Genomic DNA, 144,179 nt, shown 5'->3' with positions numbered 1-144,179 from the left:
CATTGCATAATACTGAATCCAAAATAGCCTCATCCTTAACTGGTTCTTCAAGGTAGTGCCACAGAAACTCATCTATGCATTCCAGGAATTCAACGTCCACAGCATTAGTGCTAATTTGGTTAATATGTAAGTGGAGGCTGCACATTATTATTGAATTACCCACACTACTGCATCTCTAATTTTCTGATAATATCCATGTCTAATATTGCTATCAATGTTTTATAGGCTGTAAACAGTATGCACCAATGTTTGATCCCCCCTGCTGTTTTTTTAGCTCCATGCAAACTGTTTCTCGACCCTGATCTTTCAATCTAGGATCCTCTCTTATTAATGTACTCATGTTGTCCCTTATTAACAGTACTACCTCAAATCTTCTTCCCTTTTGCCTGTCCTTCTAAAATGCTGAATATCCTTGGACACTAAGGTTCTATTCGTGGACACCCTATAGCCACAGCTCTGTAATAGCAATTTAATCATACACTTTTATCTCAATTTGTGCCTTTAAATGATTAATTCTGTTGTGAATGCTGTACATCTTATATAGAGTGCTTTTGTTTTTACATTTTTAATGTCATTCTACATTCTGATTCTATGTGCTATCCACCTCTGCTTTGTCCATCTTCCGTTTATGCTTACTACTTTGGAAAGGGTACAGAAAAGATTTACCAGGATGTTGCCTGGCATGGAGGGCATTAGCTATGCGATGAGGTTGGAGAAATTTACTGGAACAGCAGAGGTTGAAGGGCAGCCTGATAGAATTCTATAAGATTGTGAGGGGCCTGGACAGAATGGATAGTCAGAAGCTTTTTCCGAGGGTGGAAGAATCAATTATTAGGGGGCATAGGTTTAAGGAGTGAGGGGCAAGGTTTAAAGATGTACGAGACAAGATTTTTCTTTACACAGAGGGTGGTAGGTGCCTGGAATGCGCTGCTGGTGGAAGTAGTGGAATCAGATATGATAGTGACATTTAAGAGGCGTCTGGACAAATACATGAATAAAATTGGAATAGAGGGATATGGTCCCCAGAAGGGTAAGGGGTTTTAGTTCGGTGGAGCAGCAGGGTTGGTGCAGGCTCGGAGGGCCGAAGAGCCTGTTCCTGTGCTGTAATTTTCTTTGCTCCTGCATGATCTTGTAAAAGAAGTATTTTGGGACTGTTACTTGAAAAGAAAGGATTTGCAGAATTAATTGGAGCAGGGTAATGGGCAGGGTCAGGTAAGAGTGGCTGCCCATGACAAAGTGCAGTGAGTAACATCTCTGGCAGTTTGGTAAGCATAGGAGTTTCAGAATTAATCCCTTGCCTTTGAATCTAGTACTAATTGCTAGTAGTTCATTACTAATATTGACAGTTTAGTAGGTTTAATTCTAAAGTACAGACAGTTAAGTCCCTTTTAGGACTGAACAAAGTAAAATAAGTAAAATCTACCAGGACTTTGAGGGGAACTTGCTGGTGTTGGCGTTCCCAGGTATCTACTCTACTTCTTCATCTAGATAGGAGTGATCATGCGTTTATAAGGTGCTGCATTGGTGAGCTCCTGTAGTGCATCTTGTTGATGGTACACATGGCTGTCACTGTCCATCGGTGGTGGAGGGATTGAATGTTTGTGGAAGGGGTAACAACCAAACGGGCTGATTTGTCTTGAGTGGTGTGGAGCTTCTTGAATGTTTTTGGAGCTGCACTCATCCAGCTAAGTGGAGAGTGTTCTGTCATACTCCTGACTTGTGCTTTCTAGATGGTGGACAGCCTTTGAGGATGCAGAATTTAGGTTACTCACTGCAGGATTCCTAGCCTCTGACCTGCTCCTGTTGCCATTACATAAAAGTGAGGGGTGGGAGGTTTAGAGGGGGATTTGAGGAAAAACCTTTTTACTTAGAGGGAGGTGATGGTCTGGAATGCACTGCCTGGGAGGGTGGTTGAGGCAGATGCCTCTCACCCTTTAAAGAGTACCTGGATGATTACTCATAACATTCAAGGCTATGGGCCAAGTGCTGGCAAGTGGGATTAGGTGGGCAGGCCAGGGCATTTCATGTGTTGGGCCAGACCCAATGGACTGAAGGGCTTCTTCTGCACTGTAGTATTCTGTGATTCAGTGAATAATTCTGAAGTTTTGGTAGCAAAAACATTTCTGAATACTTCTGAAATGGTGAGTACTGGGGAAGTTTTGATATCCAAAACTGGTGTCCTTTTCAGCAGTTACTAAAAGCTAGCATGAACAGAAAAGGTAAATGGCCTGGCAGCCTTCATTGAAAGGGAATTTGAATACACAAGTAGAGATGCCTTGCTGCCATGGTGAGACTAGACCTGGAGTATTATGTGCACCCATAGTCTCCTTACAAAAGAAAGGACATGGAGGTTCATCTTGGTATGATGTTCTGTCGGCGAGTTCATACAGACTTAGAACATAGAAAACTACTGCACAAACAGGCCCTTCGGCCCACAGGTTGCACTGATCATATCCCTACCTACCAGGCCGACCTATAACCCTCAATCCCATTAAATCCCTTGTACTCATCCAGAAGTCTCTTAAAAGACCCCAATGAGTTTGCCTCTACTACCACCAACGGCAGCCGATTCCACTCACTCACCACCATCTGAGTGAAAAACTTACCCCTGACATCTCCTCTGTACCTGCTCCCCAGCACCTTAAACCTGTGTCCTCTCATAGCGACCATTTCAGCCCTGGGAAATAGCCTCTGAGAATCCACCTGATCTATACCTCTCAACATTTTATAAACTTCTACTGGTCACCTCTCATCCTTCATCTCTCCAGTTAGAAAAGGCTGAGTTCCCTCAACCTATCCTCGTAAGGCATGCCACCCAATCCAGGCAACATCCTTGTAAATCTCCTCTGCATCCTTTCAATAGCTTCCACATCTTTCTTGTAATGAGGTGACTAGAACTGCCCACAGTACTCCAAGTGGGGTCTGACTAGGGTCTTATAAAGCTACAGCATTATCTCCCGACTCCTAAACTCAATCCCTTGATTAATGAAGGCTAGTACACCATATGCCTTCTTGACCACATCCTCGACCTGCAAGGCCGATTTAAGAGTCCTTCTGATCCTCTACACTATTAAGAGTCTTACCCTTGATATTATATTCCTTCATCCCACTGGACCTGCCAAAATGGACCACTACACATTTATCTGGGTTGAGGTCCATCTGCCACTTCAGTCTTGCATCCTATCTATGTCACGCTGCAATTTCTAACTTCCCTCCAAACTATCCACAACACCACCAACCTTCGTGTCATCGGCAAACTTACCAACCCATCCCTCCACTTCCTCATCTAGGTCATTTATGAAAATTACAAACAGCAAGGGTTCCAGAACAGATCCCTGGGGCACTCCACTGGTGACCGACCTCCATGCAGAAAAAGACTCATCTTCCACCACTCTCTGCCTTCTGTGGGCAAGCCAGTTCTGGATCTACAAGGCAACAGCCCCTTGGATCCCATGCCCTCTCACTTTCTCAAGAAGTGTTGAATGGGGGACCTTATCGAACACCTTGCTGAAGTCCATATAAATCACATCTACTGGTCTTCCTTCGTCAGTGTGCTTAGTCACATTTTCAAACAACTCAACCAGGCTCGTAAGGCAAGACTTGCCCTTGACAAAGCCGTGCTGACTACTTTTGATCACACTAAACTTCTCTAAATGTTCATAAATCATGTCCTTCAGGATCCTCTCCATCGACTTACCAACCACTGAAGTTAGACTCACCAGTCGGTAATTCCCTGGGCTATCCCTGTTCCCTTTCTTGAATATAAGAACCACATCCGCAATCCTCCAATCCTCCAGAACCTCTCCCGTCTCCATCGACAATGCAAAGATCATCTCCAGGGGCTCTGCAATCTCTTCCCTCGCTGAATGGGCTTGATGGGCTGAATGGCTTCCATCTGCACTGTAGGATTCTGTGGTTCAACAGACTTATCCCTGGGATAGCAGGATTGTTTTATGAAAACAGATTGAAGAAACTGGGCCTGTAGGGCTGCACGGTGGCACGGTGGTTAGCACTAACAGGGATCTGGCTTCAATTTCTGCCTCGGGCCACTGTCGATGTGGAGTTTGCATATTCTCCCCATGTCTGCCTGGGTTTCCTCCGGGTGCATCAGTTTCCTCTCAGTCGAAAGATCGAGTCAGAGGTTTACAACATGGAAACAGGCCCAACTTGTCCATGCCGCCCATTTTTGTTAAATCCCTAAGCTAATCCCAATTGCCTGCATTTGGCCCATATCCCTCTATACCCATCTTACCCATGTAACTATCTAAATGCTTTTTAAAAGACAAAATTGTACCCGCCTCGAAATACTGAAACTACTACCTCTGGCAGCTTGTCCCAGACATTCACCACTTCCTGTGCGAAAAAAATTTCTCCTCAGACTCTTCTGTATTTCTCCCCTCTCATCTTAAACCTATGCCCTCTAGCTTTAAATTCCCCTACCTTTGGGAAAAGATACTGACTATCGAGCTGATCTGTGCCCTTCATTATTTTATAGACCTCTATAAATCACCTCTTAGTCTCCTACGCTCCAGAGAAAAAAAACCCAGTCTATCTAGTCTCTCCTTATATCTCTATCCATCAAGTCCCAGTAGCATCCTAGTAAATCTTTTCTGCACCCTTTCTAGTTTAATAATATCCTCCCTATAATAGGGTGACTATAATGGGATGGATAGGATAGAGGTAGAGAGACTCTTCCCGCTCAGAAAAGACAGTAGGACTAGGGGGCACAGCCTCAAGATAAAGGGGGGGCGTTTTAGAACGGAGTTGAGGAGGAACTTCTTCGCTCAAAGGGTGGTGAATCTCTGGAATTCTCTACCCGTTGAAGTGGTGGAGGCTGCCTCGCTAAATATTTTCAAGAAGCGGGTTGATGGGTTTTTGATAAGAGAGGGGATTAAGGGTTATGGGGAGAGGGCCGGAAAGTGGAACTGAGCCACGACAGATCAGCTGTGATCTTATTGAATGGCGGGGCAGGCTCGAAGGGCCAGATGGCCTACTCCTGCTCCTATTTCTTATGTTCTTATGTTCTTATGACCAGAACTGCACACAGCATTCCAAATGTGGCCTTACCAATGTCTGTACAACTTCAACAATATGTCCCAACTCCTGCATTCAATGTTCTCACCAATGAAACCAAACATGCTGAATGCCTTCTTCACCTTTCTGTCCAGCTGTGACTCCACTTTCAAGGGGCTATGAACATGCACCCTGAGATCTCTTTGTTCTGTAACTCTCCCTCGTGCCCTACCATTAACTGAGTAAGTCCTGACCTGGTTCAATCTATCAAAATGCGTCACCTCACATTTGTCTAAATTCAACGCCATCTGCCATTCATCAGCCCACAGGCCCAATTGATCAAGATCCCGTTGCGTCAGAGATCACTTTCTTCACTGTCTACTATGCCACCAATCTTGGTGTCATCTGCCATCTTACTAAACATGGCTCCTAAATTCTCATCCAAATCATTAATATAAAAGACAAATAACAGTGGATCCAGCACTGATCCCTGACGCACACCGCTGATGACAGGCCTCCAGTTTGAAAAACAACCCTCGATGACCACACTCTGGTTTCTGTCAAGAAGCCAGTTTTGTATCCATTTAGTTACCTCACCCTGGATACTGTAAGATTTAACCTTATGCAAAGCCTACCATGCGGCATCTTGTCAAGGGCCTTGTTAAATTCCATGTAGACAACATCAACTGAACTGTCCTCATCTACCTTCTTGGTTACCTCTTCAAAAAACTCAATCAAATTTGTGAATGTGATTTTCCATTCACAAAGCCATGCTGACTGCCCCTAATCAGTTCTTGCGTCTCTAAATGCATGTAGATCCTGTCTCTGAAAATACTTTCCAACAACTTACCCAACACAGATGTGAGGCTCACTGGCCTGTAGTTCCGAGGCTTTTCCCTACAGCCTTTTTTAAACAAAGACGCAACATTTGACGCTCTCCAATCTTCAGACGCCTCACCCGTGACAATTGATGATTCAAATATCTCTGCTAGGGGACCCGCAATTTTCTCCCTAGCCTCCCACAACATCCTGGGATATACTTCATCAGGTCCCGGAGGTTTGTCTACCTTGATGCGCTTTAAGATTTCCAGCACCCTCTTCTCTGTAATATGTACACTCTTCAAGACATCAGTATTTATTTCCTCAAGTTCCCTAACATCCATGCTTTTCTCAATAGTAAATGCTGATGAGAAATATTCATTTAAGATCTCCCCCATCTCTTGTGGATCCGCACATAGATGACATGTTGACCCTTAAGAGGTCCTACTCTCTCCCTAGTTACTTTTTTGCCCTTAATGTATTTGTAGAAGCTATTTGAGTTCTCCTTTGCCTTATCTGCCAAAACATCTCCTTTTTGTCCTCCTCATTTCTCTCTTAACTCTATTCCTACACCCCCTAATACTCTTCAAGGTATTCACTTGATCACAGCTGCCGATACATGCTATGAGCCTCTTCCTTCTTCTTGACCAGGGTCTCAAATCCTGAGTCACCCAGGATTCCCTACTTCTACCAGCCTTGCCCTTCACTTTAAGAACCTGAACACTTGTTAACTCACTTTTGAAAGTGTGCCACTTACCAGACGTCCCTTTGCCTTCCCAGAGACTCCCCTAATTAACTTTTGAAAGTTCCTGTCTGATACCATCACAATTGGCCTTGTCCCAATTTAGAATTTTAACTTTTGGGTCAGACCTATCATTCTCCATAGCTGTCTACATGGGTTAGGTTGATTGGCCGTGTGAAATTTCCACTTAGTGTCGGGGGGATGAGCAAGATAAATAAGTGAAGTTACAGGAATAGGGCCTGGATGGAATTGTTTTCAATGCAGGCTTGACGGGATGAATAGCCTCCTTCTATACAGTAGAGATTTTATGATTCTGTTCTGAGTTGTGATCTGATTGAAACTTACACAATTCTTACAGGCCATGACAGGGAAGATGTAGATAGGATGTTTCCCCTGGCTGAAGAGTCTAGAGTCAAAAGACATAGTCTCAGAATATAGAACATAGAAGATTACAGCGCAGTACAGGCCCTTCGGCCCTCGATGTTGTGCCGACCAGTGGAACCAATCTAATGACCTAAACTATTCCAATATTATCCATATGCCTATCCAATGACTGTTTGAATGCCCTTAAAGTTGGCTAGTCCACAACTGCTGCAGGCAGCGCATTCCACGCCCTTCCTACCCTCTGAGTAAAGAACCTACTTCTGACATCCATCCTATATTTATCACCCCTCAATTTAAAGCTATGTCCCCTTGTGTTAGCTATCACCATCTAAGGAAAAAGGATCTCACTATCCACCCTATCTAATCCTCTGATCATCTTGTATGCCTCAATTAGATCACCTCTTAACCTTCTTCTCTCTAACGAAAATAACCTCAAGTCCCTCAGCCTTTCCTCATAAGATCTTCCCGCCATACCAGGCAACATCCTGGTAAACCTCCTCTGCACCCTTTCCAATGCTTCCACATCTTTCTTATAATGCGGCGACCAGAACTCCAAGTGCAGCCGCACCAGAGTTTTGTACATGATCTCACAGCTCCGAAATTCAATCACTCGGCCAATAAAAGCTAACACACCGTATGCCTTCTTAACAACCTTATCAACCTGGGTACCAACTTTCAGGGATCTATGCACATGTACACCGAGATCTCTCTGCTCATTGACACTACCAAGAGTCCTTTCATTAGCCCTATATTCTGTACTCCTGTTACTCTTTCCAAAGTTTCCAAATAAGGGACAGAACATGTAGGACTGAGATTCAGAGAATTTCCTCACTCAGGGGTGGTAACTTTTTGGAATTCTATGCCACAGAGAACTGTGGAAGCACAGCATGTTCAACGTAGAAATTGATGGGTTTCTGGAGACTAATGACATCAGGGAATTTAAAGATTATGTGGGAAATTAGCATTGAAGTAGGTGATCAGCCATGTTCTAATAGAATGGTGGAACAGGCTCAATGGGCTGAATGGCCCATTCCTATTCCTATGTTCAAAAATTTAAAAAAATTGACATGAGTCAAATGGGATAGTTAGGAGGTCAGGTGTTTCTCATATGTCAGTGCAGACCTGATGGGCAAAAAAGGCCACAATGCACGGTGCCACAGTGGTTAGTACTGCCAAGTCACAATGCCAGGGACCTGGGTTCAATTCCCGGCTTGGGTCACTGTCTGTGCAGGGTCTGCACCTTCTCCCTGTGTCTGTGTGGGTTTTCTTCAGGTACTCTGGTGTTCACCCACAAGTCTGAAAGATGCGCTGGTTAGGTGCATTGGCCATGCTAAATTCCCCCTCAGTGTATCTGAATAGGCACCTGAGTGTGCTGACTGGGGGGATTTTCACAGTAACTTCATTGCAATATAAGCCTACTTGTGACATTTAAAAAAACGATTCTGATTCTGTGAAACTCAAATGCAAGTCATTTACTCAAGCCAACAACTCTAAACAGATCACTTGATAGTTGCCTTAAAGGAGTGAGTGATGCAGATGTTAAAATCAATTATTGAGGATTTCATTCCCTCACCAAGGATTTCATATCATAGTTCAACATTTGGAAAGCAGTGGTATAATCAAACAAAGTTAACATGGATTTACAAAGGGGAAATCAAGCTTGATGAATCTACTGGAATTCTTTGAGGATGTAACGAGCAGAGTTGATTAAGGAGAGACTTTCAGAAGGCTTTCGACAGGACCTTACATAGCAATTTACTGCGTAAAGTTAAAGCGCATTGGATTGCTGGCAGTGTCTTAAGATGGATCAAAAGCTGGTTAGCTGATAGGAAGCAAAGGATTGGCATAAATGGGTATTTTTCCAATAGGCAGACAGTGACTAGTGTGGTACCACACGGATCTGTGCTAGAACCCCAACTATTCCTATTGCGTATTAATGATTTAAAAGAGAAGTAAATGTATAATATGCAATTTTGCAGATGAGACAAAGTTAGGTGGGTGGGTGGGTGAACTGTGGGAAGGACGCAGAGATGTTTCAACATGATTTGGATAGGCTGAGTTAGTGGGCATATGCATGACAGATACAGTATAATGTAGATAAATGTGAAGTTTTGATAGCAAAAACAGGAAGGTGTAAATTGAGACAGATGATACACAGAGAGACTTTGGTGTCCCCGTGCATCAGTTGCTGAAAGTAAACATGCAGGTACAGCAGGCAGTAAAGAAGGCAAATGGTATGTTAGCCTTCATAACAAGAGGATTTGAGTATAGGAATAGGGATATTTTACTGCAATTGTACAGGATGTCGGTGGAGTATTGTGTGCAGTTTTGGTGTCCTTATCTTAGGAAGGATGTCCTAGCTATGGAGGGATTGCAGTGAAGGTTTACCAAGCTGATTCCTGGGATGGCAGGTCTAGTCATATGAGGAGAACGAAGTCGATGAGGATTGTATTCATTGATGTTTCGAAAAGTGAGAGGGGATCTCATAGAAACTTATAAAATTCAAACTTAGACAGAGTAGATTCAGAAAGAATGATCAGGGAGTCGACAACTAGAGGTCATAGTTTGAAGATAAGGGGTAATCCTTTAGGCCAGAGATGAGGAGAAATTTCTCCACCCAAGAGAGCAATGAATCTGTGGAATTCACTATCACAGAAAATAGTTGAGGCCAAAACATTGTTTGATTTCAAGAAGAAATTAGATATAGGTCTTGGGGCAAAATGGATCAAGGGATGTGGGGGAATGACAGTACCAGGATATTAATTTTAATGATCAGCCATGATCAAGATGAATGGCAGAGCAGGTTCAAATGGCATACTCATGCTTTTATTTCCTATGTTTCTGTGTTTCTATCAGTGGACTTCCCCACACTGAAAACTGAATATCTAAAATGTTGCCAACTCTTTTGGCAACATTAATGCTTTCTAGATCAATTGAAATAAACATATTTCTGCAGGGTTATACTTCTCAGAAAAAAAGTGTCATGAGGGACTACACCAATTATAACCTTTTTTTCTCTTTGCCTCACTTTTTCTGACCAAAAGTTCAGAGATCAAATGTCTGTCCATGATTAATTCAATGCTGTTTCCTTTTGTTTTCAGGTGTGCCCTGACTTGGGCCTACTAATCCCACTGTAAAACGAGACTTGTAGACAGGCAGAGCTCATAGCAATAATGTCCCTAGACAATCTGAAATGTAATCAACTTGTAAATTCTCATATTCATAACAGGAAAAATGCACACCAAAATAGTGAATGGATGTTGATGATCAGTGCCTCAACTTTGTCTTAGGGAACATGTGTTTCACTGCAACATATTAAAAATGGTTTGTAACTGAACATTTCCTGTTATCACAGAATTGTTACAGCACAGAAGGAAACCATTCAACTCATCATGTCGGCATCAGTCTGAAGGAGCTATCCTAGGATAATGGGATTGTCTTATGAGGAAAGATTGGGGTTATATATAAAAGAATATATGAGAATGTGGGAGGATGATAAGCAAGTTTGCAAATGACACGAAGATTGGTAGGGTAGTTAATAGAGAAGAAGAATGTCTTAGGTTGCAGGAAGATATCGATGGGTTGGTCAGATTGGCAGATAGGATTTAACCCTGCAAGGGAATGCACTTTGGAAGGAGAAACAAGACAAAGGAATACTCGGTGAATAGGAGGATGCCAGGAAGCTCAGAGGAACAGAAGGATCTTGGGGTGCTTGTCCACAGATTCCTGAAGGTGACAGAACAGGTTAATACAGTAAGCTAAAAAGGCATACGGGACACTTGTCTTTAACAGTGGTAGCGTAGATTATAAGAACAGGGAAGTTATGTTGCAGTTGTACAGAACATTGACTACAGTTGGAGTATTGTGTAAGTTCTGATCACCTCACTATAGGAAGGATGATGTGGAGATGCTGGCATTGAACTGGGGTGGGCACAGTAAGAAGTCTCTCAACACCAGGTTAAAGTTCAACAGGTTTATTTGGAATCCTGAGCTTTCAGAGTGCTGCTCCTTCATCAGATGAGTCACCTGATGAAGAAGCAGCACTTTGAAAGCTCGTGAATCCAAATAAACTTGTTAGACCTTAACCTGGTGTTGTGAGACATCTTACTATAGGAAGGATGTGATTGCACTGGAGAGGGTACAGAGGAGATTCACCAGGCTGCTGCCTGGGATGAATATTTGAACCATAAGGAGAGACTGGATAGGCTTGGATTGTTTTCTTTAGAGCAGAGAATGCAGAGGTGTATAAGATTATGAAGGGTATGGACAGGGTGGATAGGAAGCAGGTGTTTCCCTTGGTTGAAGGGTCAATAATGAGGGAGCATAATTTTAAAATGAGGCAGGAGGAAATATTTTTTCACCCAGAGGATGGTGAGCGTCTGGAATGCACTACATGGGAGGGTAGTAGAGACAGGGAACCTCACAACCTTTAAAAAATATGTGGTTAATAGCATAGTGGTCAGCATGATTGTCTTTCAGCACCAGGGATCAGGGTTCGATTCCAGGCTTGGGTCACTAACTGTGGAGTTTGCACCTTCTTCCCGTGCCTGTGTGGGTTTTCTCTGGGTGCTCCGGTTTCCTCTCTCTCAGTCCAAAGATGTGTGGGTTAGCTGCATTGGCCATGCTAAATTGTTGCTTAGTGTCTCAGGATGCATCAGTTACAGGAATTAGGGAGGGTAATATGTGGGGTTACATGGATAGGGCCTGGATAGGATTGTTGTTGGTGCAGACTGGATGGACCAAATGCCGCCTTCCTGCACTGAAGGGATTCTATGTTTCAAAGCTATGGGCCAAATGCTAGAATGTGGGATTGGTGTAGATTTAGTGTAGTTTTGTTGCTGCGGATTTGATAGACTGAAGAGCCCCTTCAGTATTGTATGACTTTTGGCCTATATTTGCTAGTGTATCAAAGAATGAGAGGTAATCTCATGGAAGTGTGCAAAATTCTTACAGGATTGCCATAGGACATTCTAAAGATCCACTAAATATATTCAAGAAAGATATAGATAGATTTTTCAGCATCAAGTAGTATGGGGAGAGCATGAGAGTGTGGCATTGAATTAGAGGATCAGCCATGATCGTGTTTTCTTTGTTCTTTAGGGGTTTTAGTTAAGTCGGGCAGCATGGTCAGTGCAGGCTTGGAGGGCTGAAGGGTCTGTCCTGTGCTGTAATTTTCTTTGTTCTTTGTGTTGAATGGTGGAGCAGGTGCGAAGGGCTGAATAGCCTACTCCTCCTATTTTCCATGTTTTAACAGGGTAATTGCAAGAAGGTTATTTCCGCTAGCTGGTGTGGTCTAAAACACCAGCATTACACCTCCACCACTACTATCCGCTCCTTTTAACAAGTCGCTGCGTGAAAATATTTTTCCTCATATTATCTTTACTCCTTTTGCCAATTGCTTTAAGTTGGTGCCGACTCGCTCACAATCCTTCCAGCCAGCAGAGCATATTTTCTTTTCCTCTCATCTCTGTCATGGTTGCTAAATCTGATTTGATTATAGAATTCCTTTGAGCCGATCACAGAAACTTCTCCCACATAAATCTTATCATTCAGCAAGTGAAAAATATGAAATCCTTCCATCTCCTTTTCTTCTAGTGTCCAATGTGTGTGAGAAGAAGACCAAGGCATTGATGAACGCTAGAAGTCACAGTGGAGTTGCCTCTGACAATGAACCGACCATCCCTTTCAACACTGGTCTCTTTTCAACTATGTTCGTTGACAGAATATTGGAGGATTGTACATCAAGCATTTCTGCCAGGTAATTGCATTGTGCAGAATGTCTGTCTGGATAAGAGTGAGAAAGGAATTCCTACAACTGTACCTTTTTATCTTTTATATCTTCATGCTTGAAGAGGAATGGGAAGTAGTAGAATGATTTGCAGGCTAAATAACAGTGCATGAATAGTTTCAATGGTGCTCGGAGCCCAGCTATTCAAGGAACTTAATACAACATCTCCAAACATGTACACGACACAAAGCTGGGTGGGAGGATGAGCTATGAGGAAGATGCAGAGATGCCTTAGTCAGATTTGGACAAGCTAAGAGAGTGGCATGGTAGCACAGTGGTTAGCACTGCTGCTTCACAGCTCCAGGGTCCTGTTTTCGATTCCTGGCTCGGGTCACAGTCTGTGTGGAGTTTGCACGTTCTCCTTGTATCTGCGTGGGTTTCATCTGGGTACTCCGGTTTCCTTCCACAGTCCAAAGATGTGTGGGTTAGGTTGATTGGCCATGCTAAGAAATTGCCCCTTAGTGTCTAGGGATGCGTAGGTTAGATGGATTAGTGGGTGTAATATATAGGGATATGGGGGTAGGTCCTGGGTGGGATTGTGGTCGGTGCAGACTCGATGGGCCGAAGGGCTTCCTTCTGCACTGTAGGATTCTATGGTCAAATGCATGGCAGATGCAGTATAATGTGAAAAATGTGAGATTACCCACTTTGGTAGCAAAAGCAGGAAGGCAGATTATTATCAGGATGATTACAAATTAAGAGAGGGGAATGTGCAACGAGACTTGGATGTCCATGTACATCAGTCACTGAAGGTAGGCATGCGGGTGCAGCTGGCAGTAAAAAAACGCAAATGGTACGTTGACCTTCATTGCAAGAAGATTTGAGAACTGGAACAAAGATGTCTTGCTGCAGTTGTACAGGACCCTGATGAGGTCACACCTGGAATATTATGTGCAGTTTCCATCACCACTTCTGAGGAAAGATATTCTTGCTATAGACAGGGTGCCAAAGGTTTACAAGACTGATTCCTGGGTTGGCGGGACTGACGTATGGGGAGAGATTGAATTGGTTAGGATTATATCTCACTATTGTTTAAAAGAATTAGGGGGGTTCTCATAAAAACATATAAAATTCTACCATGGCCAGACAGGATAGATGTGAGAAGGATATTTCTGATGGTGGGAGTATCCAGAATCAGGAGTCATAATCTAATGATATTGTGTAAACCTTTTAGGACAGAGAAGAGGAGAAATTTGTTTTCCCAGAGAGCGGTAAGCCCTGTGGCATTCTCTATCACAGAAAGCAACAGAGGTCAAAGCATTGAATACTTTCAAGAAGGAGTTAGATATAGCTCTTGAGGCTAAAAGGATCAAAGGACATGAGGGGGTGGCAGGGTGGGGTGAGGGGTGGCAGGGAGTTCAGGTTATTAAGTTGGATGATTAGCCATGATCATAATGAATAGTGGAGCTGGCTCAAAGGGCTGAATGCCCTACTCCAGCTTCTATTTTCTATGTTTCTGTGCAGCATCTTCTAATGTCGAGCTCCTAATGAACAATGTCGAGAAGCCTGTTGCACATATTCGCATCTTATCCATGCTCATTAAAAGGCCACCCTGCTGGAATTAGTTTCCCTCCAAATTAACTTCCTCACCAGCAAGAAATTAGAATGATTACTTTTACAACTGTGTATAATTGGCATTCACCTGACAACTCATTCTATAACCATAGAACTATAGAAAAGGAGGAGGCCATTCAGCCCACCCTGTCCCTGCCAGTCCAATGACACCCAAGTATCCTTTTTAATCCCATCTTCCTGCATCTGGCCCATAGCCCTGTAACTTATAACTTTTAAGATGCAGATCCATGTACCATGTGCCTCCACCATGAACTCAGTGACTTCCAGACACCCACTATTCTCTGGATAAAAAAGTTCTTCTTCATGTCCCTTTCCCCTTCTGCCACTTACCTTGAATCTAAGTCTCCTGGCTCTAAAAGCTCTGCCAAATAAAACAATATTATCTTGTCCACTATCCCCTCCCCTCATAATTTTGTACATCTTAATCAAATTATCCCTCAGCCTTCTTTGTTCCAAGGAAAATAACCCAAACCTATCAAATATCTTCTCATGACTACATTTTTCTAGCCCTAGCAACATTCATGTAAACTTCCCCTGCACTATCTCCAGAGCAATTACGTCCTTCCTGTAATGTGGTGACCTGAACTGCACACGATACTCTGGTTGCGGCCTCACCAGTGTTGTATACAATTCCAACATTATATCCTTATTTTCATATCCTGTATCTCTGCCAATGAAGGTGAGCACTCCATATGTCTTCCTTAAACCTTGTCTACTGAACTGCTGCGTTTAGGGACCTGTGTACTTGTATGCCAAAATCTCTCACTTCATTAACTCCTCTTAGTATATTCCCATTTATTGTGTATTCTCTAAGTGTTTGACCTCCCAAAATGCACGAGCCCACATTTCTCTGTGTTAAAATCCATCTGTCTCTTTACTGCCCACTCCACCAACGCATCAATATTGTTTTGGCGATAAAAGCAAATTACTGCAGTCACTATAATCTCCAACTCGAAAGAGAAAATGCTGAAAAATCTCAGCAGGCCTGGCATTAGGAGAGAAAAGAGCTGATGTTTCAAGTTCACATGGCCCTTTGTCAAACGACAGAGGGTAAGCTGTGACAGATGATTGGGCTCGTGCATTTTGGGAGGTCAAACACTTACAGAGAATACACAATAAATGGGAGTATATTAAGAGGAATTAATGGGAGGGGAGGGAGATGGGTGGGAGAGATGTAAAATTGAGAGAAAAGGGGAGAAAAAGTAAGGAAGGGGGGATGAAATAGGATGGGGAAGAAAAATAAAGAAATACAATAAAAAAGGTAGAAAACAGTTAAAAATTAAATAAAATGAAAACAAAGGGGTTGAGGTGGGGTAGAGTTAACCATCTGAAGTTGTTGAATTCAATGTTGAGACCAGAAGATAATGTGTCAAGCCGGAAGATGAACTGCTGTTCCTCTAATTTGCGTTGAGCTCTACTGGAACATTGTAGCAGGCCAAGGACAGACATGTGGGCATGGGAGCAGGATCATGTGTTAAAATGGCAAGCAATGGGAAAGTCAGCGTCCTGGTTGTGCACAGATTGAAGTTGCTCAGCAAAGCGATCATTACGTTATAGCCTTCCATGTTCCTGGCTCAGTAAGGCAGCAGTGCTAACCACTGTGCCAGCAAGTGGCCAGTGGGACATTTTAAATTGGCAGACTGTGACTAGTGGCTGCAAGATTGAGAAGTGTAGACAGCGTAGATTGTCGGAGGCTTTTTCCGAGAGTGGAAGTGTCAATTATAAGGGAGCACAGATTCAAGGTGAGGGGGGAAAGTTTAATATATGTGGGGACGTTTTTCACACAGAGTGGTCAGTGCCTAGAATACGCTGCCAGAGGAGGTGATGGAAGCAGACACATTAGAAGGGTTAACCAAGAAGGTAGATGACAGCAGTATAGTTGATGTTGTTTACATGGAATTTAACAAGGGCTTTGACAAGGTACTGCATGGTGAGTTGTTGTATAAGATTAAATCCCACGAGATCTAGGGCAAGGTAGCCAGTTGGATGCAAAATTGGCTTGATGACAAGACAGAGGGAGGTCGTATCGGGTTGTTTTTCAAACTGGGGGCCTGTGACCAGCTGTGTGCCTCCAGGATCACACCAAGATTGGTGGCATAGTGAACAATGGAGAAGTTTATCCAGGATCTTGATCAATTAGGTCAGTGGGCTGATGAATGGCTGATGGAGTTTATCTTAGGTAAATGTGAAATGATGCATTTTGGTAGATCGAACCAGGGCAGACTTATTCAGTTAATGGTAGGGCATTGGGGAGAGTTATAAAACAAAGAGATCCAGGGGAAAAGGTTCATAGCTCCTAGGAATGGAATCACAGGCAGACAGGATGGTGCAGAAGGCATTCGGCATGCTTGGTTTCATTGGTCAGAACATTGTATATAGGAGTTGGGAAGTCTTGTTGAAGTTGTACAAGACAGTGGTAAGGCCACACTTGGAATACTGTGTTCAGATCTGGTCACCCTATTATAGAAAGAATATTATGAAACTAGAAAGATGCAGAAAAGATTTACTGGAATGCTACTGGGACTTGATGGTTTGACTTATAAGGAGAAGCTGAATAGACTGGAACTTTTTTCCCTGGAGCATAGGAGGCTTAGGGGTGATCTTATCGAGGCCTATAAAATAATGAGGGGCATAGAACAGCTAAATAGTCAACATCTTTTGCCAAAGGTATGGGGGTCTAAAACTTGAGGGTGTAGGTTTAAGGTGTGGGGAAGAAATACAAAAGGAGCAATTTTTTCACAGAGTGTTGAGTGTCTGGAACAAGTTGCCAGAGGTAATAATAGAGGCAGGTACAATTTTGTCTTTTAAAAGACATTTAAACAGTTACATGGGTAAGGTTGGTATGGGGGATATGGGCCAAATGTGGGCAGTTGGAAATAGCTTAATGATAAAAACTAAGCAGCAAGGACAAGTTGGGCCAAAGGGCTTGTTTCCATGCTGTAAACGTCTATGACTTTATTTAAGAGGTATCTGCATGGATGCATGAACAGGGAAGGAATAGAACAATAGGGAATAAGTAAGAGCAAAAGGTTTTTTTAGTTTAGTTAGGGCATCATGATTAGCAGTAATTTGAAGGGCCGAAGGGCCAGTTCCTGTGCGTTTCTTTATCAGTCAGCACCTATGGAGAGAGGAACAGAGTTAACTGTTTTGATTCTAATATGACTTTTCTTAAGGTTCCTGCGTCCTCCACCATCAGAGTTTGATCTGATATATGACTCTGGTATGTGAGTGTATCGCTGCCTCAGTGGAAAGAGTTGCAGCTGTCATGGAGAACCAGTTTCAGCAGAACAATCAGCCCACAGATTTTCACTCCTTCACCTGAGCTAAGGATTCAGTGAATCAATGGCTAGATAAGAGGTGGGCTTTTTGACTCAAGGAGTCAGGCAGGTTCCATTGTGCACTAACAGGCAGGAGAAGAACCAGCCAGACACCCAGGACATTCTAAGTGTGTGCTGCTGCTCCTTCTTCCCTCTGCCAGTGAGCCCAATGCCTCCAGCAAGTCAGGCTGAGGGGGGGTACAGCTAGGCAGCTTCAGGCCTTGAAACACCAGAGACACCCAACAATGTCACCTCAGCCAACAGGCAAAGCAGCCAGCAGACTACTAGTCCACCTCAGCTTGGTTGTTGAGACTGTATTTAATGTGGTGACAGAAAAAGATCAAAGATTTTTGGAATCACATAGGAGGCCAGAGATGTGTATTCAATGTAAATATGTAAATTCCTTAATAGACTAATAGTAAGACTTAAATGTTGTGTCTTGGTATTTGGTGCTTTAATTGTGTCAATTGAAGGGCACTACACAGACTTTCACATCTGCTTCATGTGGACTTCTGTTTGCTGCATCTGGGGAATTCCACCTGGTGGAAGCTCACGCTTGGACATCAATTGTGAAGTCAAAGACTTGTTTATCATTGTCTAGGCCCAAAGTTGCTGTGTATATAAGGAACTCCAAACAATGAGGCTTGAGAACTGTCACCAATCATACGTCGACCACATCACATTATTTCCTGGTCTTCTTCTGCATCATTCCCTCTCTTAACATTGTTATTGACTTCCCCAACATCCTTGTTGTCTGAGGAGGTATGTGGTTCTTCAATCTTCGTTTACTCATTCCTCAGCCTTTTGCTGAGCAAGTTTGTGCAGGGATCAGTGTACAATGACTGTACTGAACGTATGATCCAGAGAGAATGGAAAAGCAGATCAGGCATCAAATCACATCTTCAGAAATTCAATGGTCTGCTTTGTAGTGGCCCTTGTGAATATGTGGGCTGCACTGTATCTTCCCTGTGCTGCACACTTCAGATTCCTTATTGGAGTTATCAGCAAACTATTCTCTGGGCATTGCTCTGTAGCCAGTACAGAGGGGTGAAACACTTTGGGCACCTGGAAGTAGTGCAGAATGAAGGAATCATGTGAATTTCCAGCGTAAAGGCACACATCTAGAGGATATGATTGCAGACTAGCTGCACATTGAGGGAGTAATGCTTCTTTCTGGCTGATCTCATGTACGTAGCCAGTGGCCACTTGAACCTGAGAGCAATTTGCAATGCAGCAATTCCCATCCCTCTTGCAACTTGACTGGAAGGACCAATGGAGAAATGGACAAATGCTCTCCTGAAAAGGGCACAAGTTACCTTTTTATGACTCTGATTGGATTGTGCCACACAAGTCTTTTGTTTAGCTTTGGAGTGAGCCACTTGCATTGATTTAAATGCCTCTGTGATTTTATAGAACCATGGAAAAGTATAGCACAGGAACAGGCCCTTCATCTCTTGATGGGCCGAGCAAGATGCTGAACTAAACTAATACCTTCTGCCTGCCCTTCATCCATATTTGTCTATTTCTTGCATATTATTATGCTTAGTTAAATACCCCTATTGTACCTGCCTGCAGTACCACTGCTGGCAGTGCATTCTTGTCTCTCACATCTCCTCTGAACTTTCCCCCTCTCACCTTAAGTGTCTGCCCCTAGTATTCAACATTTCAACTCTGGGAAAAAGATTCTGACTGTCAACACTTTCAATGCCTCTCATAATTTTACAGACTTCTATCAGGTCTCCCCTCAACCTCCATTGCTTCAGAGAAAACAACCCTAGGGTATCCTTGTAACTCATCCTGGTAAACCTCTTCTGCACCCTCTCCAAAGGCTCCACATTGTTTCTGTACAGTGATCACCAGGATTATGCCTAAGTGTGGCATAATCAAAGTTTTATAAAGCTACAACATGACATCCTGAGTCTTGTACTCAGTACCCCGAACAATAAAGGCAAGCATACCCTATACCTTCTTTATCAATCTATCTACGTGTGTGTCTATTTTCAGGGAGCTATGGACTCGAACCTCAAGATCCCTCTGTACACTAATACTGTTCAGGGTCCTATCATTAACTGTATACTTACTCTTAACATTTGATCTCCTAAAGTGCAGCATTCACACTTGCCCAGATTAAACTCCATCTGCCATTTTTTGCCCATGTCTAAAACTGATCCCGTTGTAAACTTTGATAAACTTCTACACTATCCACAACTCCACCTTTGTGTCATCTGCAAACTTACTAACCCACCCATCAATGTTTTCATCCAAGTCATTCATATGTATCACAAACTGTAGAGGTCCCAGTATGGATCCCTGCAGAGTACCACTAGTCACACATGTCCAATCAGAAAAACACCCTTCTATCACTACTCTCTGACTTCCATGGACAAGCAATTCTGAACTCAGGCGGCCAGGTCACTGAATCCTATGTATCTTAATCTTCTGGATACACATATCATGAGAGACCTTATCAAAAGCCTTACTAAAATCCACGTAGCCAACATCCAAACTCGACCCTCATTGATCACCTTCATCACCTCCTCACAAAAATCAATGAAGTTATTAAGATATGACCTGTCCCACAGAAAGCCATGCTGACTTTCCCAAATTAGGTGATGCTTTTTCAAATGTGTGTAAATCCTATTCTTAAGAATCCTCTTCAATAGCTTCCCAACCACAAATGTGAGACTCACCAGTGTATACTTTTCTGGATTACCACTTTTTTCCTTCCTTGAACAGAGGAACAACATTAGCTACTCACCAGTCCTCCAGGACTTCTCTCATGGCTAGCGAGGTTAGAAAGATCTTTGTCAGGCTGCAGCAATCTCCTCTGCTGACTCTCTCAATAATCTGGACTAGATCCCATTGGGCCCTGGGGACTTATCCACCTTAATGTTTGTTAAGAGACCCATTTCAAAATGCCCTAGCACATTAACATGCTAATTTCTCTATCCTCCATGTCCTTCTCCTTTGTGAATACCAGCACAAAGTGTTGGACGCAGGTGTGGAATTGCCCCCTAGTCCCTGCCAACACAATTCATGATGCATGAGCTGACATGTCTGCACGACTGCTTCTTGTGACATGTGCAGCATTGCTTCTCACTCCAACTCTTTTGGTGTATCTGATTGTAGGCCAATGCTTGCCATCATTGTTGCTCTTGTGTGGCTTCATCATGCGAAGCATGTCCTTCCCCATCTGCCACTTCATGGAGCTCTAGGCACAGATGTGACTAACCCCAGAGCTCTCTTCATCCATTCCTTCTCAGACAAGCCACAGCCGGTAAAAGTGCTGGATAGGGACAGCAAAGTGGCACAATAGTTAGCACTGTTGCTTGACAGCGCCAGGACTTGGGTTCAATCCTGGTCTTTGATGACTGTCTATGTGGAGTTTGCACATTCTCCTTGCGTCTGTGTTGGTTTCCACCGGATACTCCGGTTTCCTCCCATCGTCTTAAAATGTACAGGTTAGGTGGATTGATCATCATGCAGAATTATGGAGATGGGGCAGGTGAGTGGGTCTAGTTAGAGTGCTCTTTCAGAGGGTCAGTTCAGGCTTGATTGGCCAAATGGCCTTCTTCTTGGAGCTTAAAAGGGAAATTAGGAGAGCCAGAAGGTGTCATGAGAAGACCTTGGTGGGTAAGATTAAGGAGAATCCCAAGGCCTTCTATAAATATGTGAAAGGTAAAAGGATGAGAAGAGAAGGGATAGGACCTATAAAAGGTGAAGGGGGAAAGGTCTGTGTGGAACCAGAAGAAATGGCAGAGGTGCTTAATGAGTACTTTGCCTCAGTATTCACGGTGGAAACTGATCTGGGAGATTTTGCTACGGATTTGCAGCAGATGGAAAAGATTGAGTATGTGGATATTAAGGAGGAGGATGTGTTAGAACTTTTGAATTCTATCAAGATAGATAAGTCGCCGGGACCAGATGGGATGTACCCCAGGATACTGTGGGAGGCGAGGGAAGTGATTGCAGAGCCCCTGGCGATGATCTTTGCGTCGTCAATGGAGACGGGAGAGGTTCCGGAAGATTGGAGGATTGCGGATGTAGTTCCTATTTTCAAGAAAGGGAACAGGGATAGCCCGGGAAATTACCAACCGGTGAGTCTGACCTCAGTGGTTGGTAAGCTGATGGAGAGGCTTCTGAGGGACAAGATTTATGAGCATTTGGAGAGGTTTGACATGATCAGGAATAGTCAGCATGGATTTGTCAAGGGCAGGTCGTGCCTTACGAGCCTAGTTGAGTTCTTCGATAATGTGACAGAACACATTGACGAAGGAAGTGCCGTGGACGTGGTGTACATGGACTTCAGCAAGGCGTTTGATAAGGTCCCCCATGCAAAACTTCTTGAGAAGGTGAGAGGGCATGGGATCCAAGGGCCTTTGGCCTTGTGGATCCAGAACTGGCTTGCCTGCAGAAGGCAGAGAGTGGTTGTGGATGGGTTACTTACGTGGCGAAAAACTGCAGCAGGCGACGGTGCAGAGGGACCTCGGGGTCCTTGTGCATGAGTCGCAAAAACCCAGCTTGCAGGTGCAGCAGGTGGTCAGGAAGGCGAATGGGATGCTGGCCTTCATAGCGAGGGGGATTGAATATAAAAGTAGGGAGGTCTTGCTGCAGCTGTATAGGGCATTGGTGAGGCCGCAGCTGGAGTACTGTGTGCAGTTTTGGGCGCCGCACCTGCGCAAGGATATTTTAGCCCTGGAGGGAGTGCAGAGGAGGTTTACTAGGCTGATACCGGAGTTGAGGGGATTGAGCTATGAGGAGAGGCTGAATAAACTGGGCTTGTACTCGTTAGAGTTTAGAAGAATGAGGGGAGATCTCATTGAGACGTATAAGATGATGAATGGGATGGATAGGATAGAGGTGGAGAGAGTCTTCCCGCTCAAAAAAGACAGTAGGACTAGGGGGCACAGCCTCAAGATAAAGGGGAGGCGGTTTAGAACGGAGTTGAGGAGGAACTTCTTCACTCAAAGGGTGGTGAATCTCTGGAATTCTCTGCCCGTTGAAGTGGTGGAGGCTGCCTCGCTAAATATTTTTAAGAAGCGGGTTGATGGGTTCTTGATAAGAGAGGGGATTAAGGGTTATGGGGAGAGGGCGGGAAAGTGGAACTGAGCCACGACAGATCAGCCATGATCTTATTGAATGGCGGGGCAGGCTCGAAGGGCTAGATGGCCTACTCCTGCTCCTATTTCTTATGTTCTTATGTTCTTATGAATGGAGGTCAGTCACCAGTGGAGTGCCCCAGGGATCTGTTCTAGGACCCTTGCTGTTTGTCATTTTCATAAATGACCTGGATGAGGAAGTGGAGGGATGGGTAAGTAAGTTCGCTGATGACACGAAGGTCGGTGGTGTTGTGGATGGTCTGGAAGGATGTCAAAAGTTGTAGCAGGACATAAATAGGATGCAGGACTGGGCGGAGAAGTGGCAGATGGACTTCAACGCAGATAAATGTGTAGTCATCCATTTTGGCAGAACCAACGGGATGAACGAGTACACTATCAAGGGCAGGAGTCTTAGTAGTGTTGAAGAGCAGAAGGATCTTGGGGTCCGGGTCCACAGGACTCTTAAATCGGCCTTGCAGGTGGAGGATGTGGTCAAGAAGGCGTATGGTGTACTGGCCTTCATTAATCGAGGGATTGAGTTTAGGAGTCGGGAGGTAATGCTGCAACTTTATAAGACCCTTGTCAGGCCTCATTTGGAGTACTGTGCGCAGTTCTGGTCGCCTCACTATAGGAAAGACGTAGAAGCTATTGAAAGGGTACAGAGGAGATTTACAAGGATGTTGCCTGGACTGGGAGGCATGCCTTATGAAGTTAGGTTGGGGGAGCTGGGACTCTTTTCCCTGGAGAGACGAAGGTTGAGAGGCAACCTGATAGAAGTTTATAAGATGTTGAGAGGAATAGATAGGGCGAATTCTCAGAGGCTATTTCCCCGGGTTGAAATGGTCGCTACGAGAGGACACAGGTTTAAGGTGCGGGGAGGAAAGTACAGAAGCGATGTTAGGGGTAAGTTTTTCACTCAGAGGGTGGTGAGTGAATGGAATCGGCTGCCGTCAGTGGTGGTGGAGGCGAACTCGCTGGGGTCTTTTAAAAGACTTCTGGATGAGTATATGGGGTTTAATGGGATTGGGGGTTATAGATAGGTCTATGGATTGGTAGGTGTTGATGTGATTGGCGCAACTCGTGGGCCGAAGGGCCTGTTTGTGCTGTAGTGTTCTATGCTCTATGTTCTGCACTATGGATTCTGAGATTTAAGTTACACCACAATTAAGTTACACAGACCACAATCAGTAAGGATAGACGACAACAACAGCTCCACAATCATCCTCAACACTGGCGCCCCACAAGGCTGTATTCTCAGCCCCCTACGATACTCCTTATACACCTATGACTGTGTGGCCAAATTCCTCCCCCACCTCAATTTTCAAGTTTGCTGATGACACGACCGTAGCAGGTCAGATATCAAAGAGTGGCGAGATAGAGTTTAGGAATGACATAGAAAATCTGGTGAAATGATGTGGCGGCAATGATCTCTCTGTCAATATCAACAAAATGAAGGAGATTGTCATCGACTTCAGGCAGCATAGAGGAGAACATGTCACTGTCTACATCAATGGGGACAAAGTAGCAAGGGTTGAGAGCTTCAAGTTTTTAGGTGTCCAACCCTATAATTAAGAAAGCCCACCAACACCTCTACTTTCTCACATGACTAAGGAAATTTGATATGTCAGCTACAACTCTCACCAACTTCTACAAATGCATTATAGAAAGTATTCTTTCTGATTGTATCATAGCTTGGTATGGCTCCTGCTCTGACCAAGACCACAAGAAACTACAAAAGGTCGTGAGTATAACCCAAACCCAAACCCATCACGCAAACCAGCCTCCCATCATTGACTCTGTCTACACTTCCACTGCCTCGGCATAGCAGCTAGCATAATTAAGGACTCCAGGCACCCTGGACATTCTCTCTTCCACCTCCTTCTGTCGGAACAAAGATACAAAAGTCTGAGGTCACGTACCAACTGACTCAAGAACAGCTTCTTCCCTGCTGCTGTCAGCTATGACTGTAACACTATATTCTGTGCTCTCTCATTTCCTTCTATATGAATGGTATGTTCTGCCTGTATAGCATGCAAGAAACAATACTTTTCATTGTATACATGTGACAATAATAAATTAAATCAAATCAAGCTTGAAGTTGTTTGCTTTAAGATTGTTTTTGTTTTGGGTTATTTTCGTTGAATTAAGTTGTGATTCCCACTTGAGTCATTATCTCCACTCACCTAAACTGACCCTCCTCCCAATGTGAGTACTCAATTCCAGCTCTTAGCCAGGCCAAGGGATCGGAGGCCATTGTAGCCCTCAGGTGGTCAGCAGCATGGCCAGGCAGTGCCCAATGGACAATGTCCACCTGACACATCAGGTGCCTATTGCAGGGGGGGTGGGGGAAGAGAGGGAGATGTAATGTAGTAGTAGATTTCAAGGAGGTCATGAGGGGGTGTGCATGTCAGGAGTCCATATGGGGGAGGGGAAGGGAGAGGAGGGAATGCTGGATGTCCACCAGGGGACTCATCAGGAGGATCTTCACCAGGGGACTCATCAGGGGGATCTTGATGATCCAGTGCTGGTGACCTGTGTTAGTGTAGGGTGGAGAACATGCCACCAATGAAGCGGGGTCTGGTGTCTGAGGAGTGGGAGGTGATCTTCCAGTTACTGGTGTATTGGCGTGGCCTCACGAAATGGTTTGAAAACTCTGAAGCCGGTTTCATTGACGTATTTAGGCTCCGGCCTCCACCAATACCAGCGCCAAGTTCCCAGCTGTCCAAAAAGTGTCTGAGTGTCAAAAGATTGTGATCTGGTGCACGCCAAAAAAACTGATGTGGAGAACTCCCATTCTCTTGTTATTGTGACACTTGGGACATTTGGGGAAAATTTCTGTCCATTTTCTCTGTTTCTTTCTCCACAGATGTTGCTAGACAGGCTGAGATTTCACACACCTTTAGGTGATAACTAAACTGGCTTATTGCCCCAACATGGAGAACAGGATTTCCCAGCTGCTCTCACTCCAAAACCAGAAAATCCCATCTGCGTTCAACGGACCTTTGCATGGTCCACCACCTGCCTGCCTTGATTCCCGTGGCAGGTGGTATGGGAACACTTCCCCTGGAATGTCTAGGACATAGAGTCATAAAGTCATACAGGTTTACAGCATGGAAAAGGCTCTTTGGCCCACATTGTCCATGCTGCCCTTTTTTTTAAACCAATAAGCTAGTCCCAATTGCCTGCGTTTGGTCCATATCCCTCTATCTCCATCTTACCCATGTAACTGTCTAAATGCTTTTTAAAAGATGAAATCTTACCCAGCTCTCCTACTATCTCTGGCAGCTTGTTCCAGACACGCACCACCCTCTCTATGTGAAAAAATTGCCTCTCTGGACCCTTTTGTATCTTTCCTGTCTCATCTTAAACCTACGCTCTCTAGTTTTAGGTTCCCCTACCTTTGGGAAAAGATATTGACTATCTAGCTGATCTGCGCCCCTCATTATTTTATAGACCTCTTTAAGATCACCCTTAAGCCTCCAATGCTCCAGGGAAAAAAGTCTCAGTCTATCCAGCCTCTCCTTGTATCTCAAATCATCAAGTCCTGGTACCATCCTAGTAAATCGTTTCTGCACTGTTTGAAACCAAGTATGCCGAATGCCGCCTTCACCATTCTGTCCAGCTGTGACTCCACTTTCAAAGAGCTATGAACCTGTACCCCTAGATCACTATAACTCTCCCTATCACTCTACCATTAACTAAATAAGTCCTGCCCTCAGTTCGATTTACCAAATTAAACTCCATGCCATCCATCAGCCCACTAGCTCAATTGATCAAGATCCTGTTGCAATCTGAGATAAACTTCTTCACTGTCCATTATGCAACCGATCTTGGGTATCATCTGCAAACTTACTAACGATGCCTCCTAAAATTCTCAGGTAGCATGGTGGGACAATGGTTAGCACTGCTGCCTCACAGTGCCAGGAACTCAACTTCAATTCAAAGCTTGGGTCACTGTCTGCGTGGAGTCTGTACATTCTCCTCGTGTCTGCATGGGTTTCCTCCTGGTGCTCCATTTCCTCCCATAGTCCAAAAGACATGCTAGTTAGATGCATTGACCATGCTAATTCCTCCCTCAGTTTACCCAAACAGATGCCGGAGTGTGGCAACTAGGGGATTTTCACAGTATCTTCACTGCAGTGTTAATGGAAGCCTTCTTGTGACACCAATGGATAAACTTAAACTTTAATATAAATGATAAATCAATGTACCCAGCACCAAACCCTGAGGCACACCGCTGGTCACAGGCCTTCAGTTTGAAAAGCAAATTTCTATGGCTTCTGTTATCAAGCCAATTTTGTATCCATTTGGCTACCTCATCCTGGATCCTCATAGAATCATAGAACCCTACAGTGCAGAAAGAGACCCTTCGGCCCATCAGGTCTGCACTGACTGCAATCCCACCCCCTTATCCTTACATATATTTTACCCACTAATCCCTCTAACCTATGCATCTTAGGACACTAACAGGCAATTTTAGCATGGCCAATCAACCTAACCCGCACATCTTTGGACTGGGGAGGAAACCGGAGCACCCAGAGGAAACCCACGCAGACACGAGGAGCATGTGTAAACTCCACACAGACAGTAACCCGAGCCGGGAATCGAACCCAGATCCCTGGAGCTGTGAAGCAGCAGTGTTAACCACTGTACTACCATGCCGCCCAGTGAGATTTAACGTTATGAAGCAACCTACCATGCGATACCTTGTCAAAGGCCTTGCTAAAGTCCATGTAGACAACATCAGCTGCTCTGATCTCATTACCTTCTTGGTTACCCCATCAGAAAACTCTCTCAAATTTGTGAGACATGACTTTCCATTCAAAAAGCCATGCTGACTGCCCCTAGTCAGTCCTTGCCTCTCTCAATGTCTGTAGATCCTGTCTCTCAAATAACATCTAACAATTTACCCACTACAGATGTGAGGCTCACCGGCCTGTAGTTCCAAGCTTTTCCCTACAGCCCTTTTTAAACAGAGACACAACATTTCTCACCCTCCAATTTTCAGTCACCTCACCTGTGGTTATGATTCAAATCTCTTTCTTTTTAAATTAATTTATGCAATGTGGATGTTGCTGGATAGGGCAGCATTTATTGCCTATTCCTATTTACCCGTCAGTGTGTCGTGATGAGCTATGTTCTTGAGCTGCTGCAGTGCATGTAATATAGGTAAACCCACAGTGCTGACCAATTTGATATGACTAAGTGTCTTGCTTGGCCATTTCAGAGTACCTTGAAGAATCAACCATATTGCTGTGGATCTGCAATCCCATGTAGGCCAGATCAAGTAAGGATTACAGGTTTCCTTCCCAAAAGGTTATTAATGCACCAGATGGGTTTTTAGAACAACAATCAACAATGGTTTCATGGTCATCATTAGACTTTTAGTTGCAGATTTTTATTGAATTCAAATTTTACCACCTTCCACAGTGGGTTTCAAACCGGTCTCTCTAGATTACTAGCCCAGTGACCAAACAGCCACTGTAGTCAAAAACTATTCCAAACAGACTCAGGAAATTCACACTTCCGAAGTGGTCCACTTTGGTAGGAATAATGGTAGGAAGGACTATTACTTACGTGGCGAAAAACTGCAGCAGGCGACGGTGCAGAGGGACCTCGGGGTCCTTGTGCATGAGTCGCAAAAACCCAGTCTGCAGTTGCAGCAGGTGGTCAGGAAGGCGAATGGGATGCTGGCCTTCATAGCGAGGGGGATTGAATATAAAAGTAGGGAGGTCTTGCTGCGGCTGTATAGGGCATTGGTGAGGCCGCAGCTGGAATACTGTGTGCAGTTTTGGTTGCCGTACTTACGCAAGGATATTTTGGCCTTGGAGGGAGTGCAGAGGAGGTTTACTAGGCTGATACCGGAGTTGAGGGGATTGAGCTATGAGGAGAGGCTGAATAAACTAGGCTTGTACTCGTTAGAGTTTAGAAGAATGAGGGGAGATCTCATTGAGACGTATAAGATGATGAATGGGATGGATAGGATAGAGGTGGAGAGACTCTTCCCGCTCAGAAAGGACAGTAGGACTAGGGGGCACAGCCTCAAGATAAAGGGGGGGCGGTTTAGAACGGAGTTGAGGAGGAACTTCTTCACTCAAAGGGTGGTGAATCTCTGGAATTCTCTGCCCGTTGAAGTGGTGGAGGCTGCCTCGCTAAATATTTTTAAGACGCGGGTTGATGGGTTTTTGATAAGCGAGGGGATTAAAGGTTATGGGGAGAGGGCGGGAATGTGGAACTGAGCCGCGACAGATCAGCCATGATCTTATTGAATGGTGGGGCAGGCTTGAAGGGCTAGATGGCCTACTCCTGCTCCTATTTCTTATGTTCTTCTTATGTTCTTATTTACCCCAATTTATATGCAAGTTAAAATCTTTTATTAAAACCACTTTCTTTACTGCAAGCTTGCCTCAGTTTTGTATTTATAGCTTTGACCAATTCCAGCAGCAGGCCAATAGACAACTCCAACTACTGTCTTAAATACTTTTCTTTTTTAAAGCAACTGCAAACTGCCTTCATGCCTTTCATTATAGCCTCTCTTTCCATTCAAGTCATCTCAACATTAATTATTAAGGTTGCTTTACCACCTCTGCCATTTTTCCCAATCCTGCCTTTAGATCATAGAATCCCTACAGTACAGAAGCGTCCATTTGGCCCAGTAAGTCCATACCAACCACAGTTCCACTCAGGCCGATTCCCATAACCCCACATATATAACCTACTAATCCTAGGGTAAATTTAGCATGGCCAATCACCTAACCCGCACATCTTTGGACTGTGGGAGGAAACCGGAGCACCCGGAGGAAACCCACACAGACATTGGGAGAATGTGCAAACTCCACACAGGTAGTGACCCGAGGCCGGAATTGCACCTGTGCCCCTTGTGCTGTGAGGCAGCTGCGCTAACCACTGTGTCGCTCTTGTCAGCTTCCGATCGGAAGCTCTTATTCTGCTTCCGATCTTCAGGTCAATGTTCTCCAGTGTATCCTTCAAGACATTTGACAACGCAGAATCCCCAAGCAGAAACTGATAGCCAAGTCCTGCACGCACGAGGATGCCTCAACCAGGATCTTGGGTTCATGTCACACTATACCCAGCATACTGTTTGGGCTTACAACATCCTATTAACTGTCCTGCCTTGAGACAATTCACACCTCTTTAACCTGTGATTATCCCTCTCTTCACCTGCACTATCTGTATCTGGAAAGACTTGATTACCTGTAAAGACTCGCATTCCAACCATTATCCTGCAATTATGTCTTTGTTAATATAGACAAACTGCTCAGCGATTTTGAGTTGTTGTGTGTCACGAAGGCTACATTGGTGAATGCTTACCTAAAGATCAGTGGCTGAATGCCATTGATTGCTAAAGTGTTCCCGACTGTAAGGGAAAACTCCTGCCTGGTGATTGTCATGTGGTATCCATTCATCCATTGTCATAGTGTCTACATGGCCTCGCTGATGTGCCACACCTTGAGCATTGATGGGCAGTGGACTTCTCCACTACTTGATGAAGGAACAGTGCTCCAAAAGCTCATGATTCCAAATAAACATGTTGGACTTTAACCTGGTATTAAAGTCCAAGTCCCAGTCCAACACTGGTGTCTCCATATCATGGCTACCATTGACACCACAAACCGCCGGCGCAAAGTGGAGAGGATCTCCAAGAACATCACACATATCGACACAAGTTTCTACAAAGATGCAAAAAAGCAGACAAGATCCCAAAAGGATTGCAGATCACGAAGCCACTCAAGTCAACCTGCAAAACAGACTATGTTGAGAGATTCTGCCATTGCCCCTCTGCCACACTCCTCAATCACCTCGTACACTAGCTCTACAGCAGATACTGCAACCTGGAAACCAAGATAGAGTCCATACTCTCAACTTGCACTCAGGACGCAGACCAGCTGTGAGACGTTGCCAAGCAGACGAGACAAAGCAACTGTGCCAGCTACGTGCATACCAAGAACAGGAAACTTGAGAAACTCGGTATCACCGCCAGTAGCAACCAAACCCCCACCGGTTCCACAGTAGAAAACAATACCATTGCAGGAAGTCCATTACCAACTCGTCGGACTACACCCTTCAACCAGATGAAATCGAAGTTCTCAGCTGAGGGCTCAATTTCTGCCCCATCACCAAAATGGACCCCATCGGTCTCATGGCAGACGCAGAGGAATTCATCAGATGACTGAAACTCCGGGAATTCTTCCACAAACTCCAAGAGGCCAACAGAGAACTCAATGACAGAAGCAACAAACCGGAACAGCCAACAGAAAGATCTGCAATGTAGCAACCAAAGAGGAAAGAGTCAAATTGGACCCCACCAGAAGGCCATTGCCCTCATCGCAGCATGTGTGCTCAAGTCGTTCGGAGATGCATCAATGCCTGATTCACAGCCACACTCACAAGACAGCCCCGAATGTCACCCAAGCACAACCAAAGCCATTCACGCTCTCAAGACCAACCATTACATTGTCATTAAGCCAGCAGACAAAGAAGGGGCCATCGTCATACTGAACAGAATGGACTACTACAAAGAAGTGTACCGACAACTGAACAATTAGGAACAGTATAGACAGTTAGCTGCAGATCTGACCAAAGAACACACCCGCCAATTCAACAGACTGATCAAGACCTTATGTTCTTATGTTTCATGTTATGTTCAGAGCATTGTATGTACTCCCCACATTGGAGATCTCTACTGCCTCTTGAAGATACCCAAAGTCAACATACCCGGCTGTCCCATGGTATCAGGCAGTGGGACCCAAGTGTGAGAACCCCTCTGGCTAAGTTGAGGGCATCCTGAAACCCATCAGTTTCTGTTGTGACACAACGGACTTCTTACAGAAACTCAGCACCCAAGGACCAGTTGAACCAGGAACACCCCTTGTCACAATGGACGTCTCGGCACTCTACACTGGCATCCTTCATGACAACGGCATTGCTGCAACAACCTCAGTACTCAACTGCCAATCTCCAGACTCAATTCTACAACTCATTCGCTTCATCTTGGACCACAATGTCTTTATCTTCAATAACCAGTTCTTCATGCAGACACACAGAATAACCACGGGGACAAAATTTGCGCCTCAATATGTCAACATTTTCGTGCACAAGTTTGAACAAGACCTCTCCAATGCTCCGGATTGAACTTTCAATGGATGCTATGCACCAGATACTACGATGACATTTTCTTCCTTTGGACTCATGGTGAAGAATCACTGAAACAACTACATGATGACATCAACAAGTTCCATCCCACCATCAGACTCACCATGGACTACTCTCCAGAATCAGTTGCATTAAGGATGAACACCTCAGCAATTCATTCTACTGCAAGGCCACGGATAACCTCATGATGCTCCATTTCTCCAGCTTCCATTTTAAACACATTAAAGAAGCCATCCCCTATGGACAAGCCCTCCATATATACAGGATCTGCTCAGATGAGAAGGAATTCAACAGACATCTATAGATGCTGAAAGACACCCTTGTAAGAACGGGATGCATTGCTTAACTCGTTGATCGACAACTCCAATGTACCACAGCGAAAAACAGTACCAATCTTCTCAGAAGAAAAACACGGGACATGACCGACAGAATATCCTTTGTCGTCCAGTACTTCCCTGAATAGAGAAACTATGTCATCATCTTCGGAGCCTTCAACATGTCATCAATGAAGACCAACACCTGGCCAAGGCCATTCCCACACTCCCACTACTTGCCTTCAAACAACCACACGACCTCAAACAGACCATTGTTCACAGCAAACTACCCAGCCTTCAGGAGAACAGTGAGCATGATACCATACAACCCTGCCACAGCAACCTCTACAAGATGTGCCAGATCATCAACATGGATTCCGCCATCACATGTGAGTACACCAGCCACCATGTACATGGTACATACTCATGTGACTCGGCCAATGTTGTCTACCTCATACGCTGCAGGAAAGGATGTCCCAAGGCATGGTACATTGGGGAGACCATGCAGACGCTATGACAACAGGTGAATGGACACTGTGCAACAGTTGCCAGGCAGGAGTGTTCCCTTCCAGTTGGGGAACATTTCAGCAGCCAAGGAAACTCAGCCTCCGATTTGGCTATGCGTTCTCCAAGGCAGCCTTCAAGACTCACAACAACGCAGAATCACCGAGCAAAAACTGCTAGCAAAATTCTGCACGCTTGAGACCAGCCTCAACCAATCGTGTCACACTACGTGTAGCCCGCACCATTTGGCCTCGGCTTGCAAAATCCTACTAACTGTCCTGGCTTGAGACAATCAATGCCCCTTTAAACTGTGATCATCCCTCTCTCAACTTGTACTGTCTGTACCTGTAAAGACTTGATTACCTGAAAAGATTCACATTCCAACTATTATTTTGCAATTGTGCCTTTGTTGATATATGCCGTGTTTATGAAACCTACCTCTCCACTTGCCCGATGAAGGAGCAACGCTCCAAAAGCTCATCTATCTAAACAAATCTATTGGACTTTAACCAGATATTGTGAGACTTCTTACTGTGCCCATCCCAGTCCAACGCCAGCATCTCCAAACCATGGCATCTATGCTCAAGTGAGTGTTAATTGGTAGTGGGAGTTCAAGAATTGGTGGCTGTGTGTTTGGCGCAGAATCTCAGGATGTCATACACTGACCACTTGACATCCTTAAAATTCGATCTCACACCTTCGTAATAAACATAAAATCCCTACAGTGCAGAAGGAAGCCATTCAGCTCATCAAGTCTGCATTGTCTTTAATAGGGTATCTTACCCAGGTCCCCTCTGCTCCCCTATCCCTGTAACCCCACATATTTACCCTACTACTCTAAACATCTTGGGACACTAACGTGCAATTTATCATGGCCAATCCACCTAACCGGCACATTTTGGACGGTGGAATCAAACCTGAGCACCCGGAGGAAATTCACACCGACAGAGGAAGAATATGCAAACTTCATACTGACAGTACCTAAGGCTGGAATCGAACCCAAGTCTTGGTACTGTGAAGTAGCAGTGCTAACCACTGTGCCACCATGCCCCCCTATCAGTTTGACTGTTCTGTTGCACAGTATGATTTCTTCCTGACACTGTGTCTGGAATCTTATTCCATTTCCTCCCCTCCGAGTGGCTGCAGGTAGAGGGGCAGCACAAAATCATGGTGGGGTATTGTGCCTTTCACCTTCCTGCTGCATTGCTATTTGATTAGTGGTTCATGCATTGTGAGGCTACCTTGATCAGACTCGGGGGAGGTAGGGCATGGTCTCTCCTGTTTAGGTGCCACACATCTCCTCCCCTTGGCCCATGCTTTGTTATCTAGCTCCAGTGGCCATCATTGTTGGGGCCTTGATGAAGTCCCAGCTGCTGGAGGTGGTGCTGCTAAGGTTACAGAGCTGTCAGCCATTTGATTAGGCAGCAGCTCTTGGAGGTGATTCCCAAATGGGTGCAGAAGTCTTACCATGAGCCAATTAATGACCAGAGGCTGTAAAATGGTTTCCCCAATTGTAAGCATGGGGTGAGGAGTGGATAGCTGAGAGGAGCACTGTCTTGGTGTCAAATCCAGATTTTGCGTGTGTATTTTTTTCTGTCCTGATTTAATGACTTCACATATTTTAGTTTTCCCTTTTCCACTACTACCTAAAGTACAATTGAGTGTTGCTCAAGTCTGTTTTTGAACCACTAGTAATATTATTAGTAGTTCAAAATTAATTAGTGGCACAGTGGCACTGCTGCCTCACAGCAAAAAGTCTGACAACATCAGGTTTTAGTCCAGCTGATCTGGGTTCACTTCCAGCCTTGGGTGACTGCCTGTTTGCATGGGCTTCCCCCGGGTGCTAAATTTCACCCCACACTCCAAAGCTATACAGGTTTAAGTTGATTGACCATGGTAAATTGCCCCATAGAATCAGGGGTATTAGCAGGGTAAATATGTGGGATTACAAGGATAGGACCTGGGTAAAATTGCCATTGGTGCAGATTCGATAAGCCAGATGGCCTCCTTCTGCACTGTAGGGATTCTATGATTCTGTGATTATCTTTTCTGGATGATTCCTCTCTGCCTTTTGCAAGCTGAGTGTCTGTTCTGCCCACCTATTCATTCTTCTCCTTATCTCCATACCTCATCCACAACAGAATTTCAATAGGGCAGGAATTGAAGCTAGCACACTCTCCCACTCTTCAACTTTCTATCAGCTTAGATATTTGTACAGTGGATAGACCTACTGTGTTGGGTGAACACTTTGCTAATTTGTGCACACTTGTATGGAATTCAAACCCTGTGCATTTAGATCAACTATTGAAACTTGGAATTGAGCCGACTATATTTATCGAAGGTAGAAATCGAAAATGTTGGAAATACTCAGCTGGTCTGGCAGCATCTGTGGAGAGAGAAACAAAGTTAATTTTTGAGTCTGTGTGACTCCTCTACAGCGCATTATTTGAATTCTGTTTGAATAACTGCTGCTGAGGATTAAGTCTAAGATCACTTAAATCAAAACTGTGCCAGTTTTGTGAATTTCTAACTTAATTCTGATGATCTCATTTTGCCATTTTCCTCTTCTAGGCAAATATCATATTTAGAGTCACTGCTGGTAAATATCTACTTCATTGATCAGCCACTGAAAACCATTCTAACCCAGAATGTAAAGGTGCAATTGATAGGAACCGGTCTGAGTGATTTTAACGGAGCAAAAGTTATCAGCAATTCATCCTGGGTAAGTTTGCTCTCATTCACTGACTAAGAGATGTTGTGTTGGGCTGGAATGTTATACTTTGTGACAATTGATGATAATATCACATGCAACAAGGATGTAACTAGAGTCAAGGAGTCATATAGTACAGAGGAGATTTTTGGCCCATCAAGTCTGCACAGACAAAACTGCACTAAATCTATACTAATTCCTTTTTCCAGAACTTGGCCTTGAATGTTATAAGAACTAAGAACTAAAGCAGGAATTGGCCATGTGGCCCCTCAAGCTTGCTCCGCCATTCAATAAAATCATGGCTGATCTTTTTGTGGACTCAGCTCCACTAACCACCCATTCACCATAACCCTTAATTCCTTTCCTATTCAAAATTGTATCTATCCTTGCCTTAAAAACATTCAATGAGGTAGCCTCAACTGCTTCACTGGGCTGGAATTCCACAGATTCACCACCCATTGTGTGAAGAAGTTCCTCCTCAACTCAGTCCTAAATCTGCTTCCTCTTGTTTTGAGACTATGCCCCCTAGTTCTAGTTTTACCCGCCAGTGGAAACAACTTCCCTGCTTCTATCTTATCTATTCTCTTCATAATCTTTTATGTTTCTATAAGATCCCCCATCATTTTTCTGAATTCCAGTGAGTATAGCCCCAGTCTACTCAGTGTCTTCTCATAAGCCAACCCTCTCAACTCCAGAATCAACCTAGTGAATCTCCTCTGCATCCCCTGCAGTGCCAGTATATCCTTTCTCAAGTAAGGAGACCAAAACTGTACACAGTACTCCAGGTGTGGCCTTACCAGAGCCTTATACAGCTGCACCATAACGTTCTGCTTTTAAACTCAGTCCCTCTAGCAATGAAGGGCAAAATTCCATTAGTCTTCTTAATTACCTGTTGTATCTGTAAACCACGTTTTTGTAATTCATGCACAAGGACACCCAGATCCCTCTGCACAGCAGCATGCTGCATTTTTTTTTACCTTTTAAACAATAGTCCATTTTGCTGTTATTCCTACCAAAATGGATGATCTCACATTTACCAACATTGTACTCCACCTGCCAAATCCTTGCCTACACACTTAAGCTACCTATATCCCTTCACAGACTTTCAGTGTCCTCTGCACACTTTGCTCTATCACTCATCTCCTAGTGTCATCTGCAAACTTCGGCACACCACACTTAGCCCCCAATACCAAATCATCTATGTAAAGTATAAATAATCGTGGTCCCAATACTGATCACTGAGGCATGCTGCTAGTCATTGATTGCCAACCAGAAAAAGATCCCTTTACCCTGCTCTTTGCTTTCTGTTAGATGACCAATCCTTTATCCATATTAGTACTGAATTATATTACCTGTAATTCTGCTCACCTTTATCTTATGCAGCAGTCTTTTCCCCCACCTTGTTGAACATCTTCTGGAAATCTAGATACACCACTTCTACCATTGTCCACCGTGTTCATAATGTCCTCAAAGAACTCCATTAAATTAGTTAAACATGACTTGCCATTCCTGAACCAATGCTGCATCTTCCCAATGGGACAATTGCAATCCAGGTGTCTCACTATTTCTTCCTTGATTTCTTCCAAAGATGTGCAAGTTTAAGTTGATTGGCTATGCTAAATTGACCCTAATATCAGGAGGATTAGCAGGGTAAATGTGTGAGGTTATGGGAATTGGGCCTGGATGGGATTGTGGTCAGTGCAGACTTGATGGGCCGAATAGCCTCCTTCTGCAGCATAAGGATTCTATGATTCTTCTATGATAGATTCAAGCATTTTCTCCACTATCGAAGTTAAGCTAACCAGCCTATTGTCTACCGCCTATTTTAAACAGTGGCATCATATTTGCTGCTTTCCAATCTTCTAGAACTGGTCAAGGGTCCAGCAAATGTTGATAAATTACCACTAGTGCATTTGCTATTCCCCCACCATCTCTTTTAGTACCCTGGGATGCATTCCATCAGGGCCAGGAGACTTGTCTACCTTTAGCCCCCATTAGCTTGCCCAACGTGACCTCTTTAGTGATATGATCATTTCTAGGCCCTCACCTGCTGTAACTGCCTTGTCATCAATTTTTGGCATGTTATTTGCGTCTTCCACTGTGAACACTGCCAAAAATACCTGCCTTGGCCATTTCTTCATTTCCCGTTATTATAACCCCTTTATCATCCTCTAAAGGACCAATGTTTACCTTAGCCCCTCTTTTTCATTTTATATATTTGTAGAAACTTTTGCCAACAGTTTTTATATTCTGAGTTAGTTTACTCTCATAATCTATCTTACTTTATAGCTTTTTTCATGGCTTTCTGTTGACATAGAACATAGAACATAGAAAAACTACATCACAAACAGGCCCTTCGGCCCACACATTGCATTGATCATATCAAAGAACAAAGAACAAAGAACAACCCAGCACAGGAAACAGGCCCTTCGGCCCAACGAGCCCACGCCGCCATCTTAACAAAGCATCTTCTTACACCTACCTTGCCCCGTGTGTATGTGAATGGTACCCCTATTGTAACCAGATTCAGAGGAGAATAGTGTAGGGACAATTTGGTACACCAATCAGCCTAACAGCACATCTTTGGGGTGTGGGAGGAAACCGGAGCACCCGGAGGAAACCCCTACAACCACAGGGAGAATGCACAAACTCCCACAGACACTGGCCCAAATCCATGTATCTGCACAGCTAGCAGTGATAGTCACTGAGCTGTTGTGGTGTCCATCTGCTGGTCTAGGTTTAACACACACAACGATGCGAAGTATTAGGCCACTCTTGAAACATCCAAGAGCAGCCCACACACGACCCACCGTGTGCATGCCCCTCGTTAGACAACAAGGTGGACCGACACACCTGCAGATTAAAAGAGACAAAACATTAACATGTAGCATTTCATTTCCAGTATCGTCCCGAGGCTCTGACCCTTTTTGAAATCGTGTCCTATAACCCTCCATCCCTGTTTCACTCATGTGCCTATCTAAGTAAACCTTAAACAAGTCCAGCGTGCCTGCCTCCACCACCTTACTTGGTAGTGCATTCCATACCCCCACGACCCTCTGTGTGAAAAACCTCCCTCTAGCATCCAAATTATACTTCTCCCCCCTCACCCTTGGCTCATGACCCCTCGTGATATTTATCTCCAATCTAGGAAAAAGCCTGCCACTGTTGACTCTATCTATACCCTTCATTATTTTATACACCTCTATCAGATCCCCCCTTAATCTCTGTCTTTCTAAGGAGAAGATCCCCAGTTTACCCAATCTTTCCTCATAACCCAGTCCTTCCATACCAGGCAGCATCCTGGTAAACCTCCTCTGCACTCTCTCCAGGGTCTCCACGTCCTTCCGGTAGTAAGGTGACCAGAACTGGATGCAGTACTCCAAATGCGGTCTAACCAACATTCTGTACAACTGAAACATTAGACGCCAGCTCTTAAACTCTATACCCCTTCCTATAAAGGCTAGCATTCCATAAGCTTTCTTCACAACCTTCTCCACCTCGGTTGCCACCTTCAGAGACTTGTGCACTTGCACTCCCAAGTCCCTCTGCATTTCTATACTCTTAATTGGTCTACCTTTTATCATGTAACTCCTCCCTGCATTATTCCTGCCAAAATGCATCACCTCACATTTGTCAGGATTAAATTCCATCTGCCACCTATCTGCCCAGTATACCAGCCTATCTATATCCTGCTGTGTCACCTGACAATCCTCCTCGCTATCTGCCAAGCCTGCCATCGTGGTGTCATCTGCAAACTTGCTGATCACACCATGTACGCCCTCTTCCAAGTCGTTTATATATAATACGAAGAGAAGAGGTCCCAGTACTGAGCCCTACTAGGCTTACCTATAACCCTCAATCCTATCAAATCCCACGTACTCATCCAGAAGTCTCTTAAAAGACCCTAACGAATTCACCTCCACCACCACCGACGGCAGCCGATTCCACTCACCCACCACCCCCTGAGTGAAAAACTTACCCCGACATCTCCTCTGTACCAACTCCCCAGCACCTTAAACCTGCGTCCTCTCGTAGCGACCATTTCAGCCCTGGGAAATAGCCCGATCGATACCTCTCAACATCTTATAAACCTCTATCAGGTCACCTCTCATCCTTTGTCTCTCCAGGGAGAAAAGACCGAGTTCCCTCAACCGATCTTCATAAGGCATGCCTCCCAATCCAGGCAACATCCTTGTAAATCTCCTCTGCACCCTCTCAATAGCTTCCACATCTTTCTTGAAATGAGGTGACCTTTAAAGCTTTGCCAATCCTTTACTTTCCCACTAAACTTAGCTATTTTGGATGCTTTTTCTTTCAATTTGATACTCTCCTTTATTTCCTTTGATACCCATGACTGATTATCTCTTTTTCTACAGTCCTTCTTATCACTGGTATATACTTTTTCTGAGCACTGTGAAAAATTACTTTGAAAGTCCTGCACTGTTCCTTAATTGTCTCACTACAAAGTTTTTGTTCCTTGTCTATCTTAGGCAACTCCTCCCTCATCCCATTGTTGGCTCCTTTGTTTAAACACAAGACACTGGTAATGGATTTGACTTTCTCACGCTCCATCTGTATTTTAAATTCAACCATACTGTGATCACTCCTTCTGAGAGGATCCCAAACTGTGAGATCATTAATTATTTCTGTCTCATTACACAAGACCAGATCTCAGATAGCTTGCTGCCTCATAGTTGCCATGTCATATTTTTTGAGGAATATATTCTATGAACTCCTTCTCAAGGCTGCCTTGACCAACCTGGTTTGACCAATCGACATGCAGATTTAAATTCCCCATAATAATTGCCATACCATTTTTACATACATTGGTTATTTTTTTGTTTATTGCTTGCTCCACCATGATGTTATTATTCAGCAGCCTATAGGCATGATCTATCAGTGTTTTTTTTCTCCTTACTACTTCTAATTTCCACCCAAATGGATTCAGTGTTTTTCTCCATAGAACCTATTATCATCTCTTACTACTGACCTGATGTCATCCTTAAATATCAGAACTACACCATCTCCCTTACCTTCCTATCTTTCCGAATAGTCTGACAGCCTGGATATTTAACTCCCAGTCATCACCATCCTGCAACTATGTCTCTGTCATAGTCACTAAATCATATTCATTTGCAATGATTTGTGCTGTCAACTCACCTACCTTGTTTTGAATGCCATGAGCATTCAGGTTAAGTGCCCCTGTGCTAGTTTCTGTACCTTCATTTTGAATCCTAACACCTCCATTGATAACAACTCCTGAGTTTTCCTTCCTTTCAACTTTTTCCTAATTTTCAATGTAGATAAAACTTCCCATTAAAACTATGAGAAGTATAATGGTTATTCTTCTCTTCTCCCCCAACTTGTTATGATTTGTAACTGTTATGACAAAGAGTAGACTCAATGAGGGGGAGCCAGTGGGTGTAGTTTATTTTGATGTTCAGAAAACTCACAGCAAAGTCCCACATAAGAGACAAGTATGTAAAATTAAAGAACATGGGATTGGGGATAGTGCATTGAAATGGATAGAAAATAGTTGGCAGACAGGAAACAAAGAATAGGAATAAACAGATCTTTTTCCAAATGGTGGGCAGTGACTAGTGGGGTACTGCAGGGCTCGGTGCTAGGACCCTTGGTAATCATGATGGATATTAATGATTTGGATGAGGGAATTAAATGTAATATCTCCAAATTTGCAAATGACAAAGAGTTGGATTGGGGGGTGAGCTGTGAGGAACATGCTGAGATATTTCAGCGTGATTTGGACAAGCTGAGTTAGAACATAGAACACAGAACATTACAGCACAGTACAGGCCCTTCGGCCCTCAATGTTGTGCCGAGCTATGTCCAATCCCAAGATTGTATCCCACTCCCTATAATTCTGGAGTGCTCCATATGCCTAACCAATAACCGCTTGAAAGTTCCTAAAGTGTCCGACTCCACTATCATTGCAGGCAGCCTATTCCACACCCCAACCACTCTCTGAGTGAAGAATCTACCTCGGACATCCCGCCTATATCTCCCACCATGAACCTTATAGTTATGCCCCCTAGTAACAGCTACATCCACCTGAGGAAATAATCTCTGCACATACATTCTATCAATCCCTGTCATCATCTTATAAACCTCTACTAAGTCACCTCTCATCCTCCTCCTCTCCAAAGAGAAAAGTCCCAGCTCCCTCAACCTTTCCTCATAAGACCTACCCTCCAAACCAGGCAGCATCCTGGTAAATCTCCTCTGCATGCTCTCCAATGCTTCCACATCCTTCTTATAGCGAGGTGACCAGAACTACACACAATATTCCAAATGTGGTCTCACCAACGTCCAGTGTAGTTGCAGCACAACCCCACAGCTCTGAAACTCAAACCCCCTGTTAATAAACGCTAACACACTATAAGTCTTCATCATGACTCTATCCACTTGAGTGGCAACCTTCAGAGATCTATGGATATGAACCCCAAGATCTCTCTGTTCCTCCACATTCCTGAGAACCCTGCCGTTGACCCTGTAATCTGCATTCAAGCTTGTCCTACAAAATGAATCACCTCACACTTATCAGGGTTAAACTCCATCTGCCACTTTTCAGCCCAGCTCTGCATCCTATCGATGTCTATTTGCAGCCTGCAAGAGCCCTCCACCTCATCCACTACTCCACCAATCTTGGTGTCATCAGCAAATTTACTAACCCACCCTTCAGTCCCTTCTTCCAAGTCATTGATAAAAATCACAAATAACAGAGGACCCAGCACTGATTCCTGTGGTACACTGCTGGTAACTGGCCTCCAGTCTGAAAATTTTCCTTCCACCACCAACTTCTGAAAGTGAGGGAAATGCATGGCAGATGCAATATCATGTATGCAAATGTGTGGTTATGCACTTTGGTAGCAATAACGGGAAGGCAGATTACTATCTGAATGGCTATAAATTAAGAGAGGGAATATGCAATTAGACCTGGGTGTCCTTGTACACCAGTCACTGAAGGCAAGCATGCAGGTGCAGCAGGCGAAAGAAAATGTGCCCAGATAGAACAATGGTTAGCACTGCTGCCTCACAGTGCCAGAGACCTGGGTTCAATTCCAGCCCTGGGTGACTGTGTGCTGTTTTGCACCTTCTTCCCATGTCTGCAAGGGTTTCCTCTGTGTGCTCCGGTTTCCTCCCACAGTCCCAAGATGTACAGTTAGGTGCTTTGGCCATGTTAAATTGCCCCTCAGTGTCCTAAGATGTATAGGTTAGGGGGATTAGAGGGTAAATATGTGAGGTTACGGGAATAGGGGCTGGATAAGATGTCCTGCTGGAGAGCTGGTGCAGACTCAGTGGGCCAAATTGCCTTGTTCTGCACAGCAGGGATTCTATTCTATTCTATGATATGTTGGCCTTCATAGCGAGAGGATTCAAACACAGGAGCAGGGTGTCTTGCTGTAGAAATACAGGGCCTTAGTGAGGCCACACCTGGAATATTGTGTGCAGTTTTGGTCTCCTTACATGAGGAAGGATGTTCTTGTGATGGAAGGGATGCAGTGAAGGTTTATCAAAGAACAAAGAACAACCCAGCACGAGAAACAGGCCCTTCGGCCCAATGAGCCCGCACCGCCATCTTAACAAAGCGTTTTCCTACACCTACCTTAGGCTGATTCTTGTGATGATGGGACCGACATATGAGAAGAGATTGAGCCGGTTAGGATTATATTTGCTGAAATTCAGAAGAATTATGGGGAGAGAAATCTATAAAATTGTAACTGGACTAGACAGGGGTGGATGCAGGAAGGATGTTGCTGGAGGCTGGTGTGTCCAGAACCAGGTGTCACTGTCTGGGGATACAGGACAGAGATGAGGGGAAATTTCTTTAACCAGGAGAGTGGTGAGCCTGTGGAAATCTCTACCATAGAAAGTAATTGTGGCAAAAAAATTCTCTTTTTTTCAAGAAGGAGTTACATATAGCTGTTGGGGCTTAAGGGATTAAAGGATATGGGGGGAAAGCAAGAACACGTTATTGAGTCGGATGATCAACCATGATCATAATGAATGGTGGAGCAAGCCTGAAGTACTGAATGGCCTACTCCTGCTCTTATTTTTACATATTTCAATTTAATTTTTAGTTGTAATTGATCTGAGGTCTTCTCATTGACCATTACTACATGAGTACTCTTGCCTGCCTGACTTGCAGTCACTTCCTCCTATCCCTGACTGTTGACTGATGTTCTGCTTAACCTAAGGCGAGTGACTATCTCCTGAAAAGAAGTAACTGGGTAACTGTCCCCCTCTCTGATCTTCGCAATGTCCACAGCTCAGCCTCCAGCTCAGAAACTTGGAGCTGCATTTGCCTAAGGCAATTTATTGTTTGGGATTACAGTGCATTCCACACATTCCAACACACTGCAGTGACTGCACACCACCAGCCCTGTCATTTCTGTCCAAGTGCATCTGTTCAATTGTCACTCAGTGAATCAGAAATTTGTACCTCTTCTGAAGCAGATATCTGTATAGTTTATATATCCAGTTTGAGAAATTAGTAAATGCAATTCAACAAGTTTCTTCGAAGAATAAAATATTAAATATTCAAACAATGTGCCAACAAGAATTTAAAGTTGCCACTGACATAAAACTGACATTGCATGATAGAATTTGCTAGGCCTGCACTTCCATTGATTTCTAATGAAATCATTCAATCTCTACAGTTCCACATCACTTCTAAGTCTTTTGACCAAGATCAAACATGAGAGCAGTGTAATACTGTTTGTGTCAGTTTGGGTCTGGTGTGTCCCTTTTCTGGGGACCATGGTTTGAATTGATATTTGATGCAAGGCGATGCTTGCCCATTCACTCCATACATTGGGTCAGTAACTCTGAGAAAGGGACAATTTATAAAAATAATTCTAACTAGTTAAAGGATATCCCCATGTTACAGACTATGGGCCAGATCCGACTTAGAAATCCTCTTCCAGGCACTCCCATATGCACTCAGCCGTCTCCAGTCCCATTCGCACTGTGGGCGGGGCTTAACGCAGCTGAAACAAATGGAGCTCTGAACTGCACGTACACAGTAGGAAAAAGATTTGAAAAAGCGTGCCCGTGTCAGATTGCTTCTGGGCCACAGAAAGCGGAGAAAGTGGCTCGGGAGCGATGGCCCCCACTGACATCACTGTGCCCCTTATCCACCTCCCCAATACCCATACACATCACTGTCCTTCTTATCAACCCCCACACTACCCAGACTGATTGCTATCCATGCCCCCCTTCCCCACTGATCGACGGCACAGTGGTAGCAGAACCCCCTGCCTGCCCTACACCCCCACCAGAGATCTGTCTGCCCTCCCGTGAGAGATTCATCTTCTCACACCCCCCCCACCGCCGCCAGAGATCCATCTGTCCTCCCCATGCCTGAGATACATATTACCCATCTCCCTCCTCCCGCCTCTCCCCATAATGATCTGGCCTCACTCATCACCCCCCAGAGAATGGTCTGGCCTCAGCCACCCCACCTCCAGACAATGATCTGGCGTCACTCATTCCCCACCCCCCCGAGAATGGTCTGGCCTCACTCACCCTCCTCCCTAGAGGAACATCTGACCTGTCTTCTCCTCCCTCCCCACCAAATAACGATCAGCCCACCTCCTCCTCCCTCCCCCCACCACTGATTTGAATCAGGGAGCCGTTGGAAGCTCTGAACGTGCTCTTCAGCAGCTGGAACACCCGATTCAGACTTTTATTTAGCAGGTCCATTATGGTTCTGGATCGGCAAATGCAGTGGTAAAGGGGAAAATGCTGATAAAGTTGGGCAGGCAGTTCATTAATTCAATTTAAATGCATGCAAATGTATTTAAATTGCATTGTGCCTGTTTTGGGTTCGCTGCCATTCCCGGGTTTCAGTACAGTGGTTATCTGCACGAATGCAGGTGCAGATTGCGTTAATGGCCTCATACCCGACTTTACCACATTTTCGCACCTGAAAATGGACATGAGGCAATGGTAAAATAGGGCCCTATGTTTTGCCACCAGGCAAGTTTGAACTAGATTTTTACACAAGATTCAAAAAGAAAGAATTTCTCCTTATCTTCCAAACAGTTTTTACCCTGATAGAAAGTTCTTGTAGGTAGGTGCCAGCCAGGCTAAACTGCTGACCCCTTACCTCCCTCTTCCCCTTTAAGGCATTTCTTAAAACCTACTTCTGTGTGCAAGAATTTGATCACACCTCTAAATGTTTCCTTAGATGATCTGGTATCAAATTTTGTTTGATCATGTTCTATAAAGTGTCTTGAGATACTTTCCTATATTCAAGCTGCTTTATAAATTTATTGTTATAAAGTATCATAGGCTTTTTAATCTCTTCTGAACCCTTCCCCATTGTTATTTCTGAATAGGGACAATAAAATGCAATGAAAGTAAAATTAATTATGAAACATTTTTACTATTGACAGATAACTTCAAACCAGGCCACTGAAGTAATTGACCCAAGTGTTGAGATCACTCTACCCAAGGAAGTGAAGAATGGATTGCACTCTCCGATATTCAATATTGTCATTGCAGTGTACAAAGTACCGGCTTCGTTTCTGGTAATTCTATCGACACGAATTGACTGCTGTCATTTGTCGTGCAGGTTCAAAGGGTCGAATGGCCTACTCCTGCATCTATTTTCTACATTTCTATATTTATATTGGGGATGAAGTGGTGAGGTAGAATTCCTCTAAATATTTGTCTTTGAGCCTGACATCTTGCAACATACAAAGATTATGTTAGAAACTAGGAGGGATGAATACCATTTCAAAACAGGTGGCAGCAGCTCAACAGCTTCAATGAAATGCAAAATTACAGAGGTGGAAAATGGAGACTTCATCTGATGCCATCAGCTTCTCATTAGTTGGATGAGGTTAAAATTGCATCCAAGCTAATTCAGGGGGAATGTCAGATTGATGACCTGTGTGGCTGAGGACGTTCCAGAGATAAGGCTAGGCAGTGAGATTGAGTGTCTTGGCCGAGAAGAAGATTTCAACAGGTTGGTTCGATAGGCAGATAAATGGCGGATAGAATTTAATCCTGAAAAGTGTGAAGTGCAATCTCTCCTCGTAAGCTCACCCCCTCATTTCCGGTATCAACCTGGTGAACCTTCTCTGCACTCCTTCCAAGACCAATATATCCTTTTGCAAATAAGGGGACCAAAACTGCACACAGCACTCCAGTTGCGGCCTCACCAGTACCCTGTACAGTTGCAGCAAGACCTCCCTGCTTTTATATTCTATCCCCCTCGCTATAAAGGCCAACATTCCATTCGCCTTCTTGATCGCCTGCTGCACCTGCAGACTGAGTTTTGCACTGTAGCATGCTTCAGTTTTTCACCCTTTAAAGAATAATCCCTCCTGCTATTATTTCTACCAAAGTGGACAACCTCACATTTGCTAACTCTACCTGCCAGGTCCTCTCCCACTCACTCAGCCTATCCAAATCTCTCTGCAGGCTTTCCGTGCCCTCCACGCAATTCGCTTTTCCACTCATCTTTGTGTCATCAGCAAATTTTGTTACCCTACACTCAGCCCCTGCCTCCAGATCGTCTATGGAAATGGTAAACGGTTGAGGCCCCAGCACGATCCCTGCAGCACTCCACCAGTCACCAACTGTCAACCAGAAAAGCATGATGTGGATATGCCGGCGTTGGACTGGGGTAAACACAGATAAAAGTCTGACAACACCAGGTTTCAGTCCAACCGATTTTACTATCAAATAAATCGGTTGGACTGAAACCTGGTGTTGTCAGACTTTTTACTGTGTTAACCAGAAAAGCACCCATTGATTCCAACACTCTGCTTCCTGTTAGATAACCAATCCTCAATCCACGCTAACACTTTACCTTCTGCAGCAACCTTTTGTGAGGTACCTTATCGACTGCCTTCTGGAAATCTAAAAACACCACGTCCACCAGTTCCCCTCTGTCTACCGCACTATTCACATCCTCACAGAAATCCAATAGATTTGTTAAACACGACTTCACCTTCACGAATCTGTGCTGCGTCTGCTTGATCAAGCTGTTCTTTTCTAGGTGTCTTGCTATTTTTTCTTTGATAATGGATTCTAGCATTTTTCCAACTACGGACGTTAAGCTAACCGGCCTATAATCAGCCTCACAAAAGGTTGCTTCAGAAGGTTAGGGGGCATGGAGTTGGGGGTAAGATGTTAGCTTGTATAGGGGATTGGTTGTCTTATAGGAAGCAGAGAGTTGGTATCAATGGGTGCTATTCTGATTGGCGGTTGGTGACTAGTGGAGTGCCACAGGGATTGGTGCTGGGGCCTCAGCTATTTACCATTTATATAGATGATCTGGAGGAGGGGGCTGAGTGTATGGTGATGAAATTTGCTGATGACACGAAGATGAGTGGAAAAGCAAATTGCGTGGAGGGTGTGGAAAGTCTACAGAGGGATCTGGATAGACTGAGTGAGTGGGCGAGTACCTGGCAGATGGAGTACAATGTTAGCAAGTGTGAGTTTATCCACTTTGGCCGGAATAATAGTAGGAGGGATTACTATTTAAAGGGCGAAAAACTGCAGCATGCTACGGTGCAGAGGGACCTGGGGGTCCTTGTGCATGAATCGCAAAAACCCAGCCTGCAGGTGCAGCAGGTGGTCAGGAAGGCGAATGGGATGCTGGCCTTTATAGCGAAGGGGATTGAATATAAAAGTAGGGAGGTCTTGCTGCAGCTGTATAGGGCATTGGTGAGGCTGCAGCTGGAGTACTGTGTGCAGTTTTGGTTGCCGCACTTGCGCAAGGATATTTTGGCCTTGGAGGGAGTGCAGAGGAGGTTCACTAGGCTGATACCGGAGATGAGGGGATTGGACTATGAAGAGAGACTAAATAGGCTAGGTCTGTACTTGTTGAAGTTTAGAAGGATGAGGGGGGATCTTATAGAGACATGTAAGATAATGAAAGGGATGGATAGGGTAGAGTAGAGAGATTCTTCCCACTTAGAAAGGATAGCAGGACTAGAGGGCACAGCCTCAAGATAAGGGGAGGGAGCAGTTTAGATCGGAGTTGAGGAGGAACTTCTTCACTCAAAGGGTGGTGAATCTCTGGAATTCTCTGCCCGTTGAAGTGGTGGAGGCTGCCTCGCTAAATATATTTAAGTCATGGGTAGATAGGTTTTTGATAGACAGGGGAATTAAGGGTTATAGGGAGAGAGTGGGAAAGTGGAACTGATCCACTTCAGATCAACCATGATCTTATTGAATGGTGGGGCAGGCTCGAGGGGCTAGATGGCCTACTCCTGCTCCTATTTCTTATGTTCTTAATTCCCTGCCTTTTGTCTGCTATCTTTTTTAAACAGCAGCGTTAGTGTGAGTGGGTGAAACAACCACTACGGACTCAGGGTGAAGTTCAGTAATGGCACAGCTTTATTTTCGTTTACGTTGACGGAGAAGCGCGGTCAGGACATACAATCGGACTGTCCCGAAAGCGCTCTGCCCGCCCCTCGCAGCAGGCTATAGTTATACCTGAACTTTGATGCAGTATGCGATTCAAATGCTAATATTTTATGTACAGTATTCAACCTTAGCCATCCTGTTTCGATGTTTTCAAGCGTTGAGGAAATTGTTTTAGGTGTGTGTTAATTGTTTTGTCTGATTGGTTATTTAATAGTCTAGAATCTCCGGGGTTTGAATCATAGGTGTGTCATTGATCTCAAAAGAGGTTTTGAGGGGCCAGGAATGTTTCCTTAGCCATGTTAATTTTAGGTGTCTCCATGGGTTGTTTGACTGTTTTAAAGGTGCTGATTTTGATGGTGTGGCGATTTAGTTCCTGTAGGTGCCATCCTGTCCAGCTTCCCTTGTGTCCTAGCCCTCATTACATAGAACATAGAACATAGAACATTACAGTGCAGAACAGGCCTCACTATCCACCCTATCTAAACCACTCTTGCCTACTGATCCGTGTCTGTTACTTTGTGATTTTTAGTGGAGAGGCTCTGAATGTAACTTTAGTCTGCTTCCATTTTGTGTGCCCAATTTCATAAAATTTGTTGTCCGATAACAGCAGCGTAACATTAGCTGTTTTCCAATCCTCCGGCCCTTCCCCAGAGTCCAGCGAATTTTGATAAATAATTACTAAGGCATCTGCTATTACTTCTGCCATTTCTTTCAGAACCCTGGGATGCATTCCATCCGGTCCCGGGGACTTGTCTACCTTCAGTCCCATTAGTCTATCAAGCACTACCTCTCTAGTAACAGTAATTGTATGAAGGACCTCATCTCCTACCGACCCTCTATCTTTACTATTCGGTAATCTATTTGTGTCCTCCTCCCTGAAGACCGACACAAAAAACTTATTTAAAGTCTCAGCCACTTCCTCTTTACCCACCATTAAATCCCCCCTCTCGTCCTCCAAAGGTCCAACATTCACTCTAGCCACTCTCTTCCTCTTTATATATTTGTAAAACCTTTTACTATCATTTTTTACATTTAGAGCTAGTTTAGCTTCATACTCTATCTTTCCTTTCTTTATCGCTTTCTTAGTCATTCTTTGTTGTTTTTTAAATCTTTCCCAATCGTCTAATTCTGTACTATTTTTAGCCGCTCTGTACACATCGGCTTTTAATTTAATACTCTCCTTTATTTCCTTCGATATCCACGGCTAGCTATCCCTTTTCTGACAGTCCTTCTTTACCATTGGAATATATTTCTGCTGGATACTGAAAAATATCTCCTTAAAAATCCTCCACTGTTCCTCAGCTGTCCTACCAATCAGTCTGCGCCCCCAATCTACATTAGCCAATTCCACCCTCGTCCTATCGTACTCCCCTCTGTTCAAGCAGAGGACACTGGTTTGGGACACTACTTTCTCATCCTCCATCTGCATCAGAAATTCAACCATATTGTGATCACTCATCCCAAAAGGATCCCTCACAAGAAGGTCCCTAATTCTACCTGCCTCGTTACACAGTACCAGATCTAAGATAACTCGCTCCCTTGTAAGTTCCGTTACATACTGTTCAAGGAAACTATCCTGACAGCACTCCAAGAACTCTTCCTCAAGCCCACCGCGTCCGACTTGAGTCAACCAATCAATATGCAGATTAAAATCCCCCATAATTATCGCCTTTCCATTTCTGCACACATCAATTATTTGCTTGTTTATAGCCCGACCCACCTCAAAGTTATTATTTGGGGGCCTATAGACCACACCCACCAGTGACTTTCTCCCCTTACTATTTCTTATCTCCACCCGCAATGATTCCACGTTTTGCTCCTTGGAGCCTATATCTTCTCTTACTACTGCCCTGATATTATCCTTTATTAACAGAGCTGCCCCACCTCCTTTTTCCTCCTGTCTATCCTTCCTAAATGTCTGATACCCCTGGATATTCAGTTCCCAGTCCCGGTCACCCTGCAACCATGTTTCCGTAATGGCCACTAGATCATTCTCATTTGTGCTGATTTGTGCCATCTGCTCATTCACTTTGTTCCGATTGCTTCGTGCATTCAGGTAAAGTGTCTTTATGCCAGCCTTTATCTGGACCTTATTTGTGGAAACACGACTAACCTCTCTCATGCCCCCTACTCCTTTAATTAGTGGAATGTCCTCAACATTAACCTGCACTCGTACCTTCTCCTTTACTTTAGATTTTATAACTTCCCTCACCGCTGCACCCTCCCCGCCCCCACCACTAATTAGTTTAAAGCCCTATCTACAGTCTTAGTTATACGATTCGCCAGGACTCTGGTCCCAGCATGATTCAGACGAAGACCATCCCATCTGAACAGCTCCCATCTGCCCCAATACTGGTGCCAATGCCCCATAAATTCGAACCCATTCCTCCCACACCAATCCTTGAGCGACACGTTCATCTCCTTAATCCTATTTACCCTGCACCAATTTGCACATGGTCCGGGTGGTAATCCAGAGATAACCACCTTGTTGGTTCTGTTTTTTAATTTGGTTCCCAGATTATCATACTCCCTCTGCAGATCCTTGGTTCCTATTTTGCCTATGTCATTGGCACCTACATGAACGACAACGACCGGATTCTCACCCTCCCACTCCAGGTTCCTCTGCAGCCCAGATGAGACATCTTGCACCTGAGCAATAGGCAGGCAACGCACCCTTCTGTATTCTTTATCCACATCACACAAGACAGTGTCTATGCCCCTAACTACACTATCCCCAATTACCACTACGTTTCTCTTTACTTCTTCTGCTTTGACCTCTCCCTGCACCACTGTACCGTGGGCAGTTTGCTCATCAACCTTGCAGTCCTCGTTCTTGTCCACGCTGGGAGCAAGAATCTCAAACCTGTTGTGCAGATTCAGGGGCTGAGGCTTTTGGGTCTCCCCCTCCATCCTCCCCCACTCCCCTCCGTCCTCCCCCCACTCCCCTCCGTCCTCCCCCCACTCCCCTCCGTCCTCCCCCCACTCCCCTCCTTCTCCCCCAACTCCCCTCCCTCCCCTCAATAACCCCGTCTTGTTCCTGACCCCCATCCGAGTTTGTCAGTTTAGGGGGGTTGACTTTCTCTTGAAACACATTATCCAGGTAACACTCCCCCTCCCTGATTTGTCTCAGTGTCTGAAGCTCAGAGTTCAGCTTGTCTGCTTTGAGCTGGAGCTCTTCAAGCAACCAGCACTTACTGCAGACACGCTCACTGGGAATGACCTTGTGGTCCACCAGCTCCCACATCATGCAGAAACAGTACATCACATGTCCCTCCATCTCAGTCACCTAGTGTATTCTAGACCCAGTGAAGAATTTAAACTTAGCTCGCCCTTTCCGTCCAAGCCCTGTGAGCCAAAGCCCTTACAGCTCACACTCCGCTGCCCGCTCCCGACGCTGCCCGCTGTCTACTGCAACCCTCCTTTTATACTTTGCACGGTAAAAATCCCTTCCCAGAAGATCCCGCGGCCCACTTCCTGTTTAACTTTTAAAGCTGGATTTTCGTTAAAAAGCCCGCGCAAAACTTTACATAGACAATTGCTTACCTTCACTCTCTTTACCCTTCTCTCCATTCACTCCAATGAACAATGACACTAGGAATTTCTATGGAACAAAGTGTGCCTGTCCATAGATCTCTGAAGGGCATGTTAGTAGGGTGGTGAAAGAGGCATATGGGATGCTTGCCTTCATCAAGCGAGGTCTAGATTACAAAAGTAAGGAAGTCATGTTGGAGGTGTATAAAACTTTGTTGAGGCCACAGCTGGAATACTGTGTCCATTCTGGTCACCATATTATAGGATGCGATTGCACTGGAGGGGCTGCAGAGGAGATTAATCAGGATGCTGCCTTGGATAGAACATTTAAGCTATGAAGAAAGATTGTATCAACTTGGGTTGTTTTTGTTGGAGCAGAGAAGACTGAGGGACGACCTGATTGATGTGTACAAAATTATGAGAGTCATGGACAGAGTGGATAAGGAGCAGCTGGTCCCCTTAGTTGAAGGGTCAGTCATTGGGGAACACAAGTTCAAAGTGAGGGGCAGGAGGGCTGGGGTGATGTGACAAAAAACTGTTTTATCTCAAGGGTTTTATCTCAAGCACTAACACCATTTCTCACATACATGTTGCCTTTCTCACAATGCTCTCCCTCACATGTGCCCTTCTCTTATACACATAGTCTCTCTCACATACAGTCTCCCTCACACACATGCTCCCTCTCACACAAATGCTCTCTCACACACACGCTCTTTCTCACACACATGCTCTCCATCACACACATGCTCCCTCTCATGTTGTCTCTCACACAGACACTTGCTTTCACATACATTCTCTCTCACACACACTCTCCCCTCACAAACATGCTCTCCTTCACAAACTTTTCTCCCCCATATAAGCTTTCATCACGCACATGCTCTTCCTCAGACACACGCTCTCACTCACACCCATGCCCTCCCTCACACACATGCACTCTCTCAGACAAATTCTCTCTTTCACATTCTCCCCCTCACACACTTGCTGTCTCTCACACCAATGTTCCGTCTCACACACAGTCTCTCTGACACCTACCCTCTCCCTGTTTAACATGCACTCCCTCACCCTATGTCTCACACACATGCCATCCCTTGCACACAAGCCATCTCTCGCGCACATGCCATTTCGCATGCACCTGCCACTTCTCAAACACAAACACGGCAGTGGCATGGTGGCACAGTGGTTAGCACTGTTGCCTCACTGCACCAGGGACCTGTGTTCAATTCTGGCCTCGGGTCACTGTCTGTGTGGAGTTTGCCCTTTCGTCTCGTTTCTGCGTGGATTTTCTCCGGATGCTCTGGTTTCCTCCCACAGTCCAAAGATGTGGGGTTAGGCTGATTAGAACATAGAACATTACAGCGCACTAAAGGCCCTTCGGCCCTCGATGTTGCGCCGACCAGTGGAACCAATCTAATGACCCTCTAACCTAAACTATTCCAATGTTAGCCATATGCCTATCCACTGACCATTTGAACGCCCTTAAAGTTGGCGAGTCCACAACTGCTGCAGGCAGGGCATTCCACGCCCTTATTACCCTCTGAGTAAAGAACCTACCTCTGACATCCGTCCTATAATTATCACCCCTTAATTTAAAGCCATGTCCCCTTGTGTTAGCCGTCACCATCCGAAGAAAAAGGCTCTCACTGTCCACCCTATCTAACCCTCTGATCATCTTGTATGCCTCAATTAGGTCACCTCTTAACCTTCTTCTCTCTAACGAAAACAACCTCAAGTCCCTCAGCTTTTCCTCATAAGACCTTCCCACCATACCAGGCAACATCCTGGTAAACCTCCTCTGCACCCTTTCCAATGCTTCCACATCTTTCTAATAATGCGGCGACCAGAACTGTACACAATACTCCAAGTGCGGCTGCACCAGAGTTTTGTACAGTTGTAACATGATCTCTCAGCTCCGAAATTCAATCCCTCTACCAATAAAAGCTAACACACCGTACGCCTTCTTAACAACCTTGTCAACCTGGGTGCCAACTTTCAGGGATCTATGCACATGTACACCAAGATCTCTCTGCTTGTCGACACTACCAAGAGTCCTTCCATTAGCCCTATATTCTGTACTCCTGTTACTCTTACCAAAGTGAATCACCTCACACTTTTCTGCATTAAACTCCATTTGCCACCTCTCAGCCCAGCTCTGCAGCTTATCTATGTCCCTCTGCAAACTGTAACATCCATCCTCACTGTCTACAACTCCTCCAACTTTGGCATTGGCCATGCTAAATTGATCTTAGTGTCAGTGGGTGTTAGCAGGATAAATATGTGGGATTACGAGGGAGGAAGTGTTAGGGCTTTTAGGTAGCATTAAAACTGATAAATCTCCGGGGCCCGATGGCATTTATCCTAGGCTGTTTACGAAGGTGAGAGATGAAATTGCTGGGCCTCTGACGCAAATCTTTGTCACTTCTTTGGTCACAGGTGAGGTCCCAGAAGACTGGAGGATAGCGAACGTGGTACCGTTGTTTAAAAAGGGTAGGAGGGATAACCCTGGTAACTATAGGCCGGTGAGTTTAATGTCAGTGGTAGGCAAGTTGATGGAGAGGATTCTTAGGGATGGGATGTATGAGCATTTAGAGCGTTGCGATCTGATTAGGGATACGCAGCATGGCTTTGGTAAAGGGAAGTCTTGCCTTACAAATCTGGTAGAATTTTTTGAGGAGGTGACAAAAATGGTTGACGAAGGACAAGCTATTGATGTCATCTATATGGATTTCAGTAAGGCGTTTGACAAAGTCCCTCATGGTAGGTTGGTTGAAAAGATTAAGGCTCATGGGATACAAGGCCAGGTACCTAGATGGGTTGAGAACTGGCTTGCTCAGAGGAGACAGAGAGTAGTAGTGGAAGGGTCCTTTTCTAGCTGGAGGCCTGTCACTAGTGGTGTGCCACAGGGCTCAGTACTGGGACCTCTCCTTTTTGTAATATATATAAATGACTTGGAAGAGGGAGTAAGTGATGTGATCAGCAAATTTGCAGATGACACTAATATGGCTGGATTGGCGGGCAGTGAGGAGCAGTGTCTGGCAATACAACGGGATATTGATAGGCTGGTATATTGGGCAGATATATGGCAAATGGAGTTTAATCCTGATAAATGTGAGGTGATGTATTTTGGCCGGAATAATGTAGGGGGGAGTTATATGATAAAGGGTAGACCTATAAAGAGTATAGAAATGCAGCAGGACCTGGGGGTGCAAGTGCACAAGTCTTTGAAGGTGGCAGTACAAGTGGAGAAGGTTGTGAAGAAAGCTTATGGTATGTTAGCCTTTATAGGAAGGGGTTTAGAGTATAAGAGCTGGAGTTTAATGTTGCAGTTGTATAGAACGTTGGTTAGGCAGCATTTGGAGTACTGCGTCCAGTTCTGGTCACCTTACTTGCGGAAGGACGTGGAGACTCTGGAGAGAGTGCAGAGGAGGTTTACCAGGATGCTGCCTAGTATGGAAGGACTGGGTTATGAGGAAAGATTGAGCAAATTGGGGCTGTTTTCCCTTGAAAGACGGTGACTGAGGGGGGTTCTAATAGAGGTATATAAGATTATGAAGGGTATAGATAGAGTAAACAGTGGTAAGCTATTTCCTGTGTTAGAAATGCACATTACAAGGGGCCACGGGCTTAAGGTGAGGGGGGAGAGGTATAACACGGATATTAGAGGGAGGTTTTTCACACAGAGGATAGTGGGGGTATGGAAGGCTCTGCCGAGCAAGGTGGTGGAGGCAGGCACGCTGGAGTTGTTTAAGAGTTACTTAGACAGGCACATGAGTGGGTTGGAGATAGAGGGATATAGGAGATAGTTTTAAATAAGGTTCAGGAGCCTTGGGACGTCCCTGGTAATGTATAAGGATGTGGATGATACTAATGTTTTCCTCTTTTAATTCACAGGTGCTTCGGTCCGCCTTGTTGTCCAACGAGGGGCATACATGCGATGGGTCGTACGAGGGCTGCTCTTGGTTGTTTCGAGAGGAGTCTAGTGCTTCACATCGTTAGTGTACGCTTAAACTGGACCAGATGCTGGGCAACACGACAGCTCAGTGACTATCACTGTTTGCTGTGCAGACACATGGATTTGGGCCGGTGTCTGTGGGAGTTTGCACATTCTCCCCGTGCTTGCGTGGGTTTTCTCCGGGTGCTCCGGTTTCCTCCCACACCCCAAAGATGTGCTATTAGGCTGATTGGTGTAACAAATTGTCCCTAAATTAGTTTTCCGTCAATGTGGAATGCCATAAGCATAGATAGGGTCATGGGTGGAGGGGGGACTGGTAATGTTAAAATGACAGCGTGGGCTCGTTGGGCCAAAGGTCCTGTTTCCTGAGCTGTTTTGTTCTTTGTTCTTTGTATTATGGGAATAAGGTTTGGATGTGGCTGTGGTTGGTGCAGATTCGTTGGGTCAAATGGCCTCCTTCTGCACTGTACAATTCTATGATTCACACCACACACACACACACACACACACACACACACACACACACACACACACACACACACACACACACACACACACACACACACACACACACACACTCTGTCTCTCTCACACACACTCTGTCTCTCACATACACGCTCTCTCTCACACAGACACTTGCCCTCACACACATGCTCACCTGAATACCGGCTCTCTCTCACAGAAACGCCATCTCTCACTCACACACACACACTGTCTCTCATATTCATCCTCTCTCTCACATACTTGATCTCCCTCATGCACGAACTCTCACACGTTCTCTCTCTCAAACACACACTCTCTCTGACGCACACACTCTCCCTCACACACATGCTCTACTTCACACACACACTCTCTCTCAAATGTATGCACTACCTCACACACATGCTTTCTCTCACACACAAGCTCTCCCTCACACATGCACTCCCCATTAACGCACAATCTCTCTCACACACAAGCTCTCCCTCACACACTGTCTCTCACATACATGCCATCTCTCCCAAGCATGTCATCTCTTGCACAGATGCCATCTCTCGCATAGATGCCATTTCTCGCACACACACCATTTCTTGTAGACATGCCATCTCCCACACACAGGCCATCTCCCGCACACATGCCATCACTTACACATGCCCTCTCACGCACACGCTCTCTGTCACACACATGATCTCTCACACACAAGCTGTTTCTCACACATTATCTCAAACACACTGTCTCTTACACATGCCTTCTTCCTCACACACATGCCTTCTCGCTCACACACATGCCCTCCCTCACACACTTGCCCACCCTCACACACATGCCCACCCTCACACATGCTCTCTCTCAAATGCACGCACCCCTTCACATGCATGCTTTCTCTCACACAGAAGCTCCCCCTCACACATGCGCTGCCTGTCAACACACAATCTCTCTTACACACAAATTCTCTCTCACACACTAGCTCTCACACACATGCCATCTCTCATACACACGCCATCTCTCACACACACACCACCATCTCTCGCACACATGCTACCTCTTGCACACACGCCATCTCTTGTAGACATGCCATCTCCTACACACACGCCATCTCCCACACACACACCATTTTTCACACATGCCATTTCTCACACATGTTCTGGATCATACACATGCTCTCCTACATACACACCCTCACACTCACATATGCTCTCCATCGCATACATACCCTCTCTCACACATGTGCTCTCTCTCACACAGTCACTCTCTCATATACTCTCTCACAAATATTCTCTTTCACATACATAAGAACATAAGAACATAAGAAATAGGAGCAGGAATAGGCCATCCAGCCCTTCGAGCCTGCCCTGCCATTCAATAAGATCATGGCTGATCTGTCGTGGCTCAGTTCCACATTCCCGCCCTCTCCCCATAACCCTTAATCCCCTCGCTTATCAAAAACCCATCAACCCGCGTCTTAAAAATATTTAGCGAGGCAGCCTCCACCACCTCAACGGGCAGAGAATTCTAGAGATTCACCACCCTTTGAGTGAAGAAGTTCCTCCTCAACTCCGTTCTAAACCGCCCCCCCCTTTATCTTGAGGCTGTGCCCCCTAGTCCTACTGTCCTTTCTGAGCGGGAAGAGTCTCTCCACCTCTATCCTATCCATCCCATTCATCATCTTATATGAGATCTCCCCTCATTCTTCTAAACTCTAACGAGTACAAGCCTAGTTTATTCAGCCTCTCCTCATAGCTCAACCCCATCAACTCCGGTATCAGCCTAGTAAACCCCCTCTGCACTCCCTCCAAGGCCAAAATATCCTTGCGTAAGTACGGCGACCAAAACTGCACACAGAACTCCAGCTGCGGCCTCACCAATGCCCTATACAGCCGCAGCAAGACCTCCCTACTTTTATATTCAATCCCCCTCGCTATGAAGGCCAGCATCCCATTCGCCTTCCTGACCACCTGCTGCACCTGCAGGCTGGGTTTTTGCGACTCATGCACAAGGACCCCGAGGTCCCTCTGCACCGTCGCCTGCTGCAGTTTTTCGCCACGTAAGTAATAGTCCTTCCTACCATTATTCCTACCAAAGTGGACAACTTCACACTTGCCAACATTAAATTCCATTTGCCATTTCCTGGCCCATTCGCCCAGCCTATCTAGATCCTTCTGCAGACTCTCCACACCCTCCGCGCAATTTGCTGTTCCACCAATCTTGGTGTCATCAGCAAATTTCGACACCATACACTCGGCTCCCTCCTCCAGATCATCTATATAAATGGTAAATAGCTGAGGCCCCAGCACCGACCCCTGGGGCACTCCACTAGTCACCAACCGCCAATCTGAATAGCACCCATTGACCCCCACTCTCTGCCTCCTATTTGACAACCAATCCTCTATCCACAGTAACACCCTACCCCCAACTCCATGCCCCCTGACCTTCTGCAATAACCTCTTGTGAGGTACCTTGTCAAACGCCTTCTGAAAATCAAGAAAGACCACATCCACCGGCTCTCCTCTATCCACCGCCCTAGACACATCCTCATAGAACTCCAATAAATTTGTCAGACACGACTTCCCCTTAACGAGACTGTGCTGCGTCTGCTCTATCAAGCAATTCCCCTCAAGATGCCTCGCTATTTCCTCCTTGATGACGGATACACACATGCTCCCTCTCACCCACACTCTCTCTGAAACATGCCCTCGCCCTCATATGCACACTCTGTCACACACACGCTTTCTCTCACATGTGCTCACTCCCTCACTCGTGCTTTATTTCACTCACATGCTCGCCGTCACACACACATACACTCTCCCTCACCTACAGGCTCTCTTTCACACACAGACTCTTTCTCACATTATTTCTCTCTTTCACTCTTGTGCTTTCTCTCAATCATGTACTTTCCCTCACATGCAGCTCTCTCCGAACATGCTCTCCCTCACACAGACACTCTCTCTCACACACGCTCTCATTCAAACACACAGGGCGGAATTTTATTGGCATGTCCGCATGAGGTTCATATGATCCCACCGGAGGCCAATGGAGAATGCCGTTGTCTGAGCCTTGCCTGCCTCCCAGAATCAGGGCGGGCGTAGGTAAAATTCTAGCCATGGTCTGTCTCACATACATATTCTTCCTCACATACGTACTCTCCCCCAACACATGCTCTTCCCCAACATATGCTCTCTTTCACACACACAATCTCCCTCACACATGCTGTCCCTCACACTCACACTCTCCCTCACACATGCTGTCCCTCACACTCACACTCTCCCTCACACACACGCTCTCCCTCACACTCACACTCTCCCTCACACATACGCTCTCCCTCACACTCACACTCTCCCGCACACTCACACTCTCCCTCACACATACGCTCTCCCTCACACTCACACTCTCCCTCACACATACGCTCTCCCTCACACTCACACTCTCCCTCACACATACGCTCTCCCTCACACTCACACTCTCCCTCACACACACGCTCTCCCTCACACTCACACTCTCCCTCACACACACGCTCTCCCTCACACTCACACTCTCCCTCACACATACGCTCTCCCTCACACTCACACTCTCCCTCACACATACGCTCTCCCTCACACTCACACTCTCCCTCACACATACGCTCTCCCTCACACTCACACTCTCCCTCACACACACGCTCTCCCTCACACTCACACTCTCCCTCACACATACGCTCTCCCTCACACTCACACTCTCCCGCACACTCACACTCTCCCTCACACATACGCTCTCCCTCACACTCACACTCTCCCTCACACATACGCTCTCCCTCACACACGCTCTCCCTCACACTCACACTCTCCCTCACACATACGCTCTCCCTCACACTCACACTCTCCCTCACACACACGCTCTCCCTCACACTCACACTCTCCCTCACACATACGCTCTCCCTCACACTCACACTCTCCCTCACACACACGCTCTCCCTCACACTCACACTCTCCCTCACACATACGCTCTCCCTCACACACACTCTCCCTCACACATACGCTCTCCCTCACACACACTCTCCCTCACACATACGCTCTCCCTCACACACACACTCTCCCACACATACACGCTTTGCCTCACACACACACTCTCCCTCACACATGCTCTCTCTCACACACAGGCTCACCCCAAGCACACACTCTCCCTCATACATATGTTCTCCCTCACACACACGTTCTCCCCAGCACAAAATCTCCCTCACACACACACTCACCTTCACATAAACACTCTCCCTCACACGCTTGCTTTCCCTCACACACTCGCTCTCCTACATACACTCACTCTCCACATTCATTCGCTCTCCCTCATACACTCGCTCCCAAAGAACAAAGAAAATAACAACACAAGAACAGGCCTTCCCTGGTGCCTCAGGGGTCAGTACTGGATCCACTGTTATTTGTCATTTGTATTAATGATTTAGATGAGAATATAAGGGGCATAATTAGTAAGTTTGCAGATGACACTAAGATGGGTGGCATAGTGGACAGTGAAGGAAGTTATCTCCAATTGCAATGGGAGTTTGATCAATTGGGCGAGTGGATTGATTAATAGCAGATGGAGTTTAATTTAGACAAAAGTATGGTGATGCATTTTGGTAGATTGAACAGGGCAGGACTTACTCAGACTGTATAGGATGTTGGTTAGGCCACATTCTGCATAGAACATTGGTTAGGCCACATTTGGAGTACTGCATACAGTTCTGGTCGCCGCACTGCCACAAGGACGTGGAGAGTGTACAGAGGAGGTTTACCAGGATGTTGCCTGGTATGGAGGATGTTAGCTATGAGGAAAGGTTGGGTAAACTGGGGTTGTTCTCCCTGGAAAGACGGAGAATGAGAGGAGACTGAATAGAACCATAGAACCCTACAGTGCAGAAACAGGCCCTTTGGCCCATCGAGTCTGCACTGACCACGATCCCACCCAGGCCCTACCCCCCATACCCCTGCACAGTTACCCGCTAATCCCTCTAACCTACACATCCCAGGACACTAAGGGGCAATTTTAGCATGGCCAATTAACCTAACCCACACATCTTTGGAGTGTATAGATAGAGGTGTATAAAATTATGAAGGGTATAGATAGGGTGAACAGTGGGAAGCTTTTTCCCAGGTCAGAGGTGACAATCACGAGGGGTCACAGGTTCAAGGTGAGAGGGGCAAGGTTTAACTCAGGTATCAGAGGGGCGTTTTTTACACAGAGGATGGTGGGGGCCTGGAATGCACTGTCAAATAGGGTGGCGGAGATGGACATGCTGGGATCGTTTAAGACTTACCTGGATAGTCACATGAGCAGACTGGGAATGGAGGGATACAAAAGAATGGTCTAGTTGGACCAATGAGTGGCACAGGCTTGGAGGGCCGAAGGCCCTGTTCCTGTACTGTATTGTTCTTTGTTCTTAGTTAATTGTAGGGCACTGGGGAGAGTTACAAAACAAAGAGACCTAGGGGTACATGTTCATAGTTCCTTGTGTGTGAGAAGTAGGAGGTACCCAACCCGAGGCCAGTCAGTTTGTATGGATTACACCCAAGCAACTGACTCAATCCTTGGGGGGGAACTCGATCGGCTTAGTTGTCACCGTTAGGTTTCAACCGTCGAGCCCATCCAAAGAGACACCTCTGGGGACACCGATCCCACTTCCCTTTCCCCCCCTGCTCTTGAAATCAAAGACACGGCGGAGTCATTCTACGTCAGTTTATTCAATCTTGCAAGAAAGGGTGCAGTCCCGCAGGTACACACACACACACAATACATGATTCTGCCTTATATGCCTATGCAGTTTATCATACATCTCCCTTCCCTTGTTAATTGGCTCCCGCGCCGCGCTTCCTTATCGTGAACTGCTCAGCTAGCTTCACCCTCCTACATCTGTCTTCCCTTGTTCTATCTTTGGCGCCTATTCCTCCTTTTTATGGTTCGCAGTAACCGCTTCTTTATCATACCCAACCCATGACTACTTTGACTGCGAGCAACTGATTTCATACTTGTTTTTAAGCACCTGCCCCTGCAAAGCGTTTATACAGCATATTTCACTTCTTGATTTCCCGCTCTGTCAGCCCGCTTTCTCAAAAATTGCATCAGCTTCCCCTTACAATCCCCCCTGCTTTTCCTTACGCGCTGCAATTTTTGACTTCCACCTCCTGTTTCCATCCCTCAAGCATTATGCGGGCTCGTTCGTCCCAGGTGCCATCTCCACCTTTGGTGTCTAGGAGGCCCTGTCCCTCCTCTGTTTCTAAGTGTATGCCTACTACCCGTCCATCCAGGATATCGCGTTTAGTCAGAGCTGTTTCAATGAGCCTCTGTGTCAGACCCCGTATGCAAGGGATAACACAGCACCCTAAGGCGGTCAACGCCCCTGCTACCACTATAAAGGAGATGAGGACGGATACTACGACTCCTTTCCATTTCCCGAACCATGTCTCCCACCACCCAGCAAGGTCAGTATCCACTCCTGAATTTTCAGCCAACTCCTCAGCCAGGGTCGTTAGTCCTTCTAAGGCTCTAGTGATTGACCCATCAGGGGCGGTGTTATTCGGGATGAAGGTACAACACTGTGTCCCTATCATGACACAGACCCCGTCTTTCTCTGCCAGGATCATGTCTAAGGCTTGCCTGTTTTCCCATGCCATTCTGCTGGTGGCATCAAGCTGCGCCGCGATTCCCTTCACTGCATCGCGGGTGTAATTAATAAATCGCTGCTGGTTATAGTAGATGTAGTTGATCCAATCCACATTCTTATTGATGGTCACCCACCAGAACAGAGACTCAAACCCCGCCGCTATCTGGTTTCTAGCCTTATATTCATCAGGAACCCCCCTGGGGACTCCTATATTGTCTAAATAGACCCGGTTGTCAAAAGAGGTGGGTAAGCTCCTTTCTGTTCGCCGATCCCTACGGGGTTCCTGGTGTTCGAATGCCAGGGTGAATGGGACAACTAATTGGACTATCGCGCAGGTCCCTGTCCATCTCCGGAATAACGTTGGTCGCAAAGTCCTTCCTCCACAGTACCACCAGAGGTCAGCTCGGGGGACCTGGATTTGGGAATAATTCCCTTCCCCCGTGTCGTCACTGACCTTTTTGATCGTACCGCATCTGTCAAAGGTGCCCACCTGCCTGTCCAGTCTGTTCCCAGTCCGGGAAACACAAGTGTGATGTGTCCCTAATACCCCAGAGAACACTGGGGGCTGCGATTCCCTGTTGGATCTTACAGGGGGAAACGTCCGGCCCAGGGATTGGCAGGTGGGATCATCCCAGGCCATCCGGTGTTGATATAATCTCACCAGGCATTCCATCTGTTGTGGCTCCTTATCCCATCCTAACGGGAAGGGAACTATCTGTGGAGTCGGCCTACTGCCTGTGCAGGCATAACAGTTGCCCTTTTCGAGGCTTTGGACCGTATACCTGACCCATTCTACCCAGGCATTGGTCTCCTCATACCCAGTCTCTATTTCAAGGGTTTGTTTTAGGTTGTTTACTTCTACCACTCTTACTGCCCTTGGGTCATTTTGGGGAACCTTATCATTTCGGTCGGGTGTTTTTTAAATTTTTATCTACATAGATTCGGAAACAACATTTCAATTTGCTATCTTTTCCTTCTTCCTTTATCCTAATTCCAAATACTGCCTGATGTAATTGATAGTCCCTGGTCCAGTTAAAAAAAAAGGCCCATCAGCTATGGAATATCGAGAGAGGTTCTTAGGATCTAAGACTGGACTGCTTATTCTTCTGGTCCATTTGGTCCCTTTTATTGTTAAATATATAGGATTGCATTTCTTGTCTAAGCATTCTAATCTGGACTGCATATATTTCTGATGAAGGAATATTACGGAAGGGAGTTTACCCCAAGGATACTTTCCATCAGCATAAAATTGTAAGGATTCCACCGAATATTTTCGCTGGCTCACCAGATCTCCACATACTACCAAAGAACATAGGTCAGTCTCTACCACCTGTGTTGTAGGGAGATCCAGAACCGTAATTGAGCTCATAGAGTTTCCCTTGTCCTCTTCTAACTTATCTGAATTATATCCCGTACTTGTGAGTACTCCCTGGGACAAGAGGAAGGAAAGCATTATCCAGATTACCCCTTCCATTCTATCCCTTTCTCATTACCTTTTAGGAGAGAACTTAATTCAAAACAGTTCCTTTCCCGCGCTCACGCCGCTACTAAAAATTGATTATTTAGAGTCTTTTAAATTTCAGCTTTGTGATCAGAGTTCATTTTCAGAATATTGTCCACTTAGTCCTCTGTAATATGCTCTGCCTCTGTAACGTGATCGCTAAGAGTTGACGTCTCCTCCGCTGGAGCCGGTACTGGTCCCTGGTGTAATGCGTCCAGCCTCTCTCAGCCATCCGTATAGCAGTCTCTGTAATCAGTAGTACCAAGAAGGGGCCGTCCCAGATCGGCTCCAATGTTCGTAGTTTCCAGTTCTTAATTAGGACCCACTGTCCCGCCTTGATAGTGTGAACCGCGAATTCTAGAGGCGGCGTCTGTGCCAGGAGTCCCTGTTGACGTAAACGAGACAGGACAGATTCCAAGGCCTCAACATATTTTCGTATAAATACGTCTCTAGACTCGAAGAGGGGTAACTCCCCCCTCGGTCCATTAAAGGGGAGACCGAACAACATTTCATATGGGGAGTCACCTAAATCGCTCCGCGGTTGCGTTCGTATTTGTAGGAGAGCTAAGGGAAGGCACTTAGTCCAGGGCAGCCCAGTTTCAGTAGTGAGTTTCGTGAGCTGTTTTTTAAGGGTCTGGTTCATCCGCTCGACCTTGCCCGAGGACGGGGGATGCCAGGGGGTGTGGAAGTCCCATGATATTCCTAATCCTTTCATTATCCCTTGTAGCACTTTTGATGTAAAATGTCTTCCCTGATCAGAATCTACATTCTCTACCAAACCATATCTAGGCACTATTTGTTCGAGTACTTCCCTGATGTAAGTGGGCCATGATTTCCCCCATTACTTGTTTATTTATCATTTCTCTTCCATCTGGCAGTACCCATTTTCCTTCCTCAGTTTCCCGAGCTCCCATCTCAGTCAGCTCCTCTTTTTCCTTTTCTGTAAAGATTGGATTCGCTCCCCGGGGCATTAGGGAAATAAGGGCCTGCATCCTAATTGGTTGTGGGTTTAGGGCTGCTTTTTTTTTTGCTATTTCATCGGCTAGCTTGTCCACAGGCCTCTCCTTGATCCCTTGGGATATTAAAATGTCCCAAATATAACATCCGTGCTTATCGTCTACTATAAAGAAAAACTTATCCTGTGAGTTCAAGTTCAAGGGGATGGACGAGAACTCGTTAGCTATATCTAATACTATAAATACTTTGTGGGACAATGATAATACCAAAATTTGGCATTTGAACTCCAGGGCTGGAGTTTTCTCAGTGACACCAGGATCTGATGTCTTTCCCTGGTGTGAAATATTTAAATTGGTCAATGGATTATTCACTGTTCCTCCCCTCGTTACCGGAGCAAGGTTACAGACCTTCTCCTCAGTATTAAAGTCGCCCCCAGGTGCTGTAAGTTTCATGGTCATACTGCCGGGGGAGGGAGGTAATGTCCCCCTGCAGTAGTCTTCTAACACTTAGTTTTGTTTCTCCAGTTCCCTTACTCTGAATTCTAATTCCTTAATCTTTTTATCCCCACTCCACTTCTTAGTGGAAGTGTCTACTTGTTCAATTAGTCCAGCTAACTGATGTATTAACAATACTGCTATTTTCTTTGTTTGGTTTCTCTTTTCTAACTCTCTAATCTGTGATTCTGTTGTTTTAATTTTCTCCTTGTCGTCAGCCCAATTTTTTTTTACCCAAGACTGAGATGTGTTCAATTAATCCGGTTTAAACCTGTTTAATTAATTCAAACTAAGAGAATTCCAATTATCTTAGTTCTGTCCTTTTTTTCCAATCATTTCCATTGTTGATCTAGTGGGTGAAATGGATCCCACCCCTAGGTCGCTCTTCTCAGAGTCTGGTGATACCTGTTAGGGGTGTTTAGTGCCCTCCGTACCACCACTTACACTCGTGAGCTTACACCCTTAAGTTCACACTATTAAGCCGGCTTTCCCTTCTACTCCGGCGATCTCTCAGACAGATTCTTTCTTACTCACGTCTGAACATCACATCCCAGGCATCCTTCTCTAGCCTTTACACTCACTTCAAACTCCTGAACTTCGCGTAGGGGGCCACCCCTCTTAACAACTGGTCTAAGGCTGGGTGTAAAGACAGATGCCTCCTTGTCTATACGTGCTCAGCTCAGACCTCTCACACACACTCTCACTTTTTCATCACAGGTGAGCCCCTACTGCACTTTGATTCACTCCCTTAAATTTGGTAATCTATTCCGGAGCTCCGGTTGTGGCCATTCAACCGGACCCGTAAACAGATCCCAGGCTTCGGCACCAATTCTTGTAGGTAAAGATACCTCTGAGACTAATTGTGAGTCAAAGTACAGCAGTTTATTTAACAAAGCCTGATTCAGAAAATCCAAAATAAGATTTATTTTTATCACCTTTAAATATCCTCACTAAATCAAGATCCTTGCACATTCTTCCAATTCTGGTACAATAAAGCAAAACATCACTTGGAGCACAGATGCACGAAGAAATACTGAAAGCATTCTAATGTGCAATCTACATGTTTAATTATTTCTACAGCTCTGCCTTTGTAAGCAACACAGGCAAGTACAAAATCAAATCTACTGTGTGCCTAAATGGTTAACTCTCCTTACAACTTTAAGATGCAATGTAATGCCACCTTTCCCACTTGGCAGAATTCAAATCTCTGTCCGATCCCTACATAATTTATTAAACTTAAAGCAATTCACTTTGATTGGCTATACCTATTACATCACATGAGGGTCTCAATTACACAGTTACACCCTCTCTCTCTCTCTCTCTCTCTGTACCATACAGAGTCAGCCTGCTTGTCTCTTTTTAACCCTTTACTGATGGGAGCTCACTGGCCTCTAATAAATTTGACCATGTTTGATTCGGGTGCCTCACGTCATGACAAATCCCTTTCTCTCTCAAACAGTCATATAGTCATGCACAATTCCAAATACATAACCGCTATTAGTGTTCTACCCGCACCTCAGTAAAAGCCTATGTCAGGGTTCCCAGTTCCACTGACATACTTCTCTCTACTCTTTCTGCTCAGACCAATTGTAGGTCCATCCCATTCACGCTGATCCATCTATATACTTCGTGACCCATCCACCAACTCCAGGGACACCTCCCTTATTCTACTTTCCTCTGCTCCCTCATCACATAACCTCCCAGGGTCTCGGTTTACCCTGTGTTTGCTGGATCACAGGATATAGTGGGACAGACAGGGGCGACCCAGGTATCGCTCCCACCCAGCAAGCCGCGTATTTGATTTCCTCCGGGCTGGGTGATGGTTTACCATTTACATATAAATTTAAGAGTTGGCAGACCCAATCCTCGTCCAATCCGTATTTTGGCCAGAATACTGACGGTGCCCGGATTGGTTCTGCTGTCCATATAAAACAACAATATTTTATCATAACCGTTTTGTCCAGATTTCTCGTCTTCGTCCCATAGTCCCAATTTTGTAACTTTATACCTAATGGGCTATCTGGGGGTATTTCCTCCTTCTTATCCTTCCTCCTAGGTTCCCCGTCCCGTCTTCGGGACGACCTATTTCCCATGGTTAGTCTCCAGTAGTCGTCTTGAGTATGAATCACCCACACTCTCAGATCATACTGTCATAACCATGAAGTCAACAAGGTAGATAATAACTCTCACTAGCCCGAATCCAAATCCCGAGAGAAATTTCTTACCTTGGTCCGTGCACGGAGTTGTCTGACTTCTGCCTGTGTGTGTACCCCCTTTCCTTTTTACAGGTCCCCGTCACAGTCCTTCTCCCCTACTCATCCGTGTGATTTCCTTCCTAGGGTCCAGAATTATCTCAATCGAGTGGTTTCAGATCTCTCCACCCGAGGACCAAAACGGCGTTCCTAGGCATAAATATATACCAGACGCGTCTTATTCCACCGAGTTGGTCCCCCCGCGAGAGGTCCCCGTTATAATTCAGGATCCCGGACGAGCCCCCAATTTGTGTGAGAAGTAGGAGGTACCCAACCCGAGGCCAGTCAGTTTGTATGGATTACACCCGAGCAACTGACTCAATCCTTGGGGGGGGATCTCGATCGGCTTAGTTGTCACCGTTAGGTTTCAACCGTCGAGCCCATCCAAAGAGACACCTCTGGGGACACCGATCCCACTTCCCTTTCCCCCCCTGCTCTTGAAATCAAAGACACGGCGGAGTCATTTTACGTCAGTTTATTCAATCTTGCAAGAAAGGGTGCAGTCCCGCAGGTACACACACACACACAATACATGATTCTGCCTTATATGCCTATGCAGTTTATCATACATCTCCCTTCCCTTGTTAATTGGCTCCCGCGCCGCGCTTCCTTATCGTGAACTGCTCAGCTAGTTTCTGTCCTTGGTTTCCACGCTCCCTTATCGTGAACTGCTCAGCTAGCTTCACCCTCCTACATCTGTCTTCCCTTGTTCTATCTTTGGCGCCTATTCCTCCTTTTTATGGTTCGCAGTAACCGCTTCTTTATCATACCCAACCCATGACTACTTTGACTGCGAGCAACTGATTTCATACTTGTTTTTAAGCACCTGCCCCTGCAAAGCGTTTATACAGCATATTTCACTTCTTGATTTCCCGCTCTGTCAGCCCGCTTTCTCAAAAATTGCATCAGCTTCCCCTTACACTTGAAATTGGAGTCACAAGTGGACAGAGTGGTGAAGAAGGCATTTGGCATGCTTGGCTTCATTGGTCAGAACATTGAACACAGGAGTCGAAAAATGTCTTGTTGGAGTTGTACCAGACATTGGTAAGGCCACATTTGGAATACAGTGTGCAATTCTAGTCACCATGTTATAGAAAGGATATTATTAAACTAGAAAGAGTGTAGAAAAGATTCACTAGGATGCTACCGGGAGTTGATGGATTGAGTTATAAGAAGAGGCTGGATAGACTAGGACTTTTTTCTCTGGAGCGTAGGAAGCTGAGGGGTGGTCTATTAAATAATGAGGGGCATAGATCAGCTAGATAGTCAATATCTTCTCCCAAAGATAGCGGAGTCTAAAACTCGAGGGCATCGGTTTAAGGTGAGAGGGGAGAGATACAAAAGTGTTCAGAGGGCCAATTTCTTCACACAGTTGTCAGAGGTAGTAGTAGAGGTGAGTACAATTTTGTCTTTTAAAAAGCATTTAGACAGTTACATGGGTAAGATGGGTATAGAGGGATGTGGACTAAATGCGGGCAATTGAGATGAGCTTAGGGGTTTAAAAAAAAGGGTGGCATGGACAAGTTGGGCTGAAGGACCTGTTTCCATGCTGTAAACCTCTATGACTCTATAAGCCTGTACTGACCAATTACCCAACTGAACTAAAACACCCTCCCAGGACTGTATCTCTCTATTTCATTCCTATTCAAGACATCCCTTAAAACTATCATATTTACTTCCACTATCTCCCCCGGCAGCGAGTTCCACCCTCCGTGTAAAAAAACTTGTCTTCGACATCACTCTCCTTGAAATGCTGCCCCTTGCGCCTTAAACCTATGCCCTTAGTAATTGACTCTTAGACCTTGGGAAAAAGCTTCTGAATATCCACTCTGTCCATGCCCTTCATAATTTCACAGACTTTTGTTAGGTCACCGCTCAACCTTCGTCGTTCCAGTGAGGACAAACCAAGTTTCTCCAACCTCTCCTCATAGCTAATGCCCTCCATACCAGGCAACATCCTGGTAACCTCTCCAAAGCCTCCACATCTTTCTGGTAGTGTGGCCACCAGAATTGAACACTATATTCCAAGCGCAGCCTAACTAAGATTCTTTAAAGCTGCAACATGACTTGACAATTTTTAAACTCAGTGCCCTGGCCAATGATGGCAGGCATGCCATATGCCTTCCTGACTGCCTTCTCCACCTGTGTTGCCACTTTCAGTGACCTGTGTATCTTCACACCCAGATTCCTCTGCCTATCAATATTTTTAGGGGTTCTGCTATTTACTGTATATTTCCTGTCTGTATTAGACCTTCCAAAATGAAGACCTCACATTTGTCCAGATTAAACTCCATCTGCCAACTCTCTGCCCAAGTCTCCAACTGATCTAAATCTTGCTGTATCCTCTGACGGCCCTCATCATTATCCATAATTCCACCAACCTTTATCTCGTCCGCAAATTTACTAATTTTCCCCCAAATCATTTACATATATATTACAAACAGCAAAGTTCCCAGCACTGATCCCTGAGGATTGGCACTTGTCACAGCTCTCCATTCAGAAATGTACTCTTCCACTGCTACCCTCTGTCTTCTATGACCAAGCCCTTACACAGTCACTGTTCCACACGCACAGACTCTCCCTCACACACATTCTCTTGCTCACAAAGACACTCTCTCACACACCTGCTCTTAATCCCAACTGGCTATCCCTCAGGCATGTCCTCTCACTCACACACACACTCTCACTCACATAAACAGCCTTCCTCACACACATGCTCTCTCTCACACACATGCCACTCTCATAAACACTGTCTCCCTAACATACGCACCATCTCTCAAATACATGTCATCTCATTCACACACATGCTCTCTTTCGTACACACGCCACTCTTGTACGCACGTCAGCGCTCGTGCATATGCCATCTCTCACGCGCATGCCATCTCTCACCCACATGCCACCTCTCGTGCATGAGCCATCTCTCGCATGCGCCATCTCTCACACATGCCATCTCTCGCACATGCAATCTCTTGTGCACGCCATCTCTCTCACACATGCTGTTAGTCATACACTTTGCTCTCCCTGATGCACGCCCTCTCTCTCACAAAGATGCTGTCTCTCTCACATACATGCTTTCTCTCACTCATATACTCTCCCTCACACAAGTGCTCTCCCCCAACAAGGTCTCCCTCAAATGCAGACTCTCTCTCACACAGACACTCGCTCTTACACACAAATTCTCATTCAAGCACAGGGGGTGGAGTTTTATTACATGTTCGCACAAGGTTCATACGATCCAGTCTGAGGCCCAATGCAGAATGAAATTGCCCAAGTTTTGCCCACCCTGGAATCACCCTGGAATCCCTCACACACTCATTCTCCCTCTCACACTTGCTCTCCCTCACACACATGTTCTTCCTCATGTATATGATCTCTGTCACACACTCGCACACCCTCACAGACTCACTCTCCCCCACACATTCACTCTCCCCCACACATTCACTCTCCCCAACACATTCACTCTCCCCAACACATTCACTCTCCCCAACACACATGCTCTTCATCATATACATGGTGATTCATAAGTGTGAGGTGATCCATTTTGGTAGGACAAACTTGAATGCAGATTACAGGGTCAACGACAGGGTTTTGAGGAATGTGGAGGAGAAGAGAGATCTTGGGGTTCATATCCACAGATCTCTGAAGGTTGCCACTGAAGTGGATAGAGCCGTGAAGAAGACTTATAGTGTGTTAGCATTTATTAAGAGTTTAAGAGCTGGGGGTTATGCTGCAACTATACCGGATGTTGGTGAGACCACATTTGGAATATTGTGTGCCGTTCTGGTCACCTCGCTATAAGAAGGATGTGGAAGCATTGGAGAGAGCGCAGAGGAGATTTACCAGGATGCTGCCTGGTCTGGAGGGTAGGTCTTGTGAAGAAAGTTTGAGGGAGCTGGGACTTTTCTCTTAAGAGTGGAGGAGGATGAGAGGCGACTTAATAGAGGTTTATAAGATGATGAGGGAGATAGATAGAATGGATGTGCAGAGACTATTTCATCGACTGGATGTAGCTGTTACTATGGGGCATAACTATAAGGTTCATGGTGGGAGATATAGGAGGGATGTCCAAGGTAGATTCTTCACTCAGAGAGTGGTTGGGGTGTAGAATACACTGTCTGCTGTGATAGTGGAGTCGGACACTTTAGGAACTTTGAAGTGGTTATTGGATAGGCACATGGAGCACACCAGAATGATATAGAAAGGGGATAGCTTGATCTTGGGATTGGACATAGCTCGGCACAACATTGAGGGCTGAAGGCCCTGTACTGTGCTGTAATGTTCTATGTATTTTATGTCTATGCGTTCTATGGTCTCCCTCACACACTTGCTCTCCCTCACACACTTGCTCACTCTCACACACTCACTCTCCCTCACACACTCACTCTTCCTTACACGCTTGATCTTCCTCATATACATGCTGTCCTTCACACAGTTGGTCTCCCTCACACAAGTGCTCTCCATCAACACAGTGTCCCTCACACACTGGCTCTCCGTCACACTGATACACTCTCACTCAAACTCATGCTCTCCAAAACACACACGCTCTTCCTCACAGAGAGGCTCTCCCTCACACATATTCTTTTGCTCAAAAAGACACTCTGTCTCACATACAGCCTTTCTCACTCAAATGTCATCTCACACATACATGCTCTGCCTCACACACACATGGTTTTCCTCGCAGTTGCCATCTCTTGCATATACGCTGTTGATCCTGCATTTTGCTCTCCTTGATGCATGCCCTCTCACTCACACACATGCTGTCCCTACACCCATATGCTTTCCCTCACACACAGGCTCTCCCTAAAACACACGCTCTTCCTAATACACACTGTCTCACTCACACACATGCTTTCTCTCACACACATGCTCTCCTCCAACACACACTCTCTTTAACACACACAAACTCCCTCACATACACGCTCTTTCATTCCCACATGCTCCCCCTCACACATATGCTCTCACTCACACACATGCTCTCCCTCACACATTTGCTGTCCCTCACACTCTTGCTCTCCTTCACACTCTCATTCTCCCTCACACACTCACCGTCCCACAAACTCTCTCTACACTCACTTGCTCTATCTCACACGTGCACTCTTGCATGCCCACACACACACAACATCTCTCACACAGAAGCCATCTCTCCCACACATGCTATCTCTCACACATGGGCTGTTGGTCATACATATGCAGTCCCTCATGCGTGCCTTCTCACTCACACACATGCTCTCTCACATATGCAATCAAACTGCACACAAGCTCTCTCTCACACTTGCCCTCTCCCTCACAAAAACACTCTCACTCTCACACATGCTCTCTCTCACACCATACTCTCTCTCACACAGACACTTCCTTTCACACACATTCTCTCATTCACTCTCTCACACTCTCACTGACACTCAGTGTCTCACACACTCTCCTCACATAGTCTCTCTCTCTCACATTTGTGTGATCTCTTAAATACATACACTCTCTCATACACACTTGCTCTCCCTCACACTCGCCTTCTCCCTCACATAAACATTTTCTTTCACACTCTCACTCACAAAAATGCTTTCTCACACAGGTGCTCTCTCATATACATTTTCACTCACAATCTCTCTCTCTCTCACACACTTGCTCTGTCATATACATGCTCTCTCACACACACACACCTCTTGCACATGCTCTCTCTTTCACAGACACTTGCTTTCACACACACTCTCTCAAACACTCTCTCACATGCTCATTCTCTTGCGCTCCTTCGCACATTCGCTCTCTCTCACATAACAGCCACTCTCAAAACAGCCACTCTCTCACACATATGCTGTCACACACACATGCTCTCTCTCACACATGCTCACTCTCAGACACATATTCTCCATTACACATATGCTCTTTCACACACACACACACACACACACACACACACTTGCTCTCCCTCACACTCACTTAGGGCAGCACGGTAGCACAGTGGTTAGCTGCTTCACAGCTCCAGGGTCCTGGGTTCAATTCCCGGGTCGGGTCACTGTCTGTGTGGAGTTTGCGTATTCTCCTCGTGTCTGCATGGGTTTCCTCCAGGTGCTCCGGTTTCCTCCCACAGTCCAAAGATGTGAGGGTTAGGTTGATTGGCCATGCTAAGGAATTGACCCTCAGTGTCTGGGGATATGTAAGTTAGAGGGATTAGTGGGTATAATATGTAGGGATATGGGGGTAGTGCCTGAGTGGGATTGTGTTTGGTGCAGACTCGATGGGCTGAAAGGCCTCTTTCTGTACTGTAGGGTTCTATGATTCTATGATTCTCTCTCACATTATCTCTACACTCACTAGCCTTCTCGCACACACTAGCCCTCTCTCATACACTAGCCCTCTGTCACACACTAGCCCTCTGTTACACACTAGCCCTCTCTCATACACTAGCCCTCTGTTACACACTAGCCCTCTCTCATACACTAGCCCTCTGTTACACACTAGCCCTCTCTCATACACAAGCCCTCTGTTACACACTAGCCCTCTCTCATACACTAGCCCTCTGTTACACACTAGCCCTCTCTCACATACTAGCCCTCTCTCATACATTAGTCCTCTCTCACACACTAGCCCTCTCTCACACACTAGCCCCCTCGCACACACTAGCCCTCTCTCACACACTAGTCCTCTCTCACACACTAGCCCTCTCGCACACACTAGCCCTCTCGCACACACTAGACCTCTTTCACACACTAGCCCTCTGTCACACACTAGTCCTCTTTCACACACTAGCCCTCTCACTCACACTAGTCCTCTCGCACACACTAGCCCTCTCTCGCATACTAGCCCACTCTCATACACTAGCCCTCTGTTACACACTAGCCCTCTTTCACATACTAGCCCACTCTCATACATTAGTCCTCTGTCACACACTGGCCCTCTCTCACACACTAGCCCTCTGTTACACACTAGCCCTCTCTCACATACTAGCCCTCTCTCATACATTAGTCCTCTCTCACACACTAGTCCTCTCTCACACACTAGCCCTCTCTCACACACCAGCCCTCTGTTACACACTAGTCCTCTCTCACACACGAGCCCTCTGTCACACACTAGTCCTCTCTCACACACTAGCCCTCTCTCACATACTAGCCCTCTGTCACACACTAGCCCTCTGTCACACACTAGCCCTCTGTCACACACTAGCCCTCTGTCACACACTAGCCCTCTGTCACACACTAGCCCTCTGTTACACACTAGTCCTCTCTCATACACTAGCCCTCTGTTACACACTAGTCCTCTCTCACACACTAGTCCTCTCTCACAAATTAGCCCACACACACACACACACACACACACATTACCTCACACGCTTACTTTCTCATACACTCACTCTTTCACACACACTCCCTCATGCAGCCACATTCTCTCTCACACCCACACTCTCTCTCTCTCACACACTCTCTCTCTCACATACACCCTCTCTCTGAAACATGCTCTCTCTCACACACACACTCTTTCTCACACATTCGCTTTCCCTCACACACATGCTCTCTCTCTCACACAAAGCTCAAAGTTGGATCATCAGTTATTTAAATGCTATTCAAAAGCTAACCTTATTAAACAAACGCACTGAGTTATAATTACCTCAGAATTACACTTACTTAAGGGTTGTTTATCAGTTATCATATCATCATAGAATCCTACAGTCCAGAAGGAGGCCATCTGGCCCATCAAGACTGCATCAACAGCCATCCCATCTGTGCCCCATCTCTTTAAGCCCACACATTCACTCGCCAATTCCCTGAAACTAAGGGACAATTTATCATGGCCAATCAACCTAACCTACACATCTTTGGACTGTAGGAGGAAACCCGAGCATCCAGTGGAAACCCACGCAGACACGGGTAGAATGTGTAAACTCCACACAGACAGTGTCTGAGGCTGGAATTGAACCTGAGTTCCTGGCGCTGTGAGGCAGCAGTGCTAACCACTATCCACCATTTATTGTCCAACCCAATTGCCTGTGGCGGGCAATGGACAGTCAACCACATTGCTATGGCTCTGGAGTTACAAGTAGGCCAGACCAGATAGGGATGCAGATTTCCTTCTCTAAAGGACATTACTAAACTAGATGAGTTTTTCTGGCAATTGACAATGGTTTCCTGGTCCTCAGTAAATTCTTAATTCCAGACAATTTTTATTGAATTCAAATTCCACCATCTGCCTAGGCGGGATTCAAATCCAGGTCCCCAGAACATTAATTGAGTTTCTGAATTAATAGCCTAGCAATGATATCACCAGGCCATTGCCTCCCCAGTGTTAGATTACCTTACTTTCAACACATTAATTATTAAACATTAAAGTTACCTCTGAGAAATTAATATGCACCATGAAAATAAATGATTATGACACTCGATAAAAGCAAATTACTGCATATGCTGGAATCTGAAACTAAAAGAGAAAATGCTGGAAAATCTCAGCAGGTCTGGCAGCACAAGGAGGAGAAAAAGACAGTGCGTGAGAGAGAGAGTGTGTGAGAGAGAACATATGCATTGGGAGTGCATGCGTGTGAGAGACAGCATGTGTGTTGAGAGAGAATGTGGTTGCGTGGGGGAGAGTGTATGAGAGAGTGTGTGAGAGAGTGAGTGTGTGTGTGAGGTAGAGCATGTGTGTGAGGGAGAGCGTGTCCAGATATCCAAAGCTTTGACAAAGGGTCACCTGGACTTGAAACATCAGCTCTCTTCTCTCCTTACAGATGCTGCCAGACCTGGTGAGATTTTTCAGCATTTTCTCTTTTGATTATGAATCTCCTTACTCTTCTAAACTCAAGGGATTACATGACAATTTAAGTCTAGATGATTTTGTCTTCTCGAGCCCTGTATTATTCGATAAATGTTTCTAAAATGACATCCATTTGTTTTTACAGAGTCAAAACAAGAGCAAGGTTCTGAATGGAACTCTGATTGGAATTACTGCAGGGAATCAGAGCATGAAACTCAATAATTCTGTCACATTTACTGTTACTCATACCAAGCAACCTGTAAGATGAACATATTTTATTCTTTTCTTATTTGCTTATGGAATATGGCCATTGCTGGCAAGGTGAACATTTATTGCCCAACCATAATTTTTCTTGAGAAGGTGGTGGTGAGTTGCCTTCTTGAACCGATGCAGTGAACCTGGTGTAGGTACACCCATGGTGCTGTTAGGAAGGGAGTACCTAGATTTTGACCCAGTGGCTGAAGGAACGGTGGTATATTTCCAAGTCGGGTTGGTGAGTGACTTGGAGGGAACATGCAAATGATTCTATATGTCTTTATGTACCTAAGTATTCGACAGGAGAGGTAGTAGAGTATAAAAGTTATAGTTTTGGAGGGAGTTCTAGACGAGCCTTGGTGAGTTGCCATAGTATATCATGAAGATGGTAGACACGTCACCACTGTGCATTGGTGGAGAAGAGAGTGAATTTTTAAGGTAGCGGATGGGATGCCTACTGAGTAGGCTGCTTTATCTTGGATGGTGTAGAGTTTCTTGAGTGTTGTTGGAGCTGCACTCATCTAGACGTGGAGAGTATTCCATCACACTCCTGATTTGGGCCTTGTAGATAATGGATAGATGTCGGGGGCGGGATTCAGGTGGTGAATTAGTACAAGGACAAGGGGATAAAAAATTGAAGTTTTTGGTTTCAAAAGGAAATTGGATGGGCACTTGAAGAAAGAAACCTACAAGCCAATGGGGAATCAAGCAGCAGATTGGGACTGACTGGATTGCTCCATGGAGAAACAGTATAGACCAATGGCCTCCTGTGGCATGTATGACTTTACTCACAGCAGATTTCTCAGCCTGTGACATGTACTTTTAGCCACAGTACATGGTTGGCGCACTTAAGGTTTGGTCATTGGTAAGTCCCCCCAGTATGTTGTTCGTGACATATTTGATGATAATGCCATTTAATGTGTTAGTTAGGTTGATTGGCCATGCTAAATTGCCCCGAGTGTCGGGGGGATTTGCAGGATAAAGACATGGGGTTATGGGGATAGTTGTTGTTGGTGAAGGTTTGATGGACTGAATGGCCTCCTTTTGCATTGTAGGATTCTATGATTCAATGTGGTTGGACAAAAGAGAGTTACGGGCAGAAGGGCATTAATTTATGGGCAGAGGCGATATGGGAGTAGGGCCTGGGTGAGATTGTGGTCGGCGCAGACTCGATGGGCCGAATGGCTTCTTTCTGTACTGTAGGGTTTCTATGATTCTATGAATTTAAACTCTCCTGTTTCTCCTCACAGTTCTTGTTTGTAAACAGACAGGTTTTCCTTATTTTGATTTTAATTGATGCTACCGTGCCGCCCCTGTGACACCACTGTTTAAAAAAGGAGGTAGACAAAAGGTGGGTGACAATAGAACATAGAACATTACAGTGCAGTACAGGCCCTTCGGCCCTCGATGTTGCGCCGACCAGTGGAACCAATCTAATGACCCTCTAACCTAAACTATTCCAATGTTATCCATATGTCTATCCACTGACCATTTGAATGCCCTTAAAGTTGGCGAGTCCACAACTGCTGCAGGCAGGGCATTCCACGTCTTTACTACCCTGCTTTATTTCTGTAGTGGAGAAAATGCTTGAATTTATCATCAAGGAATAAATAACGAGACATCTGGATATAAATTGTCCCATTGGTAAGGTGCAGCATGGGTTCATGAAGGGAAGGTCATATTTGACTAATTTGGCAGAATTCTTTGAGAACATGACACATACAGTGGACAATGGGGAACCTGTGGATGTCGTGTATCTGGATTTCCAGAAGGCCTTTGACAAGATGCCGCACCAAAGACTGCTACATAAGATAAGGGTGCATGGTGTTACAGGTAATGCATTAGCATGGATAGAGGATTGGTTAAAGAACAGAAAGCAAATCAGTGTTTTTCTGGTTGGCGATCAGTGACTAATGGTGTGCTTTAGGTATCAGTATTGGGACTGCAATTGTTTATGATTACACAGATGATTTGGAGTTGGGGACCAAGTTGGTGTGTCAAAATATGCAGATGACGCTAAGATGAGTGGCAGAGCAAAGTGTGCAGAGGATGTTGAAAGTCTGCAAAGGGATATAGATAGTCTAAGTGAGTGGGTGAGAGTCTGGCAGATGGAGTACAAGTTGGTAAATGTGAGGTCATCCACTTTGGTAGGAATAAAATCAAAATGGGCTATTATTTAAATGGTAAAAAATTGCAGCATGCTGCTGTGCAGAGGGACCTGGTTGTCCTTGTGCAAGAATCACATGGTTTGTACTTGCAACAGGTAATTAAGAAGGCAAATGGAATATTGTCCTTTATTGCTAGATGGATAGAGTTTAAAAACAGCAAGGTTATGTTGCAGCTGTATAGGGTGCTGGTGAGGCCACATCTGGAGTACTGTGTACAGTGTTGGTCTCCTTACTTGAGAAAGGCTATACTGGCACTGGAGGAGATTCACTAGGTTGATTCCGGAGTTGAAAGAGTTGGCTTATGAGGAGAGACTGAGTAGACTGGGGCTATACTCATTGGAATTTGGAAGAATGAGGGGAGACCTGATAGAAACATACAAGTTTATGAAGGGAATAGATAAGATAGAAACAGGGAAGTCATTTCCATTGGTGGGTCAAACTAGAACTAGGGGGTATGGCCTCAAAATAAGGGGGAACAGATTTAGGACTGAGTTGAGGAGGAACTTCTTCACAAAGGGTTGTGAATCTGAGGAATTCCCTGCCCAGTGAAACAGTTGAAGCTACCTCATTGAATGTTTTTAAAACAAGGATCGATACATTTTTGAACAGTAAAGGAATTAAGGGTTATGGTGAGTGGGCAGTTAGGTGGAGCTGAGTCCACGAGAAGATTAGCCATGAGCTTATTGAATGGTGGAGCAGGCTTGAGGGGCCAAATGGCCTACTCCTAGTCCTAGTTTTTATATTCTTATACTCCAACACATAGGGGTGGCACAGTAGCACAGTGATTAGCACTGTTGCTTCACAGCTCCTGGGACCTGGGTTCGATTCCTGACTTGGGTCACTGTCTGTGTGAGTTTGCACATTCTCCTTCGGGTGCTCTGGTTTCCTCCCAAAGTCCAAAGATGTGTGGGTTAGGTTGAATAGCCATGCTAAAATTGCCCCTTAGTGTCCTGAGATATGTTGGTTAGAGGGATTAGTGGGTAAATATGTAGGGATATGGCGGGGGTAGAGTTTGGGTGGAATTGTGCCGGTGCAGACTCGATGGGCCAAGTGGCCTCTTTCTGCATTGTAGGGTTTCAATGATTCTCCACCCCTATACAGACACACACATACACCTTTCCGAACATATCCCACACACAGCCCCTACACCTCCTCTTCCACACACACAAACTCACATCTCCCACACAAACACACAGACTCACACACACATACAAACACAAATCCCCAAAGATATCAAGAGATATGGGGGGAATAGGGATGGGTATATTGAATTTGATGATCAGCCATGATCAAAATGAATGGCAAAGCAGGCTCGAAGGGCTGAATGGCCTATTCTTGCAACTAGTTTCTATGTAATCCACGCTAAAAGAAGCCCAGCCCACACACACATCCTCTTACACCCACACCCCACGCCCACCCCCACACTGAGACACACAGACACACACACATGCATGCACACCCCACAGACACAAATGCATACACACACACGCACACACACACACACAAACACACACACACAAATAAGTACAGACATGCACTTGCACATGCAAACTCCATGCAGTCAGTGACCCAAGGCAGGAATCGAATCCAGGTCCCTGGAGCTGTGTCACCAGAAAGGAGGTGCTGGAAACCTTAAAGCACATCAAGGTAGATAAATCCCTAGGACCTGATGAAGTATATGTTATGGGAGGCTAGGGAGGAAATTATGGGTCACCTAGCAGAAATATTTGAATGGAAGGTGAGGTGCCTGAAGATTGGAGGGTGGCAGATGTTGTGCCTTTGTTTCAGAAGGGCTGCATGGAAAAGCCTGGGAACCATAAGCCTAGTAAAAAGTCTGACAACACCAGGTTTAAGTCCAACCGATTTATTTGATAGTAAACTCACTAGCTTTCGAGGTTACCCCCTTTGTCAGGTTACCCCCTTCTTCACCTGACGAAGGGGGTAACCTCGAAAGCTAGTGAGTTTACTATCAAATAAATCGGTTGGACTTAAACCTGGTGTTGTCAGACTTTTTACTGTGTTTACCCCAGTCCAACGCCGGCATATCCACATCATAACCATAAGCCTGTGAGCCGAACGTCTGTAGTGGGGTTTTTTTGTGTGCCTTTGTAGGAAATGGACAATGCTGGCTGGCCAGCATTTATTGTCCATCCCTAGTTTCCCTTGAGAAGGTATTGGAGAGCTGCTTCCTTGAATCACTGCAGTCCATATTCTGTGGGTTCACCCACAATGTCATTAGGGAGGGAATTCCAGGATTTTGACCCAGTAACTGTAAAGGAATGGCGATATATTTCGAAGTCAGGGTGATGAGTGGCATGGAGGGGAACCAATTATTCACAATATACATTAATAATTTAGATGAGGGAACAAAATGTGACACCTCAAAGTTTGCAGATGATACTAAGTTGGTGAATTGTGACAAAGGTGCAGAGATCCTTCAGAATGTTCTGGACAGATTGGGTGAGTGAGCAAATCAATGGCAGATGCAGTATAATTTGGATATATAAGAAGGTATTCACTTTGGAAGCAAAAACAAGAAGTCTGTGATGGCTGTAAATTGGGAGAGGGCAGTGTCCAGCAGGACCTGGATTGTTTTTGCTGGAGCTGAGATGAATGAAGTGGACCTCATAGAGACTTATGAAATTCTAACAGGACTGGATAGGTGGGAAGGATATTCCCGATGGTGGGGGAGTCCAGAACCAGGGGTTACAGCCTGAGGACCATTTAAGACAGAGGTGGGGAGACATTTCTTCACCCAAAGAGTGGTGAGCCTGTGGAATTCATTGCAACAAGAAGTAGTTAATGCCAAAATATTGAATGTATTCAAGAGGCAGCTGGATATAGCACTTGAGGCAAATGGAATCAAAGGTTATAGAGCGAAAGCAAGATTAGGCTATTGAATTGGGCAATCAGCCAGGGTCATAATGAATGGTGGACGAGGCTCAATGGGCTAAATGGCTTCCCCCTGCTCCTATCTTAAATATTTTCTATGAACTTGCAGGTGGTGGTGTTTCCATGTATTTGTGTTTATCCATGTTGTTAGAAAATATTCTGAGATGCAGGATTTACAAGCATTTAGAGACGCAAGGAATGATTAGGGGCAGCCAGTATGGCTTTGTGAGTGGAAAAATCATGTCTCACGAACTTGATTCTGTTTTTTGAAGGGGTAACTAAGAAGGTAGATGAGGGCAGTACGGTCGGCATTGTCTACATGGATTTTAGAAAGGCCTTTGACAAGGTACCACATGGTAGGTTGTTGCTTAAAGTTACATCTCATGGGATCCAGGGTGAGGTAGCCAAATGGATACAAAATTGGCTTGATGACAGAAGCCAGAAGATGGTTGTAGAGGATTGTTTTTCAAACTGGAGGCCTGTGACCAGGTGTGCCTCAGGGATCAGTGCTGGATCCATTGTTATTTGTCATTTATATTAATGATTTGGATGAGAATTTAGTTGGCATGATTAGTAAGTTTGCAGATGACACCAGATGACACCAAGATCGGTGGCAGAGTGGAAAGTGAAGAAAGTTATCTAGGATTGCAATGGGATCTTGATCAATTGGGCCAGTAGCCTGATGAATGGCAGATTGAATTTAATTTAGATAAATGTGAGGTGATGCATTTTGATGGATCGAACCAGGGTAGGATTTATTCAGTTAATGGTAGGGCACTGGAGAGAGTTATAAAGACATCTAGGGGCACAGATTCATAGCTCATTGAAAGTGGAGTCACTGGTGGACAGAGTGGTGAAGAAGGCATTCAGCATGCTTGGTTTCATTTATCAACCATTGAATAGAGGAGATGGGACATCTTGTTGAAGTTGTAAAGACATTGGTAAGGCCACACTTGAAATACTGTATACGGTTTTGGTCATCCTGTTACAGAAAGGATATTATTAAACTAGAAAGAGTGCAGAAAAGATTTATTAGGATGCTATCAGGACCTGATGGTATGAGTTATAAGAAGAGGCTGGATAGGCAGGGATTTTTTTCTCTGGAGCGTAGGAGGCTTAGGGGTAATCTTTTAGAGGTCTATAAAATAATGAGGGGCATAGATCAGCTAGATAGTCAATATCTTTTCCCAAAGGTAGGGGAGTCTAAAACTAGAGGGCATAGGTTTAAGGTGAGAGGGGAGAGATACAAAAAGATCCAGAGGAGCAATTCTTTCAATAGAGGGTGGTGAGTGTCGGGAACAAGCTGTCAGAGGCCGTAGTAGAGATGGGTACATTTTTGTCTATTAAAAAGCGTTTAGACAGTGACATGGGTAAGATTATAGAGGGATATGGGCCAAACATGGGCAATTGGGACTAGTTTAGGAGTTAAAAAAAGGGGCAGCATGGACAAGTTGAGCTGAAAGGCCTGTTTCCATGCTATAAACCTCCATAACTCTATCACTTTATTAGATTAAATACATTTGTGGTAGAATGGTGGCACAGTAGTTAGCACTGATACCTCACAGCTCCAAGGATCTGGGTTTGATTCTGGCTTTGGTCACTGTCTGTGTGGTGTTTGCACATTCTCCTGTGTCTGCATGGATTTCATCTGGGTGCTCCAGTTTCCTCCCACACTTCGAAGATGTGCAGGTTAGATTGATTGGCCATGTTAAATTGTCCCTTTGTGTCCTGGGATTAGCGGGCTAAACATGTGAGGTGACGGGGACAGGATTGGGTGGGATTGTTGCTGATGCAAACTCGATGGGCCAAATGGCCTCCTTCTGCACTGTAGGGTTTCTATGATTCTATGACTCTATAGTCTTGGGGCTAAAGGGATCAAAGGATGTGGGGAGGAAGGAGGGGATCAGGATGTTGAATTTGATGATCGAAATGAACAGTGGAGCAGGCTTGAAGGGCCTCGTTTCTATGTTTCTACACACACAGACAGACACAAAGATGCAGATGCGCGTGTGCACATGCACACACACAGACGCACGCGCACACAGACACAGATGTGCACACATACAGATGCACACACAAATATGGTTTCATACAATCCCACACATACACAGATGAACCCAGAAAAGAACATATGCACACATAAAGATACACAGACTAGTATAAACACAGACACCCACACACACACACACACACAATAACAACCACACACACATCCACACACAAACACACACACACAAATGCACACACATACATGCATATACACAAACGCACCTACACAGCCACACACACAGATACATGCACACACAGAAAAATGCACACACTCATACAGACACTCAGATACACACATAGAGGACACACAGACTCACACATACACAACATCTGCCTGAAACATGCTACCAGAGGAGGTGATGGAAGTAGGCAGATTAGCAATATTTGAGAGCCATCTGGATGAGTACATGAATAGGGAGGGAGTAAAGGGACGTGGACCAAATAAGGGCAGAAGGTTTTTTCTTTAGTTCAAGCATCATGGTCGACATTGTCTAGGAGGGCTGAAGGGCCTGTTCCTGTGTTTTTTTGTTCTTTGTTCTTCTGAACCAATTGACTTATGGGGTGTCACGGAGGGATAGTACCACTGGTGGGGGAACATGTCGTGTCCTTTTCAGGGTGGTTTGTCCCCACCTGGCACTCGGCTCTCACCTGTGGCTCCCCATAGCTGTTTGCACGTGACAGCGGCCACACTCCGGGCAACGGCTTCGACAAGCCAGCTAAACCAGGTGAGGGTAGCTGATGGGTCTCAACCCTTGGTGAGATAGGGAGATGTCTATCCCAGCATGTGAAGACAGACTCTGGCGGATTGAGTGGACGAGACCAATGGAAGGTCTAACGGCAAGAAAGCGGTCTCTGCAAGTGTTGTGGAACACGAAGAGCAGGACAAGATACTGAAGATGTCCTGGTCATCCACTGCGCCGAGTCTCATCTCCAGCCATCTTGACTCTTGTCTTGCCACTGGATCCGGATGGGAATTGGGAAGAGAGAGTGAGGCTGACATTGCGCAACTCTCCACCACTTTAATCCAAATCAAGTGCTAGTCTTGACATCATCATCATCATCAATGTTGTCCTAGAGCATAGAACATAGAAAAACTACAGCACAAACAGGCCCTTCGGCCCACAAGTTGCGCTGATTATGTCCCTACCTACTAGGCCTACCTGTAACTCTCAATCCTATTAAATCCCATGTATTCACGTTCATGGGATTTAATCTCATTGTATGTCCTGTTCAATCTTTGAAGTTCAGTGGCGATGGGTGAGTGACGAAGCAGCAGGTGTGGATACACTGGGAGCTGTAGTCACGGACCTGCAGACAGGCGGCTCAGGCCTAATGGCTGTTTTCCGCTGACCGAAGCAGCAGTGAAACTTGGTGTCTACCTGGGCAACTGAGCAGTCCTCTTCAGGAACGCACAGCTCACCTTTGTAGAATGAGGAAGGGGCTAGAAAAGGTGCCCTAAACATTGCCTACTTCACTACACCCTGGCTGGTTTACTGCGGCTGGTGGGGATCCCATCTTGCAGTCGAACAAACAAAATAAAACACAAGGTGACACCGCTCACCATTGGCACTTGGAACGTGCACATGCTTTTGGACAACCCTACAGCAGACAGACCAGAGAGAAGAACAGCCTTAGTTGCCAGGGAGCTTGCAAGATACAACATTGACATTGTAGCCCTGAGTAAAACTTTCTTGCCAACGTAGTTGAGTTGACTGAAACTGTAATCTATACCCTGATTGATAGTGTGCCATATGCCTTTATCACTACCCTATTTACCTGCCTTTCTGCCTTCAGAGATATATGGACAAACACACTAAGGTCCCTTTGTTCTTCAGAACTTCCCAGTGTCAGACCTTTCATAGGATACTTCGTTGTCAAATTAATCCTTCCAAAGTGCATCACCTCACACTTTTCAGGGTTAAATTCCATCTGCCACTTATCTGTCCATTTGATCATCTCATCTATATCTTCCTGTAACCCAAGACATTCAGCCTCGCTGCTAACCACCCAGCCAATATTTGTGTCATCGGCAAACTTACTGATCCTACCTCCCACATGGCCATCTATGTCACTTATGTAAATGATGAACATTAGGGGGCCCAGCATGGATCCCTGTAACATGCCACTGGTCACTGGCCTCCAGTCACTAAAGCAGCCACCGGTCACCACCCTCTCTCTCCTACCACTAAGCCAATTCTGAATCCACCTTGTCAGATCACCCTGTATCCTATGTGCATTAGCCTTCTTAGTAAATCTCTATGTGGGACTATGTCAAAGGCTATGCTGAAATCCATGTAAACTATACCAACAGCACTACCCTCATCCACATACTTGGTTATATGCTCAAAAAATTCAATCAAATTTGTTAGACATGACTTCCCTCTGACAAAACCATGCTGTCTATCCCTGATCAAACCTTGCCTCTCCAAATGGAGATAGATTCTCTTCTTTAGAATCTTTTTCAGTACTTTCCCAACCACAGACATGAGACTCATTTGTCTGTAGTTCCCTGGTTTGTCTCTACAGCCTTTCTTAGATAGTGGAACCATATTAGCTGTTCTCAGTTCTCTGGCGCCTCCCTGGTGATGTGGGTATGCCGGCGTTGGACTGGCGTAAACACAGTAAAAAGTCTGACAACACCAGGTTTTAGTCCAACCTATTTATTTGATAATATACTCACAAGCTTTCGGGGTTAGTCCCTTCGTCAGGTGAATGGAGATTTAATTCCTCCCTGGTGGCCAGGGAGGAATTAAAAATTTGGGTCAGAGCCCCTGCCTTCCACAACAGCCTGGGACACAATTCATCTAGACCTGGAGATTTGTTCATTTTTAAGCCCACCAATACCTCCAAATACCATGTCATTCCCTATGATAATTTTCTCTTGAGCTTCACAGTCTCTCTCTCTCCCCGAATTCCATAACTACCTCCTCATTCTCATGGGTGAAGACAGATGTGAAATATTCGTTTAACACCCTACCAATGTCCTCTACCAACTCCCATAGCTTTCTCCCTAGGTCCTTAATGGGCCTCATGCTTTCTGTGCTTATCCTCTTTCCATTAATATACTTATAGACTATCTTAGGATTTTCCCTACTTTAACCAGCCGGAACTTTCTCATTTCCCCTCTTTGCTCTCCTAATTGATTTCTTAAGCTCCATCCTGTACTCCATTAAAGCCTCCACAGACTTATAGAATCAGAGAATCATTGAATCCTACAGTGCAGAAGGTGGCCCTTCGGCCCATGGACACTGCACTGACCACAATCCCACCTAGTCCTACCCCCATAACCCCTAGCTAGTCCCCCAGAAACTAAGGGGTAATTTATCATCGCCAATCCACCTAACCCACAGATCTTTGGATTTCCAGCTATCTGGGGGTCTATAATAAACACCTAGCAATATAGCTGTCCCTTTTTTATGCCAATCTCTAACCATAAATCTCCATTTAATGCACCCTCCAAGATATCTTCGCTCCTTACTGCAGTAACTGCCTCCATAACTAATAATGCAATGCCTCCTCCTCTTTTATCCCCACTTCTGTGTCGCCTGAAGATTCTATATCCCAGGACATTGAGCTGCCAATCCTGCCCCTCACTCAACCATGTCTCCGTGATGACTATTATATCATAATTACATGTGTCAATCCTCACCCTTAACTCATCCATTTTCCCTTTAATACTCCTGATATTAAAGTTGAAACCCTCCAGCCTTGTCTTACTCCCTTCAAACTTAGTACTGCGAGTAAGGCAATATGGTTTTGTGAAGGAGAGGTTGTGTCTCACTAACTTGATTGAGTTTTTCAAGGAAGTGACAAAGAAGATTGATGAGTGTAGGGTGTTGCCTACATGGACTACAGTAAGGCTTTTAACAAAGTCCCTCATGGCAGACTGGTGCAGAAGGTGAAGTTGCGCAGGATTAGAGGTGAGCTGGCAAGGTAGATACAGAATTGGCTCGGTCATAGAAGACAGAGAATAGTAGTGGAAAAATGCATTTCTGAATGGAGGGCTGTGGCAAGTGGTATTCTTCAAGGATCAGTGCTGGGACCTTTGCTGTTTGTAATATATATAAATGATTTGGAGGAAAATATAACTGGTTTGATTAGTAAGTTTGCAGATGATGCAAAGGTTGGTGGAATAGCGGATAGCGATGAGGAGTATCAGAGGATACAACAGGATATAAATCGGTTGGAGACTTGGGTGGAGAGATGTCAGATGGATTTTAATCTGGGCAAATATGAGGTAATGCATTTTGGAAGGTCTAATGCAGATAGGAAATACACAGTAAATGGTAAACCCTTAAGAATATTGATAGGCAAAGGGATCTGGGTGTACATGTACACAGATTACTGAAAGTGGCAACGCACATTTTTGACACAGAGGGTGTTGAGTGCCTGGGACTCACTGCTGGGGGGGTAGTGGAAGCAGATACAATAGTGACTTTTAAGAGGCAGCTTGACAAATACATGAATAGGATGAGAATATGGTCCCTGGAAGGGTAGGGGGTTTCAGTTCAGTTGGGCAGCATGGTCGGTACAGGCTTGGAGGGTTGAAGGGCCTGTTCCTGTGCTGTAATTTTCTTTGTTCCTTGTCTTTGTTCTAGGTGGAGAAGGTAGTCAAGAAGGCTTACGGCATGCTTGCTCTCATTGGCTGGGGCGTTGAATTTAAAAATTGACAAGTCATGTTGCAGTTTTAGGGAACCTTAATTAGGCCATACTTGAAATTTAGTGTTCAATTCTGGTCACCACACTACCAGAAGAATGTGGAGGCTTTGGAGTGGATGCAAAAAAGATTCACTCGGATGTTGCCTGGTATGGAGGGCATTAGTTATGGGGAGAGGTTGGAGAAACTTGGTTTGCTCTCACTGGAATGATGGAGGTTGAGGACCTGATAGAAGTCTACAAGACTGTAAGGGGCATGCACACAGTGGACAGTCAGAAGCTTTTTCGTAGGGTGGAAGAGTCAATTTGTAGGGGGCATAGGTTTAAGGTGCGAAAGACAAGGTTTAAAGGAGATGTACAAGGCAAATTGTTTACACAGAGTGTGGTGGCTGTCTGGAACTCACTGCCGAGGGAGATAGTGGAAGCAAATAAGATAATGAGTTTTAAGTGTGTCTGGACAAATACATGAATAGGATGGGAATGGAAGAATACGGTCTCTGGAAGAGTAGGGGGTTTTAGTTCAGTCGGGAAGCATGGTCAATGCAGGCTTGGAGGCCCTGCTGTAATTTTCTCTGTTCTTTTTGTTCTTTGTATTCCTTCTGACCTGATCGTTTTTCTATGTTATACTGTGTTCCTATTCTGCCAACAGTCTGGGTCCCCTCCCCCTGCAAAACTAGTTTAAAGTCTTCTCAATAACACTAGCAAACTCACCAGCAAGGATGTTAGTCCCCCTCTGGTTCAGATATAGATTGTCCCACTTGAACAGATCCCACCTTCCCCAAAAACGGTCCCAGCGCCAGGAATCTAAAACCCTCCCTCCTGCACCAACTCTTAAGCCATGCATTCATCTGAGTTATTCTCCTATTTCTAGCTCATGGCACTGGGAGTAATCCAGAGATTACAACCCGAGAAGTCTTGCTCCTTAGTCTATTGCCTAACTCCCTGAAGTCTTGGTGCAAGACCTCATCTCTCTTTCTACCTATGTCATTGGTACCAACATGTACCATGACCTCTGCCTTATTACCCTTCAGGATGCCCTGCAGCCGTTCACTGATGTCCTGGACCTGGAGGCAACACACATCCAGGAATCCCTTTTAAGACCACAGAAGCAGCTCTCTGTGCCCCTGACTATGGAGTCCCCTATAACTACTGCTCTTCTGAGCTTTGACCCTCCCTACTGAACAATAGAGCCAGCTGTGGTGCCAATGAACTGGCCATTGTTGTTGTTGTTTTCCCCTGAGAGGCCATCCCCCCAACTCTATCCAAAGTGGTATACCTGTTAGAGAGGGGGACATGATGTGGAGATGCCAGTGTTGGACTGGGGTAAACACAGTAAGAAGTCTCAGAACATCAGGTTTATTTGGTAACAAATGCCACTAGCTTTCGGAGCACTGCTCCTTCGTCAGGTAAGTGGGGGTTCTGTTCACAATCAGAAACTCAAACATAAACAGAAACACAAACCCTGTTTGTGAACAGAACTCCCACTTACCTGATGAAGGAGCAGGACTCCGAAAGCGAGTGGCTTTTGCTACAAAATAAACCTGTTGGACTTTAACCTGGTGTTGTGAGACTTCTTATAGAGAGGGGGACAGCCAGGGGAATTCCTGCACTGACTGCCTGCCCTTTCTGGCAGTCACCCAGCTATCTGCCTGCACCTTGGTGTGACCACGTCTCTATGTCATCTATAACGCTTTCCGCCACCTGCATGCTCCTAAGTGCATCCAACTGTTGCTCTAACTGAACCACATGGTCTGTGAGGAGCTGCAACTGGATGCACTTCCTGCAGATCTAGAGACACATACCCAGACACACACACATACAAATACAGGGTGGAATTTGATGAGAAAAATTCTAAGGACTGGACGAACATGAAAATTGGAGAGTTTCAGATCCATTTTTGTGGAAGTCCAAGTTCAGTATCTTATGCACTTAGAGAAAGAAAATAGGGGCTAGACTTTTTCTACCCACAAATGGAGTGAGTGGGGCTTAACAAGCCAGTAAACCTGCAGCTCAGATCAGACCTACAATGTGTGCATGCACATGGAACAAAAGGTCAGCTCTCCTGAAAGTTCCCTCCACCTGCCCGGCGCAGATACAGCCTCTTCCTCCTTCTCATGGATATTGGGGACCCACCTCACTCCATTGATTGGTGACCTCATACTCAGAAAGCCATTACCAGTGCTTGCACAGCATGGGCTGAGCTAAGGTGGGCCTCCAGGACTGGCAGAACCAGGTGATGCAGAGCTTCTGGCACTCAGTGCAGAAGCACCACTCTCCTATGGAATGATCTTGGAACCCACAGTAACCTTGAGAGAGAGGAAAGACTAGAGCACTTGCCAGGGCCTTCCACCCAGGAGACTGCAGCGGTAGCTATACTTCTGACTCCCCTTCCTGCGACCAGGGCATCTCAGGAGCAGCGGGCTCAATAGAGTGGTATGGAGATCTCTGTGGCTCTTGAAAACCCAGCCTGGGTTCTCAGGGTCCAGGCCCTCCAGTGGACGAATGCCAAAGGCATCACAGGCCACAGAGCATGGTAGATAGCTGCCCACCCCCACCTCCAATGTTTATTCTGGGGAGACATGGAGATGTAATGCTAGATCTCATAGAGTTAAGTTGTAGTGTCACCAAGATGGCATGGGTGAAGAGCGCACCAGTTAGTTTGAGGAATTAGGCACTGTTAGGTTTCACCTCCACTTGTTATATATGTGCACTTAGTTTGATGGCACAATTACTGTCACCGATAAATATTGTTTCTCCCCTCAGCTGTAGCTAAATTGTCTCTGATTAGCTTCTAACAGGGATGTCCATATCCTGACCTTCGCTGGAGGGACTCTGCATGATGATATACGTGGGGGGAACAGCACTCATATCCAGATGCATGTTGTTTACTTGTCAATGCACTTAAAATCAAAGCACTCAAAGGTGGCATGCAGGGCTTCTGATTTATATTTGCCATGGCATCCCTAGAACCAAAGAGTTTTGAACTTCCTCCAATGAGGCTGTTAAGGCCAGTGAGGTGGGACAATTGCAAGTCTGTTAATGAGACTGAGGTGAATGCAAAAAAGTGCAAATTGGCATCTCTCCCATTTTGGGTGAGCTCCTGACTGTGCCATTAAGACAAAGATGCAGCAATGAGAGCCAGCAAATCTCTCTCTCTCTAGAGTTGTGAGTGATGACTTTTGTACCGCTATGACCTATCAATATTTCCCAGAATAGAATTGGTTCTTGGTTGTCAACCTTTTTGGCTGAACCAATTAAACTAAATCAAATTAACTAAGTGGCAAATTAAAAGGGGCAGCTCCCAAAATGAAGGGAAAAGTAGAAAGGAAACTTAAAACATCAAATTAAAACATGATAAAAGGAGTCGATAATTCATCCCATACCCAGCGGTCCCTCTCCAGAGATACCCGGCTACGAGTGTAGCTGCGGTAGAGTGGCAGGCGGTTGGGTCAACTGATCACTTTGGTCGCAGGCTGCCTGGACCAGTTAATGGCAAGTTTTGTCAGGCTCAGGAGCAGATTCACGAGGAGGTCATCTGTCTTCCCCATTCCTCTCCACACCAAGTATCCATAGATCAGGACTGTGGTACTGGAGTGCAAACAAAACATCAATAAAAGGCCTTTGAGAAAAATGAAAAGGGTGTGCAGCCTAAAACATTTAACATAGACATAGTCCACTGACTCTGCAAGATTGCATGACTCTTGGGAGCCCATGAACTGGTGCAATGTACGGTTGTACAGTACTGCTGCATGCACCAGCCTCCACCCCAGGTCTCCAAGATAGTGGGTAAGGATTCCTCCATAGAGAGACCTCCACTGGGGACCTCTGCCGCTGGATGGCAACAAGGCTCACCGGGGTGTAGCCGGACGACGGGACGATGGAAGGTGTGCAGCAACAGCTGTAGGGGAAATGCCTCTGTGCACTGACAAAGGGCACGCAAGGGGCTCCTGGTTGCCAAAACAATCAATTTGAAATTCAATTGCTGCTTGGTATCTAAGTGCCTAATTTAAACAGATTTAAAATTCAGAAACAGCCTATTGTCTTGGCAACACTACTGCTAGCCTTTCGACACAAATGTTTCAATTTGGGCTCTCTGTGCAACTGCACTTTTTTTAAATTCTAAAATCTTTACCTTTTAAAGGGACCATGAACTGCTTTCCATTCTAGCATTTTACAATTTTTTAAATAATTTTACAAACACAATCTACAATTACTCTACTCTGCAACAATAGTGACAGGAGCTAATTAAATTCTCTGTTCTTGAAGATGGTCATTGTTTGGCACTTCTGTAGCCCAAATCTAAATTGCCACCTATTAACCTAAATCTGGATGTTGTCCAAGTCTTGCTGTATGTGGACAAGGATTGCTTTAATCTCTGAATACTTGACCTGATGATTTTATAATGGAAGGAAAATAATTGACAAATCAGCTGAAATTGCCCTGTTCCAAACATGACCTTGAGGAACTCCTAGAACTATCTTCTTGTGCTGACATATTGGTGTGTTGCAAACCATAGAATCTACAGAAACTCTACAGTGCAGAATGAGGTCTTTTGGTCCTTTGAGTCTCTACCGCCTCTCCAAAGTAGCCCTGGCAAATCCCGATTAAGTGTCAAAAAGCAGGTTACTGTTGAATTAGTGCCACTTGCCTTATTGGCAGTGTCACATTGCTGATTGAGAATCATGTGATGGCAAAAATTGGCAGGTTAATTTTGTCCTGCTTTTTATGGACAGGACATACAAATTTTCCACATTGTCAGATCAATGCTAATGTAGTAGATGTATTGGAATAGCTTTGCTGGGGCTGTGAAAAGTTTTGGACTTAAATTGTCAGCATTGCACTTCGGATACTGAGTATTCTGATAAAAGACATTTTGTCAAAGTTTTTTGTTTTGCATTCATCAGGACATTTGCAAGAATATCAATGTCAGGGGAAACAACAACTTTATACCATGTAAGAAGAGAGCACTGGTTGGTTGCCAAATGGATTGGTAAAGGCATTGTCATGGAGAATGCATCAGTTGGGTGGTTGACAATTAATTGCCAAACATTTTTGAAATTTAAAACAGACAGCTTGATTCTGATTGGTCCAGGCATGGCTCTGAGGAATGAGCCGGTGAATGACTATCACTTATTCCACTCATAGTGTAGCCATGTGGAGAGATCGGATTATTTTAGTTGGAACAAAGAAGGCTGAGGAGTGACTTGATCGAGCTGTACAAATTTGTAAGAGGAAGTGATGAGTTGTTTACTTGGCAGAGAATTCAAAACCATTGGACATGGATTCAAGGTAAGTGGCAGAAAGTGTAGAAGGGGCATGAGGAAGAATATTTTTATGCAGAGGGTAATGGGTGTCTCAAATTTGCTGCCCAAGTTGGAGGTGGGGGCAGAGACCCTAGAATCTGTTAAAAAGTACACCTTAAATGATATAAGCGACAGGGCAATGGGCTGTGTGTAGGAAAATGAGTTTAGAAAGGGTACCTGGGTGTCCTCGGGTTGGCATGGACCAGATGGGCCAAATGCTGTAACTTTTGTATGATTTTATAGTTCTATTCTGTTTAGCTGAAAAGAAGCAATGTGTGTACATGTTCTTTCTGTCAGCAAAGAACAGGGCTGTCCCTGTGAGTTGATATATATAGCTTCCAGTTTATGTATATGCATCACATTGCAAACCTGATTGACAATCTTCAGTTGGTTGTCAATGTAATTTTTAGCATAATGAGGATAATTTAACAAATGTTGCAGAATCACATCTAATGTTGGACACTGTTAACACACAGTTTTGCGCACACGGGCCGGTTGTGTATGGTCGTTACCTTGCCCATTGTGAACAAGAGAAGGGTCATGATATTTAGTACAATCCACCAGTCTTTGGAATGTACAGAATGTTGTCTTGTCTTAATGGCAGCACCTTGTTAATAGCAAATACATTCATTTTGCTGCAGCAAAGTAGCAACGTGAAACAATTAACTTCACCTATTACTCAAATTTAGAGATACTTTGCCTTCCATGGTAAACTAAACACTTTTCAGGGTAAAATTGATGGCCTTAGGCCTATTCATGAGTTGTGTAATATGCAACATAAAATTATCAGATCAGGGTTTAAAGGGAATATTGGGGATTTCACACAGAGAGTGGTGGGAGTGTGGAATGAGCTGCCAGATGAAGTGGTAAATGCAGGCTCACTTAACATTTAAGAAAAACTTGGACGGGTACATGGATGAGAGGGATGTGGAGGGATATGGTCCAGGTGCAGGTCAGTGGGACTAGGCAGAAAAATGGTTCGGCACAGCCAAGGAGGGCCAAAAGGCCTGTTTCTGTGTTGTAGTGTTCTATGGTTCTATGAGGTTGCTGCTGAGTCCAATCATATAGCATGTGGAACTGTAAGAATCCCAATGTATCAACTGATATATTTGTAAAATTCAAAACAGTGACTAAGATTACATGTGATTCCACAATTGGGCTACACTTGCTAAATAGTCCTCAGTGTGCCAAAAGTTGTACTGACAACACATTTAAAATTGTCTGCCAGATTTGTGACACATTTGCGTGTACTGGAGGCTAAATACATGAATACACAGGGCCCTGTTCTTCGCAGACAGGAAGAACATAAACACGCTTAACAAAATAAGTAATACCCATTCACTTGTTATTTCCTCAGGGCAATGCTCAAGCTGACTGGTTTACATTTCAAACAATGCTTGGCAGTTAGCTGTCAATCACTATCACTTGGTAAATTTCATGGCAATGCCCCTACCAATCAGAATCTACCTGCCAACTAATTGGCATTCTCTTCTCATTTAGGATAGAATCACAAACACAGAATCTTCACAGCACAGGAGGTGGCCTTTTGGCACTGGCTCATTGAAAGAGCATTCTACTCAGTCCCACTCCCTTGACTTATCTCTGTAAGCCTGCACGTTCTTTTTTTCTCAGGTAATAATCCAGTTCCCTTTTGATACCTCAATCAAATTTGCCTCCACCACCCTCTCAGGAAGTTCGTTCCAGGCTCCAGCCACCCTCTTGGTGAATTCTCTCGTTGTATATCACTTCTACTCCTTTTGCCAATTATTTGGAATCAGTGCCTTCAGTTCTTGATGTTGCCACGAGAGAGAATGGTTTTTCACTATTTAGCCTGTTCATAACCCTGAGGATCTTGAATACCTTTATCAAATCTTCCCCCAACCTTCCTTTCTACAAGGAAAAGGATTCAAACTTCTCCAAACTATCCTTATAGCTACAGTTCTTTATCCCCTGGATCATTCTTGTGAATCTCCTCTGTACTCTCTCCAATGTCTTCTCATCCTTCCTCAATTATGGCCCCATAACTGGATGCAGTTTCCAGATGAGGCCTAACTAGTGTCCTGTACAAGTTCAACACAGCCGCTTTCCATTTGAAGTCAATGCCTGTATGAATAAAACCTAGGATATTGTATGCTTCATTAACTGCTCTCTCTCAACCCGTGCTGCCACTTTCCGTGATACGTGCATACAGTTGTTTTCCCTGATATTGATATTGTGCAATTCCCCTGATGGGGAAGATGAAAAGCTTCAAGTTTTGCATTACCAAATGATGGGTTGGCGTGTTTCCATATCTGATATACATTAGCTTTGTTTTGTATGAAAACCTTTTTATTGTTTTCCAACTAAAAAATATAATTGCACTTTTATTTTCAGGAAAATTCGACAAAATGTGTGTTCTTGGAATTTGGATCGACTGGTAAATAAAAAAAATGTTCAAATGTATTAATTATTAAGATCAGGAATCCTTTGCCAATCATGTAAGATTATATTTGTTTGGCCTAATGCTAAGGACTATGGCCGGATTTTTACTGGCCTACCCGCCACAGGAATGGGAGCAGGTGGGGCATGGGAAGGTCTGTTGATCTCGGGCAAGATTTTGCAGTTTCAGGATGAGCGAGGCTGTAAAATCCAGCCCTTAATCAGAGGTATATTATGAAGTTAACCAAGACCCCAACTAGTTTTGATTTTGGCAATAGTGTGAGCATAAGTTGTCCCACTCTAACTGTGATTCTATCACTGTTTGCTGTGCAGATACATGGATTTGGGACAGTGTCTGTGGGAGTTTGTGCATTCTCCCCGTGCTTGTGTGCGTTTTCTCCGGGTGCTCCGGTTTCTTCCCACACCCCAAAGATGTGCTCTAAGGCTGACTGGTGTAACAAATTGTCCCTAAATTAGTCTTCCCTCAATGTGGAATGCCATAAACATAGACAAGGGTCATATGGGTGGAGAGGGGACTCATAATGTTAAAATGGCAGCGCAGGCTCGTTGGGCCGAAGGGCCTGTTTCCCGTGCTGTGTTGTTCTTTGTTCTTTATTGATGCACTGTTTGTTATTAAAACACACTTTATTTAACAGCAGTTAAAATATAACAAAAATAATTAGCATAACTTTTACCAATTGAAGTACTTAAACATGACACCGTTATGACTGCTAGCTATTTCTATTAGTTCCATTGTAATCAATTTCTCCACGGACGTAAACTTATCTTCAGAATCAGTTAGCAAGGCACATAGACTTACGTGAATTCTTAGTCCCTCAGCCTCTAACCCATTTATGCCAACTCTCTGCTTCCTGCCAATCTTCCTTCCACGCCAATATGTTACCCCCCACACCATAAGATTTCATTTTCTGCAATTACCTTTAATGTGGCACCTTATCAAATACTGTCTGGAAATCAAAGTACAGTACATCCACTGATTCCCTTTACCCAAGCACATGTGACTCCTCCAAGAAACCCCAATAAATTGGTTAAACATTACATCCCTTTCGTAAAGAATTGTTGGTTGCCTCATTGCCTAGGGTTTTTCCAAGTGTCTTACTATAATATTTTTAATAGAGCTTTCTAACATTTTTCTTATAGCCTTAAGTTAAATGGCCTGTACTTTCCTGCTTTATGCCTCCCTCCTTTTTGTGGTAATGGGAGTGGTTGTCTCTCTCTTCTGCCAATCAGTCAGTGAGCAGGGCCATTGCTGTGACCTGGGGAGTGAGATGGCATTAAGCCTGTAAATGTCTCAATGTGTGTTTCCAATAAAGTTTACATTTATTTGCAACCAACTGCTTCCTGCTTCAATACATTACACCTTTTGAATAATGGAATTACATTTGCTATTTTCCAACCTAATAGACCCTTCCCTAAACTTCTGGAAAATTGAAACCATGTGTCAATTATCTCACTTACTATTTTTTCAAGACTAAGTGACCATCCCTACCCAGGAAATTGTCAGCTCACAGATCCAAATATTTACTCAATACCATTTCCCGGGTGATGTAATTTTGCTGAAAATTTTCCTCCCTTCTATTTCTTGACTTATGGCTATTTCTAGGATGTTACCTGGTGTGTTCCATTGTGAAGACTAATGAAAATGTCTGTTTAACTCATCCACCATAGCCCTACTTTTCATTACTAATTCCCCTGTCACACTTTCTACAGAACCAATGCTCACTTGTTCGCTCTTTAGTATTTTTAGTGAGAATCTAACACTAGGGACCATCTAGTTAGCTGTAAATCAATTTATTTGAAGTTTATTTTTAATTAAACAGTTATTAGACGGTAAAAATGGCAGTCAGCAGGGTAGTGTACTTCTCCTGTGGAATGTGGGAAATCATAGATAGTTCATACGTTCCTGACGTCTATATCTGCAGGAAATGTGCCCAATTGCAGCCCTTGTCAGACTGCATTGATCAGTTGGAGCGGCAGTTGAATACACTTAGGAACATGCAGGAGGCAGAAAGGATCATAAGCAGGAGTTTAAGAGATGTGATCACCACCAAGGTTCAGGCATATAGATAGGTTACCACTAGAAGTGGCAAGCAGAGTGCAGGAGTCCCTTGTGGCTCTAACCAGAATACCATTTTGGATACTGGTGGGGGTATTTTCCTATCAGGGGATGGTGGCAACAGAAATGAGAGCAGTGGCACCGCAGCTGTTGTACAGCAGGAAGGATCAAAGTCCAGTAGAACAGTAATAATAGGGAATACTGTAGTCTGGAACATAGATAGGCATTCCTGCGACTGCAAAAGAGATTCCAGGATAATGTGTTGCCTCCCTAGTTCCAGGGTCAAGGACATCTCTGAGCGGGCATAGAACATTCTCAAAGGGGAGAGTCATGGTATAAATTGGTACTAATGACTTATGCAGGAAAAATGATGAGGCTCTGCAAAGGGAGTTAGATAGTACATGGAAAAGCAGGACCTCTAGGGAGCCATGTGCCAGTGAGACTATGAATAGGAAGCTAGAACATGCTAAAGAGCTGGTGTAGGAGGGGGGATTCAGATTTATGGATCATTGAGATGTATTCCAGGGCAGCTGGGACCTGTACAGGAAGAACAGGTTGCACCTAAACTGGAGGGGCACCAATATCCTGGCAGGAAGTTTTGCTGGTGTCACTTGGGATGGCTTAAACTAGTGTGGCAAGTGAAATTACTGAAGGAGTTAGGGATTAAGGCCAGTAAGACAAAGAAGAAGAACAGACAGCGAGAAGTTCATGAACAAGGCGGGACTGGTGGTCTGAGTTGTATTTGTTTTAATGTAAGGAGTATGATAGGTGAGGTAGATGAACTTCGAGCTTGGATTATTACATATAACTATGATGTTGTAGCTATTGTGAGAGTTGATTGAGAGAGGGACAAGTCTAGCAGTTTGACATTCTGAGATTTAACGTTTCAAGCATGATTGAGAGAGATATAAAAAAGGTGGAAGAGCTGTGTTACTGAATAGGGAGAATACCGCAGCTGTGCTGCAGGAGGACACCTTGGAGGGCTCATCCAGTGAGGCCATATGGGTAGAGCTCAGGAATAGGAGGGATGCAATCACTTTGCTATGGTTGCACCACAGGCCTCCCAACAGCCAGTGGGAGAAAGAGGAACAGATATGTGGACAGATTATGGGAAAATGTGAAAACAACACGTTTGCTGTGTTTTTTCTTAACTTCCCCTATATTGACTGGGACTCCCTTAGTGCCAGGGGGTTGGATATGGGAGTGGGGGGAGGGTATTTGTTAGGTGCGCCCAGAAAGATTTCTTGAAGAAATATGAATATAGTTCAACTAGAGGAGGGGCCATACTGGACGTGGTATTGGGGAATGAGACCAGTCAGGTGATCAAGGTTTCAGTAGGGGAACATTTCGGGAACAGTGATCATGATTCTGTTAATTTTAAGTTACTTATGGATGAGAATAAGAATAGTCCTCGGGTGAAAGTACTAAACTGGGAGAAGGCTATCTACGACAATATTCGGCAGGAAACTCGAGCATAGATTGTGGCCATTGGAGGGTAAATCTACATCCCTCATATGGGAATCTTTTAAAGCCCAGTTGATTAGAGTTAGGACCAGCATTTTCCTGTGAAAATGAGGGAAAAGGATGGTAAGATTTGGGAACCTTAGGTGACAAGACAAATTGTGAGCTTAGTTAAAAAAAAGGGTGGCATACATGATGTCTATGCCAGTTCTGTATCCATCTAGCTAGCTCACCCCAAATCCATATGATTTTAAGACAGATTTGAAGAACATAAAGAAAGCAGGAAAGAACTTAAACAAAGAGTTAGGAGAGCCAAAAGGGGCCATGAAATGTCCTTGGCAAACAGGATTAAGGAAAATACCGAGGCATTTTAAATGTATATAAGGAGCAAGAAGTTAGCTAAGGAAAGGGTAGATCGAGATGTTTGATGTTTCAGTGGGGGAGCATTTTGGTCTTAGCAACCATAATTCTGTCAGATTTTGGGTAGTCAAGGATAAGGATAAGAGTGGCCCTTGGGCAAGGGCCACGTACATCCAAATTAGACAGGAACTGGGGAATGTGGATTGGGAGTGGCTATCTGAGGGCAAATACATGTCTGACACATGGGAGGCTTTTAAAAGCTAGTTGAATGAAGTGCAGGGTAGGCGTGTCCCCACAAAAATAAAGGATAGAAATGGCAGGATTTGGGAGCCATGGATGATGAGGGAAATTGTAAGCTTAGTCAAAAGGAGAAAGGAAGCATACGATAGGTCTAGGCATCTAAAAACAGACGAAGCCCTTGAGGAGTACAGTGAAAGTAGGAAAGAACTTAAACATTGAGTTGAAAGGGCTCAAAGGGGCTATGAAATGTCTTTAGCACAGAGGCTCAAGTAGAATCTCAAGGCTTTTTACGCATATATTAGGAACAAGAGGTTAGCAAGATAAAGTTAGGCTCACTCAAGGACGCTGGAGAGAACTTACGCATGGAGCTATAGGAAGCAAGTGAGATCTTTAATGAGCATTTTGTATTAGTATTCACTAAGGAGAAGAATGTGATGGATGAGGTCAAGGTTAGGTGTGTGAACAGAGGAAGTGTGGGGTGCCCTAAACTGCATTAAAGTAGACGGATCCCTGGGGCTGGATGGGATATTTCCCAGGTTACTGTGGGAAGCAAGGGAAGAAATAGCTGGGGGCCTTAACAGATATCTTCACATCCCCTTTGACCATAGGTGAGGTTCCAGACGAACAGAAAATAGCTAATGTTGTTCCCTTGTTTAAGAAAGGAAGCAGGGATGGTCCAGGAAATTATAGGCCGGTGAGCCTGACATCAGTGATGGGAATGCTTTTGGAGAAGACACTGAGGGACAGAATATATGCACATTTGGAAGAAAATGGGCTATTTAACGTCAGGCAGCATGGTTTTGCAAGGGGAAGGTCATGTCTCAACAAATTGACTGAATTTTTTGAAGAGGTGACTAAGATAAATTCAGGCAGCGCAGTAGCACACTGGTTAGCACTGCTGCTTCACAGCTCCAGGGACCTGGGTTCAATTCCTGGCTTGGGTCACTGCCTGTATCGAGTTTGCACATTCTCCTTGTGTCTGAGTGGGTTTCCATCCTGGTGCTCTGGTTTCCTCCCACAGTCCAAAGATGTGTAGGTTAGGTCAATTGGCCATGCTAAAAAATTGCCCCTTACTGTCCTGAAGTGTGTAGGTTCGAGGGATTAGTGGGTAAATACGTCAGGATATGGCGGTAGAGCCTCCTGCTCCTATTTCTTATGTTCTTATGTGATCGGTGCAGGCTCAATGGGCCCAGTGGATTCTCTCTGTACTGGAGGGTTTCTATGGTTCTATGATGAGGGAATGAATGTGGATGTAGAATCATAGAATCCTTACAGTGCAGAAGGAGGCTGTTTGGCCCATTGAGCCTGCAGCAACAACAATCCCACCCAATCTCTATCCCCATAATCCCATCTATTTACCCTGGCACTAAGGGGCAATTTACCATGGTCAATCCACCTAATCTGCACATCTTTGGACTGTGGGAGGTAACCAGAGCACCTGATGGGGACCCACACAGACATAGAGAGAATGTGGAAATTCCATGCAAACAACCACTGGAGGCTGGAATTGCTCCCAGGTCCTCAGAACTGTGAGACAGCAGTGCAAACCACTGTGCCATACAGTTTTTTTGGACTTTTATATGGATTTGGTTTATATGGACTTCAGTAAGGCCTTTGACAAGGTTCCACGTGACAGACTGGTACAAAACTGAAATCAATGGCATTTGTGGTCGGCTGACTAGATGGAGAAAACTGGCTTGTTCATGGAAGACAGAGAGTAGCGGTGAAAAGTGTTTTTCAGAAGGGAAATCTGTAAAAAGCACAAAGAACAGAACAGCACAGGAACAGGCTCTTTTGCACCGATCACATTGTCCTATCTAGAACAACTGCCTATATCTCTTTATTCCCCGTTTGTTCATGTGTCTATCCAGATAAATATTAAATGTCGCTAATGTGTCTGCCTCAACCATCTCACTTGTCAGTGCATTCCAGGCCACCAGCACCTTCTGTGTAAAAAAAACTCCTCTGTATATTTCTACTGAACCTTTCCCTCCTTACAGCAGCAGCAGCTCAGCATGTTCTGTGCTATAGTTTTTCTATGTTCTATAGCCTAGTAGGTAGGGATATGATCAGTGCAACTTGTGGGCCGAAGGGTGTGTTTGTGCTGTAGTTTTTCTATGTTCTATGTTCTTACCTTGAACTCATGCCCCCTTGCAATTTCTGCCCTGGAAAGAAGCTTCCAATTGTTCACCCCATCTGTGCCCCTCATAATTTTATGAACTTCTAGCAGATCGCCTCTCAGCCTCCCTCTTTCCAGGGAGAGCAATCCTAATTTATTCAATCTCTGCTTTGGCTTTTGAGAAGGTACCGCATGGTAGGTAACTGTAAAATATTAAATCTCACAGGATCCAGGGTGAGGTAGCCAAATGGAATCAAAATTGGCTTGATGACAGAAGATAGAGGGTGATTGTAGAGGGTTGCTTTTCAAATTGGAGGCCGTGACCAGCGGTGTGCCTCAGGGTTCGGTGCTGGGTCCACTGTTATTTGTCAATAATATTAATGATTTGGATGAGAAATAGGAGGCAGAGAGTGGGGGTCAATGGGTGCTATTCGGATTGGCGGATGGTGACTAGTGGAGTGCCTCAGGGGTCGGTGCTGGGGCCTCAGCTATTTACCATTTATATAGATGATCTGGAGGAGGGAACCGAGTGTAGGGTGCCGAAATTTGCTGGTGACACCAAGATTGGTGGAACGGCAAATTGTGCGGAGGGTGTGGAGAGTCTACAGAAGGATCTAGATAGGCTGGGCGAATGGGCCAGGAAATGGCAAATGGAATTTAATGTTGGCAAGTGCGAGGTGGTCCACTTTGGTAGGAATAATGGTAGGAAGGATTATCACTTACGTGGCGAAAAACTGCAGCAGGCGACGGTGTCCTTGTGCATGAGTCGCAAAAGCCCAGCTTGCAGGTGCAGCAGGTGGTCAGGAAGGCGAATGGGATGCTGGCCTTCATAGCGAGGGGGATTGAATATAAAAGTAGGGAGGTCTTGCTGCGGCTGTATAGGGCATTGGTGAGGCCGCAGCTGGAGTACTGTGTGCAGTTTTGGGCGCCGTACTTACGCAAGGATATTTTGGCCTTGGAGGGAGTGCAGAGGAGGTTTACTAGGCTGATACCGGAGTTGAGGGGGTTGAGCTATGAGGAGAGGCTGAATAAACTAGGCTTGTACTCATTAGAGTTTAGAAGAATGAGGGGAGATCTCATATAAGATGATGAATGGGATGGATAGGATAGAGGTGGAGAGACTCTTCCTGCTCAGAAAGGATAATAGGACTAGGGGGCACAGCCTCAAGATAAAGGCGGGTGCAGTTTAGAACGGAGTTGAGGAGGAACTTCTTCACTCAAAGGGTGGTGAATCTCTGGAATTCTCTGCCCGTTGAAGTGGTGGAGGCTACCTCGCTAAATATTTTTAAGACGCGGGTTGATGGGTTTTTGATAAGCGAGGGGATTAAGGGTTATGGGGAGAGGGCGGGAATGTGGAACTGAGCCACGACAGATCAGCCATGATCTTATTGAATGGCGGGGCAGGCTCGAAGGGCTAGATGGCCTACTCCTGCTCCTATTTCTTATGTTCTTATGTTCTTATGAGAATTTAATAGGCATGGTTAGTAAGTTTGCAGATGACACCAAGTTTGGTGGCAGAGTGGACAGTGAAGAAAGTTATCTAGGATTGCAACGGGATCAGTGGGCTGGTGAATGGCAGATGGAGTTTAATTTAGATAAATGTGAGATGACGCATTTTAGTAGATCGAACCACGGCAATTAATGGTAGGACACTGGGGAGAGATCTAGGTTCATAGCTTCTTGAAAGTGGAGTCACTGGTGGACAGGGTGGTGAAGAAGTCATTTGGTATGCTTGGTTTCATTGGTCAGAACATTGAATACAGAGTTTGGGATATCTTATTAAAGTTGTAAAAGACATTGGTAAGGCCATGCTTGGAATACTGTGTATGGTTCTAGTCACCCTATTATAGAGAGGATTTTATTAAACTAGGAAGAGTGCAGAAAAGATTTACTAGGATGCTACTGGGACTTGATGGTTTGAGTTATAAGAAGAGGTTGGATAGACTGGGACTTTTTTTCCCTGGAGCATAGAAGGCAGAGGAGTATTCTTACAGGTCTATAAAGTAATGAAGGGCATAGATCAGCTAGATAGTCAATATCTTTTTCCAAAGGTAGGAGAGTCTAAAACTAGAGGGTGTAAGTTTAAGCTGAGAGGGGAATGATACAGAAGTGTCCAGAGGAGCAATTTTTTCACACAGAAGATGGTACATGTCTGGAACAAGCTGCTAGAGGTAGTAGTAGAAGTGGGTACAATTTTAAAGAGCATTTACACAGTTACATGGGTAAGATCGGCATAGAGGGATATGGGCCAAATGTGAGCAATTGGGACTAGCTTTGGTGTTTAAAAAAAAGGACAAGTTGGGCCGAAGGGCCTGGTTCCATGCTGTAAACCTCAATGACTCTCTGACTCTATGATCCCTGCGGAACACCACTAATTACAGACCTCCATTCAGAAAAACACCCTTCCATCACTACCCTCTGCCTTCTATGGCCAAGCCAATTCTGAATCCATCCAGCTAGTTCACTCACAATCCCATGTGATTTAACCTTTTGTACCAGCCTACAATGAATGACTTTGTCAAATGCTTTACTAAATTCTATGTGGACAACATCCAAAGCCCTTTCCTTGTGAATCATCTTTGTGACCTCCTCAAAAAACTCTATTATGTTAGTGAAACATGACCTCCCTCATATAAAACCATGCTAATAAGAGCATTCAGTTCCAGATGTGTATAGGTCCTATCTCTATCAATCTTCTCCAACAATTTTACTATCACTGATGTCAAGCTCACTGGCCTATAATTACCTGGGTTATCTTGCTACCTTTCTTAACTAATGAGACAACAATGGTTATCCTCTAATCCTTTGGGACCTCACTAGTGGCTAACAAGGAAACAAAGATTTTTGTTGGCAACCCAGCAATTTCATCTCTTGTCTCTCTTGGTGATCTGGTGATCTCCCTCACTATACTAAACCCTATCACCACTACATTCTTATGTGCCACCCCCAGTTGTTTGACATCCTGTACTGCAGTGCCATGCTCAGTCAATTCATCTACTCTTCTGCCCCACTCTCAGAATCACAGAATTGTTACAGCACAGAAAGAGACCATTTGGCCCATTGTGTCTACACCCCCACATCAAACGAGCACCATAACATACTGCCATTCCCTTGCCTTTTCCCCATACCCCTGCACATTGTTTCTATTCAGATGATAATTTTATGGTCTCCTGAATGCCTTGATTGAACCTGCGTCCACCACACTTCCAGACACACCCATCAGACATTCCAAACCCCAACTGCTTTCTGTGTGAAGAAGTTTTTTTTTCCACATCACGTTTACTTCTTTTGCAAATCACTTTAAATCTGTGCCCTTGCATTCTTGATCCTATTCCAAGTCGAAATAACTTCTCCTTACCTACTCTGTCCAGACTCCTCATGATTTTGAATATCTCGATCAAATCTCCTCTTAACCTCCTTGTCTCCCTAGAAGAATAATCCCAACCTTTACAATCTATCTCATCCAAACAAACTGAAAGAATGTCAGACCTGTTGGAACTTGCATAGGCTGAAATGCCTGCGCTCCTGCCCTCTGGGTCCTTTTACTTGCTTCTACTGCAGCCAGACCCTCTGTCACTGACCACTTTCCAAGGTAGGAGACCCTCTCCTAAGGGGTGTGACCGCATCTGAAACGAAGTGTCCAGGAAAGTCTCATCCTCCCTGATATGTTACATAGGACATAGAACATAGAACATAGAACACTACAGCACAAACAGGCCCTTTGGCCCACGAGTTGCGCCGATCACATCAACACCTACCAATCTATAGACCTATCTATAACCCCCAATCCCATTAAATTCCATATACTCATCCAGAAGTCTTTTAAAAGACCCCAGCGAGTTCGCCTCCACCACCACTGACGGCAGCCATTCACTCACCACCCTCTGAGTGAAAAACTTACCCCTAACATCACTTCTGTACTTGCCTCCCCGCACCTTCAATCTGTGTCCCCTCGTAGCGACCATTTCAACCCGGGGAAATAGCCTCTGAGAATCCACCCTATCTATTCCACTCAACATTTTATAAACTTCTATCAGGTCGCCTCTCAACCTTCGTCTCTCCAGGGAAAAGAGTCCCAGCTCCCTCAACCTAACTTCATAAGGCATGCCTCCCAGTCCAGGCAACATCCTTGTAAATCTCCTCTGTACCCTTTCAATAGCTTCTACGTCCTTCCTATAGTGAGGCGACCAGAACTGCGCACAGTACTCCAAATGAGGCCTGACAAGGGTCTTATAAAGTCTTACAGTGTCCCCAGCTCACTGTTCAGCTCAATGATTCTGAGCCAAATTTCCTCAAGCCTCAGTAGTTTAATGCAGACATGCTTGCCCTGGATAACACTGATATCCATGAGCTTCTGTATGCTGCAGCCTTGACACATCACCTGTCTTGCCATACCCATGAGCTTTATTTCATTGTTCTGTTGAATTATTTAGTTTAGGGGTGGCACAGTGGCACAGTGGTTAGCACTACTGCCTCACAGCTCCAGGGACCCGGGTTCAATTCCTGACTTGGATCACTGTCTGTGTGGAGTTTGCACATTCTCCCTGTGTTTGTGTGGGTTGCCTCTAAGTGCTTTGGTTTTCTCCCGCAGTCCAAAGATGCGCAGGCTAGGTTGATTGGACAACTATATTAATCCTTAGTGTCTCAGGATGTGATAAGTTGGAGGGATTAGCAGGGTAACTAAGTGGGGTTAGGGCCTGGGTGGAATTGGTGTCAGTGCAGACTAAATAGGCCGAATGGCCTCCTTCAGTACTGCAGGGATTCTATGATTTTCTTTTAAATATTTCTTAGTTGTACCACAAACTGTAGGACAAATTTAAACCTTCGGGAAACATTCCTTGACCACTTGTCATAGAATGTCATAGAATCCCTACAATACAAATAGAGGCCATTTGGACCATTGAGTCTGCACCCACCACAATCCCACCCAGGCCCTAAACCCACAACCCCATGTATTTACCTTATCAGTCTCCCTGACACTTCGGGCAATTTAGCATGGCCAATCAACTTAACCTGCACATCTTTGGACTGTGGGAGGAAACCAGAGCACCCAAAGGAAACCCACGCAGACACGGGGAGAAGGTGCAAACTCCACACAGTCACCCATGGCCTGAATTCAACACCTGGCATTGTGAGGCAGCACTGCTAACCACTGTGACACTGTGCCACTGTTGTGCCACTTACCAGACATTGACCAGATACTCACCAACAGCTCATCTCCTCCCCTGTAGAACAGAGAAACCAATTCCTACAATGTCAAAAAGTTAGAAAAGAAAGGAGTGCCTCCCACCCCCAATTTCTTTCTCTCGCCAAACTTCAACATTTCACATACAGTCGTATACAGTGCTGTTGCACAGTGAAAGTATGAATTGATCTGTTCTGAACCAAATGATTCGCTAAGTCCAGTTACAGCCAGTTTCTTTCATTAACTCAAAAACAGAAAATGCTGGGAAAACTCAGCAGGTCTGACAGCATCGATGGAGAAGGAATAGAGCTAATGTTTCACATCTGGATGACCCTCAGAGCAGCTCTGATGAAAGATCATTCAGATTCGGAACATTGGCTCTGTTCTCTCTCCTCAGATGTTATTGGACCTGCTGAGTTTCCCCAGCATTTTCTGTTTTTATTTCAGATTCCACTACCCGCAGTTTTTTTGCCTTTATCCTTCATTAACTCTTTCACCTGCTGCCAATGGACAGCTTCTATCCTGCTTAGGCCCCTGGATGAAACTTAGAATTTAAACAGTACTTACAGTTAAATATTAAACACAAAAATCAGCAATATTAGATTTTTAGAAAGATATTTAAAATTTCCCATTTTCACCAAAATTCCACACTGCAGTTACACTCTGCTTTAGAAACATATCATAGAATCCTGACAGTGACAATGGGACCACCCAGCCCATCAGTCTGTACCGGCTCTCTGAAGGAGCATCCTACCCAGGCCCTCTACGCCACCTTATCCCAGTAACCCTGCATAGCTGCCATGGCCAATCCATTTAAGTTGCATATAGAAACATGGAACATTATAGCACAGTGCAGGCCCTTTGGTCCCCAATGTTGTGCCGAGCTATGTCCAATCCCAAGATCAAGCTATCCCACTCCCTATAATTCTGATGTGCTCCATGTGCCTATCTAATAACCGCTTGAAAGTTCCTAAAGTGTCCGACTCCACTATCACAGCAGGCAGTCTATTCCACACTCCAACCACTCTCTGAGTAAAGAATCTACCTCCAACATCCCTCCTATATCTCCCACCATGAACCTTATAGTTACGCCCCCTAGTAACAGCTACATCCATCCGAGGAAATAGTCTCTGCACGTCCACTCTATCAATCCCTCTCATTATCTTATAAACTTCTATCAAGTCGCCTCTCATCCCCCTTTGCTCCAAAGAGAAAAGCCCCAGCTCCCTCAACTTTTCCTCATAAGACCTATCCTACAAACCAGGCAGCATCCTGGTAAATCTCCTCTGCACTCTCTCCAATGCTTCCACATCCTTCTTATAATGAGGTAACCAGAACTGAACACAATATTCCAAATGTGGTCTCACTAACATCTGGTATAATTGCAGCATAACCCCACAGCTCTGAAACTCAAACCCCCTGTTAATAAATGCTAACACACTATAAGCCTTCATCATGACTCTATCCACTTGAGTGGCAACGTTCAGAGATCTGTGGATATGAACCCCAAGATCTCTCTGTTCCACCACATTCCTGAGAACTCTGTTGTTGACCCTGTAATCTGCATTCAATTTTGTCCTATGAAAATGAATCACCTCATTCTTATTAGTCTGCCCTTTTCAGCCCAGCTCTGCATCCTATCAATGTCTCTTTGCAGCCTACAAGAGCCCTCCACCTCATCTACTACTCCACCAATCTTGGTGTTGTCAGTAAATTTACTAACCCACCCTTCAGCTCCTTCTGCCAAGTCATTGATAAAAATCACAAATAGCAGAGGACCCAGCACTGACCCCTGTGGTACACCACTGGTGACTGGCCTCCAGTCTGAAAATTTTCCCTCCACCACCACCCTCTACTACGATACAGCCAGTTACTTATCCAATTGGCCAAATTTCCTTCTATCCCACATCTCCTTATCTTCTTCATTAGTCCAGATATCTTGGGGGTCTGGAAGAAACTCACACAGATATGAGGAGGACATACAAACTTCACACAGTCACCCAAGGCTGGAATCAAACCTAGTTCCCTGGCATTGTGAGGCAGCAGTGCTAGCTACTGTGCCACTGTTTCTTTTTCCTTTTAACTGTTTGTATTACTTCATGCCAATGTTGAGTTACAATTTTAACCTGACAACCTTCTGTTCCAAATTCTCCACACGCAGATCACTGGAGTGATTCCGGATGTACAACCAAATCCAATGGCATTCAAACCAAATGCTCCTGCAACCACCTGACTTTCTTTGCTGTGTTATTGGTATGTATCAAGCGTCATGTCACAGGAAGCCATAGAAATTATGACGTGCATATTTCTACAGTTCACTTTCACTTAATTGCCTATTCCAATTCAGAGTTGCAAGGGAGTCAGAGCCTATTCTGACAGACACTGGGCGTTAGGCAGGGTATACCCAGGACAATTTGCCACTGCATCACACACAGACTAAGGGTCAATTTAACATGGTCAACTGACCTAACATGCACACCTTTGGAACATGGAAGGAAATCGGAGCACTCAGAGAAAATCTATGCAGATATGGGGATGCAGTGCAAACTACATACAGTCACCCAAGACCAGAATCTAACCCGGGTCCCTGGCTCTGTAAGGCAGCAGTGCTAATCAGTGTGTGCCACTGTGCCACTCTCTTCTATAATTATCTGTTGTGTCCCAAACTATTTTGATCATATTTCTAGCAATTATATTCAGTTACACAAAAACAGCAATTATTCAGATCAATTGACTTTATTTATTCTTCTCTTGTTTAATGGATTTTGATAGCAACAAGTTGTGTTTGAGTTTTTAGAATGAATTAACACAATCATCTGGAATGTAATAGATAATGCTGTCCCAGCATTTTGTAAATTGTAACAAGTTGTCAAATGTCCAGGAAGCCTTGATTAGTTGCTGCAGTGCACGTTATAAGAGATGGTACACATGGCTGTCACTGTTTGTTGGTGGCAGGAGTGAATGTTTATGGAGTCCATTATTAAGGATTTCATAACTCAGCATTTGGAAAGCACTGGTATAATCAGGCAAAGCCAGCATGGATTTACAAAGGGGAAATGAATCAAACTTGATGAATCTATTGGAATTCATTGAGGATGTAAATAGTGGAGTTGACCAAGGAGGATGTGGTTTATTTAGATCTTTAGAAAGCTGTCAGCAACGTCTCACATTGCAGACTACTGTATAAAGCGCATTTAGAACATAGAACATAGAACATTACAGCGCAGTACAGGCCCTTCAGCCCTCGATGTTGTGCCGACCTGTGGAATCAATCTAATGAACCTAAACTATTCCAATGTTATCCATATGCCTATCCAATGACCATTTGAACGCCCTTAAAGTTGGTGAGCCCACAACTGCTGCAAGCAGGGCATTCCACGCCCTTACTACCCTCTGAGTAAAGAACCTACCTCTGACATCCGTCCTATAATTACCACCCCTTAATTTAAAGCTATGTCCCCTCGTGTTAGCCATCACCATCCGAGGAAAAAGGCTTTCACTATCCACCCTATCTAACCCTCTGATCATCTTGTATGCCTCAATCAGGTCACCTCTTAACTTTCTTCTTTCTAACGAAAACAACCTCAAGTCCCTCAGCCTTTCCTCATAAGACCTTCCCACCATACCAGGCAACATCCTGGTAAACCTCCTCTGCACCCTTTCCAATGCTTCCACATCTTTCTTATAATGCGGCGACCAGAACTGTACACAATACTCCAAGTGCGGCTGCACCAGAGTTTTGTACAGTTGCAACATGATCTCACGGCTCTGAAATTCAATCCCTCTACCAATAAAAGCTAACACACCAAACACCTTCTTAACAACCTTATCAACCTGGGTGCCAACTTTCAGGGATCTGTGCACATGTACACCGAGATCTCTCTGCTTGTCGACTACCAAGAGTCCTTCCATTAGCCGTATATTCTGTATTCCTGTTACTCTTACCAAAGTGAATCACCTCACACTTTTCCACATTAAACGCCATTTGCCACCTCTCAGCCCAGCTCTGCAGCTTATCTATGTCCCTCTGCAAACTGTAACATCCATCCTCACTGTCTACAACTCCTCCGACTTTGGTGTCGTCAGCAAATTTACTAACCCATCCTTCTACACCCTTATCTAGGTCATTTATAAAAATGACAAACAGCAGTGGCCCCAAAACAGATCCCTGAGGTACACCACTTGTAACTGAACTCTAGGTTGAATATTTCCCATCAACCACCACCCTCTATCTTCTGTCAGCTAGCCAATGCCTGATCCAAACTGCTAAATCACCCTCAATCCCATGTATCTGCATTTTCTAGAGTAGCCTACCATGGGGAACCTTATCAAAAACTTTACTAAAATCCATATACACCACGTCAACTGCCTTACCCTTACCCACCTCTTTGGTCACCTTTTCAAAAAATTCGATAAGGTTTGTGAGGCACGACCTATCCTTCACAAAACCATGTTGACTATCTCTAATCAATTTATTTCTCTCTAGGTGATTATAAATCCTATCCCTTATAATTCTTTCCAAAACTTTGCCCACAACAGAAGTAAGGCTCACCGGTCTATAGTTCCCAGGATGGTCTCTACTTCCCTTCTTGAACAAGGGGACAACATTTGCTATCCTCCAGTCTTCCGGCACTATACCTGTAGCCAACGATGACATGAAGATCAAAGCCAAAGGCTCTGCAATCTCCTCCCTAGCCTCCCAGAGAATCCTAGGGTAAATCCCATCTGGCCCAGGGGAGTTATCTATTTTCTTACTCTCAAGAATTGCTAACACCTCCTCCTTATGTACCTCAATCCCGTCTAGTCTAAAAGCCTGTATCTCAGTTTTCTCCTCGACTACATTGACTTTTTCCTGCATGAATACTGACGAAAAATATTCATTTAGTGCCTCTCCTATCTCTTCAGGCTCCACGCACAACTTCCCACTACTGTCTCTGACTGGCCCTAATCTTGCCCTAACTAATCTTTTATTCTTGACATACCTATAGAAATCTTTAGGGTTCTCCTTGATCCTACCTGCCAAAGTCTTCTCGTGTCCTCTTCTAGCTCTTCTTAACACTCTCTTTAGCTCCTTCCTGGCTAATTTGTAACTCTCCAGTGCCCTAACTGAGCCTTCATGTCTCATCTTTACATAAGCCTCCTTCTTCCTCTTCACAAGAGATTCAACTTCTTTATTATACCATGGTTCCCTCACTCGACCACTTCCTCCCTGCCTGACAGGTACATATTTATCAAGGACTTGCAGTAGCTGCTCCTTGAACAAGCTCCACATTTCAGTTGTTCCCACCCCTGCAGTTTTCGACTCCAACCTACACATCCTAAATCTCGCCTAATAGCCTCATAATTACCTTTCCCCCAGCTATAACTTCTGCCCTTTGGTACATACATATCCCTTTCCATCACTAAGGTAAACATAATGGAATTGTGGTCACTATCACCAAAGTGCGCACCTACCTCCAAGTCTAACACCTGGTCTGGTTCATTACCCAATACCAAATCCAATGTAGCTTCACCTCTTGTTGGCCTATCTACATACTGTGTCAGGAAACCTTCCTGCAAACATTGAACAAAAACTGACCCCTCTAACGTGCTTGAGCTGTAGCTTTTCCAATCGCTATTTGTAAAGTTAAAGTCCCCCATAACAACTACCCTGTTATTCTCGCACCTATCCAGGATCATCTTTGCAATCCTCTCCTCTACATCTCTGGAACTTTTTGGAGGCCTATAAAAAACTCCCAGCAGGGTGACCTCTCCTTTCTTGTTTCTAATCTCAGCCCATACTACCTCAATAGACAGGTCCACATCAAACGTCCTTTCTGCCACCCTAATGCAGTTCTTGACTAACAATACCATGCCTCCCCCTCTTCTACCACCTTCTCTGCTCTGACTGAAACATCTGAACCCCGGAACCTGCAACAACCATTCCTGTCCCTGCTCTATCCATGTGTCTGAAATGGCCACAACATCGAAGTCCCAGGCACCAATCCAGGCTGCAAGTTCATCCACCTTATTGCGTACGCTCCTCGCATTAAAGTATACACACTTCAACCCATCCTCCCGCCTGCCAATACTCTGCTGCGACCTGGAAACCTTATCCATGACCTCCCTATTCTCATCTTCCTGTACACTGGAGCTACAATTCAGGTTCCCATCCCCTCTCTGAATCAGTTTAAACCCCCCTGAATAGCAATGGCAAACTTTCCCCCCAAGATATTAGTACCTCTTTGGTTCAGGTGCAGACCATCCCTTTTGTAGAGGTCCCACCTTCCCCAGAATGAGCCCCAATTGCCCAAGTGTCTGAAACCCTCCCTCCTGCACCATCCCTTTAGCCACGAGTTCAATTGTTCTCTCTCTATTCTTCTCCATGCTATCCCGTGGCACAGGTAACAAACCAGAGATAACCACTCTGTTTGTTTTAGCCCTAAGCCCCTGAATTTCTGCCTTACATCCCCATCCCTTTTCCTACCTATGTCATGGGTACCTACATGAACCATGACTTGGGGCTGGTTCCCCTCCCCCTTAAGCATCTCGAACACTCGATCAGTGACATCACGGGCCCTGGCACCTGGGAGGCAACACACCAACCGCGAGTCTTGCTTGTTCCCACAGACTCTCCTATCTGTCCCTTTAACTATGGAATCCCCAATCACTAACCCGGTTCTTTTCTTCCCCCTTCCCGCCTGAGCATCAAGGACAGGCTCTCCTCCACTGAGACCTGTACCCCATGACTTACCCCGGTTGACTCTTCCTCCCCAGCACCATCCAAAACAGAGTACTTATTTTGGAGAGGAACAGCCTCAGGGGATCGCTGCTCTGACTGCTTCTTACCCCTTCTAGCAGTCACCCATGTACCACTTTTAGGAGTAACTATCTCCCTGTAACTTTTGTCGATAGCTGCCTCTGCTTCCCGAATGATTCTTAGTGATTCTTAGTTCCTCCAGTTCCAGCTCCAGGTCTCTAACACGGTCCTCAAGGAGTTGGAAATGGATGCACCTCCTGCAGGTGTAATCAGCCGGGACACTACCAGTGTCCCTCACCTCAAACATCCCACAGGAGGAACATCGCACTGCCTGCACTGCCATCCCTATTACTTCCCTTACCAAGAAACAACAAAAAAAAGTACCTGCTCTCACTCCGAGTCACTCTCCTTTTTTTTAGGTTAGAGGAGGGGGGAGGGTGGAATACTCTACGCGTGTAGAGTATCAGGATTCCTCACCATTCCAATTTATGGGGGTCCAGAAAAAAAACTACTACCCAGGCCTCCTTGTGACAACTTCCATTTAAAATTTAAAAAAAAACTGAAGACGCTAGTTTAAAAAAAAACACAGTAGTTTACCCACAAGCTCTCCTCTCACCAATCGCTACCTCTCTGATGTGCTCCCAAGGAACAATGAGTATCTTGACATGGATAGAAAGCTGGTTAGCAGTTAGAAAGCAAAGAAACAAGAAGATCGTGAGAGGATAAAAGGAGATTATGCGTATTGACCAAAGGAAATGGGTAAGATCCTTAATGAGTTTGCATTGGTACTCCCAAAGTGAAGGACAGGTTGATTGGCAGTGTCTCAGAGGGATATGTAAACCCTTTAGAACAAGTCATCATTACGAGGGAGGAAGTGTTTGGTGTATTAACAAGCATTAAGGTTGACAAATCCCCAGGGTGTGTTGGCATCTATCCTAGATTACTGAGGGAGACAGCTGTGCAGAAAGAGGACACCTTGAAACAATTATGTAATGAGACACTGTGGGTAGAACTCAGAAACAGGAAGGGGCAGTCACTATGATTGGGGTGTACTACAGGCCTCCCAACGCCCACGGGCAGTTGAGGAACGGATATGTAAGCAGATTCTGAACTGATGTAGAATAGAGTTGTTTAATTCCTCATATTGACTGGAAATCCGTTTGGGCTAAGAGTCCGGATGGTGAGGAATTTGTTAAATGCGTCCAGGAAGGCTTTTTGGAACAATGTGTGGATAGTCCAACTATCGAAGATCTTATACTGGACCTAGTACTAGGTAATGAGCCTGGCCAGTTCATCAAATTTACACGGCGAACAGTAACCACAATTTCGTAAGCTTTCGGGTACTGATGGAAAAGGACGAGTGCTGACCTAGGGTTAAGGTGCTAAACTGGGGAAGGCTAACTACAACCAAATGAGGCAGGATTTGGAGGCTGTTGTTTGGGAGAGGCTGTTTGAGCGCAGCTTTGTCCTGGATGGTGTTGAGCTGTTGGAACTGCAGTTTTGACTGATTCCAGTTTTGTTATCATTACTTGATGTCACACTCAGTTAAAAACTGCCTCGATGTTAGGAGCAGTTGCTCTCACCTTACCTCTGGAATTCATGTTTGAACCAAGGCTGCAATGAGGTCAGTAACTGAGTGACCCTGGCAGAACCAAACTGAGCGTCAGTGAGCAGGTTACTGCAAAGCAAATGTTGTTTGATAGCAATGTTGATGATCCATCCCATCACTTTACTGATGAGCATGAGCAGACTGATGGGATGATAATTAGCTTGGTGATTTTTGTGTACAAGGTATACCTAGGCAATGTTCAACATTGCCGAATAGCTGTACTGGAACAGCTTGTCTAGGGGTGTGGCAAGTTCTGGAGATCAAGTCTTTAGTATTATTGCCAGAATTTTGTCAGGGCTCTAGCCTTCACAGTATCCAGTGCTTTTAACCATTTCTTGATATCATGTGGAGTGAATTGAATTGGCTGAAGACATCTATGATAATGGGGACTCCTGAGATGGGTCATCAACTGAGAGTTCTGGCTAAAGATTGTTGCGAGTGCTTTATCTTTTGCAGTGATGTGCTGGGCTAGTCCATCATTGAGGATGGGAATATTTGTGGAGTCTTCTCCTTGAGTGAGTTGTTTAATTGTCCATCATTATTCACAGCTGGATGTAGCTGGACTGCAGATCTTAGATGTGATCCATTGATGTGGAATAGTAAAAGTAAGCATTTCCTCTATCTGGCAGTGGGTATTCTCAACATTTTGACTATTAGGCAGTGTGTCATCCCAGCACTCCCTCTATCTCACTGTGAGTATTCCCAGCATTTCTATATTAGGTGGTGTTTCCAAAATTTGCCTCTATCAGGCACTGAGTATTCCCAGCATTTGTTCTATCATGTAGTGGGTTTTCCCAAAATTTCCGTTATCAGACAGTGAATGCTCGCAACATTTCTGCAATCAGGCAGTGAGTATTACCAACCATTCCTCTATCAGGAAGTGTGTATTCCCAGCATTTCCTGAGTATCACAGAATTTCCTGAGTATCACAGAAACTACAGTGCAGAAGAGGCCTGATGCATGAAAGGCCGTGACCAGCCCATCTAATCCCACTTGCCCAGAACTTGGCCTATAGCCTTAAATGTTGTAACATGGCAAGTACTCAACCAGGTCCTTTTTAAAGGATGTGAGGCATCCCACATCTACAACCAGACTGTCATCGCCTTCTGGGTAAAAAAGTTTTTCCTCAAATCCCCCCTAAACCTACCACCCCTCACTTTGAACTGTTTCCATGTTGTAAACCTCTATGACTCTAAGTGCAATCAAATCCTTCCTATAATGTGGCGATCAGAACTGCACATTGTACTCCAGCAGTGGTCTCACAATCCCACATGGACTCTCTGCTTTTGTAATCTATACCCTGATTGATAAAGGTGAGTGTCCCATTTTTTTCACCACCCTATTTACCTGTCTTTCTGCCTTCAGAGACCTATGAACAAACATACCAAGGTCCCTTTGTTCTTCGGAACTTCCCTGCGTCAGACCTTTCGTAATATACTTATTTGTCAAGTTACTTCTTCCGAAGTGCATCATCTCAAAAATTTTCAGGGATAAATTCCATCTGTCACTTATACACCCATTTGACAATCTCATCTATATCTTCCTGAAACCCAAGACACTTAAACTCACTGTTAACCGCCCAGCCAACCACCCACCCTGTATTCCACATGCATTTGCCTTCTTAACAAGTCTGCCATTTGTGATTTTATCAAAGGTTTTGCTGAAATTCATGCAAACTACATCAACCGCACTATCCTCAGCCACATATTTGATTATATGCAGAAAAATGCAATCATATTTGTTAGGCATGGCCTCTCTCCGACAACATTCCCAGTATTCTCCTATCAGACAGTGAGTTTTCACAGCATCCCTGTATAAGACAGTGTGTATCCCCAGCATTTCCTCCTTCATACAGTCAGTATTCCTAGCATTTCCTCTATCAGACAATGAGTATTCTCAGCATTCCTGTATCAGGAAGTATGTATTCCCAGCATTTCTTCAGATGGTGTATATTCCCAGTATTCCTCTATTAGAAGTGTATATTCCCTATATTTCCTCGAAAAGAGAGTGTGTATTCCCAGCATTTTCTCTGTCGGGCACTTTGTATTCCTAGCATTTCCTCTGTCAGGTAATGTGTATTCCCAGCATTTGGTCAGTCAGACAGTGTCTCTTCCCAGTAATTCTGCTGTCAAAAAATGTGTTCCCAGCATTACCCCAATCAGACTGTCTGTACTCCCAGTATTTCCTGTTTATTGCTAGCATTTCCTCTATGAGACAGTGCGTATTCCGTGTATATCATAAGAACATAAGAACATAAGAAATAGGAGCAGGAGTAGGCCATCTAGCCCTTTGAGCCTGCCCCGCCATTCAATAAGATCATGGCTGATCTGTCATGGCTCAGTTCCACGTTCCCGCCCTCTCCCCATTACCCTTAATCCCCTCTCTTATCAAAAACCCATCAACCTGTGTCTTAAAAATATTTAGCGAGGTAGCCTCCACCACTTCAACGGGCAGAGAATTCCAGAGATTCACCACCCTTTGAGTGAAGAAGTTCCTCCTCAACTCGTTCTAAACCGTTTATCTTGAGGCTGTGCCCCCTAGTCCTATTATCCTTTCTGAGCAGGAAGAGTCTCTCCACCTCTATCCTATCCATCCCATTCATCATCTTATACGTCTCAATGAGATCTCCCCTCATTCTTCTAAACTCTAACGAGTACAAGCCTAGTTTATTCAGCCTCTCCTCATAGCTCAACCCCCTCAACTCCAGCATCAGCCTAGTAAACCTCCTCTGCACTCCCTCCAAGGCCAAAATATCCTTGTGTAAGTACGGCGCCCAAAACTGCGCACAGTACTCCAGCTGCGGCCTCACCAATGCCCTATACAGCCGCAGCAAGACCTCCCTACTTTTATATTCAATCCCCCTCGCTATGAAGGCCAGCATCCCATTCGCCTTCCTGACCACCTGCTGCACCTGCAAGCTGGGTTTTTGCGACTCATGCACAAGGACCCCAAGGTCCCTCTGCACCGTCGCCTGCTGCAGCTTTTCGCCACGTAAGTGATAATCCTTCCTACCATTATTCCTACCAAAGTGGACCACCTCGCACTTGCCAACATTAAATTCCATTTGCCATTTCCTGGCCCATTCGCCCAGCCTATCTAGATCCTTCTGTAGACTCTCCACACCCTCCGCACAATTTGCCGTTCCACCAATCTTGGTGTCATCAGCAAATTTCGGCACCCTACACTCGGTTCCCTCCTCCAGATCATCTATATAAATGGTAAATAGCTGAGGCCCCAGCACCGACCCCTGAGGCACTCCACTAGTCACCATCCGCCAATCCGAATAGCACCCATTGACCCCCACTCTCTGCCTCCTATTTGACAACCAATCCTCTATCTACGCTAACACCCTATCCCCAACTCCCTGTCCCCTGACCTTCTGCAGTAACCTCCTGTGAGGTACCTTGTCAAACACCTTCTGAAAATCCAGAAAGACCACATCCACCGGCTCTCCTCTATCCACCGCCCTAGACGCATCCTCATAGAACTCCAGTAAATTTGTCAGACACGACTTCCCTTTAACGAAACCGTGCTGCGTCTGCTCTATCAAGCAATTCCTCTCAAGATGCCTCGCTATTTCCTCCTTGATGACGGATTCTAACATTTTACCTACAACAGACGTTAAACTAACCGGCCTATAATTCCCTGCCTTTTGCCTGCCACCCTTCTTAAACAACGGCGTAACATTAGCCGCTTTCCAATCTTCCGGCACTTCCCCGGAATCCAGCGACGTCTGGAAAATAACCACCAAGGCATCCACTATCACCTCCGCCATTTCTTTCAGAACCCTCGGATGCATTCCATCCGGTCCTGGCGACTTGTCCACAATCAGCCCCTCCAGTCTGTCGAGCACCGCCTCTCTAGTAACAGTAATGTCATTAAAACCTTCCAGTCCTTCCACCTTTCCACCTCTAACACCCAGCAAATTATTCACGTCCTCCTCCGTGAAGACAGAAACAAAAAAGTTATTCAGGACCTCAGCCATATCCCCATCCCCTACCACTAAGTCCCCCTTCTCATCCTCTATCAGGGAATGTGTTTTTCCAATATTTCTGCTACCATGCAGTGTGTATTCCCAGCATTTTCTCTGTCAGACAGTGTGTAAGCACAGTAAGAAGTGTCACATCACCAGGTTAAAGTCCAACAGGTTTATTTGGTACCAAACGCCACTAGCTTTCGGAGCTTTGCCCCTTCGTCAGGTGAGTGGGGAGTTCTGATCACTAACAGGACATGTAAAGGCACACACTCAGTTTACAGAATACTGATTAGAATGTGAGTCTTTACAGCTAATCAAGTCTTAAAGGTGCAGACAATGTGAGAGGAGATAGCATTAAGCATAAGTTAAAGAGATATGTATTGTCTCCAGACAGGACAGTAAGTGAGATTTTGCAAGCCCAGGCAAGTCATGGGGGTTACAAATAGTGTGACATGAGCCCAAGATCCCAGTTGAGGCCGTCCTCATTTGTGCGGAACTTGGCTATCAGCCTCTGCTCAGCGACTCTGCGCTGTCGTGTGTCATGAAGGCCACCTTGGAGAACATTTACCCGAAGACCAGAGGCCGAATGCCCGTGACTGCTGAAGTGTTCACCAACAGAAAGAGAACAGCTTTGCCTGGTGATTGTTGAGTGATGTTCATTCATCCGTTACCATAGCGTCTGCATGGTCTCCCCAATGTACCATGCTTCGGGACATCTTTCCTGCAGCGTATCAGGTAGACAATGTTGGCTGAGTTGCAAGAGTATCTGGTGGATGGTGTTCTCATGTGAGATGATAGCATCCGTGTTGATGATCCTGCATGTCTTGCAGAGATTGCTGTGGCAGGGTTGTGTGGTATTGTGGTCACTGTTCTCCGAAGGCTGGGTAGTTTGCTGTGGACAGTGGTCTGTTTGAGATTGTGTGTTTGAAGGCAAGAAGTGAGGGTGTGGGGATGGCTTTGGCAAGATGTTTGTCTTCATCAATGACATGTTGAAGACTCCGGAGAAGATGTCGTAGCTTCTCCGCTCCAGGGAAGTACTGGATGACAAAGTCATCGTGTCCCATGTTTGTCTTCTGTCGGTGCGGTTTTTCGCTGTGGCACATCGGAACTGTCAATTGATGAGTTGAGTGCTATATCCTGTTCTTATGAGGGCATCTTTCAATGCCTGGAGGTGTCTGTTGCGATCCTCCTCATCTGAGCAGATCCTGTGTATATGGAGGGCTTGTCCATAGGGGATGGCTTCTTTAATATGTTTAGGATGAAAGCTGGAGAAGTGGAGCATCATGAGGTTATCCCTGGTCTTGCGATACAGGTGAGGTGCTGAGGTGACTGTCCTTAATGGAGATGCGTGTGTCTAAGAATGTAACTGATTCTGGAGAATAGTCCATGGTGAGCCTGATGGTGAGATGGAACTTGTTGATGTCATCATATAGTTGTTTCAGTTCACCATGGGTCCAAAGGAAGAAAATGTCATCAATATATCTACTGTATAGCATCGGTTGAAGGTCCTGTGCAATGAAGAAGTCTTGTTCGAGTCTGTGCATGAAGATGTTGGCATATTGAGGTGTAAATTTGATCTCCATGGTTGTTCTGTGCATCTGAATGAAGAACTGGTTGTTGAAGCTGAAGACATTGTGGTCCAGGATGAAGTGGATGAGCTGTAAAATTGCATCTGGAAACTAGCAGTTGTCGGTGTTGAGTACTGAGGCAGTTGCTGCATTATCGTGGGGGATGCTGGTGTAGAGTGCTAAGACATCCATTGTGACGAGGAGTGCTCCTGGTTCAACTGCTCCACGTGTGCTGAGTTTCTGTGGGAAGTCCACAGTGTCGCAATAAAAGCTGGGGGTTCTTTGTACAATAGGTTTCAGGATGCCCTCGACGTAGCTGGAGAGGCTCTCGCACAGGGTCCCATTGCCCGATACGATACGCAGTGCAGCAACTGAAGAGGAAAGAGTCCAGTTGGACTCCTCCGGAAGGCTGCTTCCCTCGACTTGACATGTATGCTTAAGTCATCAGGAGGTGCGTCAACACCAGATTCATCAACTGCACTCACAAGACAGCCCTGAACATCACCCAAGCACAACGCAACATAGATTTTGTCCATCAGGGAATGTATTTTCCCAGTATTTCTGCTATATGGCAGTGTGTATTCCCAATATTTCTTCATCAGGCAATGAGCATTCCCAGCATTTCTTCTGTCAGGCGTAAAGTCATCGAGATTTATAGCATGGAAACAGGCTCTTTGGCCAACTTGTCCATACTGTCCTTTTTATTAACCACTAAGCTAGTCCTACTTACCGAGTTTGGCCCATATCCCTCTATATCCATCTTACCCATGGAACTGTTCTAAATGCTTTTTAAAAGACAAAATTGTACCTGCCTCTACTACTACCTCTGGCAGCTTGTTTCAGACATTCACCATCTCTGTGTGAAAGAATTGCCCCTCTGGGCCCTTTTGTATTTCTCCCTGCTCATCTTAAATCCATGCCCTCTAATTTTAAACTTCCCGACCTTTGAGAAAAGATGTTGAGCATCTAGTTGATTTATGCTCCTCATTATTTTATAGACCTCTATAAGATCACTCCTAAGCCTTTTATGGTCCAGGAAAAAATGTTCCTGTCTATCCAGCCTCTCTTTATAACTCAAACCAACAAGTCCTGGCAGCGTGGTAGTAAATTTTTTCTGCATTCTTTCTAGTTTAATAATATATATTCTATCTTAGAGTGACCAGAACTGCACATGGTCCAAGTGTGGCCTTACTAATATCTTATACAACTTCAACAAGATGTCCCAACTCCTGTATTCAATGTTCTGAAACAGAAAGAAATCCCACAACACCAGCTTAAAGTCCAAACAGGTTTATTTATAGCAAAAGCCGCAAGCTTTCGGGATAGGTTGTCCCTTTGTCAGGTCCCAACCAGCTGACGAAAGGACAGCCTGTCCCGAAAGCTTGTGGCTTTTGCCACAAATAAACCTGTTTGGACTTTAAGATGGTGTGGTGGGATTTCTTTCTGTTTTACCCCAGTCCAACGCAGGCATCTCCATTCCAATGTTCTGACCAATGAAACCAAGCATGCCAAATACCTTCTTCACCACTCTGTCTACCTGTGAATTCACTTCCAAGGACCTGTGAGCCTCTACCCCTTGACCTTTGAGTAAGTCCTGCCCTGTTTCGATCTACCAAAATACATCACCTCACATTTATCTAAAACACATCTCCCATTCATCAACCTACTGGCCCAATTGATCAAGATCCCGTTGCAATTGTAGATAACCTTCTTCACTGTCCACTATGCCAGCAATCTTGGTGTCATCTGTAAACTTACTAACCATGCTTCCTAAATTCTCATCCAAATTATTAATAAATAGCAGTGGACAAATAGCAGTGGACCCAGCACCGATCCCTGAGGAGCAGGAATACCCTTTGTATTCCCAACGTCTCCTTTATCAGGCAGTGTGTATTTCCAGTATTTCCTCTGTCAGGCAGTGTGTATACCTAACATTTCCTTTGTCAGGCAGTGTGTATACCTAACATTTCCTTTATCAGGCAGTGTGTATTTCCAGTATTTCCTCTGTCAGGCAGTGTGTATAAAATTTCCTTTATCAGGCAGTGTGTATTCTCAATATATCCAGAGCCAGGCAATGTGTATTCCCAGCAATTCCTCTATCAGGCAGCAAATCTTCCTGGTATTCCCTCTACCAGGCAATGTGTATTCCCTCTATTTAGTCGATCAAAAAGTGTGTATTCCAAGTATATTCTCTATCATTTACTGTTTTTTTCCCAGCATTTCCTCTATTAGACAATAATTACTCCCAATAAGTCCTCTACCAAACAATGTATATTCCTGGCATTTCCCCTGTTAGACAATACAGATTCGAAGTCTTTCCGCTTCCTGCTACTCACGTCCTGCTATAGGCAGTGAGTATTCAATTATTTTCTTTCTCAGCCAATTTTCCTAGCATTTCTTAATCAGGCAATGACAATTTGCAAAATTTCCTCTTTCAGTCAGTGTTCATTCTCAGCATTTCCTCTGCCAGGCAATGTCTATTCTCAGCATTTCCTCAATTAGACGGCTTGAATTCCTAGCATTTCTTCCATGAGACTATATGTATTCCCAGCATTTCCTCTGCTAGGCAATGTGGATTCCCAGTCAATGTGGACTCTTTCCACTTTTAGACAATGAGTATTCACAGTATTTTCTCTTTCAGCCAACATGTTTTCCCAGCATTCCTCTATCAGGCAGTGAGTATTTCCAATATTTCCTCTATCAGGCACTGTCTGTTCCAAAGAACAAGTACAATACAGCACAGGAACAGGCCCTTCGGCTCTTCAAGCCTGCACCCATCATGATGTCCTAACTAAATTTAAAAATAAGAGTTCAGACTTGAATCTCCCACACACTGTACAATGCAGGGGTCACAATCGTGAATATCATTCAAAGCTCTTGGGAGTAGGGCCTATTCAAGCCAGAGTCTGATGGTTCTGGGCCTCTCCGCAAGCTCAGTGGCCCTGAACTGTCAGACTACAGTTTGCTGGCCAGCTCAATTGCTGGCCAACCTGGGACCTCTGCAGTGTTGCCCTTCTAGCCCCACCCCCCCAATTTGGCCCGATCATGGACCGCTCAAGCATTCCTGGGCCAGCCCCAACCCCTCCCCCACCTGCCCCTCGCCTGCCCTCCCCCACCTCCCCCCCCATCCTGGAGCCCCACAATCTGCTGCCCCTGCCCCCAGCAGTGATGATCACACTCCCCTGGCAGACCCCAGAACCTGGCCCGCACTCACCTCACAGGTTGCTGACCCCACCATGGGAGGCAGACCCTCCTGGCAGACCACACCCCTCAGCCCACCCCAATTGCTGGCCTCCCTCCAGCCCCGATCGACCCTTATCTGCAGATTGGCAGCGGGACCCCCACCAATTGCCCCCGAGGCCTTGCATGCATTCGGCCACCCACAATAGGCCCCACCTACAGTAGGCCCCATCCCCTTGGCCCTGCCCCCTTGGCTGCACCCGAGGCCCCACCCCTTTTCCCCTTTGGCACTGCCTTATGTCCACTGGGTAGTGCCAAGGAGCACATGGCAGTGCCAGGGTGCCCATGCCCAGGGGGCACCACTTCCCTGCCGCCTGACTTCCTGTGGGGCCATGATTGTCCCCTCCTTCACTCTGATGGGTGTCTCCCGCTAATTCCCCAAATGTGGGAAGCTACTCTAAACCTCACTGGAGTGAAATACTCCTGGTGGGATGCGAGATGCTATCGGGTCTGGTGAATTCCATGCAGGCCCAATAATGATGTGGAGATTTTCACAGTAACTTCATTGCAGTACTAATGTAAGAGCATTGTGACACTAATGAATGAACTTAAAAATCACATATATTCCCAGCATTTCCTTTATCAGGCAGTATGCATTCCCAGCCAATCCTCTATTAGGCAATACATATTCCCACCATTTCCTCTTTCATGCCAATGTGTGTTCCTAGTATTTCCAATATATTGGCACAGTTATTAGCACTGTTATCTCACAGTGTCAGGGACATGTGTTTGATTCCCAGGCACTGTGCGAAGTCTTTTTGTTCTCTTCGGGTCAGTGTGGATTTCCTCTGGATGCTCTGGTTCCCTCCCACAGTCTAAAAAACATGTTGGTTAGGTACATTGGCATTGCTAAAATTTACCCTCATACCCGAACGTGACGCCGAATGTAGTGGTTAGGGGATTTTCACAGTGACTTCATTGCAATGTTAATGTAAGAATACTTGTGACACTAATAATTGAACTTAAGAAACGTATATTTTCCCAGCATTTCCTCTATCAGGCACTGTGTATTCCCATTTTTCCCCTATGAGACAGGGTGCATTCCCAGCATTTTCTCTAACGGGCAGTGTATATTCCCAACATTTCCTGCTTTTTTTCTGAGTTTGAAAATTCTTGATATTTTCTAAAACAATTTTTCTTTGGATTCTCTCCAAAAGGATTTGGACAGGAATGGAAGTGAGGGTCTAGATCCAAGAACTGCATCAAATCTGAAATACATCACCCAGATTGGCCTAGGAATTTCAATCATCTTCTTGGTCATCTCCATAACCTATTACATGTGTTCAAGGTGGGACTGTCTGCTATTTAACACTGTGTGTGTTCGCGTGTAACTGTGCATAAATGTGTGAATGCATAATCATTGCATTGCCCAGAGCCCCATCCCACTGAAAGCAATTTCCTTGTCAACCAAAATCCCATTCAAGTTCTATTCCTTTTCATTGCAGCAACATGTCAAATAATAAATGGAAGACAGACATTTAGAAAGGTTACTTGTGCAGAAACAAGTTGCTTTCAGATATGGGTGGCCTGGCAGATTTTCTCTGGGAATGGGACATAAAATAACAAAAAGTAGGAGCGGGAGTGGACCACATGGCTCATCATGCCTGCTCCACCATTCAATGTATTGATGGTGTTGAAGCTCAAGATCAGCATGATGCAGAATAGGAAGAAAGGTAACACAGAGGGAGATAAGCTGCTAGAAGAGGGAGAAGTAGGAGAGCGAGTTCTTAGCAAGAGGCAATATCCATCAAGATCTTCAGGTTGTATATCAGCTCCACTGAAACGATTGTGAATAAAATCTCTCAATTTCTAGAGCCGCAAAGGTTTGCAAAGCAGAGCAAGGACTGTATTGCTTGTGACTGTCAAGATGTCTAAAACGGGGACGGCACAGTAGCACAGTGGTTAGCACTGCTGCTTCACAGCTTATAGGGTCCTGGGTTCGATTCCTGGCTTGGGTCACTGTCTGTGTGGAGTTTGCACATTCTCCTCGTGTCTGCATGGGTTCCCTCCAGGTATTCCAGTTTCCTCCCACAGTCCAGGGTTAGGTTGATTGGCCATGCTAAGAAATTGCCCCTTAGTGTCCAGGGTAGCAGAGGTTAGAGGGATTAGTGGGTATAATATATGGGGGTAGGGCCTGGGTAGGATTGTGTTTGGTGCAGACCTTTTGGGCCGAAGGGCCTCTTTCTTCACTGTAGGGTTCTATGATTCTAACATCTGGCTCCTTTCAGAAGGCTGCTGGAGTTATTAGCAACATGTAGCCCTCCAGTGACCTGGCACTTGCACTGTACTTCTCCACCCCCTTCCCTCCCCAATACTGGCTCCTGTTCACTTGAGTAACTGCATTAATATTTCTTTTCTAACTCAACCCAAACACGTGCAATGCCAATCTCTGAGTTAGTGACTCTTCACCTTAATTGTAATTTTTACACTGACTAGGAAGATTTTGCATCCTTGGGAATCTGAAGAGAAACATGCCAAAGAGTAAACTACATTGTTGTTGGTCTGGAGTCACATATAGGCAGACCAGGCTAGGACTGCAGATTTCCTTCCCTAAAGGACATTAGTGAACTGGGTGGATTCATCATTTTACTTCCCAATTTTTACTGAATTCAAATTTCACCATCTGCCTTAAACACAACAACATAAGAACATAAGAACTAAGAGTCGGAGTAGGCCATCTGGCCCCTCGAGTCTGCTCCGCTATTCAACAAGATCATGGCTGATCTTTTTGTAGACTCAGCTCCACTTATCCAACTGCTCGCCATAACCCTAAATTCCTTTATTATTCAAAGATCTATCTATCTTTGCCTTAAATACATTCGAAGAGGTTGCCTCAACTGTTTACTTGGGTGGGGAATTAAAGAGATTTGCAACCCTTTGGGTCAAAAAGTTCTTCCTTAAATCAATCCTAAATCTGCTTCCCCTTATTTCCAGGCAATATTCCCTAGGTTTAGTTTCACCCACCAGTGGAAATGACCTCTCTGCTGCTGTTTTATCTATTCCCTTCATAATATTTTATGTTCCTATAAGATCCCACTCCCACCTCATTCTTCTAATTCCAGTGAGAATAGTCCCAATCTACACAGTCTCTCCTTATGAGCCAATCCTCTCAACTCCAGAATAAACCTAGTGAATCTCCTCTGCACCCATCCAGTGCCAGTATATCCTTTCTCAAGTAAGGAGACGAAAACTGTACACAATACTTTAGGTGTAGCCTCAGCAGCACCTTATACAGCTGCAACATAACCTCCTTGATTTTAAACTTCATCTTTCTAGCAATGAAGGACAAAATTCTATTTGCCTTCTTAATTACCTGCTGCAGCTGCAAGCCAACTCATTGAGATTCCTGCACAAGGGCACCCAGGTCCCTCTGCACAGCAGCATGCTGCAATGTTTTACCATTTAAATAATAGTCCATTTTGACCTCACATTTACCAACATTGTATTCCATTTGCCAGACCCTTGCCCTCTCACTTAAATGATCCATATCTCTTTGCAGACTTTCAGTGCCCTCTGCACACTTTGCTCTACCTTAGTGTCATCTGTGAATTCGGACAGGCTACAATTGGTCCCCAACTCCAAATCATCTATGTAAACAATTGCAGTCCCAACACTGATCCCTGAGGCACACCACTAGTCACTGATTGTCAACCAGAAAAACACCCATTTACCCCTCCACTTTGCTTTCTGTTGGTTAACCAATCCTCTATCTGTACTGGTACATTACTCGTAATGCCGTGCACTTTTATCTAATGCAGCAGTCTTTGATATGGCACCTTGTCGAATCTCTTCTGGAAATCCAGATACACCACATCCACTAGATTCCCATTGTCCACCATGTTTGCAATGTCCTCAAAAAATTCCAGTCAATTCATTAAACAAGACATGCCTTTCTTCTATCCATGCTGCATCTTCCTAATGGGACAATTTCTATCCAGAAGCCTTACTATTTTTCCCTGATGATACATGTAAACATTTTCCCCACTACAGAAGTTAAGCTAACCAGCCTAACCCATCTTTTGTCTACTTCCTTTTTTAAATGGTGGCATCACATTTGCAGTTTTCCAGTCTGCAGGAACCACACCAGAGTCCAACGAATTTTGGTAAACTACCACCAGTACATTTGCTTTTGCCCCTGACTTGGTCGTTTTCTCATTTCCCATGATTAAATCCCCCTTTTCATCCTCTAAAGAGCGAATGTTTACTTTAGCCACACTTTTTCGTTTTATATTTTGTAGAAGCCTTTGCTATCTGTTTTCATATTCTGAGCTAGTTTACTCTTGTAATCTATCTTCTTTTCATGGCTTTCTGTCAACCTTTAAAGATTTCCCAATCCTCTAGTTTCCCACTAATCTTTGCCACTTTGCAAGCCTTTTCTTTCAATTTGATACTCTATTTCCTTACATTCAATGCATAGATTCAATCTTTTTCTCCATAGAACCTATGTCATTTCTCATTACTGCCCTGACATCATCCTTAAATATCAGAACTACACCACCTCCCTTACCTTCCTGTCTGTCCTTCCGAATAATCTGATATCCCTGGATATTTAATTCCCAGTCATGACCATCCTGCAGCCATGTCTTTGTAATGGCCACTAAATCAAAATCATTCACAATGATTTATGCCATCAACTCATTTACCTTGTTTTTGAATACTACGAGCATTTAGGTAAAGTGCCTTATGCTAGTTTTTATACCTTCTTTTTGAATCCTAATACCTCCATTAATAACATGATTCTATCATTCATGAATATCATGAATTTCTATGATTCTATGTACATGTCCTGAGTTCTCCTTCCTTTTAACTTTTTTCATAATTTTCCATGCAGTTGAACCGGCCTCCCCACATGCTAACCTGCTGTTTTGCTTTCCATTAATACTTCCCCCCCAGCTTGCTAATTTAAAATTCTTGTAACCATGCTATTTATTCTTTCCATTAGAACACTAATTCAGGTGAAGACTATCCCAATGGTACAAATCCCTCCTGTTCTAATATGATGCAGATGCCTCAATGGCTAGGCACCCAGGTCTCCAGAGCACTACTCTGGGTCTCTCCATTAGGGTTGTGAGGGGAAAGGCAAAATTAAGGAATGTTGAGACCAGCTGCAACTTTTAAATCAGTTTGAGGGATGAGAGTGAAGTGAGCTGGAAGAAGGGGCAGCACGATAGTACAATGGTTAGCACTGCTGCTGAACATCACCAGGGACCCGCTTTAATTCTGGCCTTGGGTGACTGTGTGGAGTTTGCATATTCTTCCTGTGAGTTCCCTCTGGGTGCTCAGGTTTCCTCCCACAGTCCAAAGGTGTGCAGGTTAGGTTGATTGGCCATGCTAAATTTCCTCATAGTGTCCCAAGGTATACAGGATAGGGGAATTGGTGGGGTACGTATGTGAAGTTACAAACTAAGCCTGGGTAAGGGTCGGTGCAGACTTGCCGGGCCAAATGGCCTCCGTCTGCACAGTTTCTATGGCACAATGATTAATTAAACAGAATAGCCTGGTCATTAATTTCTCCTGTTCTACTGGTCGTCTTTGTCTCAGCAGTGACACTTCACAAAATGGCTCGCACTCCATACAATGCAGAAGAAGTTCATTGGCCCAACAAGTCCACACCAACACATTAGAAACACCTGAACTCCCATGAAATCCCATCTGCTAGAGCCCATAGCCCTGAATGTTATGATGTGCCAAGTGTTCATCCAGATACTTTTAAAAGAATGTGAGGCAACCCACCTCAACCACCCTCCCAGGAGTGCATTCCAGAGTGTCACCACCCTCTGGATAAAAATGTTTTACCTCACATCCCCCCCTAAAATTTCTGCCCCTGAACTTGCACCTATGTCCCCCCATGACTGACCCTCCAACTAAGGGGAACAGCTGTTCCATTCTGTCCATGTCCCTCATAATCTTGTACATCTCGATCAAGTTGCCGCTCAGTCTTCTCTGCTCCAATGAAAACAATCCAAGCCTATTCAACATCTCTTCATAACTTAAATGTTCCATCTCAGGCAGCATTTTGGTGAAGCCCCTCCAGCGCATTCACACCTTTCTGATAATGTGGCGATCAGAACTGCAGACAATACTGTAGCTGTGGCCTCACCAAAGTTCTATACAGGTTCAACATGATTCCCCTGCTTTCGTAATCTATGCCTCGATTGATAAAGGCAGGTGTCCCATCTGCCTTTTTCACCACTCTTCTGCTTTCAGAGATCTGTAGACAAACACGCTAATGTCCCTTTGTTCCACAGAACTCCTAGTGTTCTGCCATTCATTGAATACTTCCTAGTCAAATTACTCCTACCAAAGTGTATCATCTCACACTTTTCATGGGTTAAATTCCATTTGCCACCTATCTGCCCATTTGCCCATTCTGTCTATATCTTTATTAGCCCAAGACATTCTGCCTCACTGTTAATCACCTGTCCAATCTTTGTGTCATCCACAAACTTACCCGTCATCAAGGTCATTTATATAAATAACGAATAATAGGGGACCCAAGACAGATTATTGTGGGATGCCATTGGACACTGGCTTTCAGTCAATAAAGCAGCCTTCTGTCATCATCCTCTGTCTCCTACATCTGAGCCAATTTTGAATTCATTTTATCAAATTACCCTGAATCCCATGTGAACTTACTTTCTTTACGAGTCTCCCATGTCTCCCATGACTTTGTTAAAGACTTTGCTGAAATCCATACAAATTACACTGCACTACTCTTGTCTACACACCTGGTCATCTCTTCAAAATATTCAATCAAATTTTTTGGGCATGACCTCCCTCTGATGAAGTTATGCTGACTATCCCTGATCAAGTTTTGCCTCTCCAAGTGGAGATAGATGCTCTCCTTCAGAAATTGCTCGAATACTTTCCCTATCACTGACGTGAGAATCACTGTCTGTTACTCTCTGGTTTATCTCGACAACCCTTATTAAATAATGGAATCACATTAGCTCTTCTCCAATCATCTGGCACCTCCCCTGTGGCCAGAGCGGAATTGAAAATTTGGGTCAGAACCCCTACGATCTCCTCCCTTGACTCCCACAGCAGCCAGGGCATTAAACAATAAAGAACAAAATAAAATTACAGCACAGCAACAGGCCCTTTGGCCCTTCAAGCCTGCACCCACTATGTTGCCCGACTGAACAAAAACACCCTACCCTTCCAGGCACCATATCCCTTTATTCCCATCCTATTCATCCATTTGTCCAGATGTCCCTTACAAGTCACTATTATATCTGTTTCCACTGCCTCCCAAGCAGTGAGTTCCAGGCACCTACCACACTCTATGTAAAATCTTCCTCATACATCTCCTTTAAACCTTGGCCCTCACACCTTAAACCCTAGTAATTGACTCTTCTGCTCTGTGAAAAAGCTTCTGGCTGTCTGTTCTGTCCATGCCCCTCATAATCTTGTAGACTTCTATCAGCTTGCCCTTTAACTTCTGTCGTTCCAGTGAGAACAAACCAAGTTTCTCCAACCTCTCCTCATAGGCCCTCATATGCCCTCCATACCAGGTAACATTCTGGTAAATCTTTTCTGTACCCTCTCCAAAGCCTCCACATCCTTCTGGTAGTTTGGCAACCAGAATTGAACACTATATTCCAAGTGCAGCTTAACTAAGGTCTATAAAGCTGCAACGTGACTTGCTCAATTTTTAAACTGGCCAATGAAGGCAAGCATGCCGTATACCTTTTTGATGACGTTCTCCACCTGCATTGCCAGTTTCAATGACCTGTGTCCCTGTACACACAGGTTCTTCTGCTTATCAATACTCTTTAGGGTTCTTCCATTTACTGTATACTTCCTATCTTTATTAGACCTTCCAAATTGCATTACCTCACATTTGTCTGGATTAAACTCCATCTGCCATCTCTCTGCCCAAGTCTCCAACCGATCTGTATCCTGCTGTATCCTCTGATGGTCCTCGTCACCATCCGCAAATCCACCAATCTTTGTGTCATCCGCAAACTTATTAATCAAACCATTAAGTTGATCTTTCTCTATACGCTAGACATGACTGTAACACTACATTCTGCACCCTCTCGTTTCATTCTCTTTGAATGATATGCTTTGTCTGTATAGCACGCAAGAAACAATACTTTTCACTGTGTGCTAATACATGTGACAATAATAAATCAAATTAAAATCAAAATTCATCAAAACTGCAGATTTATCCACCTTTAAGGCTCCCAACATTCCAATATTTTATCCTTCCCTATGTCAATTTGCTCAAGAACCTCACAGACTGAGCTCCATTCCATCATCCTCATTCTCTTAGGTGAAGCCGGATGTGAAATATTCATTAAGCACCCAACCAATGTCCTCTGGCTTCACCCACAGATTTTCCCCTTCGTCCCTAATGGGCCCTACTCTTCATAGAATCATAGAACCTTACAGTGGAGAAAGAGGCCTCTATGCCCATCAAGCCTGCACTGACCACCATTCCACCCAGGCCCTACCTCCATATCCCTACATATTTTACCCGCTAATACCTCTAACCTACAGCATCTTAGGACACTAAGGGGCAATTTTAGCATGGCCAATCAACCTAACCCACACATCTTTGGACTCTTTCCCTGATTATCCTCTTCCCATTGATATACTTACAGAATATCTTGTGATTTTCCCTACTTTTACCAGTCAGTTCCCTCCATAAGTGATATAATGTTCTTCGCCAATTCTTTCCTTTTAACTGATGTATATAACATCTCCTGTCAATGTCACAATGTTCTGAAATGTACTTAGATCATAATCCTTGGAACAGAGAAGGTTGAGGGATGACATGATTTAGGTATACAAAATTGTGAAAGGTAGAGATAGAGTAGACAGAAGGAACTTGTTTCCCTTGGCAGGAAGTTCAAAAACCAAGGGTCATAGATTCAAGCTATGTGGCGAAATGACTAGAGGGGACATGATAAAAAACATTTTTATGCAGAGGTGGTGGTGAGTGTCTGGAATTTACTGCCTGGGTCAGTGTTAGAGACAGAGACCCTAAACTCTTTTAAAAAGTACCTGGATCTTCACCTTAAGTGGTTTAAGCTGCATGCTATGGGTTACATGCAGAAAGATGGGATTACAAAGGACACCTGGGTGTCTTTGTGTTGGTGCAGACAAGATGGGCTGAATGGTCCCTTCTGTGCTGTATCATTTCAATAGTTCTATGTGCCTGTCACGTTGAATGTTTGCTGACGATACCACTGTAGTGGGTCCGATCTCAAATAATGATGAGACAGAGTACGGGAATGAGATAGAGAATTTGGCGAACTGGTATGGCAACAATAACCTCTTCCTCTATATCAACAAAATGAAGGTGATTGTCATCAACTTCAGGAAGCGTAAAGGAGAACATGCGTCTCTCTACATCAATGGGGACGAAGTAGAAAGGATCGAGAGCTTCACGTTTTTAGGTGTTCAGATCACCAACAACTTGTCCTGGTCCCCCCATGCCAACACTGTAGTTAAGTAAGCCCACCAACTCCTCCACTTTCTCAGAAGACAAAGGAAATTTGGCATGTCAGCTAGGAATCTCACCAACCTTCTTGATGCACCATAGAGAGCATTCTTTCTGGTTGATCATAACTTGGTATGACTCCTGCTCTGCCCAAGACCACAAGGAACTACAAAAGATCATGAATGTAGCCCAATCCATCACGCAAACCAGCCTCCCATCCATTGATTCTGTCCACCTTCTTCCTTCGGGAAAAAGATACTAAAGTCTGAGGTCACGTGCCAACTGACTCAAGAACAGCTTCTTCCCTGCTGCTGTCAGACGTTTGAATGAATTTACTTTGCATTAAGTTGATCTTTCTATACACCCTACCTACAACTGTACTCATTTTGTACTCTCTCGTTCCTTTTCTATGTTTTGCCTGTATAGCACGCAAGAAAGAATACTTTTCACTGTATATTAATTTATGTGACAATAATAAATCAAATCAAATCAAATAGTTGTTACTATGTGCAACCAATGAATTGTGGGTAGACATTTTGTAGCTCTATTAACTATGTGAAGACAAGATGAACCATATGAATTTTAGAGTTGATCACTGATAAGGATTGTTGGGATGTAGAGAATTGAAGAGTGCTGCACACAAGACATAACACAAGAAATAGAAGCAACAGTATGCCACCAGGCCCTTCAAGTCTGCCCTGCCATTCAGTATGATCATGGCTAATCTATGCTGGCCTCAACTCCTTTTTGTGCTATTTCCTTATAGCACTGTATTCTTGGATCCATCAAACAGGCTGCATGATGGCATAGTAGTTTGCACTGTTGTCTTACACCACGAGGGACCCAGGTTCAATTCTGGCCTCAGGTCGCTGTGTGAAGTTGGCACTTTCCATGTCTGTGTGGGTTTCCTCTGGGTACTCCAGTTTCCTTCCACAGTCCAAAGATGTGTGGGTTAGGTTAATTACCATGCTAAATTGACCCTAATGTTGGGGGACTAGCTTGTGTAAATATGTAGGGTTACGGAAGTAGGGCCAGGGTAGGATTGTGGTTGGGTACAGACTTGATGGACCGAATGGCCCTCTTCTTTACTGTAGGGATTCTATTCTATGAAATATTTATTCACCTCACTTTGGAAAACATTGCAAAGATCCCTAAGCTATCAGATGGGTTGATTTCAAATAAAATGGTAGAAATTACAAAAATCCTAATCAAAAAGTTTAGAACATTAGAGAAACTTAAGGGGCTAAAGGTAAAAAAGTTGCTAGGTCCCAATGATCTGCATGATAGGATTTTAATCGAAGTGCCACTAATATTTCTCAGGACTGAGGTTCTTGCAGACATTAACTCTCATCACCTTGAATTGGAAGTTATTTCACAATCTCTGTCATATAGTGAGGACACTGTAACTATAGTGTAACAGTATTGCAATTCTATTTGTCAATCCACAAAACAATCCAGTACTGAGCTCCATTGCAATAATGACATCCAACCTAGTACCACTAAGTTTAAGATCAAATTAAGCCAAGTCATTGTGAACAGTGAAGGGATATTGACATGCCTTTAAAATGCATTCATGGCAATAGGATTTGATGTTTGATTTATCTTGTTTTTTGAAAATTTTTACTAACCTGAGATTTTTTTCCTCAAAGCAAGAAGATGGCAAAAGACTTTTCAATTAAAATCCACCTTAATCTCTGCATTTCTGTGCTGCTGCTCGACATGAACTTCCTGCTCAATATATGGCTTTTTCAGTTACACATCAATACCCTTTGTGTGGTTCTTGCCATCAGTTTGCACTATTCTGTATTGTCCCTTTTTGGATGGATGGGAATTGAAGGATTTCACCTCTATCTGGTGATCATAAAAGTATTCAACACCAACATCAAATGGTACTTGCTTAAGATATGCCTCATTGCTTGGGGTGAGTAGAAAATGCCTTCCAAATATTTCTCCTATATTTTAACTGAAATAGTTCAGTCTGCATGGGTGACCATGGATGACAAGTCACAAAGAGGGGTGGTTTATTTTTGACCCTTGAGATGATACTTGTGTGTTTGGTAAGGGTTGTGGCAGAGACAGAAACTTGATTGGAGCACAACAAACATTGAGTTCAACACAGACACAGATTTGAAAGGTGACATTGTGGGCAAGGACTTTTGAAAGGACGATTGCTTGCAAGGAAGGGAAAATGAAGAATACTTTTTTCAGGACAGGAGTGAAGAAAACAGATTTAAAGTAATTCTGACTCAGGAGAGAGAACTGTGAATATTGATGGCTTTTGCTGGACTGGCTGCAAATAGCCCTGCTCATAGGAACTTTTACAATAGTTGAAAGAAATATTAAAGCAGGAGTAAAGCTTGTTGATTACAGACTAAATTAAATCCTCCAATGATTGGCAAAGTGTTAATTGAGCTTGGAGAATAAACAGAGGGGGGATATTGACACTCCCAAAGTTTCACATGGGTTAAGGACAATATCACAGCCGTACTGCGGGAGGACACCTTGGAGGGTTCATACAGTGAGACAATATGGGTAGAGCTCAGGAATAGGAAGGGTGTGGTCACAATGTTGGGGTTTTACTGTAGGCCACCCAACAGCCAGCAGGAGATAGGAGAACAGATACAAAGACAGATTTTGGCACGATGTAAAAGTAACAGGGATTGTTGTGGTGAGAGATTTTAACTTCCCTATATTGACTGGGACTCACTTAGTGCTAGGGATGTGGATGGGGCAGAGTTTGTAAGCAGCATCCAGGAGGGCTTCTTGAAACAGTATGTAGATAGTCCAATTAGAGAAGGGGCCACACTGGACCTAGTATTGGGGAGTGAGCCTGACCAGGTGGTTGATGTTTCAATATGGGAGCAGTTTGGTAATAGTGGCTACAATTTAGTAAGCTTTAAGGTACTGATGGACAAAGATAAGTGTAGTCTTCAAGTGAAGGTGCCAAACTGGGGGAAGGCTAATTATAACAATATTAGGCAGGAACTGAAGAATGTAGATTGAGGGCAGATGTTTGAGGGCAATTCAACATCTGGCATATGGGAGGCTTTCAGGTGTAAGTTGATAGGGATTCAGGAATGCACATTCCTGTAAGGATGAAGGATAAGTGTGGCAAGTTTTGGGAACTTTAGATAATGAGAGATATTGTGAGCTGAGTCAAAGAGGAAAAGGAAACATTTGTCAAAGCTAGGATGTTGGGAACATGAAACAGTATGGAATACAAGGAAAGCAGGAAGACACTTAAGCATAGATTAAGGAGAGGTAAAAAGGGTCACAAAAAAGTATTGGCCAGCAGGATTAAGGAAAATCACGAGCTTATAATACATATATATAAGGAACAAGAGGGTCGTCAGGGAGACGGTTGGCCCACTCAAGGACAGTGGGATAATCTGTGTGTGGAGCCAGAGGAAATGGGCAAGGTATTAAATGAGTACTTCGTGTCAGTATTCACCAAAGAGGAGGACTTGGTGGATGTTGAGTCTGGAAAGGGTTTGTAGATAGTTGGAGTCATGTTGAGATCAAGAGGAGGAGGTATTGGGGTTCTTGAGAAACATTAAGGTAGACAAGTCTCCAGAGCCTGATGGGATATACCCCAGAATAGTAAGAGAGACAAGGGAGGAAATTGCTTGGCTTTGGAGAAATCTTGTGTCCTCACTGGCTATAGGGGAGGTCTCAGAAGATTGGAGAAGAGCCAATTTTATTCCCTTGTTTAAGAAGGGTAGCAAAAATAATCCAGGTAATTACAGGCTGGTGAGCCTGACATCAGTGGTAGGGAAATTATTGGACAGGATTCTTTAAAACAGGATTTATTCCAATTTGGAAATAAGTAGACATGTTAGAGAGAAGCAAGGGGAGGTGTGTTTCACTAACTTGATCAAGTTTTTCGAGGAAGTGACAAAGATGATTGATGAGGGTAGGGCAGTGGATGTTGTCTACATGGACTTCAATAAGGCCTTTGACAAGATCCCTCATGGCAGACTGATGCATAAAGTAAAGTTGCATAGGATCAGAGATGAACTAGCAAAGTGGATACAGAACTGGTGCGGTTATAGGAGACAGAGGTTAGTTGTGGAAGGTTGTGTTTTTAAATGGAGAGCTGCGACAAATGGCGTTTCCTGAAGGATTAGTGCTGTGACCTTTGCTATTTGTAATATATGTAAATGATTTGGAGGAAAATGTAACTGGTTTGATTAGTAAGTTTGTGGACCACACAAAGGCTGGTGGAGTTGTGGATAGTGATGAGGACCATCAGAGGATACAGCAGAATATAGATCGGTTGGAGTCTTGGGTGGAGGGATGGCAGATGGATTTTAATTCGGACAAATGTAAGGTAATGCATTTTTGAAGGTCTAATACAAATACGAAATATGCAGTAAATGGCAGGACCCTTAAGAGTATTGGTAGGCAGAAGGATCACAGGTCACTGAATGTGGCAACGCAGGTGGAGAAGGTTGCCAAGAAGGCAGATGGCATGCTTACCTTTATCAGTTGGAGCATTGAGTTTAAAAATTGTCAAGCCATGTTGTGGCTTTATGGAACCTTAATTAGGCTGCACTTGGAATATAGGGCCCGATTTTACCATTGAACGGGTGTGAAAGCTAGGAGAAGTCGGGTGTGACGCCATTAATGTGATCCGCGCCTGCGTCCGAAGATTGCCACTTTACCTGAAACCTGGGAATGGCGGCGATTCACTTCGCGCCCAAAACGCGTGCAACGTCAATTTAAATTTCATTAATAAACTGCCCACCCAACTTTATCAGCATTCCTCCCTTTACCACCACGTTTGCCAATCTGGAACTGTGGCTGAAGAGTGCATTCAGAGCTTCCAATGGCTCCCTGATTCAGATCAGTGCTGGGGCGGGGAGGAGGGTCAAATCATTCTCTGGTTGGGTGGGGGTGGGAGTGAGGCTAGATCATTGTCTGGTTGGGGGGGGATGGAGGAGGAGGCACGTCAGATGTATCTCTGGTGGGAGGGCGAGGGGGGAGGGCTGATCATTGCCTGGTGGGGGGGGGGGGGAGGAGGAGGAGGAGGCAGGTTCCTCTGGGGGAGGGGGTGTGGTGAATGAGGCCAGACCATTCTCTTGGCGGGAGGGGGTGGAAGTGAGGCCAAATTGCTGTCTGCGGGGGAAGGGGGGGAAGAGGGAGGCCCGAATGCTCACTGGTGGGGGAGTGGAGGGGGCAGATGGATCTCCGGTGGGGGGTCAGATGGATCTCTTGTGGGGGGTATAGGGCAGAGGGGCCCGCTGCCACTCTGCGGGCGATCGGTAGGGGAGAAGGGGAGGCAGGGGTGGCGATCGGTCTGCGTAGTGGGGGTTGGATAAGGGGGACAGTGATGTGTATGGGCAGTGTGGCGAGTGGATAAGGGCGACAGTGATGTCTGTGGGGGCCATTGCTCCCGCTTTTCATTCCTGGCCACTTTCTCCGCTTTCTGCAGCCCAGGAGCGATCTGACACGGGTGTGCTTTTTCAAATTTTTTTCCAACTGCGCATGCGCAGTTCAGAGCTCCGATTGTTTCGGTGGTGCTAAGCCCCACCCACAGGGCGAATGGGACTGGAGATGGTTTTTTCAAGCTGAGTGTGTATGGGGGCACCTGAAAGCAGATTTCTAAGTCAGATCTGCATTACACCTAAATTCAGCAATTAGAATGAAAATAGTAAAATCGGGCCCATAGTGTTCAATTCTGGTCGCCACACTACCAAAAGGATGTGGAGGCTTTGGAGAGGGTACAGAAAAGATTTACCAGGATGTTACCTGGTATGGCAGGCATTTGCTATGAGGAGAAATTGGAGTAACTTGGTTTGTTCTCATTGGAACAATGGAGGTTGAGGGGAGACCTGATAGAAGTCTACAAGATTATGAGAGGCATGGACAGAATGGGTAGCCAGAACCTTTTTCCCAGGGTAGAAGAATCAATTACTAGGGAACATAGGTTGAAGGCTTAAGGGGCCAGATTTAAAAGAGATGTACGAAGCACTTTTTTTTTACACAGAAGGTGATGGGTGCCTGGAATGCACTGCCAGGTGAAGTAATGGAAGCGGATATAATAGTGACTTTTAAGGGATGTCTTGACAAATACATGAATTGGATGGGAATGGAGGGGTATGGTCCCCGGAAGGGTAGGGGGTTTTAGCTGAGTCGGACAGCATGGTCAGTACAGGCTTGGAGGGCTGAAGGGCCTGTTCCTGTGTTGTAATTTTCTTTGTTCTTTGTGGAAAGTTGTACTTAGCAAGGATCTTGACATTTTCTGTTCATCAGTTTAATTTGCGGTGCAATGAGAAGCCATAGAATTAAAAAAAAGAGACTTGCATTGATAGGAACGTTGAATTAAGGAGCAGTGGTAGGCCACTCCGCCCCTTGAACATGTTCCACCATTCAATAAGATCATTCTAATCTGGTTGTGATCTCAACTCCACCACCCTGTCTGCACCACATCATTCTGGATTTCCCCATTTTTAAAAACTACCTAATCTGTCTGTCTTGAATAAGTTCAATAATCTAATCTCCCCTGCTTCTGGGGGGAGTAATTTCACAGATCAATGACCGTCTAAGAGAAAGACCTTCTCCATTTGAAAAGGAAAATTTCTTATTCTGAATGTTTGTTCTCTGGTTCTAGTCTCACCCACAAGAAAAAACATTTCCTTAGTATCCACACTAGCAAATCCCTGAGCCTAAATTATGCACTAAAGTCTCTGGAGTAGGATTTGAACGCATTTCCATCAAATTCAGAAATGATACCCATTGTGATAGAGTTATAGCAACTTTGGATTGTCCAATGTTTAAAAGTAGTATCTAAATTGATACTAGTAAAGAATATCCTTAATTATGAGACAACTTTCCTCCCCCAAAATTCTCCTTAGTCCAGGACATATCCTGGAACCTGGAACTGTGAAATTATCCATCCAAATATTGGAATAGGATGTCTATGTCCAAGCAAAGCCCTTTCTTAACTTAATAAGAAGTCTCACAACACCAGGTTAAAGTCCAACAGGTTTATTTGGTAGCAAAAGCCACTAGCTTTCAAAGCACTGTTCCTTAATCAGGTGAGTGGGATTTCGGTTCATAACAGGGCATATAAAGGCACAAACTCAATTTACAAAATAATGGTTGGAATGTGAGTGGAGAGAGGGTTAAGCGCAGGTTAAAGAGGTGTGTACTGTCTCCAGCCAGGACAGTTAGTGAGATTTTCTAAGCCCAGGCAAGTCATGTCAGAAGACAAACACGGGACACAGCGGACAGAGTACCCTTCGTCACCTATATTTTCCCAGAGCAGAGAAGCTATGACATCTTCTTCAGAACCTTCAACATGTCATTGATGAAGAGGAACATCTCTCCAAGGCCATCCCCACACCCTCATTTCTTGCCTTCAAACAACTGCACAACCTCAAACAGACCATTGTCTGCAGCAAACTACCCAGCCTTCAGGAGAACAGTGACCACGTCACCACACAACCCTGCCACAGCAACCTCTGCAAGACATGCCGGATTATCGACACAGATGCCATCATCTCACGTGAGAACACCATCCACCAGACACATGATACATACACTTGCAACTCGGCCATTGTTGTCTACCTGATACGCTGCAGGAAAGGATATTCCGAGATATGGTAGACTGGGGAGACCGTGCAGATGCTACAATGGATGAATGAACACTGCTCGACAATCACCAGACAAGAGTGTTCTCTTCCTGTTGGGGAACACTTCAGTGGTCATGGGCATTCGGCTTCTGATCTTCGGGTAAGCATTCTCCAAGGCAGCCTTCATGACACACGACAGCGCAGCGTCGCTGAGCAGAGACTGATAGCCAAGTTCTGCACACATGAGGATGGCCTCAACTGGGATCTTGGGTTCATGTCACACTGTTCGTAACCCTCATGACTTGCCTGGACTTACAAAATCTCACTAACTGCCCTGGCTGGAGACAATACACATCTCTTTAACCTGTGCTTAACCCTCTCTCCATGCACATTGTCTGTATTTTCAATACTTGATTACCTGTAAAGACTCGCATTTCAACGATTATCTTGTAAGTTGAGTTTGTGTCTTTATACACCCTGTTTGTGAACTGAAATACCACTCATCTGATGAAGAAGCAATGCTTTGAAAGCTAGTTGGACTTTAACCTGGTGTTGTGAGACTTCTTATTGTGTTTACTCCAGTCCAATGCCAGCATCTCCACATCTTTCTTAACTTAGACAGAAACTTTTTTCATTCCCACTGTTGATGGATCTGCAAGGCAATAAATTCTCTGCTACACCCAAGATTATATTTAGGAGGCATCAAAGATATCAATACAAATAGCTTCATATCTTAGACTAGTCTTTCACACTTTAACATCCAGAAGTTGCCCCCTCACCTACAATCAGCTGATTTAAACACATTAAAGCAGAATATTTTGAAGAATGTAATTCCAACCAGAGCTTTAGTTAAAATATCTTTTCTGGCTAGTCTGAATGCATCAGATATGTTCAGATGCAACATGTCAACAGCTGCAAGCTTGACATCTCCTTGTCCATTCAAACAGTCAAAGATCTCACAAAGAAAATCATAGTCATAGCATTTGTTTTCAGATTATGTTGTTGGTAGGGATATATTCAGCTCCATTTTCCTACATTTTATGAAATCATTTGTTTTGAGCAGGTCCACTTGTAACATAATGTATAAGGGGTGCTAATATAGACAGTCTGTTAATGTGAATCAGATATTAACTTTGTGTAGATCTCAGTCACAATCCCTTCTTTATATTTATTCATAGGCATTCCAGCTTTGATAGTCTGCATTTCTTACGGAGTCAACCACAATGTGTATGGTAACTATACCATCGTTAGCAGCGCCACCTTGTAAGTGTTAAGAAATCCTTGGTGTGATCATTTCTTTTACTAAATGGAAATAATTCCTTTTTTAGTGGTACGTAAGTTATAACCTGGCAATGTTTTCCAAGATATAAACAGGTTGGTTACCATTTTACCAGTTAGCATAATAATATTCGTTTATTTGATGTATTTACACAAGTCAGATCATTACAGGTTAAATTATTTTTAAAATACA

The 144,179-nt window shown here is 44.7% G+C and overlaps 1 protein-coding gene across 1 annotated transcript; it reads left to right on the top strand.

Annotated features, from left to right (window-relative positions):
• The first annotated feature begins 33,298 nt into the window (after positions 1-33,298).
• On the top strand, positions 33,299-143,975 carry LOC145342431 (adhesion G-protein coupled receptor G2-like). The gene is made up of 9 exons (XM_080187993.1): positions 33,299-33,315; positions 35,301-35,451; positions 45,858-45,992; positions 77,511-77,624; positions 97,062-97,104; positions 110,710-110,801; positions 126,838-126,968; positions 136,781-137,052; positions 143,887-143,975. Exons 1-9 carry the CDS (start codon positions 33,299-33,301, stop codon positions 143,973-143,975), a joined length of 1,044 nt encoding a protein of 347 aa, XP_080044119.1.
• The last annotated feature ends 204 nt before the right edge of the window (positions 143,976-144,179 follow it).

Source organism: Carcharhinus amblyrhynchos, chromosome 4 (assembly GCF_965287045.1).
Source record: "Carcharhinus amblyrhynchos chromosome 4, sCarAmb.v2.hapA, whole genome shotgun sequence".
Taxonomy (NCBI): Eukaryota; Metazoa; Chordata; class Chondrichthyes; order Carcharhiniformes; family Carcharhinidae; genus Carcharhinus; species Carcharhinus amblyrhynchos.
This window is presented reverse-complemented; position numbering and strand designations above follow the sequence as displayed.

What these genes read in the sequence shown, in the direction of transcription:
- LOC145342431 (XM_080187993.1), top strand. An exon ending in TTACTCATACCAAGCAACCT is followed by an intron (nt 77,625 to 97,061) that starts GTAAGATGAACA and finishes TTTTATTTTCAG; the next exon opens with GAAAATTCGACAAAATGTGT. An exon ending in ACCTATTACATGTGTTCAAG is followed by an intron (nt 126,969 to 136,780) that starts GTGGGACTGTCT and finishes TTTTCCTCAAAG; the next exon opens with CAAGAAGATGGCAAAAGACT.